Source organism: Xyrauchen texanus, chromosome 2, assembly GCF_025860055.1.
Source record: "Xyrauchen texanus isolate HMW12.3.18 chromosome 2, RBS_HiC_50CHRs, whole genome shotgun sequence".
Lineage (NCBI taxonomy): Eukaryota > Metazoa > Chordata > Actinopteri > Cypriniformes > Catostomidae > Xyrauchen > Xyrauchen texanus.
The window spans coordinates 43,357,094-43,478,989 of NC_068277.1; the positions used below are offsets into that span (position 1 = coordinate 43,357,094).

The 121,896-nt window shown below is 38.4% G+C and overlaps 2 protein-coding genes across 3 annotated transcripts in view; both read left to right on the forward strand.

Moving 5' to 3' along the window:
• cdh5 (cadherin 5) overlaps positions 1-12,543 on the forward strand; it is a 14,258-nt gene extending 1,715 nt beyond the window's left edge. Inside the window, exons 2-12 of the mRNA XM_052152131.1 lie at positions 3,320-3,544; positions 3,728-4,013; positions 5,369-5,482; positions 5,596-5,763; positions 5,888-6,060; positions 6,190-6,446; positions 6,558-6,694; positions 7,412-7,524; positions 7,651-7,753; positions 8,516-8,758; positions 9,418-12,543. Of these exons, the coding sequence (XP_052008091.1) occupies positions 3,320-3,544; positions 3,728-4,013; positions 5,369-5,482; positions 5,596-5,763; positions 5,888-6,060; positions 6,190-6,446; positions 6,558-6,694; positions 7,412-7,524; positions 7,651-7,753; positions 8,516-8,758; positions 9,418-9,908 (2,310 nt within the window). The 3' untranslated portion in view covers positions 9,909-12,543. The remainder of the gene's footprint in view (positions 1-3,319; positions 3,545-3,727; positions 4,014-5,368; positions 5,483-5,595; positions 5,764-5,887; positions 6,061-6,189; positions 6,447-6,557; positions 6,695-7,411; positions 7,525-7,650; positions 7,754-8,515; positions 8,759-9,417) is intronic.
• A 23,081-nt stretch (positions 12,544-35,624) lies between these two features.
• Positions 35,625-121,190, forward strand: bean1 (brain expressed, associated with NEDD4, 1). 2 transcript variants are annotated; one of them, XM_052092530.1, is made up of 6 exons: positions 35,625-35,935; positions 37,936-38,016; positions 39,956-40,084; positions 99,509-99,709; positions 101,936-102,074; positions 117,957-121,190. In XM_052092530.1, the coding sequence occupies exons 1-6, from the start codon at positions 35,908-35,910 to the stop codon at positions 118,324-118,326; spliced, it is 948 nt and encodes a 315-aa protein (XP_051948490.1). In that variant the 5' UTR covers positions 35,625-35,907; the 3' UTR covers positions 118,327-121,190. The 2 variants fall into 2 exon arrangements, with proteins under 2 accessions (XP_051948490.1, XP_051948499.1); XM_052092539.1 differs by lacking the exon at positions 39,956-40,084.
• The last annotated feature ends 706 nt before the right edge of the window (positions 121,191-121,896 follow it).

Genomic DNA, 121,896 nt, shown 5'->3' on the forward strand with positions numbered 1-121,896 from the left:
TATATATATATATATATATATATATATATATAATATAGTATAGTATATATAGTGCTCAAAGTGCAAGTATTCTCCTTGTTAGTATTAAACCTAATTTGTTTGGTAAATAAATAATACTCTGACAATGCTTTTGTTCACAACATATGTTTATTTAAAATTAAATAAATAAATTTGACAACACATTATACTATATGACAGGGCTCTTCATCTACTTTCTTGTAGCGATCAGATTATCCAAATGAATACTCAATGAAAACTCAATGTTGGTAAATATTTTCAGTATTTATCTTACCTAACACTTTCATTGTAACTAGCATATTAACATTAAAAACAAAGCACTGTTCATAATATATGTTTATCTACATTAAATAGTTAGGGGTATTAACAGTTTTATGGTCTGGCAATAATTTCATTCTTAAAATGTGGCTGAAGAACAAATATGACCTCACACCCTCAACTAACAATTAGGTTTTGATTAACTTTACGTATGGTATTTTATGTATGGTAATTGTTTATGAAAACATATGAAGAACACAGATTTGATAAAGTCTCAGTGGCAATCCAATGTAGAACTGTTTTTTTTCTTCCTTGTCCTGTTGTGAATTTGTGCAGGAACCAGATACTTGTGCAGCTAATCATTGTTAAACAGAGAACCCACCCACTTCAAGCACTATGTGTGTGTATGGCATAGTTCTAAAAGCAGATAAAGTATGATCAAGTGTTCGAATTCTATGAAGCCAGGACAAACAAGCAGAGTTATGTCCAGTGACGTTTCAGTGCTGTTATGCAAAATATCAGCACTCACATGTCCAATCAAATGAGTGAACTGGACTTACTGTTGTGTTGTATGTGGCATTAGAGTACTGATGATGTTATTTCTCATATGCATTATGTTAACATGTCTGCCCACTAATACAAGAGATGATCTGACATGGCCTAAAAGAGTATTTAAACATACCCTTCGAATCTACCATATTTAAAAATAAAAGAAGTAATAAATAACCTAATAAATACAAAATAACTTTTATTATTAGAATTATTCCAAAAAATATTGGATAATGAAAATCACAAAATGATCTGCCTAGCCCCTGAGACAAAAGATACGTATTGATGAAAACAATTTACAATAAAATTGTATTTGTTAACATTATTTAACTACAAAAGTTAACATGAACTAACAATGAACAATACTTTTCAGCACTTATGGAGTTTGGTTAATGTTAGTTTTAACATAGCCTACTGATAAATTTTTTTATTTAAAGGTTATACTATGTTAACATTAGGTAATGTATAATGAACTAACATGAACTTATAATTAACAATTATATCTTTATAAATTAATATTAACCAAGATTAGATAATGCTGTAAAAAAAATATTGTTCATTGTTTGTTATTTATACCTAATGAATTTACTAATGTTAACAAATAGAAGCTTATTAAGTGTTACTGTTATTTAGTTGGCCTTCACAAAAGAAATCCCACTTGTATAAATGGGAACATTTGAGTAGGAATGAACTCTTAGTATAATCAATTTCTTTCCAATGCAATGCCCATACAATTCTGAACTCATTGTGAGGCAAGGGCGATTTTATACCTTATGTGAAAGTAATCATTTTGAGTGGGAGTGAGAGGAGTTTATGGGGGCCTCAGGCAAAGATTTAGCAATTTGAGAACACTTAAGGAGCATAATCCACCTCATCTTAATATCATCCTCTAAATGAGTCTAACATAAGATTGGTCCATCAAGCTAAAGAGTGTTATCTGGGATGGGAATATATTCAGACATTCAGGCGCATAGTGAGCTAGAAAATGTTGTTGTAGGATTTAACAGTATCACACATTTAGTGTGTGCTATTTCCCATGATTCTGAAGCATACAATCAAAAGATTGTGTTATGGGAAGAACACTAATGAGATTTTAATGAAGGGATTTCATACTCATAGATAACTATGGATTGCTTTAATTATGTATTTTTTTCTGTCCCCTTTCTTTCTTTCTTTCATCAGGGTTTGTGAAGGTGTAAAAAATACCATTGAATAATGACATGAATTATTTATATATATATATATATATATATATATATATATATATATATATATATATATATATATATATATATATATGAATGACTTTGTAGAAAAACTGGCCTCACTATTTACTCCATAGCTCTTTCTCAACATCAGCTGAAATACAGAGCAGCACTTAATGCTGCACGTTCATTGTATTTCTCCTCTATTATCAGAATACAAGTTGTAGACCTAAAGCTGTTTCTCTTTTCTCCACTTCTTTCAAATAAAATGTATTTAATTTACCAATCATTTGCTCTGACCACTCCTGAAGATCCTCTTCACAGGTTTTTACCTGAACACCCTCTCCACCCTCTGTCCTACTTCACTCCCACAAGCCCATCTTCAGCCAGTGATTTAATTTTAGAATCTAACTTATCATCATGTTAGCTGGACCCTGCCCCAACCTTACTTCTTTAACACTGTGAGTCTGTCATTTCTGCACCTATTTCACGTCTGATAAACACATCACTTGCTTTTGCAATTGTTCCTATTGGTCATAAAACTGCTGCCGTTACACCAGTCCTTAAAAATCCCAATTTAGATCCATCTACCCTCCTCAACTATTATCCTATTTCCAATCTGTCTTGTACATCTAATCTCCTGGAAAAAGTTGTAGCTTCCCAGTTACAATCACATCTAGCAGAAAATAATATCTATTACCCTTTCAATCTGGATTTTGTCTATTCCACAGTACTGAAACTGCTCTCTTGAGGGTTGTTAATGAACTGCCTCTTCATAGGCCAACCCGCTAAAAACATTGCCCAATTACAATATATCAAAAACTCTGCAGCTAGAGGTCTGCACATACTACCCCTACCTTGTTTAGTCTTTACTGGTTTCCTGTCTCTTGCGGTATACAGTTAAAAAAACTTCACTTAACTTACAAAACTCTCGTTATTTATGTGATCTGCTGCATCCATACACACATTTGTTCTCTTTGTTCTTCTGATTCCAAACTGCTGTCTATCACCAGATTTCATCTGTCCACTTTTGGTGGGAGATCCTTCAGTGTAATTGTACCTCAACTATGGAAGTCACTGCCTCTGCAACATTTTTCTCATTTTCCATCCTCAAGTCTCAGTGTAAAACTCATCTTTTCTCAGAATACTTTCTATCCATTGCTGATTGCTAAAAAAATGTCCCCTAACTTTGATTGTAACTTCTGTTAAAATGTACAGTATCTTGATTATAAAGTGACATTGAGCAGTACTTTATATTGACTATGTTGTTCATTTAAAATGATCCACAGATGATGAAACAATCTTCCTGGAGGCCAATGACTGAGCCTGGCTTTTGGGCAGGTTTCTTGGTTATTTTATGTACACTCAGCACAGCAGTGGATGTCCACCAAGCTCTGAAACCAACATCCATGAACAGCAAAGTTATCCAAAGACACAAAAGAGAATGGAAATGGGATAAACTTTATTTGTATGAGGAAACGTTTCCAAAGACCCCACTTGAAAAAATTGGAAAGGTGAGAGGTCCTAGACATGTTCAATGGAATGATGAATATAGTGCTAGTGTGAATAATATACTAAATCTACTACTTAATACAAATGCTCTGTAGTAATGGGAGAGTCACATAAATAACAAATAAATAAATAAACAAATAAATAATGACTGTCTTTTTTCTTTACTTTTTTCTTTCCCTTTTTAGCTAGATAATACACTTTACAATGAGATGTCCACACGATATATCCTCTCAGGAGAAGGTGCTAATGACATTTTTACTGTAAATGACATGGGGGATATCTTTGTCAGTACAGCATTAGACCGGGAAGAGAAGAGCGTCTACAGACTCTCAGCCTCACTCATCAACATTCAAACCAGAATGCAGATTGACAAAGATGATCCTTTTGAAATAGTGCTCCTTGATATAAATGACAACAGACCTGTTTTTCCACCTGCCCTATCTGGATCCATCAGTGAATCCTCTAGAGAAGGTACTGTTTTTTATCATGATAATAACATTAATAACTCATATGTGCAATATATAAATTAATATTTATTTGTACTGTCAGTACTGAAATATACTTCTATGGACATACTCCCTTGTTTTATAATATACAGAGGGGTCCAAAAGTCAGAGACCAACAGTAAAACTGCTTCTATTTAGCATTATTTTCTAATTGAATACAAAGTTTCATTACAAAGCATATTATCAGCATTAAATCATTTGAGTGAAGCCTAACATGAATTTCACATAACATGACTTTTGGACACCACTGCATATGCTTTGTATTATTATATATTATACATTATTCTGTAAATATGGTATTCTTGTAATTAGTGGAGTCACTATAGACATACACTTTATTAGGAATGCTATGGTTCCCAACATGGTCTTCTGCTGTTGTAGCCCAATCTGAGATGTTATTCTGCTCACTACAATGATACAGAGTGGTTAACTGAGTTACTATAGCCTTTCGGTCAGCTCGAACCAGTCTGGCTATTCTCCGTTTACCTCTCTCATCAACAAGATATTTCCAGCCACAGAACTGCCGCTCACTGGATGTGTTTTGTTTGTGGCACCATTCTGAGTAAATTCTAGAGACTGTGAAAATCCCAGGAGATCAGCAGTAACATAAATACTCAAACCAGCCAATCTGGCACCAGCAATCATGCCATGGTTGAAATCACAGAGATCACATTTTTTTTCCCATTCTGATGGTTGATGTGAACATTAACTGAAGCTCCTGACCCATATCTGCATGATTTATGCATTGCACTGCTAACACACGATTGGCTGATTAGATAATCACATTAATAAATAGATGTGCAGGTGTTCCCAATAAAGTGCTCAGTGAGTGTACATGGGAATGTGAGTGTTATATGGGGTTTTTCTTGCAGTAATGTAACATACATGTATCTCCATAATGGAAGTATTAAGTTGAATATCCAGTAAACACTAAGAAAAAAGTACCAAAAAGAACATGGTACTACTAAGCTTGTTATGGTAATTTAATGTTTCTTTGGACAGTTGGGATTTTTAAAGACTGGTGTAACAGCAGTAGTTTTAAGATCAATAGGAACAATGGCAAACGCAAGTGATGTGTTTATCAGATGTTTCTTTGGTACCATGGTATTCTTTGAAGTACACTGGATTGCCATTTAATATCAGAACATGAATATGGTAATCATTCAGTATCATGTTATTATCATCTGACACAATCATAGTGCCATGGTACCATGACACTACTTTTTTGTTAGGATATCTACCATGGCTTGATTGAGTTCAAGATAGCGGTTACATTATTCTGTTGAATGTATTCTGAATAAAATGCATGTGTTTTAATAGGAACTACTGTAATGACAGTAGAAGCAACTGATGCTGATGATCCAACAACTAAAAATGGAATGATTGAGTACAAACTTTTAAATGGGACAGACCTCTTTCACATCAACAGTAAAGGTGAGTTGTTGTTAACTGACCTTTATAAAATGATAATATAATGATAACTGACTTTTGACATGTTCAATATGAGCCTGAAAAATCTGACTAGCCCTCACTTATTTCTTTTTAAGGTGTCATTAGCACAGTGAAAAGCACCCTGGACCGTGAGAAACAGAGTCAGCACCTGATTGCCATACAAGCCAAAGATTTGCCAGGATCAGATACTGGAAATATTGCTACAACCATAGTGACAATCAACATTACTGATATAAATGACAACATTGCCACCTTCAAGACAGGCAAGTGACTGTGATATTGTGACAAAGACTGTGACAAAACTGTGATATTGTAATATTTAGTAAAGCCACACTGCATACTAGACTGCATTTTAAGTAAACATCAGAACATCACTTTCTCCAACAGGGAAATATCGATTTAATGTGAAAGAAGACAGCAAACCAGGATCTGAAATTGGCACATTAACGGTGGAGGACAGAGACGAGATTCAAAACAAAGATCCAACATTTACTATTCATCATGACGGATTTGCCATTAAACTGAGTAATGTGAAAGATGGAATTCTTAGCCTTACAGTAGTAAGTATTTAAACCACACTTGCTATTAGAATTTTCATTAGAAAAATCAACCTTTTCAGCCGTTACCTGACTTATCAGGGAAATGTGTTTATTACAATTTTTCTTATTTTTCTTTGCAATCACTTGTAGCCTCTCGACTTCGAAACAGAGAAGACGTACAGTTTCAATGTAGATGTGGTCGAGCACACAGTGTCTAAATCCCCAGATAACCAAGGACCCCAGTTGCTGAAGAGAGCCGAAGTTTTCATCAATGTAATTGATGTTGACGAACCACCCGTTTTTAACCAAACTGAATACAAGTTCAGCGTTTATGAGGGCCCTTTCAAGAATCCAATTATTGGTGCTGTCTCAGCAAAGGATCCAGATATAAAGGGCTATAAAATACGGTATAAACTTAACTGTATTTTTCTACATTTATCAAAAAAGCACACAAGCCTTCTGTGTTCTGCTGTAATATAAAGTTGTAAACAGATACTAATGGCATTTGATCCCTCTAGGTACTCTATTGAAGACTCAAACTGTCCTGTAACTGTGGATTCTGTACTAGGGCATCTTTCCTTAAAAAGACAACTGGATAGAGAGCAAGAGTCCTCATACACATTTCAAGTTAAAGCACAGGAAGATACACCAAATGGTATGGTGTTAACAAGCTCTTAACTAACACACTTGTGTGTTTCTAAAGTAAAACACCATAGTGGGCTATTAGTCTCACTGAATCAGAGCTAACATAATTAGCTTCTAAATAAGGATCACCCATGATAGCACACTTACTGTACATCAGCCAGACTATGCACTATTTCATTGTCATGTTTACATATGTACATCTGCTCATCTGCAATATGTCTGCAAGACGTATCTCAATAAGTATGTATTGGATGTCAATAAGACATTGAGCAGATGTCTTTAAGATGTTTAGGATTTAGAATGTTTGTAAATCTGATCTTTTTTAAGATATTTAGCAGATTTTAATTAGATTGTGATGCTTTAAAGCTAAAAAGATTTAAAACAGACATCTCAGAGAAGTGCATGTGCTATCTAGGACATGCTTAAATCAAACAAATGCCATAAAGTGTGACTTTTGGAGCTGTTTTGTTCTGCTGTGCTAATTATTGTTTTTTAAAGAGTACTTTGTTTTAATTAAAAATGAACATAAAAGCAAACTTACACAGTAAATATAATCATCACTGTATATAAGAATTTCATTCCTATCTATCTTTAACCGTCTGATTGAGTTCATAGCCAAATCTTTTAAAATTATAATAGTGAGCCTGAGTATAAATAATAAGCATCATGATCATTATTATCATCATCACAAAAAATGTGTGAAACCTTCCTCTCTCTGAATCCTCAGGTCAAATATCCTATGCAATGGTTAATCTGAAGGTTATTGACATCAATGACAACGCACCAGAACTAACTAATGGGAGTTACGTGTATGTTTGTGAGAGTGATAAAAGTGGCACGGTAAGGAACTGGTCAAATACATTTAACCAACAGTCCATACTTATTTTTCTTCTTTTTTCCATATTTTGGTCTGTTTTTATAATCTATTTACCTACACCTTAATGTACGACCCTCTATATTTTGCAGGTAATTGGGATTATTGGTGCCCATGACAAGGATGAAAATCCAGGCAGATTTCGCTTCACTCTGGCAAAAAAGAGCTCAAACTTTTCCCTTCATGACAACCAAAGTGAGTAAATGAATGATGTACTGTATGGTACTCTAGTACACTATCTTGTAATAAACCTAAAATGACTATAAAGTAGAATTTAAAAGATATTACATCATGAAAGTGGGTGGGGGGGGGTTACAGTGCATATTGGCATTTGACATGAAATGCTGTTCTAGTAACATCACCGCACTTGTTTTGAAGTAGCACATTTGATATCGACAATCAGACGAATAAAAAGCTTGCGAGACAAATTAATCTATATGATGATCTTCAGTACTGCGGTATCCTGTAGCATTTCAGCAGAGTTTGAGGTTGAACAATAACTAAATTTGGACATGGGAAACGTCTTAGGCTTTTAAAAATATATTTTAGTTGTTGTAAATGATTCATATAGATTCATTAAATGTAATTCACTCATAAACATTAATTCTTTAAATGATATTTATACATAGTGTTGTTTTTCCAACTTCAACCTATTTCTCTTTCAAATGTGCTAGATGTACATTTCAATTCCAGTCACAAGAATGTCAAAGTGAGGATTTACTCTTCCTACAATTGTGCGAAATGTGATATTCTTAGCCCTGGCTAAATTGAATGATCACAAGGATCTCAGCAACATTTCCCAGCAAGCAAAAAAACTAAAGCAGACTCCAATGACAACAATGGCACTGCTAATGAAAATTGTTAGCCTTTACCAGTGTCAGACAATAGCAAGTAATTTTCCCTGACTAAGAGATCAATTAATGACTGCATTTCTTTGATTATTAATATGTGTTGTAGATAACACTGCAAACATTGTGCTGAAGCAGGAAGGTTTCAGTACAGAGCACTCAGTGGAGCATGTACTCGAAATCGAAATCTCTGATGGAGGTACACCAGAACAAAAGAGCATTAACCCCCTCCACATAAAAGTGTGCACATGCCAGTCGGATCGAAGGACAGATTACTGTATGGCATACGCCCAGACTGGAGTGAGTGTTAGTGTCATCTTAGCCATTCTTCTCTGCATAATCACAATCTTGGGTAAGACTATATGCTTCTCTTCTCTCACTCTCACTTGCCTTTCGAGAATTGTGTGTCTATAACGATATCTGTTCAAAGACAACTGAGACCAAGTGCAAAGCAGAGTTCTGAAGAATTCATGACATTACATGGGGATTCTTATATAAATGATACATGTGAACATTTTTAAACCTGTGTTTGAAGAATGGCTTTTGGAGACAGAAAGAAGGAGAGTTTGTATAATTCACTGTCTTTGGATCCATTAAGTTTTTAGATTGTATAAATAATCCAGGGAACAAACACTGTAAATAAAACCATGTAAGCTCCATATTATCTTTCATTGTCTCCAAGTCTGGTCCTCCTGCATGAAAGCTTTGTTAGTTAGTGTTTATGTGATGAGTTGTCAACTGAAGAAATATAAATGTACAATTCTGCAACACTGTAGTTTATGTGTGATACAAGCCAGATGTGAGAAACAAGACTGGAGTGATGACAGGTAAAAAAAATAACAATTCATTCAAAGTCACAACATCCAATAAATGAGCAGTGTTTTGAGATTCACATACTGTTTTACCAGGGTATCATAAGACGTGCTTTCAACACAAGCACTATTCTGAAATGAACTTTGTGAAGTTGAATGAGTCAGGTTGATAATGTCTCTATTTCTCTTGTCATAATAGTTATTGTCATCCTCATTGCGTTGCGGAGACGTTACCAGAAAGACACTTTTGTCACACTTGGCAAGTCATCTGGTGAGATCCATGAGCAGCTGGTGAGCTATGATGAGGAGGGTGGTGGAGAGATGGACACAAACGGCTATGATGTCTCCATCCTGACCTCCGCCTGTCATGACAGCAGCTTTCGGCCCAGCACAGGGCCTTCGCTTTATGCCATGGTGAAGAAACCCCCAGCCTGCAAGGGCGACATGGCCATGATGATCGAGGTGAAGAAAGATGAGGCAGATCACGACCGTGATGGAATTCCCTATGATACATTACACATCTATGGCTATGAGGGATCTGAATCCCTGGCTGGTTCCATCAGCTCCTTAGACTCATCCTCTAGTGGGTCCAATTTGGAATATGACTTCCTAAGTGATTGGGGACCACGTTTCAGGACCCTAGCGCAACTCTATGGAGTAGATGGCTCTGACACTGATAGCTCCTACTGATCCAAAGAAAGAAAAAACATATCTCAGCTGCCATCATCCTAGGAGATTATATCAAACTAAGGATCCATTAGATGCTAAAATGCAGTATGATGGAGGTTGCTGTAATCTCTTTATGGGACATTTTGTCAGGGTCTCTTTAAAAGAGTGATTAACAAGTGCCAATACTTGTTTCCTTCATGTATTGTTATAACATCATGATGAGCATGATAGTGTTTTTAATTTTGATGAAAAACATGCCTTGGTCTTTCAGACTAGTTTTGTAGAGGTAAATTTTGTACAAAACAGTATTGGACACTGGTTGGAACAGGCTAACTTTTGGCCATTTTATCCATATACTGCAAATTTGTATTGATGTTAACACAAAGTATCAGTGTGAGTGTTCTTCCTTAATTAGACCATTTTGTGATGGAAAATATTTTTCTTTCATGTTTATTATTATTCTTTTTTTTTTCTCCATCTTATACTATTCACAAAACCCTACGTTTTTTTCTGGACTTTATTTCTAAAGCCAGCATTGTTCAGCAGCTGACTCTTTAGGAAAACCACTGAATTGCCATGGGAGCAACAGAGGAAGCGGTGATAACTGTATATTGAAAGAATTAAAGGCTACTCCAAGTTTATTTGACAGGAATCATCAGCACATTGATTGTTAAGAGTAAAGCCCAAATCTCTAAGGTCGACCAATATAAGGCAATTGCAAACATCTCAGGAAACATGCAGTGACTTGTATACTGAAATGCGAGAAGTGGTCTGAACATCTGAATGACCATTTGAATCATATGTGTGGCTATATATTTAACAGGGTCTTATGAGAACAATGCACAAATGTACTTGCTAAAAAATGTTTAAAGGGATAGTTCATCCAAAAAAATTAAATCCTCTCATCATTTACTCACACTCATGCCATCCCAGATGTGTATGACTTTCTTTCTTCTGCTGAACACAAATTAAGGTTTTTAGAAGAATATTTCAGCTCTGTAGGTACATACAATGCAAGTGAATGTATACCAACATTTTGAAGATCCAAAAATCACATAAAGGCAGCATAAAAGTAATTAATTCGACTCAAGATCAATATTTAAATCCTTTTTTTTTTTTTACTATCAACCTCCACTTTCACTTTTACAATATTTGATTTGTATTTTTATTTTATTTTTTGCATTTGACAATTTGCATTCTTCATTCATATCGCCAGCTAATGGGCAGGGAGGAAAATGTATAGTAAGAAAGGACTTTTTTCTCAGCCACACCTATCATATTGCTTCTGAATATATGGATTTAAACACCGTAGTCTTATAGATTACTTTTTTGCTGCCTTTATGTGGTTTACCCATTCACTTGCATAGTAAGGACCTATAGGGCTGAAATATTCTTCTAAAAATCTTTGTTTGAAGAAAGAAAAGAAAGAAAGTCAGACACAACTGGGATGGCATGACGATGAGTAAATAATACTATTATTATTATTTTATTTAGATTTTTTTGGGGTGAACTATCCCTTTAAGGTTGTTAAACCTTAGTTTTACTCCAACATATGTAGCAGGCCAGCCTCTCTTGTCTCATGGTAGTATTGATTATCCACACACAATATTATTATATATTTAATATAATTGACAAGAGGATCTTCATTCATTGAAAAACCTATTTTGCTCTTTAAATATTTACCTCTGTGCACAAACTTTACCCCATGTCCCACATTAGCCATAGGCACAATATGTGGAAGCCACCATCTGCTTTTCCTGTAGGGAATTACATGCCAAGCACTCATCTCCCATCTCAGTCAAAATGACCAGCTTCGTCACTAAAATGTCAACTTCCTGTCTACGTGAGCACAAAGAAACTGACTTCCTGTTCCCTTATCTTTTAAGTGAACAGACACATTGGAACTGTTTTCCTGTTTTCTTGTCTTGGACGGATAAGGAAAGAAAACTTAGGAGAGCAGGAAAACGTTAAAGAACAATGTGAATCACGCTGTCTTGGTCGCAAAGGCATTGTCAATCCTTTAAGACAAAGGTGTGGATTTGGTTGGATTTCGCTAATTTAATTGATATATTTTAGGTCTGTTTTCCTTAAGTTATTTTTAAAGGAATATCTTCTTTATAGTTGTCTTTCTACTGTATATCCTTTTGGTTTTAGAATTAGTACAATCACTAAAGCACAGATATGTATTAATGCCAAGACTATTATCTTCCATGAACATCAGAAATACTGCACATAGTGTCATTGAATGATATATTTATATTTCTCATATATAAAAAATTAAGAACTGGAAACATAGCTAAAATTAGAGCCTTCCGTTCACAGTATACGTAATTGTTCCTTATTATGATCATATTCCCTGTAAGTATGCTTTTGAACCAGCTGTATGTGGCAATAATGAACTCATTTATAAGTGTAAAATGTAGTGTGTTGAATGAGCATTTTTTTTAATAAATTAAACAGGTGATGTGTCTGCGATTTCTTAGGCAGGTCCAGTAGATGTCAGTGTTGGACAGCCAGGTTAAACATTTCAGTTTGTGATTTTTGTGTTTGGTAGAAGGAAAACAATATGTGCCTTTTTTCTATTGTTTCTATTGTCTTTTTGTTTCTCTAAAACAGGCATTTTTGTATTTGAATAAACTTCACATTCCATAAAACTGGTTAACTGCCTTTAAATGTCCTTCCTTTAAAATACAATTTCATCAAAACAGTTATCTAAGAAAAAATGAGAACCAAACATTAAGGAAATAAAGTGGGATAGCCTGATGGCTCTTTTGCCTTTCGGAACAGGAGCTCCTCTCCATCACTAATGCAAGAGCTTGTGTCTCATTAAACCAATGTTGTCTGGGCAGCAGAAGTGAAGTTTTGAATGTCTGTTGCTTATAGTCCAGGAAAGACAAACAAGCACTTAAAAGATAACAGCACTTTAGCGGAAATTCCTCTATGATGTCACACCTAACACATCTATGAGACACCCAGCTGGGACTTCCTGAGGCATTAAACACCATTCATGGTTATACAGTATACAGAGAAAAGCTATTTCTAACATTGCAAATCAAACTCAATAAAAAAATACTCAGATATAAGAAAGTTTGATTAAATGAAGAGTCAAAAATCCACATGCCACTGAGCATACCACTTAAACAGGCTGACACTCTTACAGACAATGCTTCATCAATTCAACATTTATGACAGTTTCCTTGTATAATCATATGCCTTCATCCAAACAGCCAAACCCTTAATGCGTGTGCTTCAGTATAACAACCTAAATACATATCTATTGTAGGACAGTTGCCACAAACGGAATGACACAAAGGAATTCCCAATATCACACAGGCAAACATGTTGGAAAACAGTATTTTATTAATGTGTAAAATATTATTTCCCACCTTTCTGAACATGCAATCAGCTCTAAAAGACATTTGTGTGGTTAGTTTATGGCAGTTTGGAACCAGCAGGTCTTTTTTTTCCAGATTTAAACAGACAACAATAGAACAATAGATAGACATTCAGATTTACACAGATATTGTTCTGCAAGATCTGTCTTAGAAATGTTCTATTTTTCTATGAATAAAATCACCGGTTTTGAATTTAAAAAAATTTATGACCATGTAGAATTTTCTACAGATCAGTGTTAAATTGTTACACTGTTACCGAACCAACAAAGTTTCATTGGACAGGAGAGGTTCTGAATACAAATATATATATATACACACACACACACACATATTGTATAAATTATACATACTTCATTTCACATTTCTACAGGTTGTTGCCTTTAGTAAATCAGTAATGCATGTTAAGGTTTTCCTATTTTTATTTCAATAACCAAGGTTAGAATAAGAAAAATTTGTATAGCACATTTGAACTGTACAATAAACAATTACATATACATTAGTCTATGTTTTACAGTAAAAGGTGTATTAAATGTATATACAATAATGTAGTAAAGGAATATTCCAGCTTCAACACAAGTTGAGCTCAATCGACAGCATTTTGTGGCATAATATTGATTACAACAAAAATTAATTCTGACTTGTGCTTCCTTTTCTTTAAATAAACTGGAGCTCACAACAAAAGTGAATCGGGCCAACCTGTAAACGTCAAAATATTGACTGTTTAAAAAATATATGCACAAGACATAAATAATGTGTGTGTTAACACGATTTAAGTGTGATAAAATCACTTACTTTCCTTTTCTGTCTAAAGTTATAGCCAATTTTACCACTTTTTGCCATGTCAAAGTAACGTAAACAAACCATAAAACCTTAAAACGACTGCAAAAATTACAATTTAAACAACTTTAAAGCTCCTGTAATACACAAGTTTTAACAGAGGAAATTCATGTAAGTGATTTATAAAATTATAAGCTTCAAATGTATGCCTTTAACACCTCCAAATAATTGGTCCCATTAACTTCCATTGGAAGTGTCTCACTGTACCCTATTTTTTTGTATTATTTTTTTTTTATGAAAAGGATGGATGAGACCATTTTTTTATTATTATTATAATTATTATTGGTAATTAACATTATGCCACAAATGCTGTCGACTGAGCTTAACTTATATTTAAATTGTCCTTTAAAACTAAAACACAGAATATACCTCTGTGCTACAGTCTGCCTACTGAGAGCAGGGATGAATAGTTCAGGATAAAAGGACACGCAAATCACATCACTGTGATTACACATTAGATCGCAACAATAAATGTGAATTCAACTAGAGAGGTGTAGCTTGCCAAAATGAACACAAGGGGACAGCGCAAATCACTTCTACGAGGCGATGAGACTGTACAATGATTTTAGACACATTGAAAGCACAGGTAAACACTTTAATTTATGCAATAAACAACAAGCATAGAGTAGGGACATTTGGTTCCCACAACGTAGGAAATACCTGGATACACACACACACACACACACACACACGCAACACACGCAACACACACACATCCACACATACACTTAAACAGGTCACAGAGAGTTCAATCAGATGCCTTCCTTGGTGTAATGTGTGTTGTGTTCACTTTACACACATTCTTCTTTTCTCCCTCTCTGTCACACAAACACATCACAGCCATCAGGGACACCTGCATGTGTTACTTCCTGTCTCTTATGTGCATGTACAGTAGGTCATGGTCTTTGGTCTGAGCAGTGGTAGCAGCACTGGCAGTTTGAGGCAGAATTAGACACTTGTCAGCTGTGGACACTGAGAGCTCCTCTTGCCCTCTCCAAGCCCTCTGCATCATACAGAGTATTGTGGTGTAATCTGATTACATATTGTAAATTACTGTCATCTGATAACTTTTTGGTCAAAAGTAGTGTAACACATTACATTTCAAATGTTCACATTTACATTTAATGAGATTACAGTTACTGACTTTGAATTAAGTTAAAAACTTTGAAGTACATTATTTGGGTTACACATTTCTAAAATAGTGTTATGTTGAATTTAAAACATGAAGTATGTTAATATGTATGTCTCTTTGCATTGTTGTGACAGCTGAAGGGCGTACACCCCTAAATAAATAGAAGGCAGAAATGTGTGTGACAATGAACAAGGAGGAAACATTATTTACAAACATATATAAACATGTCTGTGAACAGTGTTGTATTATGGAGTGCTACGTTTAATTGTGTTTTTGTTCATGTTTTGATTCTTGTTCTTCATTTAATCATGTCTTTTATTTAAACATTTAGTTGTCATGCTTCCTGTTCCCGTTTCATGTCATGTGGTTTCCTTGTGATTTGATATCCTGTTTTCCTCCATATTCGTGTGTCTTGTTCTCATTAGTTTATTGTCTTGTTCACTCGTTATCAGTCTTGTCATGTCATTGGTTCATGTTTTAGTATCTTGTTATCATGTTCCTTAGTTTAGTCTCGTCATTGACTGTCTGCAGGGCCGGCCCAAGCCTTTATGGGGCCCTAAGCAGAATTTGATTTGGGGGCCCCTCTGTGCCGCCAATATGATTGAATATTGTCAATGTTTGATTATTCGCACACTTTAAATCTAACACACCCCTTATCAAGTTTATTAGTTGTAGCTGTGTTGCTTACAACATACCAATGTCTGCCTGGCATGATTTTACCCTTCTATGGTTTTAATTGTAACAGTAGCACACCTATATTCAACTCAGCTGGGTCAACTGGAGGAGCTGCTGAGCCATGGTGTAGGCTGGAAGTTGCTAAGGGGGTAGATGTGACATCGATCCCAATGACCAGAGAAGTAGAAGGACCTATAAGGAAATTACATTAGTAATTATAATTAGAAATATTAATCTCAGGATGTTCTACAGTAACTGAGCAAATACAAAGGCTGCTGTGCTATTAACTTGCCGCTGAGGTTGAAACAGACATGGAAGGAACAGTAGGATCAGTGGATGTACGTGCTGTGAAGTGCTCCTTGTCTGCAGAGGATGGACCTGATGAAAGATGAAATAATAATAATAAAAGCTAGCCATGTTAGATGTCATATTAGAAGATAATGCAACTGTCTGTTAAAAACAAAAAAAGGTCTCACAAAAGGCATATAAATATATTGATCTGGGATTGTTGAAAAATCATCATCAGCTGTAGCACTGGCACTTGGGGCAGGTGGCGTTGGTTGTGACCCACCTCCAAAATATTTCAACAGTGCCCCTAGGGAAGTTTCATAAGAGTACATATTTGACAGAACAGAATGTTATTTTCTCAACACAAATTATTATACACAGCAGCAAGCCATCTGTACTCCTAAAACAACAACTCTTAATCTAGAACTAGCTAACTAAGGCATAATGATATTGGAATATAATAGCAAAGACCCCAAAATAGTAGACTAATGTAAATAATGTAAAGTTGTTATCAGTACCAAGTTTATGGAACAGCAGCTTATTTTTATTACAAACAATATATACCCAGGAAAGTTATTTTTACACAGAAGACAAAAACCTTAATCTAAAACTAGCCAAGTAATATGTTGTACTATAATATATTAAGATGTCAAGGCAATTTAAGGATGTTTAATCAAACTTTCGTAAAAAAAATAAGATATGCTACATAGGCTATGTTAACTAACTAGCCAGCTAATGTTAGCTCATAACTTAGCCTAGCTACTTAACATACCTTTATCGTGCTGTTTTTTTCTCTTCCTCTGTTTTCTTCTTTTTCCTTTTCTCTGCACCAGAGGGATATGTCCTTTTTTGTGACATTGCTGTTTTGCTGTCTGAATGTGCTTGCATCCTGCAGCCCGTTAATTTAATATTGCGTTTTTACCAATATTACCATTGTCCATTGACGTAGTATATCATAAAAACAAAAAAACAAAATCAAGCTGTCATTTCATGTGCTCTTGGGGGCCCCCCATAAGCTTAGTTCGCTTATGCCTTGGGCCGGCTCTGGCTGTCTGTCATGTGGTTACCCATGTCCATGTATTTAAGCCCTCATGTTTACCATTGTTTCTGGTCGAGTAATGTTGTCAGGTCAGAATTAATGTTTGGATACAGCACTGTAAATAAAACTGCACTTGGATTCTCGCACATCTTCGCCTTGGCCTGTCCTGCCTGCTCTGTAATGTTATATGGCACCCCTTAGAAAACAGGGCAGTTTTTAGTTTAGTTTTTTTCCTGAAATAGATTTAAGTGCCCTTTCAACAAATTTACCATGGCATTAACCCAAATGTTGTTGTAGCACAGTTAAAGGATGGGCAAGGAGGAGGCGTGAACCGGCTTTTCAATATAAATAATAGTTTTAATGATAAACTCAAAAGACCACATAAAGACACACATGACGGACATGTCTGCTAACGATCTCTCTCTCCCGGACGATACTCTGCAGTCGGCCTTTAAACCTCAGAGGCTTGATTAGCCTAATACCGGACCGGGTGTGTATGATCACGATCTGGCCCCGCCCTCCGCCCTGCCACAGTTGTGTTCCAGTCATTTTGACCCAGACAACTTTATTTTCTTACAATGTTTTTTTTTTTTTTTTTCTTTAACTTAGTCCAATTGGAATAAAATTCCTTGACTTTGTTCACATTTGGTATTTGAAAACGCACCCAAATATTTTGTCCATTTTCTTTACTCTTGGGTTTATTGTACTTTGTTACACCTGTTGTGTCCCAATCAAATGACCGGCCATTGGAAATGAATGGATACATATACAGAACTATTAAGTGTTCAGAAGCATCCCAATCCTTTAGATGAGCACATATGTGGATGCGTATTTGCACACAATATCTTCGGACATGTGCATACATTCAAAACACACACAAAATTTGTATTGAGTGCCCTTTTGTGCATCGTCTTTCCATGTACACTCTTTGAGGAATATTTCAAGATCTACTTATCATATCATGTTGTGTTTGGGCTTGTTTGAATTGGGAGCGCTGTAAGTTACGATATGTCATTGTCTATGTTATATTTATGTTTCAAGAAGTAATAAGGGACAACATGACAAATACACTCCTGTTTGTTATATTTATGTGTTTCTGTGGGAATTGTATACACTAAAACCTATTGCAGTTTGGCTTTTGAGTAAAACAAATTTGCTCACTACATTTTACTAACTGAGACATTAGTAACACATGGCTATAACATCTTTTTTTATGGTTTTACCAACACTGAATATAATTATTGTGATAAATTTGCAAATTATGAGAACGAAACAGTTCTTATTTGTTAGCAAATTAAAAAGCTTTATTTAAGAATGGGTAGGATCAGTGATATACATTATTAAGTCTATAAAATAAGACCTATTTTTTTAAGATCAAGCAAGATGTAAATAATTTATAATGTAATTAACTAATTCTTGAGATAAGGGACAAAACCTTTAAAAAACAAATTGTTTACATTTTTATACTAAATTAATTTGAATAGAAATATCTGTGGACAAGGTCTCGGCTTACGAACCATGTAATGGAAAGGGTTTTTATAAGAACGCTTTTTTTTGCTTCCACCAAAACAAACATGGTTACCTGACTTTTCATAATTACTACAATATTACTTTTTGTATAAAACCATGGTTTCCGGCAAAAAAAAAAAGAAAAAAAGAAAAGGTAAGCCTAACATTCATGGTTACTATAATATTACTATATTAAAACCATGATTTCCACCAAAAACTTTGGTTACTACAGTCTACAATGTTGCTATAGTAAAAGTATTGTTAAACTATGGTATTTGGATAGTAAAACCATAATAAACACAAAATTAGAATTTGTATTACCAGAGTTTACAAGAGTAAAACCATGGTAAATTTATTGTGAGGGAAAGAAAAATATTAATTTGACTGAAATCTTAAAAAATTTATCTAAATACATTATAGCAAATTAGTAATTTTTAGTGGATTACTTTTTTGAGTAAGGTTTACAAACACTTCTGATGAATCTGTTAAAAAAAGATTCCTCCAATCATGTATAAGCATGTAATACACTTAAGCTGGAGTCTGGATCTATAAAAAGCTGGGAATAGTATATTTTTTAACAACTAACCTCAAACACCGGAGAAGTCATTGATAAAAGTTGGAAACAAGCTGTAGCAAAGTAAATGGAATGGAAAAAATACAGCACACTATTCTGGGTCGCAAAGAATGTCATCAAAATGTACTTAGCAACATTTAAGTCACTCGACCTTCATCAGGCATTTACAAATAGAGTGCAACCGCACTGAATTTAAAATATGTCATGACCAATCAACACATCTTATGACCATGACATCACAACCAATGACAATCAATAAAATAGAGACCACCTAGAAAAGACCTATAAATACAGAAAAAAGAAACACATCATATACAGCAGCCTAAATACATATAATGAATTACACCTGTAAGGTAACCAACAACATTACATATAGATTATTTCCTTTCATTTATATTCCATATACATACACTCACCTAAAGGATTATTAGGAACACCTGTTCAATTTCTCATTAATGCAATTATCTAATCAACCAATCACATGGCAGTTGCTTCAATGCATTTAGGGGTGTGGTCCTGGTCAAGACAATCTCCTGAACTCCAAACTGAATGTCAGAATGGGAAAGAAAGGTGATTTAAGCAATTTTGAGCGTGGCATGGTTGTTGGTGCCAGACGGGCCGGTCTGAGTATTTCACAATCTGCTCAGTTACTGGGATTTTCACGCACAACCATTTCTAGGGTTTACAAAGAATGGTGTGAAAAGGGAAAAACATCCAGTATGCGGCAGTCCTGTGGGTGAAAATGCCTGGTTGATGCTAGAGGTCAGAGGAGAATGGGCCAGCTGATTCAAGCTGATAGAAGAGCAACTTTGCCTGAAATAACCACTCGTTACATCCGAGGTATGCAGCAAAGCATTTGTGAAGCCACAACACGCACAACCTTGAGGCGGATGGGCTACAACAGCAGAAGACCCCACCGGGTACCACTCATCTCCACTACAAATAGGAAAAAGAGGCTACAATTTGCAAGAGCTCACCAAAATTGGACAGTTGAAGACTGGAAAAATGTTGCCTGGTCTGATGAATCTCGATTTCTGTTGAGACATTCAGATGGTAGAGTCAGAATTTGGCGTAAACAGAATGAGAACATGGATCCATCATGCCTTGTTACCACTGTGCAGGCTGGTGGTGGTGGTGTAATGGTGTGGGGGATGTTTTCTTGGCACACTTTAGGCCCCTTAGTGCCAATTGGGCATTGTTTAAATGCCACGGCCTACCCGAGCATTGTTTCTGACCATGTCCATCCCTTTATGGCCACCATGTACCCATCCTCTGATGGCTACTTCCAGCAGGATAATGCACCATGTCACAAAGCTCGAATCATTTCAAATTGGTTTCTTGAACATGACAGTGAGTTCACTGTACTAAAATGGCCCCCACAGTCACCAGATCTCAACCCAATAGAGCATCTTTGGGATGTGGTGGAACGGGAGCTTCGTGCCCTGGATGCACATCCCACAAATCTCCATCAACTGGAAGATGCTATCCTATCAAAATGGGCCAACATTTCTAAAGAATGCTTTCAGCACCTTGTTGAATCAATGCCACGTAGAATTAAGGCAGTTCTGAAGGCGAAAGGGGGTCAAACACAGTATTAGTATGGTCTTCCTAATAATCCTTTAGGTGAGTGTATACAGTATATAGATACACACAAATACACACACATACATATACATGGAAAAAACTGTATCTATACATACAGTATATCTACAGCATCACATTAAACAAGCCTTCATCTTTAAGTCCCTTCGGTGACAAGGTTTGAAGTGTGTAGATCCAATAAATCTCACGTATCTGTAAAATCAAATTCAGTAGCATCTTAGCACTCTCGATGCCACAGAAATGGAAAGAGGAGACATCGTGATTAAATTCAACAAAATGAGCTGTGACAGGATAATTTAGATCTTGTCTCCTGATCGAATGTTATGTTCTCTAATTCACTGTTTTACTGATGTGATGTTTTTCCCACGTATCCAAGACCACAAGGGCAACGGATCAAATACACAACATGGGTAGAGGAACAGGTGATAACAGAAGTTGTTGAATACCTTTTACCAAGGATGATTTAAAAGTATAATAGCACTGTGCACAATTACCAAATCGGCAGTTCCCATTTGGGATCAGACTAAACAGTCTCTTAGATGGTGCGGAAACATTACTGCGGAATTGGGCATGGCCTAATGACCTTTAAAATGTTTTGCCTGTTTAAACACGATAAGAGCCTGCTGGAATATAGCATTTGGCTCTGGGTCAGATGTTAGCAAATGCCAGTATTATATGATAAGAAGTAGGTGAATATGTCATAGAAAAAGGTAAGAACTGGTGAAAATTGGACGCAAACAAAATAGTATTTCAATCAGTGTCTTTTGTAATAAAGTAGTAATGAGATTCCCTTAATTTTTCTGAACCCATGTGTCAAGAAAATGGACATGTACTGAACTCACTTCCAAATAAACTCTAGACGGGTTGATAATTCTACCGACAGTGACTCTAGTGCTCCTATATCAAATTCTGGAGACGAACTCCACCAAAAAGACCCCAGAAAAAGTAATGTCGAAGAGGGTCTAGGGCATCAGAAAAAGCCAATAACGGCCGTGGAGCTTCTCAAGGAGATGGTAATCAGCATTTCGGCCAAATTCTGTCTGATGATCAAATCTGAGTTTTGTCAAAAGGATTATCATTTGATCCTCCAGATTGTCCAATTCTGGCTCAAACTAATGCTCTTCTATCTCACTTATCTCAATATGTAGATTTTTTTATGAAACCTTTCGTTCTTTCGTTACCAGCATATATTAAATATTAGTCGGATTGAATTAATAAAATATCAGATGTAGCACAGACTCAGAAGAACTGGGGTTTAGATCCATGTGCGGTTTATTAGAAAAGGTGCAAATCGTAAACAGATAGGCAGGGTAAATCTCCAGCAATAGAAAAGCATAGACAGATGAGAGATGTGGTCATAAACAGGCAAGGTTCAGGGCAGGCAGCAAACAATCAAAGTATAAATCCAGGCGAACAAAACGTAATAAAAAAGGCAGGCAGCAGAGAATCAAACGGTTGGTAAACAGGGAGAAGTCAAACACGGGCAGGCAATATCAACAGTATAAATGCTCAGATATGCTAGCAAAGCAAAACAAGACTTTGCATTGACTCTAGTTAGAGCAGCGCTTAAATAGTCCTTGAAATTGGGAACAGGTGTGAGTGTAATCAGTCCAGGTAGGGATGCTGGGAATTGTAGTTCACAAGCTCTTAGAATTCGGGGCAAGGAAGACCTCTGGTTTTGAGCAGATGATCAATAATCACTCTTGTAAGGTCACGTGTCATGAAGTTCAATGAATTCAGCATTTTTTGAAAACTGATCAGTTGGCAAAATGGAAGACGCCGGTTCCTCGGGTGCAGTGTGTGCACCCATTGCCATGCCTAAAACAAATCTTTAACGTTTTCAGAAAACTGGAGCATATTTTCTGTTTTAAATGTTTACATTGTTTGCCTAAAACGAACCATATCGCAGCCTTCAAAAACTCGCCGTCCAACCTGCAGAAGCATATTGAGGTATGTAAACTTTTAATTTCTTGTGAAAGCTTAAAATTATCTGTGCTTTAGAGCTCTATTTTATTAATTGTTATTGATTGTGATTTCATGGTCAGACATATTTTAAACTTGCACTCTGTTTGTAAATGCCTTATGAAGGTGGCGTGATTGAAATGTTGCTAAATAAGTTTTGATATTAGGATAGTGCGTGGGATTCTTTCCATTTCATTGACTTTAATAAAATGTTTTTAAAAGAAGCTTTTGGTATAGATGCTCACTCCATTGGAATTACATTATGACATATTCAATGACAATAGATGTGGGCTACTGTAAAAGCACCAAATGAAACCATGCCAGTGCTGCTAGTGTGTGCTTACACTTGTGACACATACAGCTCTGAAATATTAGAACACAAATATTCAAGATTTACTGTCATCCTTAAAATGTATGATAATTTTAGTATGACAATATTAATACATCTTTTTTTTCAGTCAATTATACAAAGCGAGTGATGCATGGTGCAACAGAGTTCATGCCAAGAGCGAAGGGCTGTTGATATTTGAATCAAACAATGGCAATTCATCTAATGGCTTATGCGCATTCTGTGACCATTTATATCTGCTGAGCTATTGCATTCTCAAATCCCAGTGGTGTGATCCTGTACTAGAGTGAGAAAGTGATTCACACTTGCACTTAGAAAGTGCTGACCTGGTATACTATACCTCCACTGAGATTTCACAGGTAAAACAAGTAAAGTGAAGACAAGAAAAGTGAAGGGGGCTTCGCTGAGTTTCACTGTAAACCATTGTAAAGTAATAAAAGACATCAACACCTTTACAGTCACAGTTGCGTCATACCACATTATCAGGGGCAGTTCTGGTGGGGGCAGTGCCCCTGTGTCAAAAGGTCTGCACCAACTGTGGCCCCTAAATTGGAGTGGTAGGATATTAAGAGTGGCATTCTCATTTTACATCCTACAGAGTGTTCAGTGACCCCACATCATAATACATAGACCAATCAAATGACTGACAATAATTTGGGAACAAATGGTTCCGGTCTCATTATCTTCGCCGCTCAATCACCGATTTATTTCTGAAAACTGCCAGATACTCATGACAATATAAGCTAAAAGCACATATGAGTGGTTAAGGGGTTACTGGGTATGAATAATAAATGTATCGTCATCCGTGTCATCCTCCATTTGCCTGAGCGGAGCCAGAGAGGATGCCCTGGGAGATTACCTCAAGTGTTGGACTTACCTCTTCAAATTGAAAACTGAGGCTATCTTTCGAGGTAAGACAAGTTATTTAACATCTGTTGTCAATATTGTCTATTGAAAGTAAAATCGTTTTTAATTACGAAACATTTATTTGTAGGAATAATGCTAGTTCCCTATCTGTCACTCACTTGACGTCCTGTAGATGAGATGACACTAGGGGTATTACTTGGGAGCCCAGACATCTCTGATCTTTAAGGCCAATGAGAATTGGTGTGTGGGATTTGCATGCCACTCCCCCAGACATACGGGTAGAAAACGAGTGTTGCTTGCAAGCACACAATCAGATTTCTTCTTCTTGCTCTCACTGCGAGGGCATGATTTTGGCAACGTTATGGTCACGGCTCCCCAACTCGGTCCTCCTACCCGTGGGTATTAGGCGGGGTCGGTTAGCACTGAGGGCGATTTGGGGACTTCAATGGGAGCTTCTCCGCCGGGAAATACCCCACGGACCTCCCATTTTCCAGCATGCTTGTTTGCCCCAGCGAGTTCCGCAATGTGACCGTCGGCTCTTCTAAGAGCGGTACTACTTGCCCCAAGGAGGCTATTGCTGTTGATCTGGGGCAAGCATGTGTTGTCCGTACGGATGTCACATCTCGCCTGTCGTCTCCTCCTCGCTGCGAGCCACTCACATCCCGGGCCACCTCAACAGCACAGCGGACGCACTGTTGCGGCAGGTCACGCTCAGGAGAGAGGGGAAACGCCACCCTCAGATGATCCAGCTGATCTGGAGTCGATTCGGCCAAACACAGGTAGACCATTTCACTTCCCCAGAATCCTCCCACTGCCCGCTCTGGTACTCTATGGCCGAAGCTCCCCTCGGCACAGATGCCCTGGCACACAGCTGGCCCCTGAGGCTACTTAAGAGTGCGTTTTCCCCCAGTGAGCCTACTTGCACAGACGTTGTGCAATGTCAGGGAGGACAAGGAGCAGATCCTTCTAGTGGCCCCTCAATGTCCCCCCCTGTCATGGTTCTCAGACCTCATGCTCCTCGCGAGGTGCCTGTTAACCTGAAGTGGCGTTGTTCGCTAAGTGGTGTTCTTCCCGATGCGAAGACCCCCAGAGTTGTGCAGTCGGATCAGTGCTTTCCTTTCTGCAGGAGAGGATGTAGGGACGGCTGTCCCCCTCCACCTTGATGTGTGTAGCCGCTACATCGGCACATCATGATGCAGTAGAAGGTAAGTATTTGGGGAAGCATGACTTGATCCTCGGGTTCCTGAGAGGAGCGAGGGGGTCAAACCTCCCCAGAGCTGAGCCAGTTTTGTCCTGTGTGTTATCAGGTGACACAAACAGGTAAGGTTTGGGTCAGCTGGCTGGGTTTATCACTTGCGCACAGTGCTTTTCCCCTCCCTTGAGGTGAAGACATGAGCTCTTTTCCAAGCTGCGTTCGCAAAAATGTGTGAACCCTGGACGTTCTTACTCCTTAGCCCAGCGGCCAACGAGTTTTCGGAGAGGCTGGTTGTCTCCTTTGGTAACCCTGAGAGATGTATATTCCACAAAATGGTTTCCCTCCTTATGTCATTGGGGAACCAAGTCACTTCAGGGGTCGTGGGTGAGGGGATTTATGTCATGTTGACCGCTGCAAGGCTCTTTTAGCAGCTCTACATGTTGTGGACCCTACCACAGAGGATAATCAGGATTGCCTTAGGAAATTGCGTTATCTTATGGACCACCTCAAACTAAAATGCAAGCAGCTCTTTCAGCCAAACCAAAATCCTGCAATAGATGAACGTATGTATGGTCAAGTCTAAAGCTCGGTCAGTATTTAAACTATATATGACGGACAAGCCTACTCAGTGGGGTTTTAAATTATGGGTAATTGCAACATCAGACTCTGAGTATGCTCTCGACTTTAATGTTTACACAGGTAGTCATGATGAACGTGTCACTGACTTGGCCACCAAAGTAGTTGAATCGTTACTGCAACCATTCAAAGACCAGGGACACAATGGTTGGTTTGACAACTTTTACACGTCCCCACCTCTTATGGTTTAGTTGTTAGAAATGGGAACTAATGCCTGTGCGACATGCAGGGTGAATTGTAAACTGTTTCCTGCAGATTATAAAGACATCAAAAGATGGGAACGCAAGACAGCTTGTGGGGATATGAGGTGGTGTAGGACTGAGGGGAATATACTTGTAATTCAGTGGAAGGAAAAGCGTGCAGTTACATGCCTCTCCAATTTCCACAATGCGAATGGCTCAACCGAAATGACTAGGTTTGTTAGAAATGATGGTGACTGGACAAAAGAAGTAGCCGTCAAGCCCACTGTCTCAATAGTTTCATATTGTTTAAGGAATGACAACACATTCATGCGGCACCAGGGGATGAGCATAGACTGGTGAACTTAACCCATATAGATTTCAGAGAAAATCTGGCTCGTCAGCTGGGAGGTAATGATATTTCCCTAAAGTTTCCCTAAATTTGAAGAGTCCTCTAAGAGATATTGGCTATGCTATCTGAAAAGTAGGACTGAAAATAAAACTAAAGTAGTTTGTTGTGTGCTGGATTGTAAGGGCAAAAGACTTTGCTTGGTTTGCGATAGGAACTGTTTTCAGTCTTGGCACTCAGCTGAGCTGAACAGTTTCATAAAGAGGCCTAGGTTGGGCTGTGTTTACTGGTGTTGTTGTTCTCTCCCTCCTCCCTTTTCTCCCTTTCTTCTCTCCACAGGTATTGCAGTTGTTGAGTATTTATGAATTTATATATATTCTGTTCCTGCACTCTTTATTAAAAATGTATTTACTGTAGATATTTCTAAAGTTTGATTTTGTATGTTTTGCTGTGTAATTCTAATGTTCAAATTAAATAAAGTGTGTGTTTTATTGAACACATAAAATGTATATTTCAGTGTGTGTGCCCTTCAATTTCAGATGCAATCTCAATGTATTATTGCAGGTGCTCAAAAGGAGTATTTGAGGAGTGGTCTTCTGAAATGACCTTAACATTCTACATTTTTGTTTTATTCAGTTTTCCCACTAATCACTAGAATGGCCATAACTTTAAAGAGTAGATTATATTTCTAATCTGTCTCCTATTCTATATTGCCCACAAAATTATGTATATTTCATACACTCTAAGTTTCTGGAGCTTGTAATTAAAATAGTTGAAAATGCAGTTGTCTGAAGAAGTATGGTGGCCGGAGAAGTGTGGAATGTGTGAAATCTTATTGATAAAAGATGATTAGCCTTAAATAATCGTACATATATGTATATCATTTGAAAGCCCTAGTTCTTCTCTTCAATATGCTATATACAGTTCAGGTCTGTGATGTTATATGAATATGAATGTAATATGAATATGAATATCATATTCTGGCACAGAATGGAATTTTCAGAATTTTGGGTTCAGGGCTTAAAAGGTTAAGTTCAATATTTATAAAATATTCGCTTATGGTTCATACGAGATCATCTAAAAGTCCACACGCTGTGCTAAATTGTCACTGGTGTCCAAGTGTTCAATGCAACTGCCTTGCATGTCCTGTCTTAAACACTTGTTAAAAAAAACACATTCTAAAGATTGTAAATTGTATGCATAATTTATACTTAAGTTGACTTAATGAATGAATGAATGATTAGACACCTCCGATGTTTTAGTGCTGTGACTGGAATTTGCAGATGGTCCCTTACAAGCACTGGTTAATGAAAGCCCATCAGAGTATTTTTAGGCATAATTCTCCATACAAGCATTGACTATTATGCCTGTTTGATATAGTCATATGTTCTTTAACATTATTATGCTAATTATATCTTTATAAAATTGTTGGCTCCAGAGAACGGGATGATATACAGGACTAGAGAGTGTGGCTAGGAGAAACAACTTCTGGGGATAAGGTAAAAGTTCAGTATTAGTTTCACATCTTTGGACCTGTCAGCTCCAGTTTCAGTTCTACTTAACGTGGATTATATGTGCTGGTGTAAATGTAAGTGAAAGTTAAGTTACTCTTATAGTGCAATTTCCCGACCGATCTGGGTCTGATTTTCTGCCTCATTGAATTCACCTGAACATGATCGCTCTGCTTAGGTAATTATTCATTATAATTTTTTTTTTCAGATTTCTATTTCAGGAACAACATACAGTACACACACTTATGTTATTTATCATTTTCCCACTGACTTTAATTTAATGTTTTGCACTGTACAATGCAGAAACATATGTTGTTCAACAAGTTTGGCAAAACAAACAATGAAACTGCAGATGTAAAGTAACAGATTTACCTTCGGCATATCGCGGCACCGTTTTGCAGCCCTTTCAGCCCCGTTTCGCTGCCAGCCCACCCAAAAAAGTCCCAGTTCTCCCTATGGCCATTGCATAAAGCCATCTTATTGGTCACTTATAATTACAATCATGCAAATTTTTTAACTCTTAGTAACTGATTTAAATGTTTACACTGGACCATTTAAAATTAACTAGTGAATTAAAAAATATGCATAGAAATTCTAAAAGGAAATTCAAAACCTGTACATGCAGATTATGGCCTACTGATTTAATCCTAATCTAAAATACTGATGTATTTCATCATTCATTTTACCCAAGAATGTTACTGCATTAGACATTCTAAAGAACAGCATGATAACAATTACAACATGGCTTAAAGTTTGTGAGTAAAACGAATCGGTTACCTTACGTAACCTCCGTTCTCTCTAGAAGAGGTTCTCTCGTATTGCGTAAGCTAGCTTACGCTACGGGAAAGATTCATCTTTTCTGAGATATTGAAGCCAAAAAATTATCCTTAATTTTGTATCCATTGTCAACGCAGTGCAGCAACTGCATACCTTGAGCGGGCTAGCTAGCGAGCTCATAGGTTGCTCTGTGGCAACTGCTGCAGCCTATAGACGAACTTGAGTGAACTTGCGTCCAATGACAGGCGCCCGCGCCGTCACTGTATCAAAGCTCGCCAAAATGGGCGTGGCTAGAGTGCATATAAGCGTAAGTTCTTAGGCTGGAACCCTGGTTTTCATTGAATGAAGCGAAAATCGCTCGTGGCGCGAGCACGGCCGGCTACGCAATACTCGTTCCCTCTTCTAGAGAGAACCGAGGTTACATAAGGTAACCGATTTGTTCTCTTACGAGAGGTTCTCTCGTATTGCGAAAGCTAGCTTACGCTACGGGAACCCATTGTCAACGCCGTGCGCGCCAAGCATCCACTGCATGAGCCCCGGGGTGGGGGGACCCGGGGGAGCCCTTGTGAGTGGGGAAATAATATTTGGCCGGCAAGAGTGCGGGCCAGTGTGTGTGTAATACATAAGCACATAGTGGGAAGGAAAAGACAGTGCGGCGGTGCCGGTCTGTGTGGAATGTGTCCCATCAGTGCAGTTCACCAGGGGAGCTGTAGCGTATTAAACTGCTAGTAGTTTTGCCTGCAGGGCGGGCACTTCCAGATTGTAAAATCTGACAACGGTGGAGGAGGAAGCCCAGCCCGCTGGACCATGCCCACGAGGAGGCCATGCCTCTAGTGGAGTGAGCCCTAATGCCTAACGGGCATGGTAGGTCTTTTGACGCGTACGCGGCAGCAATAGCGTCCACTATCCACCTAGACAGTGTCTGTTTCGAGGCGGCGAAACCCTTGGTGCGCCCTCCGAACGAAACGAAAAGCTGCTCAGAGCGTCTGAAAGAGGCGGAGCGCGCAGTATACAATCTCAGTGCTCTGACTGGGCAAAGGAGATTGGCGTCGCGTTCGCTATCGGATGCTGGCAGCGCCGATAGGGAAATGATTTGTGCTCTGAAAGGAGTACCGATCACCTTGGGGACATAGCCGTGTCTAGGCTTTAAAATGACCTTGGAGTCACTTGGTCCAAACTCAAGACACGCAGCGCTGACAGACAGCGCGTGAAGGTCTCCCACACGTTTAACTGATGACAGGGCAGTCAGAAAAACGGTTTTGAGTGAAAGGTATTTCAAATCCACGGATTGAAGCGGTTCGAAAGGGGGGGGGCTTTCATAGCTTCGAGAACTACGGAAAGATCCCAGATAGGAACCGATGGGGGCGCGGGGGGTTCTCATCCTTCTAGCTCCCCTGAGGAAGCGGATGACCAGCTCATTTTTTTTCCCAGTGACTGGCCGTGCAGGGGTTCAGCGAACGCCGCGACGGCCGCCACGTACACTTTGAGCGTGGATGGGGATCTGCCCTTATCCAGCAGCTCTTGTAAAAACACGAGCAGCGACGACACCCCACATGTCCGTGGGTCCAGGTCTCTGTCGGTGCACCATTTTGAAAACACAGACCATTTGGACGCATAGAGTCTTCTCGTGGAAGGGGCTCTAACGTGTATGGTAGTGTTTATTACTCCTTCTGGCAAAGCGACGGGTAGTCGTTGATCACCCACGCGTGCAGCGCCCAGCGCTCTGGGTGGGGATGTCAGATCGTGCCGCGAGCTTGAGAGAGGAGATCTGCTCTCACTGGAATGGGCCACGGGGCTGTCAGTGACAGCTGCGTAAGCTCCGGGAACCATGTCTGATTCTCCCAGCGTGGGGCTATGAGGAGCACCGAGTGACGCGTTTCCCTGATCCTCTGCATTACCTGTGGCAATAGAGAGACGGGAGGGAAGGCGTAAAGCGGGCGGTTGGGCCAGTCCTGGGCCAGCGCGTCCTCGCTTTGAGAAAAATACTGAGCAGTGAGTTCTCTTCTGACGCAAAGAGGTCTATCTCTGCTCTGCCGAATATGCTCCATAACTTCTGGACTGTTTGACCGTGCAGGGACCATTCCCCTGGGGGAATATTGTCTCTGGACAGTCTGTCTGGGCCGTCGTTCAGGTGGCCTGACACGTGCGTCGCCCTCAGCGAGCGCAGGCGGCACTGGGACCAACTCAGTATGCGTTTTGTCAGATGGAAGAGGTTCCTGGATCTGACACCGCCCTGACGGTTTAGATAGGATACCACTGATCTGCTGTCCGAACGGACCAGGACGTGGTGACCCTGAATGACCGGGAGGAAGCGCACGAGCACGTACTCGACCGCTATCATTTCCAGACAATTTATGTGAAGGAGCTTTTCCTGAACTGACCATAGGCCAAAAACCGGAGAGCCCTCGCAGACCGCACCCCAACCCGTGTTGGACGCGTCTGTCAAGATGACTTTTCGGCGAGATACAGCTCCCATCGTCACTCCCCGCTGATACCATTTGGCCACTGCCCAGGGCTGCAGAGCTGAGATACAGGTCTGAGTCACTCTGATCGGCTGGCGGCCCGTGGCCCAAACCCAGCGAGATGCGCGGGTGTTCAGCCAATGCTGAAGCGGGCGCATGCACAGTAAACCCAGCTGAAGTACTGCTGCGGCTGAGGCCATGTAACCTAGCATTCTCTGAAATTTTTTCAGAGGCGTGAGGCTGTTCATCTGAAAGGACACGGCTAGTCGCTGAACACGGCGCGCGCGCTGTGTAGATAAGCGAGCCGTCATCGCCATGGAGCCTAGTTCTATTCCAAGGAAGGAAATTGCCTGACTGGGCTGTAGTGAGCTCTTGGTCCAATTGACTGCAAGACCCAAACTGTTCAGATGACTGAGGAGAACTGTCCTGTGAGACAGAAGCTCCATATGTGACTGTGCCAAAATCAGCCAATCGTCCAAATAGTTCAGAATTCGCAAGCCCTGACTCCGCAGGGGTGCGAGCGCCGCATCCATGCACTTCGTGAAAGTACGGGGTGCTAAAGACAGGCCGAACGGAAGGACAGTGTATTGATAAACCTGGCCGTCGAAGGCGAATCTCAAGAATGGCCTGTGACAGGGATTTATCTGAATCTGAAAGTAGGCATCTTTCAGATCGAGAGAAATAAACCAGTCCCCCTGGCGCACATGCGCGAGGAGTTTCCTGATTGTAAGCATTTTGAACGGTCTTTTTGCGAGCACCTTGTTCAAAACCCTGAGATCTAATATTGGTCTGAGGCCACGTCTTTCTTGGGGACAAGAAAATAACGGCTGTAAAACCCCGACTCACTCAGAGAAGGTGGCACTCTCTCTATGGCCCTTTTGCACAGAAGGTTTGCTATTTCTGAACGAAGCATGCAGGCTGCTTCCGTGTTCACAGTAGTTTCGAGCCGCGCTCTGAAGCGGGGAGGGCGGCGATCGAACTGTAGCAAATAGCCCTGTTTTATTGTGCTTAACACCCATTTGGATATCCCTGGGATAGCTTTACACTTCAAAGCGTGGAACGCTAGAGGGTGAATGGCCAAGTCGCCCTGATTGCCGCACACAGCGAGCTGAACAGAATGTGTGAGCGCGCTTACTGTGCTTATGCATGACTGCTCGCAGACAGCAGGGACAGGCTGTTCTGTGAGTGACTTCCCGATTGAGGTGAATGGGGAAAGAGTCACATCTGTGAAGTGATGCGCGAGCATAGTCACGGGCATGGGACTTACATACAGAGAGGTGTTTGCTGGCCGTGTGACAGAGCGGGCAGAGAAGGGGCGCGCGCACGGATTCGTGGGCGCGTTTATTGACTCTAACACTCGAGCTGGCTGTGCCTGCTTTATGTGAGTGGGCTCTGATAGGGACACGGGAAGTGTAATGCTTGTGTGTAGGGGTGAACACTGGATTGTGGGCACATTTTCTACACATAAGGCATGTTTGCTTTTCACAAAATTTATTTTGTTCGCCGTGAAAACGGCATTTGAGTGCAGGCAAGCGGGCAGTATCACCGGCTTGTTGGCTGCTGAATCCACCACTGCAGTAGCCTGAGAGAAGGGGACTGACAGGGGGCGAGGCTTTGACGGTGGTCCGGCCGCGGCGGGACTGAGCCGTCGTTTCCTTAAAGCTAGGAGGACTTCGGTTGCTCAGGTTTCAGCGCAATATTAGGCCGAGGCCCGCGGGGGGTGCGGCGGTCTGCGGCGGCTGTCCGAGCGCGTTCTAGGGTGGCCGCCCTGTCGTCGCTGAGAAGTCTGGCTTGGCTGAGCTGGGCGCTGTGAAGAGGCTCGTGCAGGAGGTTGGTCACGTGGGCGGCCTGCAGAGGAGCTAGCGCGATGAGGCAGGAAGAGATTCATGGCTTGGGTGGCTTTCTGGACTTCCGAGAAACGGTCAACAATGCCACTCACCGCGGAACCGAAGAGACCGGACGGAGAGAGCGGCGCGTTGAGGAACGTGGAGTGCTCAGCTTCTCCCATATCGGCTAGCGTTAGCCATAGGTGTCTCTCGGTCACAGTCAGCGCGGCCATGCACTTCCCTAGGGCTTGGGCTGCAGCTTTGGTGGCGCGAAGGGCGAGATCCGTCGCGCTCCTTAGATCTGAAACAGCCTCTGGGTGCCTGCCTTTCTCATCCCATTCTCGGAGAAGGTCCACTTGGAGGATCTGTAAAACGGCCATGGAATGCAGAGCAGATGCGGCTTGGCCGGCGGCGGCATAGGCGCGGCCAACACAGGCGGAAGTAGTTCTGCAGGCCTTAGACGGGAGCACCGCGGAGGCGGGCAAAGGTGTGCTGCTACCGAATCCTTGACCGGGGGGGATGGAAGAGTAGCCCCTCTCGGTGGCGCCGTCCACCGAAGCAAGAGAGGTGGAGACATGGGATCGGTTCCTGGCCGAGAGAGGCGCGTTCCACGATTTAGAGAGCTCGGCGTGGAGTTCCGGCAGGAAGGGAGCGGCCCGGGCCGCGGGCGCCAAGCGGCGACGGCTCTGAAGAAAGCAGCCATCGAGTCTGTTGGGAGCCTGCTCAGAGGGCGGTGACCACTCGAGCCCGAGGCGGTCGACGGCCTGTGTGAGGAGGCGCGTTAGTTCTTCCTTGACTCTGGCGCGGGTCCTGCTGGATTCCTGGGCCGAGGAGGAGGCTTGGGAGCCTGACCGCTCCTCGCTGTCCGAAGCCATGATGGAACAGCAGCCCTTATCCTCCGCCTCATCATCCGAGATGGCAACAGTGCGGCCGCTCGGCGGCAACTGTGCGTCCCGGGGGGGCGGGGAGGGTGAAAGCGAGGCTCGAGGGAGAGGCTCCGGCGAGGTAGTCGCTTCTAACACCGGTTCCGGCAGCCTTTGGGAGCGGCGCTTCTTTCTGCGCGGCGAAACGAAAGGCGGCGCGGCGGCTTCGGTTTTGAGTGCTTCGAGTCGAGCCCGCAGGGTCGACATCGGAAGCTCCTCGCAGAGGTCGCATCCGCTGTCAGCGAGGGCGAGCTCTGCATGTTCCAGTCCCAGGCAGAGAGCGCATATGAGGTGGCGGTCTCCGGCGCTGAGAGGGGCGCGGCATGAGGCGCAGGTGGTGCGAGGCATCTTTAAAAAGACGCTCGTTGCTCTTTTTGTGAAGTTCGCTGAGGAACTAGCTTGCTCTAAAAAGGATACGTCACCGGATGGCGTAGCTCGCAGGACGGCTGAAGGTGGCGAAGACGGCCGGCTTCTTCGAGCGCTGTCCACGCTTGCTAGATGCCCCTCGAACGGCGACGCGGCTTCTGCAGTTCAGAGATGCGAAGAGCTTCGCTGAATAGATGAAAATCAGGGTTCCAGCCTACGAACTTACGCTTATATGCACTCTAGCCACGCCCATTTTGGCGGGCTTTGATACAGTGACGGCGCGGGCGCCTGTCATTGGACGCAAGTTCACTCAAGTTCGTCTATAGGCTGCAGCAGTTGCCGCAGAGCAACCTATGAGCTCGCTAGCTAGCCCGCTCAAGGTATGCAGTTGCTGCACTGCGTTGACAATGGATACAAAATTAAGGATAATTTTTTGGCTTCAATATCTCAGAAAAGATGAATCTTTCCCGTAGCGTAAGCTAGCTTACGCAATACGAGAGAACCTCTCGTAAGAGAACCAGAACGTTAGGGTGTACAGACTAATTGAAAAATATATCATGAGCCTGTTTGTTTATATATTTTATTATTAAAATATTTACTTAAATTTGGTGAATCTTTAGTTGTCTTAAAATTTGCATGTTCGCAAATATTTAAAGCAGCAAATTATGTTTCATATGTGTACAGGGGACATTTAAGGTATAATACAGCTGTAAAGTACCCAACACATTTAATATCTAAATCAAACATAAATGCTGTTTTTCAGGATGTTTATGTCATTTCTGATTTTAAGTGGTACATTTTTTAGTTGAATGCAGAAAGCTGATTTACTGTGGATTAGGTAGATTTTCTCAGATATCAGGTTAAAACAAGAAATAATGATTACATCTTTAAAGTACACAATATAAAGGATACATATAAAAATCGGTGTACTTTTCATCTATGAACAATATCTAACCACCGGGTATAATTTTCCTGTTTAACTTATTTGTGCCCTCATTGTCTAATTAAACACCACTGACTCAATGTTATTTTATCATTTACTGTGTCTGTTACACAGCGCGTGACAGTTTCTTCTCAATGCAACTTTCAAGGAGCTGAAACGGAAAAGCGGAGTAGAAAGGTGAGGAAAAACTACCACGGATTTGATTTATCTTTCTTCATATTTAACCTGAGTTGCATTACCGGCATAGCATTGTATGATATGAGTGCTGCGGTCGCTCTGTTATGTCACAGCATCACCTACCTTGCTTTCTAAACTGAACGTTATACAATGAAGGGAACAGATCGCGCGTGAGGTGGCGAGGATACAGATGCAACAGTATATCACACTCTTTAATTTAGCATCGTGATCAAGAAAGACATTTTGTATTCGCTAGTATAGCGGCGGTACGTACATGCTTTGGTTTAATCTGTGTGAAGCATTCATAGGCTGCGTACAGGTCTATCTGAAGATGTAAGGGATCTAAATTTGCGGCAATGAGGGAAAAGGACGCCTGCGGGAGGATAGCAAAGATAGTCGATCTGTGCGTTTTTAGAGCAATCTGAGAAACACTGACATTGAAGTCGCATGGGGCTATTTTGTTCTCTACGAGCGGGTAAGAAGGTTACCTGTTTGTTGTGGCCATGTCAATAGAGCTATAACTGATGATTCATCACTACTATCATTTTATCAATTCAAATATATGCTGGGCTAATTCGTGATAACATGTATGCGTGTTTTTAGAGTTTTAATGTTGTGAGAATAGGCTACATAAACCTATTTATAAACACCAATAATTTATAAACATAAACATTGGACTGTTTGTTTACTTGTTTAATATGTTGTTTGATTTTGTTTTGTTAATTTCTTACCTTTTACCAAAAAAATGTTTCCCCTATCCCTATATAACTAATATAGCCTAATAATGTAAGCTATTATATGACAACCATCTAAACTGAATCATTCCTTTACTTTCAGATAAAAAAAAAAAAAAAGTACTTAACTACCTTTTAAGGTAAAACGGGCATCTTGTTTGGGGTACGTATTTGTATGACTTTCTTCTGCCGATCAAAAATGAAGATTTTTAGACCAATATTTCAGCTTGGTAGGTCCTTACAATGCAAGTGAATGGGTACCAACATTTTGAAACTCCAAAAAGCACATGCAAGCAGCATAAAAGTAATCCATAAGACTCTAGTGGTTAAATTCATGTCTTCAGATGCGATTTGATAGTGCTTGTTCTTGGTTCACTCATGGATACGCTGTTGTCTGCGGTCTCAGAGCAGTTCATGGAGCCTGCAGGTTCGGGTCAGTAGGACTTTGGGTTCGGGTTTGTAATTTATGAAAAATATACAGGCTTATTTCGGCTATGTGCCTTCCCTCACACAGATACGCGCGAACGGATGAGTTAGGGGCCATTCACACCAAACATGTTTTTGCATGCATCTGCTCTGTTATTTCCATAATTTTCCTATGTAAACATGCTGGACGAACGTCCATACCTTCAGCACCACGTCCTGCTGTTTCTTCAGTGTCTCACTGGACTGTGTCCATTTTAAAAGAACTTCAGGTTTAAACACCACATGTCGATACACTTGCATTCTGTTTCATTCGTTGCACTGCGTCTAGATTGTTTTAGTGCAGGTGTCACAAATACAAGATCAGGTTGCAAAGAGGTGACTGTTACAATGTTTAACATTATTCCAGATTGTTCTGCACCAAGCAAAGTTTCAGCGCTTGATAAACGGCAATGTTGGCAGGTGCGAAGAGAACAACCCCGTGCAGCATGGGACTCAACTGGTGGTGGTGGGGTGGTGGAGGTTGCCGTTTTAGCACACTGAAACAGCAGTGATAGATTGTTAGCTGACTTATAAAGCAATGGCTTACATGTGATTGGCTAGGAATTACCCAGCTAATGGTGCGATGATGTACAGCTGCTTTCTTCCCACTAGAACTATGCTGCACTTACATCTCCAGGTGAAAGTAAAGTAAATAAGACAGAAATACTGTATATTTCAATTGTATACAACAATTCCTCAAAGTAATAATCATAATTCTGTATCATATTAAAATTACAAACTGGACAACAATAAATAATTGTTGGGTTATGATATTAATATATAACAACTGAATTCCAAAATGTTACAGTGTGAAGTAGTTTAGCACACAGTGTTCACAAAGAGAAAAAGAAAAAAAAAGTGTTTTGTGGAAATATATTTTGGTAAATATTGCTTTTTATATCAATGTATTGTCAAAAGAAACTGGAAAACATGTATTAAATATCTGTTTAAACATACATTTCATTAAACATTTTGAATGTACTTCGCTACAACTGCTGATAGGATGAATTTAACATTATGATTTAAAATAAATTTTTTAATCAATATTTGTTGAAATGGGGCCCCAGGTTGGTCGGTTGCTTGGAGCCTCAGAAATAGTAAACACGCCCCTGGTTGCCCTTAGTAAGTTGGTCTCTCTTGATTCTGAGTGATTGCACCTGTTCACACACCTGAGAGACCCTGATCCCATGAGATGTTACAACTTCGGCATTATACAAGCAGGGTAAAAAAAAAATCTTATGGTCAAATAACCAGCTTTCTTTCTCTTTCTTTCTAGTTCCAGTTCTCCTCCTGCACTGTCCTCTTGTTTTCACCACTTCAGATATAATCAAGACTTGCAAAAAGTACACCACTCTATGTGAGTACTTTGTTTGAGTTACATGTTATCTCAAAAGCATTTGTAAAATCCTGAATAATTAGGCATATAGTTGCTTTAGGTAGTTTAACATGTTTATGTAAGGCATTAGATTATAAGCTATTGTTCCACTTTGGTATATACAGTGGTGGCCAAAAGTTTAGAATTATGTACAGATTTTGCTCTTATGGGAATAAATTGGTACTTTTACTTACCAAAGTGGCATTCAACTGATCACAATATAGTCAGGACATTATCAACATGAAAAATTACTATTACAATTTGAAAACAATTACTTCAAATAGTTCTCATAAAAAAAAAATCTTCAAAGTGCAGCAATGGAAGCTTTGCAGATCTTTGGCATTCTAGCTTTCAATTTGTCTAGATACTCAGGTGACATTTCACCCCATGCTTCCTGTATCACTTGCCATAAATGTGTCTGTCTTGTCGGGCACTTCTCACTCACCTTACAGTCTAGCTGATCCCACAAAAGCTCAATGGGGTTAAGATCCAAAACACTCTTTTCCAGTTATCTGTTGTCCAATCTCTGTTTTTCTTTACCCACTGTACCCTTTTTTTGTTCTGTTTCAAAAGTGGCTTTTTCTTTGCAATTCTTCCCATAAGGCCTGCACCCCTGTGTCTACTCTTTACTGTAGTACATGAAACTGGTGTTGAACAGGCAGAATTCAATGAAGCTGTCAGCTGAGGACATGTGAGGCATCTATTTCTCAAACTAGAGACTCTGATGTACTTATCCTCTTGTTTAGTTGTACATCTGGGCTTCCACATCTCCTCTGTCCTTGTTAGAGCCTGTTCTCCTTTGTCTTTGAAGACTGTAGTTTACACCTTTGTATGAATCTTCAGTTTTTTGTCAATTTCAAGCATTGTATAGCCTTCATTCCTCAAACAATGATTGACTGACGAGTTTCTAGAGAAAGCAGTTTCTTTTTTGCCATTATTTACCTAATATTGACCTTAAGATATGCCAGCCTATTGCATACTGTGGCAACTCAAAAACAAAGACAATGTTAAGCTTCATTTAATGAACCAAATAGCGTTCAGCTGTGTTTGATATAATGGCAAGTGATTTTCTAGTACCAAATTTGCAATTTAGCATGATTACTCAATGACAAGGTGTTTGAGTGATGCTGCTGGAAATGGGGCCTGTCTAGATATGATCACAAATGACTTTTTATTTCAAATAGTGATGGTGCTGTTTTTATATCAGTAAGGTCCTGACTATACTTTGTGATCAGTTGAATGCCACTTTGGTGAATTAAAGCACAAATCTCCTTCCAAAACAACAAAATCTGTACATTATTCCAAATTTTTGGACACCAGTGTATGTTGTCTAAAATGTAGCTGCAGTTAAAGAAAAAACTGTGCTGGGGTTAACTGTTTGTTATAGCCCAGGGAACTTGCCAGAACAAGAAAGTTTTAATTGCACTTTCATATTTTCATAGTTATGACCACATGGTGTTCTGTAACATGTTGAGTATGGTCAAATTTGATAGCAAGAAGTTATTTAGTGAATGAATCATTAGTAGCCTGGCCATAAACTAAATAGCCTTGACTTTGATGTCATCAGTGCAAGGTGCAGACAATTGAGATTCTGTGCTTTCCACTTGAATTAACCATTTTAAAAGCAAGCAGCAGCCCTCTAACACTTTATAATTATTTAATTTCCTCAGTTTTTGTGAAGTACACACAGAATGAGAATATATCTGGAACTGTGCTTATGTACAGTAGTCAGACACAAGTTTATATGTTTTAAACATGCTAACTGTATCTGTGTGCATACATGCCTTCTGAACTGAGGTGACACGAATGAAGATGCCACTGTGATAATTGATAAGCAGCGCATGTGATCATATTTGTAGCCCTTTTGCACATCATGTTACTTCCTTTCTCTCACTTTGAAATCTCTTTCACAATCTTGCAGATGAGAAAATCACCCTTCTTTGCAAAAAAGAGAAGGTCAAACTTGAAAGCTGCTTAGTGAACCGTTTAAGATGTTACTATAGAAAGGACTGTGGCAGGGAGTACATGTTGATGAAACTGATTTGTTCAGGTAAGGGAATGGCCAGTCTTCATTTTACTATTTAAAATATATCCAAAGTGTTATCTGAAGCTTTATGAAATACCATCCTTCCAGTCTGTGATTTTTTTACTGGTTGTTCATACTTTTCAAACACATCTCTACAAGTAACACTATAGTCATATAAAAAGGTACACAATAGAGGCTTCACAGGCTTGTAATGTTGATGCCAGTTTTATCCTGAGGAATAAACAAACAAACTGAACGGCAGGCAGCTAGTTGGGGGTCGAGACAGAAACCATGGCAACATGCCTCCAAGTTGTGATTCAACTGGGCTATCTTGACACTGAGTTGATTAAGCTGTGTTGGTTTAAAGTGAGCATATTTTTCTTCTCACATTGTCTGTAAGGTTGAATCAGCCGAAAGTCACAGCACAAACACACAGTAAATTACCAGTCCGAGTGCCAGAGATCTCATTTAAGTAGGATTTCCACTCCAAGTGGCAGATATGTCATTTAAGTAGGATTTCAAATGTGTTTTCACACACATATTTGACTGAGAGCAATACCATTACTTGTTCCTGCTAGTTACATAAAGCCAGGTTGCCTGCCAACAAGGATTATTCTCTACGCAGACTAGAGCAAACAAATCCAATAAGAAATTAGTTTTTCTAGTCCATTCAATATAATAATCCTTTTTCCTGAATGTTAGTACATGCCCAAGGGGTCCAGACTGTTTGAAAAAGCCCTGCAGGTACTTCTATTCCTTGCCATTTTTTAATCAGAATCTCATCTTTTGTAATTGCTATAATTATTATATGAGACCACCATTGTGAAACCTAAGACTTTGTGTGTGATTGTTACCATTCTTTCACTAATATACAAGATTGCCCACTAGTTGGCTGCAGTTCGCATTTAAACATGTTTATAAAGTACAGCCAGTCCCTTCAGCCATGATACGTTTACACCATCTGCTAATTCGGCCTGGCCTTTCGGTAAACTTTTTGCTGACAGATACAATTTAATTCACAAAAGGACTTTAACATGTGATGAAGTAACATTGCAATTTGTTTAACCTCACCATTTATCATCATATCAGTGCACTGACTTTGGAAATTGCATTTCTTTATTATGGCTTGTTAGATTAGGGAATGATATATATATATATATATGCAGTATTGGTTGAAAATGGGTATTTTTATAGATAGGGACTGATGTTCTTTTAAGAGGATAGATAATCCAAAAATGTAATTCTGTTATCATTTACTTACCCTAATATAGTTTACAAGCCTGTGTGAATTTCTTGGATCTGAGGAACATAAAAGAAGATTTTTAGGCAGAATATACGTCTCGGTCAACATTCTTTTTCATTAAACAGAAAAATGCATTGAAGGTGAATTGTGACTGAGGCTTTCATTCTGCTTAACATGTCCTTTTGTGTTTCGCTGAAGAAAGAAATGCATATGGGGCTTGGAATAACATGAGAGCAGGTAAATAAAATATATATACATATTGCATAGATTTTGGGCAAACTATCTCTTTATCCGCACCGACTGAAGAGTACTGAAAAGAGATTGTGACAGAAGTTGTATTGAAATACTGTATAAGCCATTTGCATTGTAATGCCCAGAACCCCCTGCATGAATTAATTAACATAAGCATTTTTGTCATCAGCAGTAAAATAAATTACCATAAGGCAGCAGCAGCAGTGTGGTACAGATAATCACTTTCTTAAAATATTGAAATGTGCCCTGCTGCTTTCCCCAGATATTACTGTAAAATCTCATGTTTAATGCATTCAGAAGCCTGATGATTGCATGCTTGACTGCACATATTTGACTTGTGTTCATAGACCAGGTGAGGGATGCTTGGCCTGAAGCTTTCAAAATATGTACACACAAAGTCTCACTAGTCCACACCTCAATTCACCATGATACATGATACAGTATATTGCTCAAATGTCTAACACTTTAAATGTCATGGTAGCCCTGTGGTTCCTGCAGCCAGTTTTTTTCCAAGATCCTCTCCCAGCCTGCACAGCTGAGGAAAAGAGCAAGAAATAAATAATAAAGTAATACTGATAAAAGACTAGATTGTTTGGTGATCCTTTGATGGAAATGATGTCTGAGTGTATGAGGGCCCTGTATACTTGGGTGATGAAACACTGTTGTTCCTTTCATGACTTTTGTTGTTTAACATATATAATCACGGCTGATGTTGTGCATCAGGAAGCAGTCTGTTTGGATGTGAACTTACAAAATATTTGAACGCTTAACTCGCACTTAAAAATGAAAGAATGTCTTTGCATTATATACACTGGAAAAAGTGATAACCTGCAATTGTTACCTCATGGATCTATTTCTACTCTACCTAACCAATGAAAAATACTTTTGATGGTGTAACCTAATATGTCAGGCTGATTGAGTCATGCTAAATAACATTTTGGAACTGAATAAAACCAGTACATTTAGATGTTACCACATGAAGCACATTTTATGTTACATTACAAGCAAAAAATGTAAAAGAAGTGGCATTTATTTTAAATACATTTTCAAGCAATTTAAAAAGAAATCTAAGAAAAGCCAAGTTAATTATGAGAAAAGGTCTTTTGTTTCCAAATGCCAGATTTTAGAAAAGGAGAGTCAAGTCAGTTTTTGGAAATCGATATAATGCCACAAATGCTGTTGATTGAGCTTAACTTGTATTGAACTTTGAATTTTGTATCTAATGCAATCAGACATTTTTAAGAGAGAATTAAGTGTCCAAAAACATTTCTGGGGCCACTGTACATGTACAATATGTGTTACCCTGTCAATATTGCAGCTGTAATTTGACCAATTAAAAGATTAGTATTGATTAGCCAATGGCCTGCTGCTCTGCCATTTCCTTTCTTCCTGTTGTGACCTTCCATCAGGTGCTGTCACAGCCGGTTAGATTGTATTTAAGTCAGGTTTGTGACGGTGGCTTAAGCCCACTGGAGACACACCTGCTGTGCTTTTAGAAAAGCATGGCACATCATACCACATACTGCATCCTTGGCACAGACAACATCCACCATTTTTGCTAATACAGCCCACTCATAAACTCTCACCCTCCTACATTCATGCCTGAGGGAAGCTAAAATCTGCAGCAGAGAAGACAGTAAGAGAGAAAGATTCAAAGTGGTGGAAAATGTTGCCTTTGTTGTTACATCAGCCCTTTTGATTCATGTGTGGTTGCTTCCCTTCCTGTCAGATGGGTCTGCATGGTGCCATTTGCTGGCTAAATGCTCTGTCTTCAAACTTGGTGCCCTCTAGTATTAACTTTCATGGCTGCTTTCAAGTTCATGCAAATCCCAGATGTAGAGAGGCTTTGTTTTGTTTGTTTTGAGCGCATTAGCATTTTAATTCCAGAGTGAGAACGGAGGCCTCTCCCGCTGCTGCTCTCATAAATGCTTTCAATTAGATGAGCAATGGGCAGTTCTGGGTTTTGGGTTATCAGATTGTGCATTATTACAGCCCTCCCTGAGGAGGTGCACAGACGATGGCATACATCCTTTAGTTGGTTGTGCCTTTTCACAGATGTCTTTGTCATTTGTTTGCCTTATAAAAGTAGTATTCCTCCACAGCACTCCCCTCAACTGATTATAAGGTGCAGTCTATTAAGATAGTTTAAGATAAATTCAAGATACTGATCAATGAGACATCTAAAGAGATACAGAGTTTCACAGGGTCCCTACGGTCATGGAAACCCCGGAAATATCAATGGAGTTTGAAAATTGTGATTTCCAGGGCTGGTAAGGTTATGATCACTGATTTAAAACCTCAAGGAAAAGTCACAGAAATGTATACACACTGTATATATATATACATATTATATATTTTTAATAATCTATATCCAAATGACTGGAAAGTTCATGAAAAAGGTAATGATCAAAAAGGGTGGGAATCTTGGTTTCATATCACCACGATAATATTTCTATTCCTAGCAATCACAAATTTTGTAATAATGAAATGATGAAGCTCTTTATTTTTTTTCAGTCTGAGATATAATCCAAATAAACTTTTCCACCATGGAGATTGTTCTCCCATTAAATTGAATCTAGGCAAAACACTTGGCTTGTAGAAAATCAGATTGACACTATTCTAAATGCACATATGATCTCACAATATACTACATTTTCTGCCATCAAGAAAAAGAGGCAATTTTCTGCATGAATTTTGAAAAATTGATTTCAAGATTGCACCCTATGCAAGCATGACTAACAGTTTCACTCTTCAAAAGAAGCAACCATGCATGAGTTATGAATCCATATACATGAGATATTGAGGTGAGAGAAGTGGGACTTAGCATAATGGAAATGCTTATGAGGTTTTTGCTATTGCTGCTAAATTGTTAGATTGTTATTGCTTTTAGAATCCCTCTACTGCTTCGGGACTAAATCTATTCTTATTTTATAGATCTGTTCACAAAGTTGACACAGAACTTTAAAATTTGGGATGTACCAATGTAAGACATTCCAGATACCGATGGCTAATGTTATTTTTATGTGATGGCGAACATCTGAAATCATGGTCAATAGTGTAAGATTATACTATAAACTAGGGTCAAAAGTACTGGTACTTCGGTACAAAGTCGATACTTAAAAAAGATGTCACAATACCAGTGTTTATGCAGTACCAATACCACGCACTGTCTGAGTGACACAAGACTGCTTTCAACAGCTCTCACACAAATTTGACATATTTAGGAAAAACTGAATGCACAATTAATCTAATCACAATCGTGATAGCTCTTAGTATGACTATTAATCCACAAAAGGATGCAATTTAATGAAATAAGGCATGTGCTGCATGCTTTACAGTGAATGTGTGAAGCCGCTCGTATGCTAAAATCACTGCATTAAGAGCATCACCTGCAAAAAATTGACAGAGCAAAGCGCTTATTCGCTGTGACACGTGTAGTGCCTACAGAATATGTTTAATATAATTCAATTGCAGCATTAAAACAACTGCTAATCTGGAGGTGTGAAGCTACTGTCAAAAACACACAGAAACTGAAAAGTCTACATGTCAAAATAAAAGCTGGATTCAACTTGCGACAGAAATATCTTAGTCCTCTATAGTAAAATGTAATTTTCACAATAATTATGGTTATAATAATTCTGTTTAAGCAATATCTCACCAGCAGGTGTGCTGTTGTGATGTTTTAATTTATACTGTGATACTCTGTTGTGCAGCAAATTATTATTATTGTTTTTGTTGAATTAAACTGCAAAACATGGAATTCTGAAAAAAATACAAATGAAATACACACAATTTGGGGGGGAAAAATTAGAACATTTCTTAGAGCCCAACTTTAAAAAAAATGTAAGAAAAATTTACCTAATTGAAAAACACATGAAGGAAACTAAATTCATTATTTACCCAGATATTATAATTTTTAAAGGGGTAATGACATGAGGAATCAAATTGTTCTTGATCTTTTGACATATAAGAGGTCATTGTACTATTAAACATACTGCAAGTTGTTTAATAGTACAGTACAGAAATAGTAATAGTACAGAACTGAAAACTTCCTCCATAATAGAAAAAGAATGACATCACAAGAACCAAATACATCTGCATATGCAATGACTATTTTTCCATCATTGGCCCCTCCCACACATTCTAAGTTAGTCACACGGATGAAGAGAAGAGAGATGGGCCTGTAATGGGAGATTAATTAAAAGTAGTCTTATACAGGACTGGATTTAAATGTTTTTCTACATAAACATGCACAGACTGACATCTTTGACTGCTTGATAAATATATCGTGCTGCTTTTAAAAGACGTGGTGTCATGTTACATCTCTGAAGAGGAGAAGCTCTGCTGCCCTGCTGTTTTGAGCACAAACGCGTCATGGACGCTTTCTTTCACCCATCTGTGCTATTTTTGATGTTGGTGTATGAAAACATGATGGAATGATAATGGAAACTGGATGTGGATGTATCTTCAGCGTATTCTAGAGTGGATTGTATGTTTGACTAATATGGTACCAGTCATAATACGATTCATGCTTTGCAAAGTAACTGTTATTGAAGGATGGGGCAGTTAAAAACACTTGGGTGGAAGAGTCCTCTCATACTCCAGTAGAAGTATTGTTACTTCCTAAAAAATGTAGTGTGATTAGAGTAAAAGTAGCTGTCCTAAAAACTACTCAAGGAAGAGTAAAAGAGTAGCTCATTTACACGTACTCATGAGTAATTAGTATTGAGTACTGAGTTGTAAAACCTCTTCCCCATTATAATGAACACTGTATGCCAACTTTTAAAATACATCATTTATCTATGATAAACACTACATGAATCTGATTCCAAAAAATAACAGGGTGACTTTATAACAGAAATGAAAAGATTAAAAAGTTATTTTCAATACACCGATCACCATTTTTTTAAATCGTAAAGTATGAAATAATTACATTAAAATCAGTTTATGTGTAGGGTCTAAATTTCCCTTAATACCGATAGAGCATTATTGTTGTGCACAAAACACATTCAAACAATGCAAGGAATGCAAAAAGTGCAAAATAATCAGGATCACTTGGCACATCATATCCTGCACAATAGAGGAGGTAGAGCAGGTATGGGAAATGTTGTTTGGTACAGGGGCTACATCACGCTTAAAAAGGAATAATTCACCCAAAAATTACAAATTACATAATTTACTCACCCTCATGCCATCCTGGATGTGTATTACTTTCATTCTTCTGCAGAACACAAATTAAGATTTTTTAGAAGTATATCTCAGCTCTTTTGGTCCATACAATGAAAGTGAATCATTGCTAAAATATTGAAGCTCCACAAATCAGCATAAAAGTAGTCTAATCCATGTGTCTCCAGTGTTTTAATTCATGTCTTCAGAAGCAATATGATAGATGGTGAGAAACAGATCAATATTGAATTCCTTTTTTACTAATTCTCCTCCCTGCAATCTCAATCTCCACTTTAACTTTCACTTTCTTCTTGTGTTTTTGGTGATTCACTTTCTTCATGCATATCACCACCTGCTGGGCAGAGAGCAGAATTTCTAGCAAAAATTTACTTAAATATTGATGTGTTTCTCACCCACACCTGTCATATAAATTCTGAAGTCATGGAATAAACCACTGGAGTTGTATGTATTAACCCTCTGGTGTCGACGGATGCACAGGCGCGTCCTGCTGGATTTTTTCGTCATTACAACGGAAACAACATAAAATACTCTGTCATTTCGGGGCGTACTGATAAGTGTAAGACATCATTAGAGACTATAAAGGGTCTACTTTTATTTGTGTGTTAAAACAAATATTCTCCTGCAATGTAATCTGTATGAAACAAAGTGATGTACAGTTTCTCCTGGCATAGCTAATTATCTCTAATGTGATCACACCCACCAGCAGAGCGTGCTATTCATATGCTAATGTTCTGAGACGATCAAATGGTAAACGCCCCCGACTGTGCCTTAAAAAAGGTAATTCACTTTTCTGCGTGTTTGGAAGATCACACGATACACAAGTGAGAAAACTCCTGGATAGTGACTAAGAGTTAAAATTTTCCTCAGAAGAAGAGCAAACTACAAATGTTCCGATGAACATTTGTATTTTGAAGAGAGACTTGATGCAGCCGAGGATACAATTAAGTCATTTAGTTTTCATTAGCTGACATGCTATTTTATATAAACATGTACATATTTTACTAGTGGGACTGTTTCCAGATTTGACAGCCAGGATTCAGAGTATTTAAATTTGAAATATGTCCTAATAAGTAAGTTTTAGTTACATTTAAATGCTGTTTCGGCTAAAGCAGGTATTTAGAGTGTATGCTGTATGATATGAATATGATATGTAATATGATATAAAAATAATATGTTTAGATTATATTTTATCTAGTGTTTATGCTGCCTCATTATCATCAAAAAAGCTTGTGTTTACAAATATGTGCTCAGGATAAATTAGTAAAATGCACTTTAAATATGCCCATATTAGAAAATCAGCATATTATAATGATTTCTGAAGGATCATGTGACACTGATGACTGCAGAAATGATGCTGAAAATTCAGCTTTGATCACAAATTGCATTTTACAATATATTCAAATAGAAAACTGTTCTTTTAAATTGTAAAAAGAGTTCACAATATCACTGTTTTATTGTATTTTGGATCAAATAAATGCAGTCTTGTGAGCAGAAGAGACTTCTTTTAAAGTAAAGTCTTTATGTAAAGAAAATGTATAGTCAGATTACCCCTTTAAACTTAAAACTTGATTTTGATCATTAAGTCTTTCTGTCACATTCCTCAGTGATGGGCCCAGGGGAGGGGTCTATGTCTTTGGTCCTGTTGTTTTGTACGAATGAGTGATCAGGATGGTTTTCACATCATTTTGTTGCAAAAACTCTAGGCTACAAGATCCAGTTCTCAAAAGTCTTGTGGACAAATGTTGAGTATGTGTTATATGACCTTATTTCAATTATTTAAAATGTTTGTTTTTTCAAAAACCACGCATAAACGTTATTTTCTCAAAAATACAAACATGTACACACATGTTGCTCACATGTTATTGTAGCCCAGTTTGTGCTGAATACAGTGTTATCAGACTTTAGCCATTAATGTGTTTTTAAGCAACTGAAAAAAGCACAAATATCAAGGCATGTCAACTTCTCCAGGTCCCAAAACACCCTCAGACCCCAGAGGGTTAAGGTTATTCTGCTTTTATGTGCTTTTTGGAGCATTAACATTTTGACACCCCTTCACTTACATTGAATGGACCTACAAAGCATAAATATTCTTCTAAAAACCTTAATTTGTGTTCTTCTGAAGAAAGAAAGTCATAGACAGATGGCATGATGGTGAGTAAATGATAAGAGAATTTGCTTTTTTTTGTGAAATATTTCTTTATTGGGGGGGCCGCATTGTCCTCCTTTTGAGATACAATGTTCAACATTGATTTAGTTCTTGTATCTTTTAAGCCAAGAAATAGTTGTGTTCTCATTCTAATGCATGATGCACAATTTTCTGAAGTTGTGCCTTTATATGACATAGCCTACTAGACTAGCCTGCTCAATTGGGTTACATGTTTACTTCAAGTCCAGCATATTGATGCAAATATGCTTTTTGTCCAACTTCTTAAGGTCACTTTAGACATAAATGACTGTGTTTACATTAAATCCTTATCAAGATGGGCATTGGCGGAATTATAAAGTGTATTTGATGATTTACATGTGAATTCGCATTATCTCTCAAACATTAGCCGTCTGTCAATCAGCGTCCAGCTATAAACGTCAGGAAATAAAAAGTCAATCTTTTAAATTTCATCTAGATCAACCAACCAGTGGTGCTCTTGCTATCGCGATTGATGTAATGAACACCCCCGTTCTAGATGTAGAACATAGGCTAAATATAGAAATCTACTCAAAATTTGATCGATGACATCTATCTTTTTTCAGATAAAAATCAAGATTGTTCTATTGCACAGCCCTATTGACAACATTGCATTAATCTCTCACAGCAGCTCAATAATCTCAGTGATAGTTAAATTACAGGCTACGTTATAGACACACAGAATCTAGTAAGCAGAAATAAGAAATATGTTTTTTTCAAATTAGAGGCAGGATTAATTGCTGATATATGGCTTGAGCAAGTTAAACTTACATGACACAATCAAGCAATTGGCATTTTTCACTGCGAAAAGCCCTTCCAGGTGAGGCCAAGATGTTTAGCTTTAAACTGTGCTTGAGGCATCCTCAAGATCTGCAGCTGTTCATTGTGATTTGATTTGAAGGGAGTCACGAGACTCTCCCTAGCCAATCATGTTAATAGATACAAATAAAATCAGGACAGGGAAGCATTGAACACAGACGGTGGGAAAATAGCGCAGTAAAAGTACAGTTACAGCAGTTAAAATGTACAAGTAATAGTGAAAGTATAACATTTTTAAACTACTTAAAAAAATGCAATTCTTGTAAAAAACTGGTTAATTACAGTAACGGGAATATTTGTAATTCATTACTTTACACCACTGTTCGTGAATATTTCATGGTGCTTACACCGTTTTCATCAGGCACGTCAGTTGATGTGACAGCATGCAATGGCTTGAGGCTGTCTACACCAGGCGTGTCGACACAAATTTCTAAACCGTTAATTTGTGTTGTTAGTTGTAGTAGTGCCACCGTGTGCAGTGCAAAATTAAACAGGACATCTGTTTACTGTCAATGCAACACGTTGCGCCGCAACGGATGTTTCTATGGTAGACAACATAATTGAATATAATGGGATCTATTGCTTTGATGCGACTCTCGCGTCTGATGTTTAAAGGCTGTGAGTGTTAACAGTTATGCTTGAGATGAAGAGTTAAATATATTCAGATGCAATATGTTAGATGTGCATTATGTGTAAACCCTGACATTTAGCTTTAGACTGGGTGCAAAATGATAATTTACTGTATTAATAAATTATGACTGTTTTAATGCAAAAAAACCCTTTACTAGCATTATTAGTATACATAATTATCAAGATAATAAATTATAAAAAAGTGTATTTCATGACCCCTTTAAATAAGCCAAGAATCACATCATCCATTGTTGCTGTGGTATCTAGAAACATGAACTTTTACTGGTATTTGTATCGATTACTGAAATTTTGGTATCATGACAATTACGCAGAGTGCCACTATCGTCTGATGGGGGATTGTCCTGGGGTATGAGGCGATTGTTTGACTGGGACAGTGTCCCGTGACTGCTATCGTCATTGAATAATGTATTATGTGTGAGAAAGGGCAGCTGGTGGACTTTTTGGTGCCCTCCTAGGTCAAGATGATGCCACCTTAGGGGGTTTGTGCCCTACGTAATCTGCATATAGGGAGGGTCACCGTGATTTTGCCAAGATGTGTTCCTTGATCAGTCGTGTCAGCCCTACTATAAAATTTTACATTGTTTTTTTTTTTTTTTAGTTTAGTCATTTTGAAACCTGATGTATTAAAGGAGTCCAGATATTTTGTTTGTAAAACAAAACAAAAATTAGCCCTGGGTTATTATATACTTCCAATATTGACCTAACCAGAGCAATACCGATTAAGTAAAAACCTACTAATATTTTTTAATACAATATCATCAATTAATTTACATTAAATGTAATGTCCCCAATTTTTTGCTCTATGAATATATAATGTGCTTACAGAATTTCTTTAACAGCTGCAGTTCCAGTATTCAGCATTACTCAACAGCAGCACAATGAAGCCAGCCTGCAGTGATTTCCATCTGTGCCTAGCAGTCCATATTATCCCATATCTTTGTCCCTGCTTTTTAGGTGATCTTTATTTGGGTTAAAAAAGGGAGATGGGTGTATTCTTGTTGATTGACTCAGGCAAACAGAAGTTGTTCATGAGTGCCATTTCAACTAGATTAAGCCACTGGGCCAATGTCTCATCCCATGGGCTCAGTCTACCAACCATGACAGTGAAAGTGGGATCAAAGCAGCCAAATCCTGTGGAAATGGGTCCCGCTATTGCATCCCCTGACCCACTAAAACCCTTGAAGTCTAGATAATATGGATCTCTGGCATTAATCCCTCCTTAGTATAACTTGCTTGGGATATATGTTATCCAAAGCTCCAAGGTTTATGACCTCTGTGCCTTCAAATCTGGGTTAAATGACATAGGAATTGTGCCTTTATATGCCTGCCCTTCCACAGCATGAAACTGTCTTAGAGAAGAGAATTCAGGGAAGCACTGTCATTTCATTTTGAAATTCAATCCCTGTTAAATTCACCTATGTTTGAAATAAGAAGTCTCAGTTTGAGTTGAGTTGCACTGGATATTTACATGCATAAATATCTTACTGGAAGAGCCACTAAAGGGGGTCGCACACCAGATGCGTCTGGCGGATGACGCGGCTCGCTCTAAAATTTGAAATAATTGTTTCCTATAAATATACGCACACACAGCATTCCAGCTCCTTTTATACCCGTATGTCCGGGAGAGTGGCATGCGAATTCCACTCGCCAATTCTCATTGGCCCTTTTTTTGTCACAGACCTTGGAAATCTGTCTGTGAACTAAAAATCCAACCAAAAATCATGTAGTGAGATTGCAGCTTAACCTGCAAACTCATCAACATCACTTTGTTCATTCTTGAAGAAGTGCAAAGTCCTGTGTGCAGCGTGGCGCTTCTTGTCTGATGTGTGACTGGCTTAACGCATTTTCAATATGCTCTACAACCTACAAAGATAGGTTAGAATATGGAACATATAGGAGAGACTGGGGCTATATCCACACAAATCTGTGTGTATTTTTAGTTTCCTAACGTCATTGTTTTCTATAGTGTGATGAGGAGGGTGGGGCCAGGTCGTGAGGACACACGGTCAGCCCTGAATCAGGCTAATCAGCCAGAGGGGGATAAAGATGAACTGGAGGCGCCAGTTCGAGAGAGAGAGATGCACTCGGCCGCATTGTATTTGTGTCTTTGTTTATGTTTGTTTTAAGTTAAGATTATCATTAAACCTTTATGTTGACTGTTCAGCCAGTTACTGCCTCCTTTGCCCATCCATTTACTGTAACACAAAGTAAGCAGTATTGGAGAGCGTTTTCAAAACACTCATATTTTGGTGGAGGAAAATGCCATTCTAGTGTGGATGAGCGTTGAAAATGTAGTGAAATCAATGCGTCTTCAAATGGAAATGTGGACGTGGTGTTATTACCAAAGAACACATATTGACCTTTTGTGAATATTGGGGTCTTTGTTACTATATATATGGAATGAGTTTTCACAATAGAAACTTGCCATTACTGAGTTAATGAAGGCATGATGTGGAAATGCTTAAAAGTGGGTGAATTTTTATTTATTTCAGGAGAGGTAGACATGAGAGTGGATAGTTGAACTCATGAAAATCAAAGTCTTTTTGGATTAGACAGTTGAGCGGGTAGGTTTTGACAGTGACTTGCTGCACTCTCTCTCTCTATTTACCAAATCTGTCTGACAGTTCCCATGACAGCCCGGCAGACTGAGGCTGCTGTCTTTACCTCAGACACACAGCCTAAGCAAAAATAAAATTAAAATAATATACTGGTTCTGTTGTGCAATAGTCAGAGCAAAACAGCTGAAGGAAACTACATCAATCCTGTGTAGGTAATGAGCTTCTCTGAGTGCCAGATGTTTCAAATGGTTTCTAATGTTTGTTTGTTTGTTGTTGTTGTTTTTTATATTTTTTCATCTGTAAATGTACTGTATATACAATTGTTTATACTACTATTGATGACACATTTTTCAATGTTAAATTGCTTTTACTTATCCTATCTTAAAATGCAGAGGTTGATTCTGTGGTGAAAACATTGCTCTGTTTTTGGTCATTCAGACCAACCCAACATAACAACATTGGCTCAACCAATGGTGTGAGTGCAGGGTGGGACCATCTGTTGAGTGTTAGGCAAACATATTTTAAAACTGGAATAATCTGTGATTTATTGAACTTTGACAATTAAAATTAATTTCTTATGTGAACCATTCTAAAGTCAGCAGATGGGGTGCTTTTTATGGCAGGACTGGGTTCTTTATGATTTTACCTCTGATGTCTTCCTGAGAAAGGTTACACACTTTATACCATGGTCTATTCGAATGCTTGATTCTGATTGGCTGGAATGTGTGCGTTAAAACCGTTTAATGTACAGGTAGTTCCAGTCAGTTTAAAAACATCCTATATAAATGCGTCTACTCTGCTGTTCTCCTTAATGAGACATTGCGAGAGATTTAAAAGTAACAGTCAGTATCTGGTGTGGCCACCAGGTGCATTAAATACTGCAGTGCATCTCCTCCTTCAGGATTGCACCAGATTTTCCAGTTCTTGCTGTGAGATGTTACCCCACTCTTCCACCAAGGCAAGTTCACAGACATTTTATGGGGGGAATGGCCCTAGCCTTCAACCTCCGATCAAACAGGTCCCATACATGCTCAATTGGATTGAGATCTGGGCTCTTCGCTGGCCATGGCAGAACACTGACATTCCTGTCTTGCAGGAAATTACGCACCGAATGAGCAGTATGGCTGGTGCCATTGTCATGCTGGAGGGTAATTTCAGGATGAGCCTGCAGGAAGAGTACCACATGAGGGAGGAGGATGTCTTCCCTGTAATGCACAGCGTTGAAATTGCCTGCAATGACAACAAGATCAGTCCGATGAAGCTGTGACACACGTCCCAGACCATGACGGACCCTCCTCCTCCAAATCGATCATGCTCCAGAGTACAGGCCTCGTTGTAATGCTCATTACTTCGACGAAGTCCAACCAGACAAAACCGTGACTCGTCAGTGAAGAGCATTTTTTGCCAGTCCTGTCTGGTCCAGTGAAGGTGGGTTTGTGCCCATAGGTGATGTTGTTGCCAGTAATGTCTGGTAAGGACCTGCCTTACAACAGGCCTACAAGCCCTCAGTCCAGCCTCTCTCAGCCTATTGCGGACATTCTGAGCGCTGATGGAGGGATTGTGCATTCCTGGTGTAACTCGGGCAGTTGTTGTTGCCATCCTGTGCCTGTCCCGTAGGTGTGATATTTGGATGTGCCGATAATGTGCAGGTGTTGTTACATGTGGTCTGCCACTGCAAGGATGGTCAGCTGTCCTTCCTTTTAGTGCTGCCTGAGGTGTCTCGCAGTACAGACATTGCAATTTATTGCCCTGACATCTGCAGTCCTCATGCATCCATGCAGCATGCCCAAGGAACGTTCACACAGATGAGCATAGACCCTGGATATCTTTCTTTTGGTGTTTTTCAGAGTCAGTAGAAAGGTCTCTTTAGTGTCTTAAGTTTTTATAACTGTGACCTTAATTGTCTACTGTCTGTAAGCTATTAGTGTCTTAAAGGGGTCATGACATGAGAAACCAAATTTGCCTTGATCTTTTGGTATATAAGAGGTCTTTGTATCATTAAAACGTCCTGCAAGTTTAATATTTTAAGACGTCCTCCCCATTCTAAAGGAATCATTTATTTAATCAAGCTCAAAATACAGCTCGTTCTGGATTCATGGTTAGAAGTGACGTGTCGGTTAGAAGTGACGTAACAGCGTTTGCATATGACCGCCTCCAGCACAACATAACTACGCTATAAGCGCAAGACAACTACGCTCATTTCAGTATCGCCGTGCGCCTCACAAGTGTTCAGTCGATGGACAGCGAGCTCTGACAGAGACTACTTGTGCACAGGAAAATTACGATGCCACACAGATGTGCTGTTCCTGGCTGTGGTCAAACAAAACCTCTGAATAAGCTGCCGAAAGATCCAGACGTCAGGGAAAAATGGATGCAGTTTATTTTTTGCGGACGACCCAGTCACGGCAGTGTTAACTTAAGCGTTTGTTCTGTACATTTTAAGGATGACTGTTTTGAGAACAAATCTCAATATGATGCTGGCTTTGCCAGAAAACTGTTGCTCAAAGATAAGTCCGTGCCGACTATTCTGGGAACAACGACGACGCAAACTGTAAGTAATCTATTTTAAACTTTAAACTACTTTTTAAAGCGCAATTTCATTCATTATGAATAATCACAGTGTTTTTACTTAGTTTACTTGCATATTGTTCTGGCTGGGGGCGTCAATATTTGATACATAGGCACTGACGTTAGCCAATCATAACAGTGGGCGTTAACACTGAAGTCTTAAATGGAAAACGCCCCCAAAACAGACTGTTTGAATCAGAGGATGAGAAACAGGGTGGGAAAAGGTCATAAATCACTAGATTTTAAAAGTTTTTCTTAAAAAAAAATATATTAATACTATAATTGCACCTAAGGGAACATAATAATACAATAAAAAAAACCATGTCATGACCCCTTTAAAGACTTTTCCACAGGTGCATGTTCATAAATTGTTTATGGTTCTGTAAGCCCGTTTATCGGTCCAATGGCGGTCTCCAATAATACGGGTGAAGGTCTCTGCACTTTACTGTCTTTCCTTGTACGCAACACAACAAGATTAAATGAAATACATTTTCTCTTATGTATTACCTCGTTATTTCATCTGACTCCATAAATGAAAAAGGTTTTTAATGATATCTGAGCGTCATTAAAAGTGAGCGAATGTTTGATTATTCTTTTAACTCCTTTAATTATATTTTACACATTTAGATTAAGAAACTATGTCGCTTTGAGGTCGCGTGTTTTTCTCTACACCGCGGGTCTCACCATCACAAGCGGTCAGTATTGGATCATCAAACAGAGATAATTTCTATATACCTGAGATCGGTCACATTCACGCTCACACAATCAAAGATACTTCAGTATAGCCCCATGGAATTGCATACACTTGAATTTAACTTAACGTTTTCTTCAGTAGAGGTCATGGCCACTATTACAGATGTAAGTTGACCAACATAAATTCTCTTGTAATAGCTTTGGATTGGCCATGCGTGGTTTCCCACATACACTTATCTGAAGAAACATCAAATCAAAACAGAGGTAAGACACACCCGAATTTAGATTGGTCAAGCAGCATTTGCTGTTCTAAACGGAAATTCCCCTTTTGTCTTTGCAAACCAAGTACACTTGAATCGATGCCAAATATTAGTTGTCACTAATCTGACGCAGACTTGCGGTAACATACGAATCGTTTAATCTGTTTGGGAAACACAATGTCAGAGTCAGTCAGAATAAAATCAAATGTTGACAATTTATTGACCAGGTAACATAATCAATTCATCAATTCCAATTAGACAGTAATAAGTCAAAGTTAGACATTTTATCAAAACATAAGAAATTCGAATTGCAATCACCTGATATAAATTACACACAGTAAACTGTTTGGATCGTCTGACTACAGAGAACCATGAACAATGTGTCACATCTCCTTAAATACCCAAACCATGAACAAAATGAATTTGGGGCGTGGTTAGGTTTGGAAGTCCTGGGGACATTATTCATTAACATACAAGCAGGGATGGGGACAGACCTCCAGAATTATAAAGCATTTGGCAAAGACCTTATAACTTTGTTGTCATTAAGTTTTACAAACCTGGGAATAAGAGCACTATACCAGACGCACTGAGACATTTTAAATGATTCCAAACATGTTACACTAGTTACATTATTTGTATACATCAGATATAGACTTTTGTGAATGGTCACGTGACGTGCTCATGAACCCTGTCGTACTTGAGTAGAGCTCCGTACATTTGGTCCTTTTTTGCCGATTTTTTGTTTTATTTTAAGTTTAATCAATAATTGTAGTTTGCCAGATGTCACACAATCGAAAACAGCAAGATTTCTCGCCGTCATCTTCTCCGATTAAGAAGAGATCCAAGGCATCGACAGAGACGACCACAAGTGATACGGTTGACAAAATGGGAGTTTTGACGGCGATGCGGAGTGAATTAGGTTCTCACATGTCAGTTGTCCAGTCACTATGCTCTAAACTCGATGTTATCACAGGTGAGATGCGTGAACAAAAGAAAGTAGTCGCGGATCACGATGTGCGATTAGCCGCGCTTGAACAACAGGTGGTAGATTTACAAGACCGCAACAGACGCAGCAATTTGCGTCTGGTTGGATTGCCTGAAGGATCCGAAAAAGACGATCCCATGGGCTTTTTGAAAAGATCGCTGTCGACGTGGCTCCCTTCTCTGGCGGGAAGAGAGATTGAAGTGGAATGAGCACATCGCGTGTATACAAAGGCTACCTCAGATCGCGCTAAACCACGGGTCTTTCTTTTTAAACTTCTGCGATACACGGACAGGGAGCTCATTCTGCGGGCGGCTAGACTGCATGCCCCGGTGAAAACAAGCGATGGAGCAGCGCTGTCCTTCTTTCCAGACTTTTCTCCTATCACTGCAAAAAGAAGAAGTGGGTGATTCTATAATTTAGGGTTCACTGCATGTCCACTGATGTTAAATATATTTATACAATCAAATTTCTTCAAACAAATTGCATTTTATGTGTAAACTTGCTTAATGAAATAACATCACACAGACAATATGTGCAATATATTCTTCATTTTGCTTAAAATGTGCCATTATGGCCCTAAATGTACTGTTTTGTCCATGTCCGATTTCAATGTGAGAAAGTTGAGGGTCCAAAAACATCGATTAAAATCATTAAAATAAATCAATTATTTTTGCAATCGTTTACAAATGTCTTAATATTAAAGGAAAATAATAGTTTCAAATATAAATTATTTATGTAAATACTTAAAATATATTAATTTATTCGTGTCCACAAAATGTTGGTCAACTATGTTACAAACAAAACCTCCCCCAGCAACTCAAAAATGGTTTGTCCCAAGACCATGTGACCAGCACCATGTGATCCCATTTTCCTCTGTGGAGGCCATTTCAAACACACCATGGTGAGTCTCCTCTCAGTTTTTTCAATATTTGATGTAGAAAAGCATATTGTCAATGGCCGTATTATTAACCATCAACTATGTTTTGTACATTGTCATGACTAAAAAGTTTTATTTATTATAATGAAATTTTGTGTTGAATTCTTACATTAACCTGCTCAAAAAAATGCTATGTGGTTAGCTAGGCTAGGTCCACCATTTCTGTTATGGGGAAGAAATATGGAAATTGTCAACTAAGTTATGGTCAACTAAATTACGGTCAACTATCTTTCAACTAAGTTACATCAGTGCTCTATGGCATATCATGATCATTAATTGTTTCTATGTTATTTATATGGACTGAACATGTGTATATATATTATGTATGTAGATATATTATTTTACTTTTAAAAATGATACATTTAAAAAGGTCTCCGCAGCTGAGAGACAGCGGAGATACAGGGCTCGCCGTGATGCAGATCCTGAAAGAACGGCAGTATGTTTGGAGAAGCAGAGAGAGGCATGGCACAGGCTCCGGTCACAAGGAAAGGTTAAGACAGTGGCAGATATGAGTGAGAGAGAGAAAAGAAGAACAATGATGGTGTCAAAGAAATGGTCCCTATGAGAATAACAGCGAAGAAGAAAAAGGAAATAGAGTTAGGAGACATGCTGGAGATGTTTCAAGATCAATTGACCCATTTGAAACCGCACGTATTTAACATCAAAAGTCAATTTTCACATTACCGTGAATTGAGGCTAAATATGTCCAACAACGAATGTTTAATTCACGTTGATTTTTCTGAAAACTATTCATGTAAGCTTTCATCTGAAATACAAGCAATGCACTTCAACCAGAAACAAGCTTCCCTCCACACAGGAGTTCTTTATGTTGGGGGGACAGCAGAGCACATGTGCTTTGGTACAATTTCTTCATCAAAAGAGAAGGGCCCTCCTGCCATATGGGCACATCTGTCCCCCATTCTCGATGAAGTCAAGGCCTCACATCCTTCTATTGAGGTGGTGCATTTCTTTAGTGATGGCCCTACAACACAATATAGGCAGAAGGGAAATTTCTACCTCTTGACCACAGAGCTGGTGAACCGTGGCTTCAAAAGGGGAACATGGAATTTTTTTGAAGCGAGCCATGGGAAAGGTGCTCCCGATGGAGTGGGAGGCCTCCTGAAATGGACGGCTGACAGGCTTGTAAGCCAGGGGCATGATATCGGCTCAGCAGAGGACTTATACAGTGCTTTGGTTGATAGTGGTACTGTACGAGTGTTCTACATCTCTCAAAATCTTGTGAATGAATTCCTCAAGAAGATGCCAAGTTCTCTGCCAGCAGTGCCTTCAACCATGAGAATACATCAGGTGGTCACAGGGTCCTTGGGAAAGCTTCTCTATCAAGATGTAAGTTGCCCTTGTACCACCAGGCAAATGTTTGAGTGCCAGTGTGAAGACACACATGCCTTCAGCTTTGAGGTTCAGCCATCAACCCCTGCACTGCCTCTAGTACACTCAAACAAGGACAATGAAATTCTGTGGAGTCCTCAGATGATTGGACAGTGGTGTGTTGTGACCTATGAGGAGACAATTTACCCTGGCACCATTCAGGAAATCACAGAGACTCATGTGCAGGTGAAGTGCATGAGTAAAGTTGGACGTGCAGTGAACCGCTTTTTCTGCCCCCTGAGAGATGATGTGCTCTGGTACTTGTTTGAAGAGGTTTTCACCAAAAGCAACTTTGCTAATTCAGTTCTTTCTCATGAATAAAATGTTGTCCATGGTTAACAATATGTCCAGTCAACTAGGTTACTTGTGTCAACCGTGTGATTTTCATTGTCACCTAGGTTACACTTAGATTTTTAAAGTTAAAATGGCCAATATTGATGTTTCTGACATTAAGCATTCTACTTATTTGCATAGGTTGGAGTTTACTATAACATCTTTTTTAATTATCAAAAATAACTTTAATGGAGATTTATGATGAAAAACATCCTTGTCCATAAGGACAGTTATAAATGCATTGCATGTTCATCTTTAAAAAAAGGTTAATTATGAAAATCATTTTAAATAACAAATGTATGTGTGGCAGAAATAGACTCAAGAGCCTTCTAAAATGCATTTAATTTCAAGTGCAAGACTGAATTGAATGGTTTGTATAACACCCTGTTTGTCCGTAACATAGTTGACAAACTCCGAAGTAAAAACATGTTTTTAATTAAAAAAATTTTAAAAACAGTTAATATTTAAGCTCTGCAGATAACAGATATGTAACACTGAATTAATATACTATTTTGAGACACTTAATGTTCCACTGAGAAAGGACAGTGCTCTTGTGCTTTTTTGCTGACATGAAATGTACCCTAAATTAGAGAATGACCCAAGTGCGTTTGCACCAATTCGGAGGGAAATGCGGGAAGCTGGCATCCAGAATTTCCTCCTTTATCCTGCAACGCTGAAGGTCATTCTCAATCAAGGCGAACCTAAAATGCTGTACTCCCCAGAAGAAGCCAGACACTTTCTCGGTTGCCGGTTAGCCACTAACCCCCACTGAACTTCGGCTGGTAATTTGCTGAGACGTTCTAAGTTCGAACTCGTTAGGTGACTGTTATTTCATAGAGTTCGCCTCACTTTATTTTGGACATCATAATTATTGAAAGGCTGAGCTCTCACTACATTGTATTTTTTATCGGGTTGTGTGACGTGGGATTTTTATTTATTTTTATTTTTTATTTACGTGTATCTAAATGTCTATATATTATTATTTTATATATATTTTTTAGACTTTTTATTTATTTTTATTTTAATGTATTTTTTCTTTTGATGTACTTACTAGCCATTATGTTAGTACTGGGCCAATGTTGGTGCTTCAGTAAAGTGCAGGTTTCTGTTGGCGCCACAGATCGAATTAAGGGGGGTTGGCGGATCAAGATTTGTTCTTGGTTTGATCCGCCATAGTTTATGGGGATATGGTTATGTTTCTCCAAATGGTGATGGGAAGGGTGGGGGGTGGTTTGATGGTAGACTCAAATGGTTTCATTTTCTAAGTTGTACTTTGTTTTATCAAGCAGCATTTCAGTTGGATACTTATGACTGAGCTTAATATTCTAAGTTGCAATATAAACGGCCTAAATGGCCCTCACAAGCGCACAAGTTTTTTGGATTTTTTACGAAGAAGAAAGATTGATATAGCGTTAGTGCAGGAATCCCATTTGAAAGAGGAGGATGTACGCAGGTGCAATAATAAGTTTTATGAAGTGATATCTCATTCATCTGCTGATAATAAAACTAAAGGTGTTCTAATTTTGGTGCGGAGGACTTTAAACATCACTATTCTGGATAAAGGCTGTGACTTGGATGGTAGAGTAACGCACATAAAAACAGTTGTGGAGAATAGGAATATTGTATTTCTTTCAGTCTACGCTCCATGTACTCCTGACCCTGCTTTCTTCTCTTTACTTTCAGTTTATCTCTTGAAATTCTCCGACTTTGAAATTGTAATGGGTGCAGATATGAATTCTGTAATGTCCCATACTTTAGATAGATCTGGGCCAAAGGAATCACACTCTCAAGCTCTTTGTTCTGATAAATTACGACAATGTGCAACTTCATCCTCACTGGTGGATCTTTGGCGATTACTAAACCCTTCTGCTAGGTCATTCACTTTCTTCTCATAAAACCTATTCACGGATCGACTATATTTTTATTTCTTCTTCTTTATCTTCAGCTGCTCAAGATGCAGATATTTTCTCCCTATCTCTGTCTGATCATGATGGTAATTTGTGCAGGTTATCTTTGGTCCCTCGGCCATCTCGGGTCCCTAGATGGCGATTCAACCCTAAGCTGCTACAGGATGGAAACTTTTGCAGTCAGTTCAGAAAAAGGTTTGCTGAGTTTATTGAAATGAACCTAGGCTCGGTGGATGATCCACGAACACTTTGGAATGCGGTTAAAGGCTTTATAAGGAATAACTCAATTTCATGTGCATCTTTCCTCCAGAAAAACCGACACAAAAAGATAGTTGAGCTGGAATTGCAGCTTCAGAACTTGACAAGAGATAATCAACGATTTTTTTCGGACAATACACTCAGCAAAATCATGGCGGTTAGGATTGAACTCAACTCATTACTGAGATCCAGGGCAGAATTTTTGATTCAAAGATCCAGGCAGAATTACTATTTTCAGGGGAGTAGACCAAGTCACCTTTTAGCGCTGAGATTACGTAATAGTGAAAAGTTTGCTAACATTCCTGCAGTGAAATCCCGATCTGGGGACATTATGACAGCTCCTAAAGATATTAATACCACTTTTCGAACTTTTTATTCTAACCTTTATACTTCTTCTAGTGGGGACCCTGACTCTTCTTCATCCTTTCTATCCAATCTTGATTTACCTCGGCTGTCAGACTCAGACTCTGAATATCTGGCTGAACCGATTACTCTCCAGGAGCTGGAGTTAGCAGCTAAATCTATGAACAAGGGGAAATCTCCTGGCACAGATGGTATTCCAATCGAATTTTATACAACTTTTTGGTCTGACTTAGGTCCTCTAATGTTGGATATGATAAATTTCTCAGTTTCGCAAGGTTCATTTCACTCATCAATTAATATAGCTATTATTTCTCTCCTTTTAAAAAAAGACAAAGATCCGACTTCCTGTTCTAGCTATCGACCACTTTCTTTGATAGGGACGGATGTTAAATTGTACGCTAAAGTGATGGCCCGACGTTTAAAGAGATTTATGAATAGATTAGTTCATTACGATCAGACAGGGTTCATTAAATCTCGTTCTGCTTCAGATAACTTGCGCAGGCTATGTCATATCGTTAATTCAGCGAGTATGTTGACTTCCCCTTGCGCAGTATTGTCTCTGGATGCGATGAAAGCTTTCGACCAGCTAGAATGGAACTATTTGTGGTTGGTTCTACAACATCTGGGTTTAGGGTCAAGTTTTATAAACATGATTAAAATTCTGTATACCAACCCAGCAGCTGCTGTTCTTACAGGTTCAGTTTGTTCACATCCATTCTTTATACAGCGAGGTACTCGTCAGGGTTGCCCGCTTTCTCATTTGTTGTTTGCTTTATCCTTGGAACCCTTGGCTCAAGCGGTCCGACAATCTGAAATTATCTCCCCAATAATTATAAGGAACACACACCATCATATTTCATTGTTTGCTGATGACATCTTATTGTTCTTGGAGAAACCGTCACATTCTATCCCTCAGGTGTTGAATTTATTTGACCATTTTGGATCCCTCTCTGGGTTTAAAATTAATTGGAGTAAGTCATGTCTTCTTCCCCTCAATTCTAAAATTGACCTTACACCCCTATCCATATCTATTCCGGTGGTTCAATCTTTTAAGTACCTGGGTATAGATATCTTTCCATCCCTTCAGGAAATTATCTCGAAAAACCTGAATAGTATTTTAGCAAAAATATCCTCAGACTTGGAAAATTGGTCTCGTCTTCCTACTTCTTTTCATGCCCGTATATCTGTAATTAAAATGAATGTTCTTGCACGTATTAATTTATTTTCATCTATGATTCCCCTTTCTCCACCTGCTGGCTTCTGGAATAAACTCGATGCATGCGTTTCTCGTTACATATGGGATGGGAAACGTCCTCGAATCAAGCTGACTACCTTACAGCGTGGCAGATTACATGGAGGTCTGTCTTTCCCTAATTTTAGACTTTATGCTCAAGCTTTTACCCTCCACCCTTTATCAGTCTGGTTTGATCCTAATGCTTCTGTGTCATGGAGAGCAATTGAGGAATCTATGGTTTATCCCTATGAACTGAAGCATCTTGTTTTTTCCGGGGTTCCACTGAGGCAGTGTAAATCTCAGTTTGGTCCTATTGTAACTCATCTTCTCTCTACTTGGAGGGAAGTCGAAAAGCAAACACACCAAGTTACAATCTGGCATAGGCATTCGCCTATTTTTAATAATAATAATCTCTTGTCTGACAAGGCCCCTTTTCAATGTCTGCAATGGGAAAAAAAAGTAAACACTTTGGGAGAGATTTATGATGATATGGGTCTAAAATCATTTCAGAACATTAAAGCTCAATATAATTTACAAGGTACATCTTTTTATATGTATTTGCGAATAAGATCGGCCCTTCGGGCATATGGGGTGCCTTGGGACTCCCATTTACCTATTCACCCACTGCACAAATTAATCCTTCCTCCTGAGAGATCTCCCTCTTCTGTGTCAGTTATTTATCGGTATCTTCTTGAGCATTCATACAAACCCTTATCTATTACAACTGTTTGGGCAAAGGATCTTAATGAAGATGTGCATGTCTTATTTTCGGATCAGATATGGAGGATGTTTAAGCTGTCTTCAAAGAACCCCAATCATCAAATGATATACTGGAAATTACTACATAGGGTTTACTTGACTCCTATGAAACGTTTCTATATGAATCTATCCTCGTCTCCCAAGTGTAATCTTTGTTCTCAAGGATCTCTAGGTACGTACTTGCACTTCTTTTGGGACTGTCCCTCTCTTTCATCTTTTTGGACCCAGCTCTCTCAGGACTTATCTTATCTGTTGGACTCTGATATTTGTTTGACCCCACACCATTTTTTTTTTTAATGACTTAAGGGACCTAACCTTATCCATTCAACAAAGACATTTACTGTTAGCCGCTCTCACAGCAGCAAAAAAAATGTTAGTTAACCGTTGGAATCCCCTCACACAATGGACAGACGAACATGGACAGTGTCTTTGCTGGATATTATATCGATGGAACTCTCAACTTCTCGTATGCATGGATCCAATGTTAAGACTGTGAATTTATGGCATGCTGCTTTTGATAGTGTATCAACCTTTTTAACATCCATGTAATTTATTTATTTTCTTATTTATTTTCTTAATATTATTATTTATTTATTATTTTTTATTTTTATGGAGTCTACATTCTATGTTTGGATTTTATTGTTATTTTCTTGAAGTCTACCAGGGGTGGGGTGGGGTGGGTTCTAGATTTGTATAGTTGCTTTTTGCTTTGTATTTTCTTGATTTTAAAAAAGAAAAACTCAATAAACAGTTGTTAAAAAAAAGATATAGACTTTTGTTACATACAGATCTTAGGTGATTCTGAGCTGAAGGGGAATGGGTGAGGGGGAGAGAGGAGAGAATGGGACAGATGTGGAAGGGCAACAATGAGGTGTGAATTTGCAGTCTTCGCTCAGCGGGGTGTGGTGCCTCAGGAAGAGTTGCTAATTGCGAGAAAGTTAATTTGTTGATTTTCTCAAAGATCATACATTTGCCCTTTGCCTTTGAATGCAAACACATTGGCACCCTGCCTTACAGTTCATTGAACGAGCATGGAAAACATTGTTTAAACCCTTTACAATAAAGATCTGTAAAGTTTTTTGGATTTTTACAAAATTATCTTTAAAATACAGTGTCCTGAAAAAGAGAGTTTGTCATCACAAAATCAGACACGCACTCCACAAAATTCCAACACCGCAACAAAAGAATGAATGGACGTACACCGCAACAACAGCTGTGTTTACTTAACAACAGAAGTTGTTATTTCTCGCTAAGCATCATGGGACGTAGGAAAAAGATGGATAGACAACATCACAAAAACAACATCAAGTCATGCAATGTCTTCTTTAAATCAACTTTAAAGCTCTGCAGGGAAAAAAGTGAAGTCTACACTTCTCCTATAATTTAAATTGTTTTAACACTTATTTGAATCACTTATCCAGCAAGATGTTCTTTTTTTATTCATAAAATAAGAATCACTGAAAAACACATAGTTGTCAACCACAAATATGAATATTGCAGGAATGCATCCCAATCAAGTTCTACAATGGTTACAGCCCTGGTGTATTCTGTATGTGTTGTGTCTGCATAGATTTAGATCCAGAAAGGCATACTGTGGTCTGTTAATGCTACTAAGGCACAGATCGGGCTTGATCAATCCGGGCTAGGTCATCTGCTGAGGGTATCTAATGTTAAAATGACCGAAAACACCCTATAACCACTGTTGATATGTCCAGTGTGGACCAAATGTCCCCATAATGATTATCAAACCTTAAATATGCTACATTGTGGGACCAGTCAACAGTCCCATGGGGGAAATTCCTAAATAAACATACTAAACAATGTTTTAATTAATTTCTAAAATTGAAAAAAAGATTCTGTGAGGATTAGGTTTAGGGGTAGGGTTAGGGTACAAATACAAACTTTGCTGCTGTGTAGAATACACATAAACCCTTTCTTGAATATATTTGTTATTTATTACGTAATTGTTATTAAAATGTAAACAGTTTTAGCTCTTTTGACTATTGTTGTTGTTTTGTTGTAGCTTGATGTTGTTGTTTTGAAGTCACCATTAGGGTGATTAGGGTTGCCTCTAGTGAACTTGGAGCCTGTTAAACTCAAACCATTTTTCTCCACTCAAATGTAAGTACTTTACAAAAGTACAGATGTATGTGCACCAAGAAGTACTGCCAAGAATCCAATGTGCTCTATGACACACCTAGAGTCTAATCATAATTTATTTTATGTTGTATGACACATTCAATAATTCAGTTCAAATTAAAACTAGATTAAAACAATGATGATGATAATGACCAATTACAATTTCCATTTACAATCACAGATACGTAGTCTACTTGTAACTAGTTAATTGTACATAGATATTTAACTTCACTTTACCTGAGCCAAATAAGTACATTTACTTAGATTGTTTGAGACAATCGATTTGCATGTTTTCTCTATGTAAGGTTAACTAACTAAATGTTATAGTGTAACTGGGTAATTAACCCTGTGCTGGCCAACCCCAGTCTTCCCATAGATTACACACACACACACACACACACACATGTTGGTCTACCTATCATTATGAGGACTTTCCATAGACATAATGACTTTTATACTGTACAAACTATAGATTCTATCCTCTAAACCGAACACAACCCCTAAACCTAACCCTCACAGAAAACCTTCTGCATTTTTACTTTTTCGATAAAACATTGTTTAGTATGATTTTTAAGCGATTTGAATTATGGGGACACTAGAAATGTCCTCATAAATCACATTTATAGCATAATACCCTTGTAATTACCAGTTTGTAACTTACAAAATTGTCCTCGTAAATCACAAAAACACGCACACACACACACACACACACACAGCAACACAGGCAGTCTCCCCTATGGGCTTTATTAATAGGTGAGCCAGAATGAGAGAAGGCTTAAGCCTCTGTACGATTCAGAATGACCTAGATATGCTGCATTTCTCTGACCCACATCCAATTCACTACAGGCTCCACTCATGTACAGCAGGCTTTTTTGCCTCCATTATAGTAGAAATTAATGGTTCTTATTCTTTATTAGAAAAATTAATTGTGACAAGTTTTATTCTCCCACTTTGGATGAGAAGTGAAAACCAAAACAATGCATTAGACCAGAATTCTTCTTCTTTTGCAGGTGCATAGAGAGACTGAGCGGGGATCCCCTGTTTACAAATTATTCAAAATGAGTGTTGCATTTTTAAGCCTGGCATTTAAAATCTGTGTGTATTAACATATTAATGTATTGACATGCTTTGTTATGATGTTTACATTGCAAATCCATTTAAATAATCGTTATTGATGTGGGGGTAAAGACAATGAAAAATATATCTCCAAGTAGCAATTATGGGGCCAAGCCCACCAACGTATGGCATGTATGGACGTGTCGCTGGACAACACTGAATATGACTTTAAGAAAAGTAGCATGAAAACACAGGTAGAATTGCTAAAATTAAAATACAATGAATTATAAAATCTTGACCAATAAGTGGCGCAGTTACCAAATTTACATAACGAGGTCAAGGTTTGGTCATTATGACACACACAGAGTTTCATGAAAATTTGGCAAAGTGTTGCAAATATACATCCTCAGATGTTTTTTGGCAACTGGCCATCAAATTCTTTGGTCCGTTTTTCTAGAACCATTATGTCTGAGGGAATATAATTAATACAACTTACAACTTAAGAATGCGTAAATCCCAAAAATAGGCTAGAATATGTTTTTGGAGTGTAAGAAAATGTAACTGATTTACTTTGTATAGATGCTATAGATAACCTTACTGTTGTTGATATGAGTAAATTTACTTCTGCATCCAACTCAAAATCAGTGCTGTAATGTTGAATGAACATTTCAGTGGGACAAAATATACAATATTATTTGTCTTTTCACTTATTTTTTAAATATATTAACAATACAATTTTGATTATTTGTTTGTTTTTGTATTTTCATTCCAACAATGTTCCCCACCATCTTCTTGAATTCAAGAAATGCAATGTTTGGTCTCCCCTCATTGGAACGTAAGCCTGCTGAATTTATTAAGAAAACCTGAAAATTATGCAAGGCGTTCGTCAAAAAAAAATTGAGAACCACTGCCCTAGATGATACACGACAAATTTGGTGCAAATCGGACTTATGGTGTAGGAAAAAGTAAGTTTTCAATTAAATTCAAAATCGCGGACAGGAAGTATGGCTGGCACATTTGCCATCACCATACTCTGTATAACCCACAGAATCTATAGAGAGCAGTCAGAGAATGATAGGTTTAATTTATCAAACGTTATAAGCATTTTTAAACATTTAGTAATAATTTTTTTACAACATGGTGGTGCTGGTCCCAAACTTTATAGGTATCCTCAGGGCACAGTGCTGATGATACATACCAAGTTTCGTAACCGTAAGCAAATACGTTTGTAAAAAAAAAATCTAAATGCCCTAAGGCATAACAAATCTAAAGAGTCCAGCCTCATGATTCTAGGCTAAACTATTCATATTTCCTGACCACTAGCTGGTGCTGTCCCGAAACTGCAGGGACCCTCAAGTCGTTATGGCAATGACAAATACTAAGTTTGGTGTCAATACGCCTAAGCATGGCAAAGATACAGCCTCACATCCATTTTGGTGTGCTTGCTGTGAAATTCATTGTAGCATTATTTGAGAACGGTTTAGAATATCAATAATTGGATAATTCAAAATGTCGGAAAATCTAGTCAGATGGAAATTGAAACCATGGCATTCATTTGTCTCAGCATGAGCCATGGAATCAGTTGAAAAATAATTTTGAACCATGAAAATGTATTTCATTTTGGTTCGCTTTGAGGAAAAAGTATTTACCGTTACAGCCCAGAAGTTCCGCAGCATCCTTTATAAAAGGTTACCAGTTAGAAAAAATATAAAAGAATGGTTAATAATGTATTTTTAAAAATGAAGGTACTCTGCACAAAGGGGTGGGTGAAATACCGATTGCAGTGTTGCCAGATCTTACAAGAGAAACCAGCAACATTGTCTGGAAAACCAATCCCAAAATAAATCACTTACCTTACCAAAATAAGCGAAAATAAGCAATAAACCTTTTTCCAGTGCAGTGTGGTGTGGTTTCCTTCAGGATCAAAGCACATGTTTAATTTTTTCGGGCAACATAAAGTGGTGTAAGTCTAAAAAAATACTGTAAAATACTAGTTTCATTCGGAACAATATTAACTGATTTTATTTTGTGTGTATACTGTGCACATGCCAATACACCACAAATGATTCAGTTACTAAAAGCAATTTTATTTGGTATGCACATTCTGATTACACTGATGCATAAATATGCACATTACATAGCGCTCAATTTTATTATGCTTCCGTTGATGGAGTTCAAAGGACATTCTAAAACATTTAACTTGGCTTTATTACTACTCAAAACAATGACCAGGAAGAAAAAAAATATATCACACTTTCCTTTTGTCTTAATCACTACTTAAAAACGTCAAGAGTGCATAATCTAAATACAAAGCGCATAGTATTGCATCAAGAGTTTTCCATAGAAAAGCTTGGCCTTGGTTGAAATAAGAAAACTGACTACAAATGAATGAATGACCCAATTAAATGCAAATTGTGGAGTTTCTGTGATTTTATTTTTTCTCCGAAGAGAAACTAAACCAAGTGTTTTCCTTGTGCACTTTTAGGAATGGTTTGCTTAACGTAAAAACTGTATTTCTTACCATGTCATTTTTAGCAGTAGATTGTATTTGTGAGAGAAATTTGTTTCTAGTTGTGTGTTTTGTTTTAGTCATTACACAAAGGCCTATATCAAAATATCAAATATTTTTCAGGTATTTCCCATTAGGTGCCACTTGAAAAAATGCAGAAAAACATTTTATGCCATTTTGTACAAAATAAAAAGTATAATAATAGAAATCTTACCTCATTATTCCATTATTCCAAGTCCATTTTGGTGTGTTCGCAGTCAGATTCGTTAAAGCGTTATTCGAGAACGGTTTGGTCTATCAAAAAGCTTTAAATATATTTTTGTCCCCAGTCTCCCGAGATGATATGTACGAAATTTCGTGCAAACTGGACATCCGGTCTAGTAGGAGTTTGAAAAAGTATTTATTTTGGAAAATTCGAAATGCCGGAAAATCTAGTCAGACGGAAAATGAAACCATAGTATGCGTTCAAATTTTGATTCTAGGCATTACAGTTCAAAAGTTATGAACATAAACATAAGTGCAACTTTGAATAGTTGGTGGCGCTAGTGCATTGACATAAGAGACCCCAAATTGTACTCCATTAGTGGCCAAATTTCATAACTTTCTTATGTACAGTTCTATGGGCTGCCATAGACTTCAATGGCAGAAGAACAATATGAAAACTAATAAAACCAATAGGTGCCTATGCACTTTTAGTTTCTTGGCCCCTATATATAGCTGAACTTGAGCTTCTTTATTTTAAAGGGATAGAAAGTGTTGCTCCACAATGAGACAAAAAGTTGATAACATTTTATCTGCAATGCAATTTGCGGTCACCGGCACGGTCACAATTACGTTCGCACTGCGAAATTCCGCAGGCGATATACAGCCTTTTCAGTGGGAATCTACGCGATTGTGATGGACTTGCCATTAGTCGCAAAGAATGTTCCCTCATGGATTTTGCATGGAGTTCAGGTTTGTAGAATCTTGACAGGCAAATTCGCCACGTTGACCAATATGAATTTGCTTGGTTTGGCAGTGACCTCTGTTTGGGTGGTGTTTTGTACAAAGCTACACTGAATATTCACTAGGATCATATATTTTATCACCAAGTTTCATTTTAACATCACTCTCACAGAGTATAAATTGCAGCATTAAATAGAAGCTGCTTGGCAATTCGTATTTTGCTGGTTACACACACGCTCAACATCTACCCATACCTACTTCGCCCGCAGAATTTCACTGTGCAAATGTGACCATGCCTTTACAATACTTGGTCTTCTATTATTATTTTACCCTGATGTGCATGTATTTGTGTAAGTGTGATTCATCTGTCTTTTGCATCTTTGTTTGCTGCCCTACTACTTCATAGCTTTTTTTCTCTCCGGTCAGCAGCTGTTGTCCAGTTAAAATCAGATGGCGCTGGGTACAGACTGACCTTGAGCTTCTGAAGCCCCCAGTTCTGTTCTCTTGAATTGGGCTGGTTAGATTGAGCCCAGTGTGCTGACTGACAGACTACCCAGTAAAAAACCTCATCAAAGAGGGCCAGACAGTTACATTGTGTCCCCAGTGAGCACCTACAGCACAGGCTGCGGATGGGGTCCAACATCACTGCCACAATCAGATCCATTATTCCCCATCCATCACAGAGCAAACAGCCTGCATCCGTTACAGGCCCGCAGGATATCCGCTGACTGTTCTGCTTAGATGCACACACGTACACACATTAAAAGCCCTGCAGGATACATTTTATGAATGCATTACCTCAGCTGTGCTAGAACAGCTCATCTAAACTGTTGTGGGTGTGTATCTGTGTGGGTGTGTTTTATAGGCAATACAGCAGTGTTATGAACATAGATCATAAGATTATGAAATTTTAATTCGGTATAGGAGGCTTTGGCAGGTGGTGTTGTGATGAATATGGGGTTTGAATAATATGCATTTTAAGATGCTAATATAATGTACGTGTTTAGCATAATATGATTTAGGACCTGTTCTTGGAACAAAATTATTAACTAGTCATTGCCTGCTGATTATGATTGGTTGATAGAAATGTTCTAGGATCAACAAAGTATGTTGATCCAGGAACACTTTTTGCTTTTGTACATCACGATGTGCATATTATTTAGTTGTGTTCAGAAAGACAATATGGCTAAATGAAATAGTGTCAGCCTTTTGACAATATTTTATTTAAATCTAAATTTGTACTGTATGTATTTGCTCTGGAATGGCTTAAAAGGGAATATATATCTTTTTTTTTTCATTCAGAGAAACATAGTAGCCATTGTAGCTGTCATTGTAGCCATTGTAGATTCAAAGTGCTTAATGTAAGAACAAAAACAAAAACAAATCAGGAAGAATAATATTTCTTAATTGTCATTTATATGGACCAGTATAACAATACATACTGTAGTAATGCACAACAATATTTACCTATGTCTATTTTACTAAGTAAATAAATATTACATGGAAAATGCTTGTGGAGACTTCTATTTTTGAGTTATGAAACAAATTGTGATTAATCAGTATTTTTAATCGATTACTTGAAATAGACAGTTAAACTGCACATGACTGAACAGAACGTACCATCTGTAACACTGTCCTTATTATGGAAGTTTAAATCAGAGAAACAGATGCTATTAAAACAACTCTTAACACCTTAACGCTATAATACTCACCAGTGGAGAGACAAGAAAGTCATGAAACTAGTCTAATGACTCTTTTGGAAACTTCCGGACCAAGTAAAGTACAAATAAAATTGCAACAGTCACAATGTTTATTTATTCATTTATTTTTCAGAATGTTGGCAACCTTTAGTATTGTTCATAAGCCTCCACTCTTGGAAGGAGTGCTGCCCAGACCTGCCCTTGGCATGAGGGAACAGGGGACATTTTTTGTGTTGATAAACTATCCTCTATGCCTCCCCTCAGTGGCTTATTTGACATGACTGCCTAAAGCTTTCCACAGTGCTGATCTTGGATCAGAGCTGATGTTTGCTTAATACTCTAGGAAGCAACACTGCAACTAAATGAACACACTTGCATCCTAGAGCAGGCTACTCAACTTTCGAAAGCTCAGGAGCCACAAAGCTGGATCCGTATAGCGTCGAGGACCACATTCTTAATTTGTTATGGGAATTATTAAAGAGAATATGTTATATATATTTGTATAGTAAGAATTACACATTTTATTAAAGAATATAATATTATATCATACAAGCCTATATAAAAGCCTATAAATTAGGGGTGTAACAGTTCAATATTCTCATGGTTTGGTTTAAATATTTTTAAAAACATAGCGTACTGTTGGAGCTTTGCTCTCGTGAAACATCAGCTATACTTGATTTTCTTGTTCATTTAATTAATTACGTTATGTTTTAATTACATATGTTTCAAAGCCTCGAAGTCTACTCTTGATTTAAAAGAAAACAAAACAACATGCCAGAGCCTGTTGAAGGCTGGATCAATAGCTATTCATTGAAGCAGTCCTCCAACAGATTTAAAAGAATGGATTGTGTGTTCCTCGCAACCTTGTCTGTCCACCCTGTGCCCTTGTAGCTTTGTATCTTATCTCATCAGGCCTTTGCCAGCTGCACATCACAGATTTGAAAACACACAGTAAGAAATTTTTGCACCATTATAATGTACTTTCTCTGCTTAAAATAGATGTCTGCACGGACCTTAAAATGAAACCCGACCCTTACCCGAGACCATGTGGCCCGACCCTAATCGGCCTGAACAATACCATCAGATTATAAGCCTGATCCCGATCCAAACCCGACAATGCTCACTATATCATTTCTTCAAGCATGTACTGTTGCAATAGGCTGTATTTTATAGTAACAGTATTGAAACAGTAAACATATACAGTTTTAACTAGGCATGACAGCCCCTCAGTACAGTAGAGCAGAAGTGAAAAAAGCATTGCCTAACCGTTTATGCACTGAACCTTTGCTTGGTGCAGAACAATCTGGAATAATATGAAACAATGCAACAGCCCCCTCTATGTAGTCTGAACTTGTTCAGAACGTTGCATCTTTTGACACCTGTGCTAAAATCAGTCTAGAAGCAGCACAAATAATGAAGCTAAGGACAGGTGACTTGACATGTGTTTTCGAAAATGTTCTTTTTAACTTGACACAGTGTTTAAAAGGTGCCGGTCCTGCGTGAGATGCTGAAGAAACAGCGAGACCTGGTGCAACAGTCAAAGACCTTTGTCCAGAAAGTGTTTACATAGGAATACATGGGAAAACAGAACAGGTGTGCATAAAAACACTTTCGGTATGAACGGCCCCAAACTTATCCAGTCGCCTGCGTCTGTGACAGAGAGCGCGTGCGCAAATCAAGTTTGGTAGGCCTGTTTATTTTTTCATTAATTACAAATCCGAACCTGTCCCAAACCCCAAGTCCTACTTGAAAAACTGACCCGAACCTGGCCTGAAACCCGTCGGGTTCTCGTGTCCCGTCGGGCACAGGTCAGGTTGCAGACCCCTACCTTAAAAGATCTGTTATCCTAAACATTAATTAATTTTAAATTTCTTATAAACATGCAAACAAAAAGCATTACTGGAATTTATTTTTTGTGGATTTAAATGTCCACTAAAAAGTGGAGTCTTTTCCAATCAGAGGATCTCATGTTTTATTTGGGTCAGTTGGAGAACTGAAGGATGTGTTAGTGCTTGCACTATCTGTCACGTCCTTCCGAGCTGGATTTCCTCTGAGACAGAAGTGGAAATAAATAGAAGGTAATTTCAACTTTTAACAATGCTGAAAGATGGCATCTCTCTTGAGGGTTATGAGAAGGTTGCATGAGGCAAGTTTACCTTTTAGGTGTGAGACACATTTGCAAGTGTACTTGCAAGGTACTCATCCTTTATAATATGATAAAATAATAATATGATTAATTTATATAAGCGCCTTTCCAGAGCTCAAGGAAGCTTTACAATAGTAACATAATAATACATAAACAATGAACAGTCACAAAAACACAGTTCAGATAGTACAGTCATTGAGATTGAATACATAACACATTAAGATAAATAGTGAGATCTATGGATAGAAAGGAGTCTGGATGCAGAAGACCTGAGCGAGCAGATCGGGTTTTAGGGGAGAAACAATTCACTAAGATAGTGAGATGTCAGACAATGAAGTGATTTAAATGTAAGCAGGATTATTTTATATTTGATGCAAAACAAAACTGGTAACCAGTGAATTTCAAACAGGAATGGTGTAATATGAGGTGAGTGCTTTGTATGTGTAAGAGTTCTAGCAGCATAATTTTGAATATATTGCAACCTAGCAATAGAGTTAGTAGGTAAATCAATAAAATGGGCATTGCAATGGTCAAGACGTGAGGATATAAATGCATGAACCAGTGTTTCGGCATCTTTGAGACTGATAAAGGGATGAAGGCGAGCAATGCGGCGAAGGTGAAAGAAGACAATTTTAGAGTGAGTTAATATGAGCTTAAAAAGTAATGGAGGGATCAAAGATGATACCGACATTTTTGCAGTACTGGATGATTTAATGAAAGTGCCATCAATAACACCTTTAGTCATAAATAATTGTTTTTATTGTTCCAATAATAATTGGAATGAAGGTATGAAGGTATGAAGTGAGGTATAAAGAAAGCCAGGAGAGAGCAGCACCAGTGACGCCAGTAATTTTTGAGAATTAAATCATGGCAGACAGTATCAAAAGCAGAACTAAGATCAAGTAATAGACAAATGGAGAGAGAACCAGAGTCACCAGTGAGTAGTATTAATTGACAACCCTTACGAGGGTGGTTTCAGTGCTGTGAAGTGGGGGTAGCCAGATTGAAAGGGGTCAAAAAGATTATTTTGAACAAGGAAAGATTGTAACTGGGAGGCAACAACACTTTCCAGTATTTTGGAAATGAATGGTAAGTCAGAGATAGGGTGAAAATTAGAAAGAACAGTAGGGTCCATGATAGGTGTCACTGCTGCAGTTTTATGTGATAAAGGGAGAGAAGAAGAAGCTAGAGAGCTGTTTATGAAATGTGAGATAGGTGCAGAGATGACAGAATGACAGAGTTTAAGGAGAGATGTGGGAGCAGGATCAAGTCGGCAAGTTGAAGAATTGGATTTCAGTATTAAGTCACTGATAGAGGAGAGGTTTGTAGGAGTAAAACTAGACAAATATTGACAAGAGTGGACTGGCAAAAAAAAATTAATCTGAAGCATCATCTATAAAGCACAGACAGCATTCAACTTTTCCTGGAAATAATTCAGGTAAGAACAACAGAGCTCATCAGATGCATGGACATCATAAGCTGGAAGTTGTGTGAACCTATTTATCGTGTCAAACAAAACCTTGAGCCTATTGCTTGCTTTATTGATAATTGTAGAGACATAGTTAGTCTGTGCAGAGTTCATATCAATTGTGAATGAGAGCTAGATATGTGCCATTTCCAAGTGATTGTTTTTTGTTATGGTCTCACAAAGTTTTGCTTAAGTTGCAAAACCAAAAGCATCACAGAATATTACATGTGGTGGGAAAAGACAAAAAATTGAGAAACGCTAAAAGTATATTGGTGCATATTACATGGTTTCACTGGAGCCATGAATGTCTATTATGGCATCACAAAAGACTTAAATCAAATTCCATTAACTCTGTTTTTAATCCATGAGATTTCTGCATTATATACTTGCTGCATCTAAGATGATGTTTACATCAAAATTTAACAAAAATTCTGACCTTCCTGCCAATAAACTCCAGCTTAAAACAGCCTAAGATGGTCTGCTGGTCTTAGCTGGTTTAAACCATTTAGCTGGTCTCCTAGCCTGGCATAGCTGATGCTCGCTATTGTAGCTGGTCAACCAGCTAGTATCCCAGCCTGACCAGGTGAAAAATGCCAAAAACCCCACAAAAATCAAAACCAACAAAAAGCTAATAAAGACCAGCTAAAACTACCACACCATCTTAGACTGGTTTCAGATGTTTTTCAGCCAGGCTTAAGGCTGATTTATGCTTCTGTATTGAACCTATGGCGTAGGCTCCACATAGTGGCCAATGCGTTGGTTGGCATTTATAGTTCTACGCTGGTGTTAGCGACTTTACACCTTCAAAATGCTATTTATAAATTCATAAATAAACTAAATCGTGGATTCAAAAGTACTATTTATGTAATACTATACATATAATTACTGAAGCATTAAGAATGAGGATGTGAATATGCTGAAATGTACCTTATATTATTTATTATATATGTTGCCTGCATTGCAGGGAGCAAATACATGAGAAAAATACTGTATGCTTGCTCTTGAGTCACTTAAATAATAATAAATAAAAATGTTGGCATACTTTTGGCATTCCTTGCAAAAAAAAAAAAAATCTAATTAATTAATAACTATACCTCGCTTGGAGAACACTAAATGGGTGTCTTTTTTAAAGACTTTACAATGCATATAGGCAATATAACCAACTCTTATCAGTGCTTATTAATTTGATGATAAATTGTTCCATTTCCATAACTTATGAAATATGATTATATGACCATACTGTCAAACATACAGTCAAATCAGAATACAACACACATTATTTCATGCACATGTAAAATTAATATCAAGTAAAAGTCCTGAGAAAAAAAGCTTTTAGAGTTTATAAGCTGTAAACAGATATTTTTTGTTGCATTATGCTTCATGAAACACAAACAGAACATAAAAACAGCAGATGCTCTAGATTGAGATAATTGTTATAATGGTCCCGAGTACAAATACAATGTGATATGATGCATATGTGGTATATTAAAATAATCATGGCAAAATGCGATGCTACCACAGATATCGTTGTTATTATTCTGGAGGGTGGTCTCTGGTTACAAAGTGCACAATTCACAGCTGTTGTGGTCTGCATCAACGCAACATGCAGTTACATTTTTGAAGAGGCTATGTCCAGTGACTCTTTAGCAGAGGCTCTAGCACCCATGGTCAACAGATGTAGAAAGGAAGTCCCGCCTTACAGATAAAAGAGCCATTCACCTTTTAGATACAGACATCATCTGTTAATAATCTCGAGAACATGCATGTGCATTAGCTATAAAAGCCGGGAAAATTGCGTCTTTTAGCGTAACCTGAGGTAGTGTTGTCACGGTACCAACATTTCAGTAGTCGGTACTGATACCAGTGAAATTTCACGGTTCTCGATACCAATTTCAGTACCAAAGAATTTTTTTTTTACTATTATAATGTGCTATTGAACACACTCCTTTAGCCTATTTAAAGTTACATTTCAATGTAAATAATACATTAAAAGATATGCATGTTTCCTTCAAGTGTTTCTAACACTTTTGGTTTTTAAGCAGGGCCCTAATGAAATCTGGGTTTTTTTCCCCAAAACTTTTTCAAGTTTTATTTCATTTCATAATGAAAAAGGTGTCTCGTCAAAAATTGTTCCTTAAACTTTTAACAAGTAAAAAATAGAACGATTACTTACATACCACTGTTTCACAGTTTTATTCAGTACAAAAGCACCGTTGCTTGTGATATATTGCTTATTTTTTATCATTATTACAATTATTATTCATTAATAGATATTTATTATTATTATTATCATTATTATTATTATTTCTACAGTGAGGATTACATTTTACTATACCGTTATTATAACATATTTCTGTTGCAATTGCAGCCATTTAGCTTTTATTATGTATCATGCTTTTATTTAGATGTGTATTTTTGACAGAAATGTAACTTCTCCAGATAAACAGTTCGCATCCTGGCCCATTGTGATCGTCAAACCGCAAATGCTGTGATTTAATAAAATAAATAATATAAAAATAATGCTTCAGAATGGATTAGTGCACTGCTCCGTTATCTCTCATACAACACGAATGACTCTCATACTCTCATTTTCCGGTGTATGAGCAGTCTGCTACACACATTCATTTAAAGCTCATGCAACTCATACAGACTAAGATTGCAGGTTTATAAATCACACTAGGACATATCACGATTTTAATTTGATTAGTTGTGTATTTCAGTGTAAAAGGAGTAACCTAGCACATGCTCAAAAAAGCGTCTGAGCATTTGAAAGCAGTCGTGTGTCAGTAAGACAGTGTGCAGGTACCAAATTTATTCAGTGCTCGGTACTATCGGTACTGTAGAATTGCTGGTATCGTTACATATTTTTTATTTTATTACGGAGCAAAGAGGACACTGACAGCACACCAACAGACAAGACAGAGCAGCCTGCAAGATGCTACGAGTTATTCAGACCAATAGGGGGAAAGCAGCAGCACAGCATCTCTCCCTTTCTTCTCTTTCATAATTTAATCTGTTAACATTTTCAATACATCTTATCAACTTTAAACTGACATTTTTAAGGTAACGGATGAGTTTTTATTTGAGATATTTCACTCAAATATTTTAATTGTCATCACTTCTTACCTTCATGCTGTTGCAAACCTGTATAACTTTCTTATTTCAGAGGATATTAAAAGGAGATATTAGGGAGTTTCAGTCATCATTCACTTACATTGAATGAAAAACAAGTTGCAGTGACAGTGAATTGAGACTGAGACTAAACTTTTTGCTTAACATCGCCTTTTTTGTTCCATGGCAGAGAAAAACTCATTCAGACTTAAGGGTGAGAAGTGATGACAGAAATTAAATTTTTAAATGAACTGCCCTTTAACTACCTGTTAAAGTATCTGCCAAGAAAACAAATATATATGTTATTCAGCACATGCTAGACCTTATTCACAGCAGCGGTATCTTATTATTTTTAATATCTATATTATTTTTAATGACAATGACAACAAGGCTGTGCGGGATAGACGTACAGTTTTTTCAATGGGCTGTGATCGTTCTGTGTTCAAAACATTGAAAAAATATCTTTTCAAGGACACTCAGTAGACAAAAAAATCTTGAGTTGTGGAAAATCAGATGGGATATTTCAGCTTTTTACAGATTTACACCATGCATCCCATTGAAGAAATGTAAAATGTTAGTCTATTCCTCACAGCCTCGTTTCATTCCCATTAAAAATCAAAAATGGCACTACTGTGAATAAGGTCTATAGACCAATCCTCTTATTTACAAAAATGTCAGCGCATGTGCAGGGTGGTGTCAGAAAGCCCACTGGCTGTTGTGTTATATTTGAAAGATTAGAGGATTAAACGAAAATGTATTACACAAAACCATCATAAATACAAACATATTCTTAGCAATACAATTACATTAATGTAATCATGTTCGCTATAAATGTATGCTGCAAAGTTGTGACTTGAAATGATCTCCTCAGTCCAGTCAACTCTCGATTTTTTACGTATGTTTTTGCCACCACTTCAGTGTTTGATAGAAGCATTGATTGCGCTGGTCTTGCTAGAAAGCAAGTGACTAAAGAGAAGGGTCTAAGGGTCTCAATATAAGCTACATACTTTAGGCTATATGCATTCATAATAAATTAATTTAGAGTTTTAATATTGTATTAACTTATTAACACATAAATGCACAGTAAAATAAAATTTAAAAAAACATATCCAGAGACATTCAAGTAGCCTCAGTGGTTTTGTATTTACCAGCTAATGAATTCATTAGTTTTTAATTGCAAAATTGTTTTTATATTTTATTTGGCCTTAAAAAGTCTTAAAAAGTCTTACATTTCATTCCTTCGAACCTGCAGATACCCTGTGATTTGAAATGTTCTTTGATCATAATCTTGACCAACCATTTTTGAGATTTCAGTGTTCTCCCATTCAAGTAGATTGGAGCTTCGCTGGCATGACTGAAAATAGTCTCCCAGAAGCGTTCCAAAGATGGTCGCCAGTGGACTGACTTGATAGAAAGATTTTGCATATGGCATAGGCTAGACAAAGAAGTATACATCGGCCTTTACCTCAATTCAATGCACTATACCTTGTTTATTCTTGTTACGATTGACTATCACAATCAACCTGGGCACTTTTTTTACATAACAGTAGATTCAGTATGTCCTTCTGCTAAAAAATGCACTACTCTCCATTTTTCCCTCAGTTTGCGAACTTGACATCTCAGTTCTTGTTCTTTCAATGTTTAGTGTCTAAATCCCCTGTCACCTCACATTGAGCACAGAATGGTAAAGCAGTAAGCTGTATTTTGACAGTAACATGCACTCTTAGGAGTGTCCGTCCATGAAATAAACAAAGTCATATGTGTTTGGAATGACATGAGGGTGAGTGAATGTAAATATATATATATATATATAATCTTTTGAGGGGGGCTATCCATTTAAACTCTAAGCTTTGCACTCAAATCTGTGAAGTAGTGTTTAGGTTTAGGGTCGATGCCTTTTTCACTCATCGATAATCAGAAGATTTTCCCAATGATTATATATATAAATCGAGATTTTTTTATTTTCTTTTCAAATATAATAGGGCTTCTCATTTACAATAGTCTTTGTCAAATCACAACTTTGGTAAAGTGTGAGTGCCAGGGTCGATTAAAGGGGGTCACACAAAAGCTCATCGTCAGTTCCATTAAATTCAACCCAAATCATTATCAAAGGACAAAATTGTTTACACTTGTATAGCTGGATTATATATTGTGTATATGTATCTTTCATAGTGCCTACACAATTTATTTTCAGTAACAAGTATGTATTTTTGTGGTTTGACAGCTTGAATGAAAGATCTATTCACTGCTACATAGAGAGAAATTGCATAATAAACTAACATGCAAACTGCCATAAGCACCACTTCAGCTTGTCCAGTGTGTGTGTGTGTGTGTGTGTGTGTGTGTGTGTGTGTGTGTGTGTGTGTGTGTGTGTGTGTGTGTCATGGAGCAATAAAATACCTGGAGAGAGGAATCCGTTAGCGTCCCCATTCATCTCTATGGCAGCATTCCAATTAAATTTTGTATCCCCTTCCCTCACAAACTTCACTCTGTCTCATGGACTCGGATGTACGCTCACTGCTTACGTTGCGTGAGTGTCCAATACTGGTGGAAGATGTGCAATATGTTTAACTGGAACACGCTTGATCACTTGGATCATGTTGAAGGCGGATGTCAATTTGTGAAATTATTTAGCGATTTTTGCACCTGAGAAAACAGTGTTTTCGGAGAATGATTTCAGAGACTTATGTATAAATCTCATATTTTTATTTAATTTTTTCATTAGAATGAATTGTTAGAAAGGATAAATCAAGATTCACACGAATGAAAATGTTAACATAACTATGAACACGTAGACTATAACTGTGTGATAAACAGTTTAAGGTAGCTACAAGTATTATTCTGTTAAATCTCAGTATACATTTTCTAAACTGCTTAATTGACCTAACTTGACTTCCATCATACATTAGAGTTGTGTGGGGGTGGGGTTTATGAAGTGCAATATGCTGTCAGGTCACAATCGCATTGCATTGTGGGATATGGAACTGCCTGAAGCATACATCAGAGTAGACTCGCTTCCTCTGTCAAGGGGTTGAGGGTCAACAGAAACTTCCCTCGCTCACTGAACGAAGTTGAATGGACTTCCAAAATGGTGGGTATTCCCCCTAGGGGAACTGCTTAAGGGAGTTAGCGAGTGGATGTTAAAAGTGAAGTGGAACAGAGAGCTATGATTGCTCTCAGCTAGCGCAGGGTTCCCAGAAAGCTATCGAAATGTTGGCTGCCATCTTCGGAATCGGGTGTCACGTGACTGATCACTCATCAATGGGAATAGATAGGGAAAAATAAATAAATGTCATGCTTTTAAGAGCCCTTTTAAGAACGCTTTTAACAAAATCCATCACCAGATGACGATGTGATATAATGTAATGAAATAATTTTAATTTAAATGGTTCTTGGAAAAAAAATGTTTTGTCATAAAACACACTACTTTTGAATGACTGTCTATGGAGAAACATGCTTTTTGACATCTAAGTGGTATATTTCATCTACCAGCAGGTGCTAACAGGGACTGTTCCAATTCCTGACCCCCTGGTGTGTGTGTGTGTGTGTGTGTGTGTGTGTGTGTGTGTGTGTGTGTGTGTGTGTGTGTGTGTGTGTGTGTGTGTGTGTGTGTGTGTGTGTGTGCGTGTGTGTGCGTGATCATGACCGCAACTGGTAAATGGTATATCACCCTCTTGTGGTCTTCCAACACTATTACTCTAGACTGTTAAACAGAGGCCAGTTGAGTGAATTGGAAAGCATGCCAAATGGGCTTTTAATTTTAAATATAAGCAAATTTTTTATATATTGATAAATTAAAGTGACAATCAATAATCAATATTTTATGACATCCCAATTTAAAAGTGTATTTAATCCAGATGCAACTAGTGCACAATGGTTTATTTAGGTGTATGTGTGTATTTGGTTTCATGGTAGGGGAATAGAATACCCAACAGTTGCTCAGATGTGTTGATTTGCATTTGTGGTATTAACTAATTTTTTTCTAGCTCTTACCTTGAGCCATGGTTGGAGAAATCACATTTGTAGAACTGATCCATAGTACTGTGAATCAAAAATACTGTATGCTCTTGAAACTAGTTCTCTGCGGTCTCTCATTCTTGTTATTTGTGTATTTGTGAATGTGTGTGTAGGAGTGACCTTGTCTTCACACAGTTTCATCCTTGTTGCTGAAAGATCTAAATCGAGTTCTCAAATTTCTCTAAATATTGCTGCATTCTGTCCATAATAACACAGTGAAATAGCAGGCTGAGAAAATGTGGTAAAGCTGTGATGTATGATTTAAAGTGCTTATATAAATCTTACTTGCGTTACAATGTCTCACTACATGGTTTTAACTGCCACGTTCAATAAAAAAAAAATGCTCTTTGGGTGAACTTGATTCTATCATGGACAATAGTTCCATTTGTTTTGTAATGAGATTTGTTAACTTGAAATTGCTATGTTCTCTCAACACAAACACTTTGTGTAGAAATAACCTAGTTGAAATGGGTAAACCCAACAAAATTAGATGTGTCAATGTAACTCAAATCTCTTTTATTTATGTAACGGCTTGCATGAGATGAGAGGGGAGACGCAGGATCTAAATGCAGGCTTTTAATAAAGATGATAATAGTGAAACAAACAGTCAGACATGAACTCATAAAAGTAACAAACAAGAACTGAAAAATAAATGCAAAACTAGAGGATATATATATATATATATATATATATATATATATATATATATATATATATACAGTATCTCACTAAAGTGAGTACACCCCTCACATTTTTGTAAATATTTGATTATATCGTTTCATGTGACAACACTGAAGAAATGACACTTTTCTACAATGTAAAGTAGTGAGTGTACAGCTTGTATAACAGTGTAAATTTGCTGTCCCCTCAAAATAAATCAACACACAGCCATTAATGTCTAAACCGCTGGCAACAAAAGTGAGTACACCCCTAGGTGAAAATGTTCAAATTGGGCCCAATTAGACATTTTCCCTCCCCGGTGTCATGTGGTTCGTTAGTGTTACAAGGTCTCAGGTGTGAATGGGGAGCAGGTGTGTTAAATTTGGTGTCATCGCTCTCACACTCCCTCAAACTGGTCACTGGAAGTTCAACATGGCACCTCATGGCAAATAACTCTCTGAGGATCTGAAAAAAAGAATTGTTGCTTTATATAAAGCACAGAATGGTAAAGCAGTAAGCTGTATTTTGACAGTGAATGTGGCTTGTCAAAAAAAATATGGCCTAGGCTATAAGAAGATTGCCAAGACACAGACACTGAGCTGCAGCACGGTGGCCAAGACCATACAGTGGTTTAACAGGACAGGTTCCACTCAGAACAGGCCTCGCCATGGTCGACCAAAGAAGTTGAGGGCACGTGTTGTCTTTGGGAAATAGACGTATGAGTGCTGCCAGCATTGCTGCAGAGGTTGAAGGGGTAGGGGGTCAGCCTGTCAGTGCTCAGACCATACGCTTCTTCTAAAGATGATGCACAAGAAAGCTTGCAAACAGTTTGCTGAAGACAAACAGACTAAGGACATGGATTATTGGAACCAGATGAGGAGTACAAAGACAAGTGTGTCTTGCCTACAGTCAAGCATGGTGGTGGGAGTGTCATGGTCTGGAGCTGCATGAGTGCTGCCAGCACTGGGGAGCTACAGTTCATTGAGGGAACCATGAATGCCAACATGTACTGTGACATACTGAAGCAGAGCATGATCCCCTCCCTTCAGAGACTGGGTATTCCAGCATAATAACAACCCCAAACACACCTCCAAGAAGACCACTGCCTTGATAAAGAAGCTGAGGGTGAAGGTGATGGACTGGCCAAGCATGTCTCCAGACCTAAACCCTATTGAGCATCTGTGGGGCATCCTCAAACTGAAGGTGGAAGAGCACAAGGTCTCTATCATCCACCAGCTCTGTGATGTCATCATGGAGGAGTGGAAGAGGACTGTGGTGGCAACCTGTGAAGCTCTGGTGAACTCCATGCCCAAGAGGGTTAAAGCAGTGCTAGAAAATAATGGTGGCCTCGCAAAATATTGACACTTTGGGCCCAATTTGGACATTTTCACTTAGGGGTGTACTCACTTTTGTTGCCAGAGGTTTAGACATTAATGTCTGTGTGTTGAGTTATTTTGAGGGGACAGCAAATTTACACTGTTATACAAGCTGTACACGCACTACTTTACATTGTAGCAAAATGTCATTTCTTCAGTGTTGTCACATGAAAAGATATAATCAAATATTTACAAAAATGTGAGGGGTGTACTCACTTTAGTGAGATACTGTATATGTATATATATAATATATACAATGGGGAACAGATGGCAGTGACGAGGGCAGTGCATGATGGGAAACACTTCAAAATAAGTGTCCTAGGAAACACGAGGGAGACAGACTGTCACCCCCCCCCCCCCAAGGGGTGACTCCTGGCACCCCAAATATGGCTGAGGAGGGCAGGAAGATACATGTGAGGAAGGGAGCCCAGATGATGACCAGGGTGAAGACCCCAGGGTAAGGATTGGGTTTGGAGATCTGCAGGGGACGCCTCAGGGCTGGGACTGAGTCGGGAGGTCCGTGAGGTGGCCTCAGGGCTGGGATGGAGTCAGGAGGCCTAGGAGGCCGCCACAGGGCTGGGTCAGGAGGCCTGGGAAGTGGCCACAGAGCGGGGACAAGGTCAGGAGGTGGAGCCGCTGGAGGAGGGGCTGGCAGAGCTGCTATAAGAGGAGTCTCTGGGGGAGCAGGCGGAGCCGTGGAAGACTCTGAGTGCAGAGCCAGGTGAGGCTTAATGAAGGCAGGCAGAGCCAGGAGAGGCTCAAGGGGCGGAGCCGTGGAAGGCAGAGCCGTGGGAGGCTCAACGAGAGCTGGCAGTGACTGGGGAATGACCTCCGTGGTCGTGAGCACTGGCAGCGACTGAGGAGCGACCTTCGTGGTCATGAGCACTGGCAGCGACTGGGGAACGAGAAGGTGTCCTTTTCCTTCTCCTTTTCTGGACAGCTGGGAGCATAGGCATGGGAGTGGGTGAGGCCACAGTCATTGGCTCTGGGATGGTTGAAGCTACAGGCATGGGCGCTGGCTCGTCGGCCATGCCGGCCGTGGAGCAAGGAGCCGTGGAGGGCTTGGAACAAGGAGCCAGAAATGCAGGTTTTGGCCCGGGGTTTTCGCTGTAATCCACAGTGTAATGCGAACTGCAAAGTTCCAGAGCCTCCTCCACATATTCACAGAGTGTCCAGTGAGGATCAGCCGGAGGCATCAGTTCCTTCAGTGCACTATTCAGACCGGTCCGGAAAAAAACACCAGAGAGCGGTCTGGATAGTGCACTAAATTAGCTAGTTCCAAAAACTCATGGACATGAGCCTCAACTGGATGGTCCCCTTGCTTAAGAAGCAGAATTCTGACAGCCGCTAGATCCATGTGGGTCAATTCTTCTGTAACAGTTGGTTTCTGAGATGAGAGACTCAGGATCTAAATGCAGGCTTTTAATGAAGTTGATATAAGTGAAACAGACAGACATTAACTAATAAAGCAACAAACAAGAAATGATAAAGGAATGCAAAACTAGAGGGTATACACACATACAAGGGCTAATGAGGGACTGTAAAACAGGTGAGAACAATGGGGAACAGATGGCAGTTATGAAGGCAGTGGATGATGGGAAACGTAGTCTGGGGGAAACACTTATAAATAAGAGTCCCATTAAACATGAAGGAGACAGACTGTGACAATTTCATTATGTGCTAACTAGTCAAAGTGAATGTTAGCATGCTAAATACATGCTGGTTGGAAGCACTACAGAGTGTAGTTTAGTAACTTTGTAATGGTTAGCACACCATTTGCTCAATGAAGTGAACAATTAATTTCATGTGTGACATCTACAGTGCCTGTCCTCATCGTTAGCACAAGCTCCAATCTTTACCATAATTGTAACCTCCAAAACTCCAAAATAATGAAAACCCTAAATCTCAAAAGAACAAAACATTAAACACTATCAGTTATCCCCTATTGTATTCGCATTGCACAAAAACACAGTATGCAGTGTTATGAGTATGTGTTTTAGCAATAACAGTTACACAAGTTTGTGATTTTTGATTACATTTCGATAACTAATAATGTACAAAGGAGCAAGAACTGTTAAACTGTCAAGCTGTGGCCCAGAGTGATGTTATACATACATATTTTGGTGTGTAAGTCCAAGCACAGCATTACGCTGTCATTGAGTGGTGCATTCAAGCCCTGATGGCATGTGAAAGGGCCTTAACACTAAAATCTGAGGGTGTTTTTAAAGAGTTCCTGTCTTAGTGGCATACTCAAAATTAAAGGCTTATGCCTCGACAAAAAAAAAACAACAACCACAAAAAAATAAGGAGGGTGAAGTGTATGGTATAATTGTAAAGACAACATTTACATTTTTAAATATATAGATTATGGTAAATTATAAGAAACTACTAAATCTTATTTGACATTATAAATCTCAGGGTGTAAATAAGGTAGCTCCGAATTTGTTTTTGATGTGACAAAACAGTGGTGGTGTAGTGGGCTAAAGCACTAAACTGTTAAGCAGAAGGTTGTTGGTTAGATCCCCACAGCCACCACCATTGTGTCCTTGATCAAGGCACTTAACTCCTGGTTGCTACGGGGGGATTGTCCCTGTAATAAGGGCTCTGTAAGTCGCTTTGGATAATAGCATCTGCCAAATGCATAAATGTAAATTAAAGTGTCCCAAAGTCTCTCCAAAAAAATAAAACACAATGCAAACTCAAATAAGACTAAAGGTTTGCGTAGCATGCAAACAAGACTTTACTAATTAGATTTCACAGTTTCATTCTGTGCCATTTGAGTCATCATTGAGTCTGTGTCATGTACTTGGCGCCATGTCCTGATGGCCATATGTAAAAGTCACCAATCACATGTATCTCTGCCAGATATAGATTACTTTATGCCCAATCCAATTAGTTAAGCGTTCCATGATGCTACATAATTTCCGATGACATCATCTGATTCAGGAACTCAAATGTGTTTTCAGCCAGGTTGCAAGATGCCAGATAGTCAGATGCTGTGTGAACTGTGCACATTGTGCTTCATGTCAATTATCTACTGATGTCAGTCGATAACATTTTTTAATTGCAATTAATCAGAGATTTTGAAAATGCTGAAATGTGATATTATATTTACTTATTTTCTTGTCAAAATGCATTTATTTCCATCTTAGGAAAGAAAACAGAACAATACATTTTACCAACAAAGCCTTCCATAAGAAATGCACTAAAATAGCACCAATTCAAGTAACATTGAACATTTCCCAAAGTATAAGTGGGAGGTTGACTAATTGTATAGTTTTTGTATGTATTGTATAGTTTCCCCATAGGTTGTATATTCATTGCAATGTGCATTAAATCTCTTAAACTCATCCTCCGCAATATTAATCTGCCAGTAGTCTGACTATCTGCTTTGTTATAGCAATCGCGAAGCTGCACTCATGATGCATTTTGGTGATAGTTAAGAATTGACTTGCTTCTGGGGTAATTAGAATGCACCTTACAAGTCCCATCTGGGCTTGTTTTGTACATCATACAGTGCTAAGATACTCCTTTCTCCATAATTTTATCACTGAAAGGGAAGCGCTGTCAGATATTATTTTATTTACTGAGATAACCTCCACCGCTCTATCATAGGAGAGTAGTATGACAGTACTGCCAATCGAATGTTTATGGGACCGCCGTGTTAATCTATTTACGTTAAGATTGTAGGCTCATCTCGGTAAAAGCCTTTGTTTGTGAAGAGTTCTTGATTTAATTAATTTCACGTGTTAACGCGTTAATTCTGACAGCTCTACAGTTATCAAATGATCTAGGCACCCGATAACCTTGTGTGTGTGGGCCTGTTTAAAAGATAATTGCTTTCAAGAAATAGAATGTGATTTTTTATATAGAGCGTGACAGTGCCCACCCACTTATTTTTAGCCATCTTGGTTCCAGATGTTAGGGACTAAAGCCACACAAGTTGTAATTTGTTGAAACCTGGTGCAAGAGCATTTAATGACATACACATGATTTACAGAAGATGCACGAGTTATGAGTTGGTGCAGGTAAGTAAACAGGTAAGTTGATATCACAGGATGAGGAAGGAACCGCAAGCTGAACTTCCATGTAAAACGTCCACAGAACTGAAGAGGAAAGATCAGGATTTACAATAAAAACAATGAGGACAATCTCCAGGTTTAGCACAATACTAGGTAAGTACGTAAACCCTGCATGAGAGCAGCATGGTCAAACTAGAGTCCTTAGTGAGACTTGACGGTGAACTGGCATAAAAGTTATCTATTTAAGCAGTACATAATGAATGAGCTGATTGTGTGCAGGTGTGGCGAATTAGAAGTTGGAGCGGAACACCGAGGGAGGTGGAGAGCCAGAGGGAGGCGTGACACCAGAAGTATTTTTCCCTTTCATTTTCTTTTTTCATAGTGAATTAATAAAGTTCTTCTTAAAATAGTTCTGCACCAAACCAACTCACTCCAAAGTGAATCACAACATTACAAACTTTCATTTAAAAATAGTACATAAAGACATCTTTTTTGTGCTGGATCGTGGATAGTGTAATACTTCACCAGGAATTCCGCTATTAAACACAATTTGTTTTTCAAATTAAGTTAAAATAATGTGGACTGATAGTTTGAACAGAAGCATGATTAACAACCTTGGCAATCATGGTAGTCCTGTCTCGAGGTTTATAAGTAATTGTTAAAAATAACCAGTAAAAGAACCAGATTGTTGCACATTTTGCTGCATGAGAAGGTATTGTGGTTCTAAATCAACTGAAAATATTGAATTGAGGTAATATATTTAATAACTGATCTCCAGTCATTGTAGCCCACTCCTGAAACATAAGCAGAATAAAAACAAAGAAATAAGAGGCATACATTGCATAAAAAAATTATTCTTAACTAGAACCAAACATCCCTAAAACAAGAAGTTATCTGAGAAGTAAAACTGCATATGATATGAAGACTTGTTTTCAGAGTGTATCATGAATATATGTAAGTGTACACTATTTTGTCTCATTCCATTGGCAGATTTGATTTTGATTTACTTGTTTGAACTATACAAATCACAACATTATCTTAATTTAAGGTGTCATGATAGTTTTACAGAGAAAAATACAGATACTGATTAAAATACACCAATCAGCCACAACATTAAAACCACCTGCCTAATATTGTGTAGGTCCCCCTCATGCCACCAAAACAGCACCAACTCACATCTCAGAATAGCATTCTGAGATGATTTTCTTCTCACCACAATTGTACAGAGCGGTTATCAGAGTTACTGTAGACTTTATCAGTTCGAACCAGTCTGGCCATTCTCTGTTGACCTCTCTCATCAACAAGGCGTTTCCATCTGCAGAACTGCTGCTCACTGGATGTTTTTTTTTTGTTTGTTTTTGGCACCATTCTGAGTAAATTCTAGAGAGTGTTGTGCGTGAAAATCCCAGGAGATCAGCAGTTACATAAAATACTCAAACCAGCCCATCTGGCACCAACAATCATGCCACAGTCCATATCACTGAGATTAAAATTTTTCCCCCATTCTGATGGTTGATGTGAACATTAGCTGAAGCTTCTGACACATATCTGCATGATTTTATACACTGCACTGCTGCCACACGATTGGCTGATTGCATGAATATGTAGAAGTACAGTTGTACCTAATAAAGTGGCCGGTGAGTGTGTATGTATGTATGTGTGTGTATATATATATATATATATATATATATATATATATATATATATATATATATATATATATATAAACTCAGCAAAAAAATAAACTGCTTTTATTTTCAGCTAACTTAAAGGGAATAATGTGTCCCTGAACAAAGGGGGGTCAAAATCAAAAGTAACAGTCAGTATCTGGTGTGGCCACCAGCTGCGGTAAGTACTGCAGGTCATCTCCTCCTCATGGACAGATTTGCCAATTCTTGCTGTGAGATGTTACCGCACTCTTCCACCAAGGCACGTGCAAGTTCCCAAACATTTTATGGGGGGAATGGCCCTAGCCTTCACCCTCCTATCCAACAGATCCCAGACGTGCTCAATGGGATTGAGATCTGGGCTCTTCGCTGGCCATGGCAGAACACAGACATTCCTGTCTTGCAGGAAATCACGTACAGAACGAGCAGTATGGCTGGTGCCATTGTCATGCTGGAGGGTCATGTCAGGATGAGCCTGCAGGAAGGGTACCACATGAGGGAGGAGGATGTCTGTTTGCCTGCATTGACCACAAGCTCAGTCCGATGATGCTGACACACATCCCAGACTATGACGGACCCTCCACCTCTAAATCGATCCCACTCTAGAGTACAGGCCTCAGTGTCCGACCATCACCCCTGGTGAGACAAAATCGTGAAGAGCACTTTGGTCCAGCGAAGGTGGGTTTGTGGCCATAGGCGACAAGTTGTTGCCAGTGATATCTGGTAAGGACATGCCTTATAACAGGCCTACAAGCCCTCAGTGCAGACTCTCTCAGCCTATTGCGGACAGTCTGAACACTAATGGTGGGATTGTGTGTTGCTGGTGTAACTATGTTGTTTCCATCCTGTACCTGTCCCGCAGGTTTGATATTCAGATGTACCGATTCTATGCAGGTGTTTTTACACATGGTCTACCACTGAGAGAATGATCAGCTGTTCTTCCTGTCTCCCTGTAGCGCTGTCTTAGGCATCTCACAGTACAGACATTGCAATTTATTGCCCTGGCCACATCTGCAGTCCTCAAGCCTCCATGCAGCATGTCTAAGGAACGTTCACACAGATGAGCAGGGACCCTGGGCATCTTTCTTTTGGTGTTTTTCAAAGTCAGTAGAAAGGTCTCTTTAGTGTCTTCAGTTTTTATAACTGTGACCTTAATTGGCTACCGTCTAGTGTCTTAATGACTTTTCCACAGGTGCATGTTCATTAATTGTTTATGGTTCATTGAACAAGCATGGAAAACTGTTTAAACCCTTTACAATAAAGATCTGTAAAGTTATTTGGATTTTTACAAAAATGATCTTTAAAATACAGTGTCTTGAAAAAGGCACTGTATTTTAAAGATCATTTAGTAAAAATCCAAATCACTCTCACACACATTTTCTACACAAAAAGAAAATGTGTGTGAGAAAGTGGCTGATGTTGAAGCTAAATGTGGGCTGAAGTCATAGAAATCTGTGGCACAGATATGGATTGTTCCCTGTGGGAAGGATGAAAAGAGAAGAGAGATGAGCAAAAAAGTAAAAATTGTGAATATGGAAGTATTTATGAGAGGAAGAGATGTTGCAGGGCAGAAGGAGCATAAGTTGTTGTGATTATGCAATAGGGTTGCATGTTGTTTTTCCACAATCTTCATTGCACAGTCATGTGTTTTTTCCTTAGACAGGACAAGGATGCAAGGTCCAGGGGGAAGGACAGCAGAAGGACAAGCCAACTTACATAAGCTGCACACATACACAGAATCCAATCTGACATCATTGAACAGTGCCACTCCATCTCCCAAATGCAATCTCAGTCAGCGTCAGCTCATAAAGCCACACATCTTACAGTTGAGTGAGAGGACGTGTGTCCTTATGTTAGCATAGACCAGCTGGATGCCTCGAGATTGCCATGCTGCAGTAGCCCTGGAGACACAACCATGTGGTGTCTTTGGAGACCTCAGTGTCACTCCCAGCACTGACCACCCACATATTAACACACTCGGCACTTCAATTAAATCAGAGCTGAACGCACAGATGATCAATCAGTGTAACTATACAAAGTTTTAGCCAACTACACCTTTACATCACTAATCACCCTGCACTTGTTTATTGACTTGAGGTGTTTCTTGGCTACACTTTTGGACACATTCTCAAAAGTAAAAATTGTAAAACACTGAAAGTAGCTTTAAATGTATTCACTACTAAAAACAAAAAGTGGTATGTTTATGTTAGGGATAGTCTTTAATTATACATTTGTGAACATGTATTATAATTTGAACAATGCCGTAGATGTCTGTTGTGCATGTAGGGTTGCACAGTATACTGATACTAACGAAATATTGCAATACCAAAACATTTTACATGGTACAATATCATCTTGTTGCTAATTTCGGTACCATACTACAGTGTGGTTATTAGCAACATTTTACATGATGTGACATTTTTTAGATGAAATCAAAGACAATTTGACAATTCATTAAATTAAAATCTTGATATGGCCAAGTGTAATGTAATATGCAGTCTACACCTGCTGCACGTTTCAAAATAAACGAGAGGTGCCACTGCTTTCTACCATACTTCACACTCACATACACAAACAGATCATACGTGATGCACATAATGCGGTTTGTTTAGTGTATGATCGGCTGGAAACACTCACACAAACTCCTCTGTTGCTGCTCTGAGTGTTTCAGCATTTCATTTAGAATGTGGACCTTATTAGAGTGAACACCAGTCTATCTCTTTATTTATGGCTTAAGTGAAGAGATTGATTCTTCAGATGCAGGGCCGTAACCACAATATACAGTGGGTACGGAAAGTATTCAGACCCCTTTAAATTTTTCACTCTTTGTTATATTGCAGCCATTTGCTAAAATCATTTAAGTTCATTTTTTTTCCTCATTATTGTACACACAGCACCCCATATTGACAGAAAAACACAGAATTGTTGACATTTTTGCACATTTATTAAAAAGAAAAACTGAAATATCACATGGTCCTAAGTATTCAGACCCTTTGCTGTGACACTCATATATTTAACTCAGGTGCTGTCCATTTCTTCTGATCATCCTTGAGATGGTTCTACACCTTCACTTGAGTCCAGCTGTGTTTGATTACACTGATTGGACTTGATTAGGAAAGCCACACACCTGTCTATATAAGACCTTACAGCTCACAGTGCATGTCAGAGCAAATGAGAATCATGAGGTCAAAGGAACTGCCTGAAGAGCTCAGAGACAGAATTGTGGCAAGGCACAGATCTGGCCAAGGTAACAAAAACATTTCTGCTGCCCTTAAGGTTCATAAGAGCATAGTGGCCTCCATAATCGTTAAATGGAAGACGTTTGGGACGACCAGAACCCTTCCTAGAGCTGGCCGTCCGGCCAAACTGAGCTATCGGGGAGAAGAGCCTTGGTGAGAGAGGTAAAGAAGAACCCAAAGATCACTGTGGCTGAGCTCCAGAGATGCAGTCGGGAGATGGGAGAAAGTTGTAGTAAGTCAACCATCACTGCAGCCATCCACCAGTCGGGGCTTTATGGCAGAGTGGCCCGACGGAAGCCTCTCCTCAGTGCAAGACACATGAAAGCCTGCATGGAGTTTGCTAAAAAACACCTGAAGGACTCCAAGATGGTGATAAATAAGATTCTCTGGTCTGATGAGACCAAGATAGAACTTTTGGCCTTAATTCTAAGCGGTATGTGTGGAGAAAACCAGGCACTGCTCATCACCTGTCAATACAGTCTCAACAGTGAAGCATGGTGGTGGCAGCATCATGCTGTGGGGGTGTTTTTCAGCTGCAGGGACAGGGCGACTGGTTGCAATCGAGGGAAAGATGAATCGTGACCAAGTACAGGGATATCCTGGACGAAAACCTTCTCCAGAGTGCTCTGGACCTCAGACTGGGCCGAAGGTTCACCTTCCAACAAGACAATGACCCTAAGCACACCGCTAAAATAACGAAGGAGTGGCTTCACAACAACTCCGTGACTGTTCTTGAATGGCCCAGCCAGAGCCCTGACTTAAACCCAATTGAGCATCTCTGGAGAGACCTGAAAATGGCTGTCCACCAACATTTACCATCCAACCTGACAGAACTGGAGAGGATCTGCAAGGAGGAATGGCAGAGGATACCCAAATCCAGATGTGAAAAACTTGTTGCATCTTTCCCAAAAAGACTCATGGCTGTATTAGATCAAAAGGGTGCTTCTACTAAATACTGAACAAAGGGTCTGAATACTTAGGACCATGTGATATTTCAGTTTTTCTTTTTTAATAAATGTGCAAAAATGTCAACAATTCTGTGTTTTTCTGTCAATATGGGGTGCTGTGTGTACAATAATGAGGAAAAAAATGAACTTAAATGATTTTAGCAAATGGCTGCAATATAACAAAGAGTGAAAAATGTAAGGGGGTCTGAATACTTTCCGTACCCACTGTACATTGAGGGGGACAAGTCCCCTCCAATAATCAGATATGGCCAGATTGTCGCCCTTGTTGCTGTTCTGCTGCAGCCCATTATGCACCACTGTCTAATTGTCATTAAGTTGTTGCAGGAATAATATAATGGTTTAAAAAAAGTTTTTTTTTGCGTGCACTGTAGTCTAATTTGAAATAGCCAATCAAATATATGAAGGCGGGACTGAAGTTTAAGAAGCTAAATGGATTATTTATATTCCAGTGCCACACATCAGCAAGCAGTTTAGGCTAAGTGTGTTAGTGTCATGTAAGATGTAAGTGTCTACTTAAACATGCAATATTTGACCACTGTTTTATGATTGAAATGTTGTAACAACCGACAATCCTTTTTGAATTGAAAATATGTCATTACACTACGTAATTTGTATGTCATTCATTAATGCGATTGTGAAAACATTAACAGAGTAGTTTGCAGTGCATCAGGCTGAAGACAAAGAGTGAATGTATGTATATTGTAAATGAATTGAATGAATGTGGTAATCTGGCAGGCATTGAAGTAGCTTTTATTAAACACAAACTAGAGCATTATCACCCACAGATTAGAACTAGAACATGGTAAGACCTGACTTGTGACTTCTATTGTGCTTTTAGGTTTTGGCAAGGACAGTGTCATAATTGTTTATGCAAATTTCATTAGGTAATAATTTACAATCAATTAAACATTTTCTAAATAATTTATTTATGTCTTTAATGAATTAAAACATGTTTACATCACCTCCTAAGAGTCTTCTTTTAAAAGATACTGTATTTTGAGTATGTCCTTGTCAGGCCTGTGCTCACAAAATGAGCCACCATTTAAAGTAGTTCACCTAAAAATGGAAAATGTACTTTTACTTACTCATTTACTAACCCTTGTTGTTCATAACCATATGCTGTTACTTTTTCAGTACATCCACACAGTCATGTCATTTTACAGACACAGAACATCAGTGATGAAAAGAAATGAAAATGATATTCATATTTTTCTTTGAGACAGCATTAAAATAAAGGAAAGATCACTGAAACAAGTGTTTGCCTTGTACAGAGAACTTAAAAATAAAAAATAATAAAAAATTATAATAATTTAAAACCAAAAATTATCAAATTTTGGGCCTAACTTTTTAGTTAGTTCTTTTTATCAAATTCTTTCCTGTTATTTCATCAGTAATGTGAGCCTATTTATTTGTTACTAAATTATCAATTTAGTATCGATACTGAGGTACCAGGGCTGGTAACATAACAAAGCCAAAATTGTGGTATTGGAGCAACACTATGTGCATGTGTGTTTATGACTGACAGTACTGCTTAATAATTCTGTAGCTGATGGTGGAAAACATTTGTGAGTTTTGTGAACTGGTAACAATTATCAGAGTCTGGTGTACACAAACTCCTTCCTCACTGCACATTTCTAAAGAGTCACAATGTCATTAAGCCATTTCAAGGGCTGCATATTGCTGTCGTGCACATTCTTGCTAACAACAGACTAACAGTGTACAATTAGCACCCCTGTTTCTCTGACAAATGTTTGAAAAATCTTAACAGAAAAGCTAATATTCTCTGAATATTAACCAAAATGTTTTTGTATTCTGGAGGATACAAACATTTGACAGGCCAGGGAGAGGACCAATGAGCGTATCGGTCACATTTTTGTGAAAAATACTGAAAAGGGGGTCCCTGCAAATACTGAGGTCATGTGAACTTGTATAAAAGCTCTGGCATCAACTCTCAGTCTTCAAAGAAACATGGCAGTATTTTTGAGACGGCAGCTGAAATCGAGGCAAATGTTCCTATCTTTTCTATGTTATTTGTATGATTTCAACACGCTGTAAAATTAGAAATAAAAGCAACATTTAGAAGAAAACATGGAAATATATTATGTGTGCCCTAATGTGTTTCTGTCTTTATGCGCTTACTCTTTTTAGGGTTAATCTGCAGAGGAACCAAAAGGTTGTTTCATTTGATTTTGTGCTCAAAAACGGCAAACAGTCAAGAGACTTCCCTTGTTTAGTCTGCTTAATTGAGAAAGCACATGTGTTCAATGTGATGTTAAAAGTGTGAAATGTTTGATGTCAAGGAAGTCTTGTGCTTGACTATGGATATTTGGTGCTCTTCATTCAAAAATAATTAGATTAGATCTAGTCATTATTTTGAAATCTGTAGCACATTGCCTATGGCATAGTTTGGCATCATTAAGGAGTATTTATGTGTAGTCAATTCATTGAGATAATGCCCAGCGATTAAAGGCATTATTCACCCAAATATGAAAATTCTATCATCATGTGCTCACCCTCAAACACCGAACCCCTATGACTTTATTTTGTGGAACACAAAAGGAAATATAAGCAGAATGTTAGACTCAGTCGCCAATCATTTTCATTGTTTGGAAAAAAAGATGCATTGAACGTGAATATTGACTGAGGCTATCATTATGCCTAACATCTTCTTTTGTGCTCCACAGAAGAAAGTCATACTGGTTTGAAATGATGATATCATTTTCATTTTTGGGTGACCTATTCCTTTAATTATACACATGTTACATGTGAACAAGAATATGATTTGAAATATCGTATGCTTTGACATACGCTACAAACTACATTTGGCATGTTCTCTCTGCATATTTACCTTGAACTGAAAGATCACCATTAATCATTAGAGATGCTCTGTGCGGGCTTACATCAAAACTGAACATTCGCTCATGACAGTGTTATTTCCTTTGCCAACAGAATTTATATGGTAAGCATTCACACACTGCTCTGCCTAGATAAATTGATTTGATTTCTGTCTTGTTTATCTCCAGAAAGGGCTGGAGGCATCAAACCCACAGAGTGTTAATGTCATCCCGCTTGGTAAAGAGGCTTTATTGAATCTGTCTGTATCTTTGTAGACTGTGTGTGTGAGAGAGTGTGTGTGGCTTATTTTGGTTTATCTCTGGTCCTCATGGAAAGGGTGGAGGAAGTCAGCGAGGAGCTAATGGCTGGAGTTGGGCTTCTCCCGAGCATTTTTAAAAATTCATAAGGGTCAGGATTAAAAATTAAACACTGCAGACTTGAGAATCAAATCCGTTGAGGGATGAAAGTCTGGGGAGCGTTACTGATCTGCGGCCCACCGAGAGGTAGGTGTGTGAGTGTGTAAAGTATGTGTGTATTTGTGCTCTGTGTAGGGTTAATAAACAGTAACAGTGTGATCTCACTATCCATCTGCGTGGGGCGGAAGAAAATATGTCTCCCTGCTGAAAACATAGCTAAAACCAGCTTAAGTTGGTTAGCTGGTCTTAATTTGGTCTCCCAGACTAGTCTGTTGCCTGATATTAGAGGGTTTAGGCTGGTCAGCCCGAAGAGTACCGTAGTTTAAACCATCTATAACCAAATAAGGCTGTTTCAACCTCAGGGGTATTCTTCAGCAAGACTGTGTTAATTTATGATTTAGCATTTAAATAATTGAAACTGCTTAAAAAACTGTGACTGACCATACTGTCCCATCTCTCTCCCTCTCACACTTCCCTCCTTCCCTTCTCTGTCCATGGCAACTCCCTTCTCATGCCTGTTTTCCCACCTTTCTCACCCTCTCTAAACTCCTCACATCTCACCACTGGTCTCCTCCCTGCCATGACTTTTCATACAGTGAGCTCAAACCAGAGCAGTCATGCTCATGAGTACCCAGACTGCCAAGAAGGGGGCAATGAAGCCAGCCTGCTGGTGTCCCCTCTGGTGGTGGCCGGCATCGTCATCGGCCTGGTGCTCTTCCTTTCCTGCGTCACCATCATTGTGGGCAGTTTGCGCAAAGACAGCCGAATGCGCAACCCCCACCTGCGAGCCAGCTACGGTCAGTAGCCGAACTACATGGGTCCATAACATATCAAATTCACTTAATGTCATCATAATGTTGAAGAAGGGTCTTTAATGCTTAGTATGTCCTGTGACATATTTGTGTTATTCTGGGCCCCTAGGAGCCCATCGAATATTGTGGCAGGAAGCCAGTCCTTGTAAAGCACAATAGTGGTTTTGCTGATAATATAGAATGTAAAAAAAAAATGTAAAAAAAATGATTAGTCTTTCATTACTATGACAGGCACAGAGACACAGGATAAAGCAGCATGTGGGCAGAGCATTTTTTTTCCGGCACTGATGTTAACAGGTTAGAGCATTCATGTCGGAAGTGTCAGCAGCGCGTCAGAACGTCTCATGAGCGTCGCGTGAACTTCGGTAGTTTCGGCTTTGAGTCTATTTTTGCAGTGCTGCTCAAACACAGTTAAAGTGACAGCACGCTGTTGAAGGAAACATGAATGTAATTTGACACAAAAAAGTACAAATTGCACTGAATAATCATATGTTTGTTGTCAAGTGTGTGTTTTATATGAATTAAATTACATTACAAAAAAGAGAAACACTTGTTATATGTAAAATTACAGTTGTAGCTTCAGCTGTTGATGGTGAGTTCACATTTTGTCATTGGAAGTGCATACTTATTCTTATTCAGAACGTATTCAACAATTTTTGTGCAAAGATATATCGCTATTTAATGGCTGTAGCGAGTGATTGATCCAAACCGAGTGATCACGTCCTGTGTTGTACAAACATTCAAAGGCTGATCGCCCACCCACTAGTTTCTCCACTGAATTATGACATGAAATACATCTTCAGGACTTTGTTAGGTTACATTAGCATTATGAAAATATGATTTCAAGTTTGTAATTCTTATCCATCTCCCAATTAAATTTTTTTTTAAGAAATTATGATAACAAATAAAATAATAATGGAAAATACTCAAGGTAGTAACATATAAATTACTTTATTTTTCTGTGACGCTGTAAAAATGCTACCAGTGTGAAAGCCCTCGGGAGCCTGCAGCTATAGTTACGATTTAGTTGTTATGATGCTCTGCTCATGTCTAGCTCAAGCTATCAATGTGAAATGGGTGTAACTTTTAAATGAAGCCTGAGGCACACCAAGGACTCTTATTTTGAAATCACGGAGACCTGGCTTCCTTACATTGCTCTATATTTAAATATTTACCAAATGTATAGCCTATATATTTTTATAGCCTATATATTCACAAGATGAAGAGTTGTGTGTGTGTATATATATATATATATATATATATATATATATATATATATATATATATATATATATATATATATATATATATACTAGATATGTTTAATAAGGAATAATATTTATTATTAAACAAAAGATATGAAGCTGGAGACACGATGTACTGTATGAGCTGTGGGAGCATGATAGTAAAAAATCTGTTAAATAGGCTGGCCATAGAAATTTATAAATTCTTTGACTACAAACTCTTCAGACATGTTTATAAAAATATTTCTCTGGTTTTTGGTGCAGCTGTGTTGTGTTATTTTGTCACTATCGCTGTGGAGGATAAACAAAATATGTTTTCACTTGAACTGTTGATCATGAATGCTCACAGGAGATCAATACATTAGATTTCGGTTTGTTTCTCACCAAACCTTATAGTATGCTTTCTTTCCAAGTAATTTAAGTAGACAAAAAACTTCAGAAAACATGGGTTGTAGAAAATTGGAGGTGGTCTAGATGGTTTATACAGTGCATGCAATTAAAGAGATAAATCTATCCCTCATAGCCTTGGTTTCATTCACATCAAACATGGTGCTACTTTGAATAAGGTCTCAAGAGCTATAATTGATAGAAACTGACTTTATGTTTCATGCATAGGTGTAAAAGGTCACAAGATTTGGGTAAAATATTGGGGAGAAACCCAACTGCAACATCTAATTGTCTCCATGTCAATGACCGTCTTATTTCAAATATACCAAAGACTAGGAAAAAGTATATTACACATAAAGCATATTATAGTGTGGTCATAATCACAAAATAGCTTGTTATTTATAATTGCACACAATGTATTGCCAATGGAAACACAATGCTTCAAAGGACATCATATAGTTATTGTGGAAATAAAAAAGATGTCTGAATGTCTCCAAGTAACATACACAATCTATAGTACAAGAAGCACATTTTAGTATATTTTAAAATGTTTTTGTTGCTGTTGTTGTTGTTTCTACAGCTCCAGATGGCCTCTCATATGGTGGCTCCATTGGAGAGCTGAGGTCTACTTGCATTGAGGACTTTCCCCCGGCATTCGACTTTGACTCCTACATGGAAACGCTGTCTCAAGTCAACGTGTACTCAGACTCCCCACCTCAGTGAGTCACATTTCACCCCTAGATTGAGTCTGTGTGTGAATATATTATATGTACAGAGGAGGGTAAAGGAGGGAGCGTGTAATCGGTAATGAGATCACTTGATCGGCTGTGACAGCAAAGGCACTCTGCCTCCTTAATGGATTCCATTCAGCAGTCCTTTTCATGGTCTTTAAAGGCCCCAGCGTAGCATCAGCTGATAACCAAACTTAAAATGCTATGCCATATTTCAACAGTATTTCACTCAATCTCTCTTAATAACTTGACTTGATGTGTAACTTGTACTCATTGCGAAACCTGGTCTAGTTAGATACTACCTGGGGAAAAAGACTCAAACCCTCCATTTTGGACGTTTACCTGCTGAAACTATTTTTAAACACTCCAAACTGTGACATTGAATGAATTTCTTTAGTATTGCGTAATTAAATAGGAATAAGAAAAAGAGTCCCAAACAGAGAGTTTATAGTTGTCAGAGAAAAGAATCACCAGTTGTACCTAAAACTCTTTGACTCGATATACTGTTAGGAAGGTTGGACACCTTACACTTTCCACATTCAGCCTGTTCTCCTAACAAGCAGGAATTGCTGATAAATGCCATGACTTTGCCCTGAAAAAGGGCTGGTTTGTTTGATCTAAAAGGCAGCTTGTCTAATTGGCATCTTCAAAGAATCAGGCAGGTCCCTTCAATGCTATTTAACCTGCCTGCCTTCACACAGCAACCTGTAAAATGCTTCTCAGGTTGGTTGGCGCTTCACAGTGGGATGTCTCGAAGTGGAAAAGGTTTTATTGTTTATCAAACCTCGTTTATTTAAATAACGACACACAATAAAATCGAATTGGCATTAGTCTGAAGAACAATTACCTAAATTTTGAGAGCAATAGCATTACTGTTTTTAGCATTTATTACTTGTTCGATCCAAAAGACCAATTTGATGACATCAGAAGGAGGAAAACATGGACGAACAGAACCTCATCAGAGACAATACATTCCAAAAACCATTATGGCCTTGTGACATCATGAGGGGACTATACATTTAATTTCATCATGGAAATCATCATGCCAATTTTATCGATAATCATTATTATAGGTCATGACCACATTGAAGGCTAATATGGCTTACATTAAAAAATCATAATGACTTCACTTTGGGGGGCTGTACACTCTATCATTATTACTTAATTGAATGCTATATATTGTAATATTATTCTTATGTAATGCGGTGACTAAACATTCAATTATCAATATGCCTTGGTCGGTTCGAGAGCTATGTATTCTAAAATCATCAAGTGCTAGCTATTCCAATATTATTATGAATGCATAGCCTTTGATGATGTCATAATGATCTCTGAGTGTATAATCCCTTCATGAAGTAAAAATTATAATAGATATATATTCTGAAATCGTACTGACTTCATGAGGGAGATACTGTATATACCTATAGAAAAAAGATACATTTGCTGGCACACTGCTAACGTTCAAGTTTAATGATAATGTTTCAACCCACAATGGGTCTTCTTCAGGCCAACAAAGCTTCAGATTCCATCTTAAATAGATGTGCTTTTTATTAGGTGAAGTGGTTGCAGTATAACCACAATGGATGTTGAAATCCACTTACAAAGCAACAAGCAAAAATATATACATCATACTGTAATATATATATATATATATATATATATATATATATATATATATATATATATATATATATATATATATATATATATGTGTGTGTGTGTGTGTGTGTGTGTATATATATATATATATTGCAAATATGTTGCAGTACATCACTATACAAGTAAACAGATTAAAATATATGCATTTAGGTCTAGATCTTGGAGATATACCTAATGATGTCATTGTGATTTCAGAATGTATATCCCTGGATATTTTGAACCTTATTAAATACTAAGTGTCTAAATGGGATAGATCCCTGCTTTTCAATAAAAAAATAAAAATTTGCTGCTGCTCACAATAAGACTGACTCAAAATTGAACCAAAGTTTTTCCAAGGTGACTTGCAAAACAATCACTTGGACCTATGGCTGTTATGTCTCTTTAATTTCCTCTTAAAGTTGTCTTTCTCAGTAGTGGAGTACTTTCTAAGTTACATAACAGATGCCTAGTTTGGTAAGTGTGTGGGTGTTTTTTTTTTCCATGTGTGTGTGTTTGTATGATAAATAGCAGAGAGGAAAAGTTTAGTTAGGGTCGTGGCTGTGCTCAACTTGCCTGTCCTTCATGGCTTGTTTCACAGAGTGCCAATGTTATTTACATCTCTATGACAGATCCATTAGGCTGGCAAAACCCTCTGGTGCAGCTCTGTGAAGGGGCTTTTGAACAGGGTAAAACTACCTCTTCCTGGTAGCAAGAGCTACCTGAAAGAGCAGGGCCTCCTCCTATTAAAAAGTAAATTATGATGGATATAGGATATTAGTATTGCCTCCAAAGCCTATTCAAAATTACTGAATGGTGTGTAATTCTGTTTAGGAGAGATATCCGGCCCTCAGTCCAGATCCTCAATTTAATTAGAGACACCCACATACCTCAATGAGAGGAAGATCATCCGGTAAGATGATGGAAGATTAACACGCTCTATTGCATTTGCTCTACAGTGGAAAGTTTATATCCGATGCAGCAGTTTTTATACACATTTGAAACAGGGATACCAGGGCTAGTTGTCACACTTTTTAGTCCAGTGAGTATCTCTCAGGGTAGGTTTTTTTTTTCGCAGTTGACACAATGGAAACTGCCATTAAACAACAAAATTTTCATCTAAATTAAACAGTAAATCATTATGAAACAGAAGCAATTCATCAAACAGCAAAATTTTAAAGTTAACTTATAAAATGAAAACTAATCCCTGATCTGACTTCCATAAAATAAAAATTAAGTAATACCAAGTACCAGTGGGGGGCCATGTATTACAAATCTAGGCCTTCAGTGTGATTCATGCCATTAAGAAAACACAGTTTGACAATGAATAAGACGCCATATGCCTTTGACAATTATGTCGCAGCTAACTAATAATACCAATTGACATTTTAAAAACCCGTCCACGCACGAAAGCCAGAACTTGAAAAGACACTTCATGCTCAAACAAGCCTGATTTGAACTCCAGCATGATTGTTTTGTGAAATGAACATCTCTCGAACAGACATTCAAAAATCGTAATTTTTCATCTGAATCTACCAATAACACCTGAAAAAATCTTATCTAATAATATTTGCGATTTAAATGTTGCTTGCAATAAATTTTGTTTCGTCAGGGTACACTGTTAGGCTGCATTCCATTCAAGCTGGATGTGAAATATTCCTACTTTATATCTCCGACCATAAATGTATTCCATTCCCCAATATTCGATACTGCAACGCTCCCGTTAGCTTAGCAGGGGTTTGACTCTCATTAGTGATGTCTCCTAGCAACCCAACTGATAAACAATGCTGCAGCACTAGCATTTGTGCTTCAGGTGTATGATTATCAAAAGAGATTATAATGTTTTATACACCTGTTTCTGCAAGCGTTTCTTAAACAAGCTTTAATATAATTTGTATCGAATTTAATTAATAAAGTGAATGTTTATCAATACTTTGTATATCTCCCTGAGTGTTGACATGTTTGTGTGACATCATGCCCCTGTATCTCGGCGAATTCAGATTTGAGAATTTCTGCACGAGCCTACAAGTTGTAATTCTGACTTCAAGATGCATTCCATTGCACTTTTCCTAGTAGAAAGATGTAAAATCCGACTTTCCGAGTTGAATGGAACGCAGCACTACTTTTCAAAACTTGATCCGATACTGAATTCTCCAGCAGCCTAATTTACACTTAGAAAACTCCTGATGTTGCTAAAAGCTCTTACCAATTTACTTGAAGTGAGAATCAGTCCTTCTTTCATGATTAATAAATTAAGCAATCCCACAGTCATGCAGAACATCTCAGGTTTGTAAATCCATAAGGATATCTTTCTCAATGGTTATGTGGCAGTAACAGCCTACTCGTTAACAAGATCTCGCGCTCTTCGCTTTCGAATTACGTGCATCACTTATAGCGTGATTGTGTCACTCAAGGCCAGCTAGAAGGCCTCGACTGGGACATATCCTAAACACCACACCCACCAAGAACAAATAAATCAATCTGATTGGCTGATGATTCTGACAATCTGACTTTAGTTGATGGATGTGGACTAATGTTGAGGGATCCTGAAGAAATTCTGAAGGCCTGAGTGGGTCGAGCTCAAACTCATGCGATGCTTCGGCTTTTGGCTTCGGGCTTGCAATTTGTGAAACAATTGTCACACTTTGCTTGTAAGCATCAAAGACTAAATTCTGACTGGATAAACTTTTTGTTATTCCCTATTTGTTTGTAGATTAATTAAGAGAGGAAAGTGGTTAAAAATATATTGGCAAAAAGGTGATGAGAATGAAAGGATGAAAAAAATGTATTTATTTGGTATGTTAGGTGTTGAGAAATCGCTACTGCCAACTACACAGTTCACAGTTCACAGTTCACAGCTCTGAGACTGCAAGTCCTATTTTCTGTGTGTACGTTTTACTGCTACAGGACTCTAGTGTTCTGAAATGTGTCTGTGAATTTAAAGTGTTTTTAGAGAACTAGAGGTCCTACAGATGCTAAGGTAGTGAAGCTGAACGGAGCCCTCCATAACTGCTTGCCTCCATGCTGGCCTTCATTCATCTGTGCCAAAAACGAGCGAGAGTAAAATCACTCTTCAGATCAGAGAAGACCAGCCTCCAGTCATATTATATTGTGCATTTATCACTACTGGCATATTACAGCCCGCCCTATCAGCCACCATTATAAAGCTCTCTGTCCATGGAGTTAAAGGGATAGTTCACCCAATAGTGTCATCATTTCCTCACCCTCAGGTTCCATGAGTTTCTTCTGTGAAACACACAAGGAGATATTAGGCAGAATGTCAGCCTCAGTCACCCTTCTCTTTCAGTGTATTTTGTCCTGTTCACACCAAACCCATTTTTTTCAGTGCGAGAGTTGGTTCTAAACAAGCTTTTGCATGGTAACAATGGATTTCGATGCCACTTTTTATACAGAGTCTGACAAATCACCCTCCAGAAATCCAAAGGTTATTTTTTTTTTTGGAGATAGAAAAATTCTAGATTTTTGTCAGTCGCTGCAGCTGCTCAATCCAGCATGTTGGTGGCGCTAATCAACTGGCAAATACCTACATTGGACATACAGCTCATATACACCGAGAAAATTATATACTTAAAAATATATAGTTGCAGATCATGAACCCTTTGTACTGCAAACTTAAAGCCATTCTGTTTTTGAAAGTCTGGTTATGGAGTTTTGTCTTAACGTGCATTATTTAATATGTATATCACTGTGCCTGTTTTATTCTCATGGCATTAAAAATAGCAGTGAGTGTCGGCAACTCATTTGCACTAAGCTCGTAGTAAAATATCCCATAAAAAGATATGTTACATTCAAGGATTTAGACAAACAAATTACAGAACCACAATGCTATTTGTATTGCAAGAACAATAAAGTATTACAATAATATAAATGAAGAAAAGGCAGTGAGCAGTATTTAATATTATTTTTTATATTTTATACTAAACTGTCATTCGTTGCTGTCTACCACCCCTGGAGTCACAAGTTCGTATCCAAGGTGTGCTGAGTGACTTGAGTCTCCTAAACAACCAAACTGGCCCGGTGGCTAGGGAGGGTACAGTCACATGGGGTAACCTCCTAGTGGTCGCTATAACCTATGGTTCTCCCTCTCGGTGGGGTGCGTTGTGAGTTGTGCATGGATGCCACGAAGAATAGCATGGGCCTCCACACATGCTACATCTCTGCGGTAATGCGCTCAACAAGCCACATGATGCACGGAAGGATGTCTCAGATGTGGAGGCAACTGAGATTCGTCCTCTGCCTTCAAGATTGAGGCAAGTCACTACGCCACCACGAGGACTTAGAGCAAATTGGAAATTGGGCATTCCAAATTGGGGAGCAAATGTTTTTTATTCTTAAAGTGCATTACTCTACGTTTATTTATATCACTGTAACTTGTGTTATATTATCCAGGCTTTATAAACAGAGAGTCTGTCTGGAAGATACATGTGCAAATATAAATAGGAAATATATATTTATGCAACAGCGCTCTTTACTCATCTCACTTGCATAAAAACACAGATTATATACTCCTCAAAATGCATCAACACCACTGTAAGAACACAATGAAACAGTTATGCTGAATAAGGTAAATAAATGTTTTAACAGCATTCATTATATCAGTATTTCCCAACCTTTTTTCTGCCACGGTACACTTTTTACAACTAAAGAATCTATGGCACACCACTATCCCAAATAGGCTAACCATCGTCAATATTTTTCCTTTTCAAGAACTGTCTTTGTAGCGTGTTTACTTGAAATACGGCTATGCAAAAATGGTTTCATAGGTTGGTAATTCACATAGGTAGGCTATGCTGTGTGAGGTCACAGGTGGCAAGAATGGGTAATGAAAATACATCAAATGTGCTTCTTTTCTAATTTGTTGATTTGTTCAATCACTGGTCCATGAAAATCTTTCTGGGGATATATATATATTTTTTTTTAAGAATTAGCTAAAAGCACCAATTCCATTGATTTTAGGGATTCAAATATAACTAATTAACTGCACATTTGTACAGAATTAGCTGCAAAAAAGAAACCCCTTCTGGAAATGTCACTAGGTGGCGACAAATGAGCGTCTTATGTGCTATGAGGGAGTTAGTGAATCATTTTGAGTCGTTCATGACCGAAATCTACCAAGAGACTTTATAGTGTTTAAGCATTAAAAGAACAAAGCAGAGCTATAGTCTTCCTTCAGTCAAAGCATTATTTTTCATCCAAAAAGACAACAATAATAGTCTAATAATAGTGAGTTTCAATAACGTCCTTACCTTCTCCTTTATTAAAACTTGCATGAATCTACTGACTTCAGTATAATAATTATGAACACAAAGCAGATCTGCAGTATCATTTTCCTACAGTAGCATATTTAAACTGCTGAACATGGCTTTTATCAGAACAGACCACAATAATAGACAAATAAAAATCATTTTGAGTTTCAATAATGTTCTTTCGTCATTGTAAATCACATTTCAGGCATCAACGCTCCGTTCAACACCAGCATCAAGTGCCGCATCACCCTCCACGTGACAAGAGTTGCAGAAAGCGTCACAGAGGGCCAATTTTACAAGTTTGCCACATAAAAAAGCGGGAGGTGTGCATAATAAACATTGAAAACGTATTTGGAAGAGAGAAAAAAGCTTGCTGTTGCTTTGATAGCAGAAAGTAATAAAAGGACTCGTTTATGTCTAATCGTTTTCTTGGTGAACTTAAATTAGTTCAATAACTGGGATCTCTGATATTCGTAAACAATAAGTTAATATTTAATTAAAAGAAATGATGAGACATTCAATGTCTCTTCACAAATTTGGAAAGTTGTTTAATATTTCTTGTTGCTTAGTACTCTCAAAGACATTATTGGTGAAGCAAAAACGTGTGTGAAAAACACTCTGGTGTGACGTCACTTCATAGACTTCAATGTATTCTTCAGCGCGGACGCGAGTCATGTGAAAGACCCTTAACATGTATAAATTGTCACTTTTGCACATTAATTATTGCTCTTCACAATCAAAAAAGTGACCGATTATGGTTTCAAAATGGCGAATTTCACAGATTTTTAATTTTTTTTCATGCATTTAATTGTTTTGTGGAATTTTATCATTTTCCACGGCACACCTGACAATCTTTCACAGAACAGTGGTCTGGATGCGGCGTAGTTTTATTCATATTAGCCGAGCAGTCAGATTTTGTGTCATCTTGAAAGGCGGAGCCCTAATTTTACTCTGTACACCGGCAGCGATTTTACAGAGAAAAAAGCTTGCATGAACTAGATCATCTTCAAATTTGAATCGTAACTTCTTTAGACTTGTGGCTTTGAGAACATTGTATTTCTGGGTTGTCTTGGCACTTTTATTATTGTTTTTTTAGATTATAAAAACATGTTCAGCACAATATATTTCCATTACTTCAAACTTCAGCTTCTCAACTGTGTCCATACTCCAAAGGGTCCAGTAAATACAACCATTTAAGTTCAGGTATGTCATTTTCATGGTTTGTGCTCAAAAATGGGGTGCGTATCAACAGTTTAACAGACCTTCGTCAGAGGTTTGTCTTGCTGAATCGTCACAGATTTGGTGTGAACAGGCCTTAATATCTCATTTTGTGTTCCACAGAAGAAAGTAAGTAATATGATTTTGGAACAACATGAGGGAGGAGTAAATGATGACAGAGCATGGCTATAAACATAAAGACAGTGCACAGAGTGTGTGAATGGCGCATTGGCATAGGACCATTATGTTGTTGAGGTACTGGGCTACCCAGGCATTTCCGCATGCCTCGTTTGGGAACATGCCAGTTCATCCTACACATGCACATATGTGGACTCGAACATGGACTATTCACAGCTATGCAGTTCTTTGATGTCTTCAGGACTTTGAAATGAGGAGCCATTAGCACAGTAGATGTTAGGTACATCCCCATTTTGCGCGTGAGTGTGTGTGTGTGTGAGTGAGTGTGAGTGGGGGGGGGGGCTGTTTTTGTGTCTCTGTGGTGCTGGGAAGGAGGAACTATGGCATGTGACTCACACCAGGACTGCCATGGCCACAGATGGCACCTGGGAACTCACTGCTCAGGGCATGTATATGAGCTATTCACTTGTGGAGACAATAAAGGGTTCTAAGCCAAAAATCAAACATATTAGCTCCAACATTGGTCACAACATTATTAGCTTTAATTTAAATCAACAAAGTAAATGAAAATAAAAATACAATTAAATAGACATACAGGACTGTGGACTTAATGTATTTTATGAGGTAATGCATTACAATCCCATGAAGCATTGTGAATGACAGTAATGGGTTTTTAGGGTTTTGTGTGCATGTGTCTTGTACCAAAATAATTGCACACCTCCTCTCAATTGAATATTTAAGTCTAATACTGTAAATTGGCAAGCAGATTTCCTTGAATCCCATCAAACATACAAAAATCCCTGCAGTTTGTGAACACACAATTGCTGCATTAAAACTTATAAACGCGCATGATTGTGCAAACCATTATGTCCTAATCTGCACGTGCAGCATTTTGCTGTCATTTTCAGCAACAGATCATGTGAGAAAAAACGTATTTACATGGTTTTAGTAGCATTTAAACATGATTTAATATATTTAAAAAATGTGTAATTATGATACATCTCCACTTTATTGTTACGATCCCGTGTTGTCTGCCTAGTGTTTTCTGTTTCACATATCACTGATCATGTTCCATGTCACGTTTTCCTTGTTGTCCGCCCCGTGTTTCACTGTCCTTGTAAGAAACTACATTTCCCATGTTTCCCGGCCCTCATCACTGCCTGCACTGTGTTATTGTCCGCACCTGTTCGTGCCTCCATGGACTGCCTAATTGCCCCTTGTGCCTCCTTGGTCTGTCTCTGTGCCCCTTGTGCCTCCTTGGTCTGTCTCTATGCCCCTTGTGCCTCCTTGGTCTGTCTCTGTGTCCCTTGTGCCCCCTTTGGTCTGTCTGTTCTCCCCCTCTTCTAGCCCCCCTCTCCTGGAACATTTTGTGTTTGTTGTTTTTGTGTTTCTTCAGACCATCTGGAATCCGGTCCTTTTGAGGGGGTCTATGTTACGATCCTGTGTTGTCTGCCCCGTGTTTTCTGTTTCACATATCACTTATCCTGTTCCATGTCACGTTTTCCTTGTTGTCCGCCCCGTGTTTCACTGTCCGTGTAAGAAACTACATTTCCAATGTTTCCTGGCCCACATCACTGCCTGCACTGTGTTATTGTCCGCACCTGTTCGTGATTTTGTTATTACCGTGTCTGTCTACTTAAACCCTGTTGTTTTCCCTTTCCTTTGTGGTTCGTTATCGTTGCACGTTTACGTTTCATGTTCATGCCAATGCTCTCTCTCTGTCCCCCTTGTTCGTTCGAGGTTTACCCTACCCTTCGTGGATGTTTCGCTGTCTGTTCTACCCGCTGTGTGTTCATAGTGAACAGAAAACCCGGGGCAGACAACACAGGATCGTAACATTTATACAGTGCACCCCCACTATTTTCAGAAGCACCCTCAGTGATTTTGAGCTGGAACCTGTCCTGAGTTTGAGACACATTCCATTCGAAACTCTGTCAAGTGTAAATGCATCCGGCTGTTCAAGCCACATTTTGTAACTTTTCTCCGCCCAAACCGCGCTACATCAGCATAGTGAAAATGGACAATATAACAGCTGTTACCGAGTATTTGCATAGGGCTCGCGTTGTGCTATAAATAATACCACATGAAGAAAAGGATGTACGTTGTAGGGAAGACTTCCTTCATTTATTTGATGCAGTTAAATATAATGTGCTTATTCAATTGGATAGCAATCAAAGCAGTAAAAACACATGAAGTGACCAGGTCTAAATACCTAAATAAGTTATTTACAAAAACAAATCTCTATGGAGAAATTAAATGTGAATTTACTTCTGGAACCTAACTGCTGCACTTTTAATTAAACGCTGCAAATTAAGTTGTTTAAAAGTGCTGTGTGAAATGACAGAGATTTTATACTATATTGTATTGCTCTACAGGTGTTTTGTGGTATTCTCTGGGGAAATGGGAACCGTCTGCATTTGCAGAAGGTGGCAAAACAACTGATGTTCAGAATTGTTCCTGAGATGAACAATAGTGTGCTTAAAAAGTGTAAAACCAAATACAGGCTATTTATTCATTAAGAATGTGGATAGATGAGATGAGAGACCCAGTCTCAGCTGGGCTGTTATTTGCTGGTTAATGAATTGTTGTCAGTTGAGGCAGCACCTGTGTGTGTTTGTAGCTGAAGGGCTCCCCTGGGAGCAAGGCTCCTTACCCCATGGAAGCAGGGTGGTGCAAAACAGTTCTCACCCAGCTCTGAAAGAAAGCAAACAGCTTTACATAACACTCACATGGTGGCATATAGATAGCCTTGAGATACGTCTCTGTTAGAACTTCCTATCATTTAGAAAAAGCTCAATTATTTTTCATACAATTTGCTGTGATTCTTTTGCAGTGAAACATCACTATTTTAAATGTATTTTTATCTTGATAGCTCCTCTCACAAATGCACACACCTGCACATGGAGGTCTTGTTCAGAGTCATTATTTATGTATGAGGCACAGGGAACAAACTTAGGGTAACAACAGATGTCTTCTTATTCATATTGATTACAGATGACACAGCAGGTGTTGCAAACTTTTAAATGAGCAGAAGTGTATCAGTCTGCTGAGCAGAGTTCTGCTCAAGATTTAAGCTGAAGCTAGAACTCGACCTGTGACCCGACCTGACTTGAACTGACCAAAAATGTCAAACCGTAAGATCTCAAACTCTCTCTCTGTCTTTTTATTTCCTTTCCGAGCAAGCTGACACAGATTCTAACAGGCGTGGTATTCTAGTACAGTGTGTTGCTCTGGGTTAAAGTTCAGGTAACAGACCTCTGCTGCAAAGTACTTACTAAGGAATAGTTCACCTAAAAATTTTATTCTACCCTCGTCATTTTCAGGCTCAATCACTATTCACTTCCTTTGTAAAAGATGCAATGAAAGTGAATGGCGAATGAGACACTTACATCTTATGTCTTACATCTCATTTTGTGTTCCACCAATGAAAGTCATTTTTGGGTGAACTATCCCTTTAAGTTTGTGTTGAAGAGTGGGACAAAGTGCATGAACCAGTCCACAGTAAGTCCATTGAAAGACTTTATCAGTATGACATAATCAGCATGCTGAATTTATGTTTTGTTTAAATAGTGTTGTAAAGTTGGGGATTTATGATAGGACTTATGACATCAACAAGACTATACAAATGGCATTATATAAGCAAACAGATAAGAGAACACAAAATTAAATAGTGTGCAACGTTCCAATCATAAGAGGAAAAAATAAAGAATGACAAACTAACATGAAACAAAATAAACAGAACTGAAAACTGAATAACAGAATATCCATGTGCTATTACAACTAATGAGAACTTACCCATTCCCAGGAGCTGTGTGACACATTCCTGTAGCATATGCTGTTGTGCTTTTATCATTGGCTATTATATAATTGTCTTAGTGATGAGACTGGTTGTGCTTCAACAATTACCTACAATTATCAAGTGGCAGTCTAAGAATTGATGAATTTATGAATGGGCTATTCATATAACAGACTATATTACATTACAATTTATTTTTGATCCATTGCTTTTATTGTAACAAAGTGAATTTGCACAACATCTAATCACAACAGATAATACAGCAAGTACAATACAAGAAAGTGAATCAAAATAAAACACAGAATCAAGAGTCCTCAGATAATTTGAGTGAATGATGAATGGTAATGTGCCCTGACTACTCTTAGCTTAGATTGCTCTTAGAAATTATTGGTAGTTGCTGTTTGGCTTCTGTATAGGTAAGTAAATCAATCACATAATAAAAAGCAATAGAAAGATACTAATGAAAAGACTGCAAAATAAATTTGGCCATCAGAGGAGCAATGTCTGCATAATTGTGTATGAATTCTTAGAGAGACACTGTGGTGCCCATTTCTGAGTGGAGTATTCTCAGAGAAGTGTGCCACAGCATTGTGGGGTTATGAGCATTGAGCTAAGCTATCAATTAATGGTTGACCTGCTTATGGTGGTAATGCGAAGTGACCAGACATGGTGTCCTGCCTGCTGTCTTTCTCTGGTCTCCACCTGTGGCAAAATGTTCTTATATACTGGCTTGGGAAGCTAAGTTGATGTGTGTTCATTGTGTGTGTTATTTTGCACAGGGTGTTCAAGGTTATGGGGGAAAATATTATGTGAACAAAATGTAAATCCTTAAAACCCCTTTAACTGTTAATTTAGTTCAACCTAAAATTCAGACTGATGACACTGGGAATTCGTCAACAGTAGATCGAATTTTGCTGCTGAAATTGGTCTGTGTTGACCAAAATACGAACCACTGCCCCAGTGGCCAAAGCTGGAAGTGTTGTTGAATGTACCTACACTTGTAAGCTTGTTTCCCAAGAAGGTATTGCTGCAGCCCGGTGATCTCCAAATGGAATATGTGGGTGGCCCAACAAGAATGTACTGTATATTTTATTAACAATATATCTTAAACCTAATTGTCAATCAAGTTCAAATGTAATTTTAGTGTAAAATAAAATGCAACCTCCGCCCTGTCACAGTTATTTAGAGTTTTAAAAGAAAGAGGCTGATGTTATTACAGAAGAGCCTAAATGAACTCTACCATGATGTGGTATGATTACTATCATAATATGGAGAAACAAAATGCCTGTTTTAGTCTGAAACACTGTCTTAGAAGCATGATTATATAGGAAGTCACAATGTTGTGTCCGAAAACAACTCACTTTACAACTCGCTTTTAGTGCTCCTCCGTGGACATTTTACCCAGAAATAAGAGCTCTCGCATGCCTACACGACCAACGACAATTACGGCTTTGGCCACTGTGGGCAGTGTTTCGAATTTCGGTAAGCACAGACCATTTTAGATCAACTTACTGCTTCAGATTTTACTGTGAGATCAGTCTGGCCTGAACAAACATTTTTGGTGTTTTACTTTGGTTTTTACTTTTTTGGTGTTGAAATGGGTCCAAGCCATGCCTATCCATTTTCCCTGATATCATCACCTCTACTAGTTGAGCAGGTGGTGTTTTTATTAGCACTCATCACCTCACTGAAGCCTTACAAAGAGGGAGAGGGAGTGGACCTCTGCCTAAGTCTATGGAGACTCCTCAATAGAGCTGCTGCTGCTGCTGCTGCTGTTGCTGCTTATAGACTTGACTCAGTTTATAATACAATGAATGATAATTATAGTAATAGCATTATATTAAGTGTACTGTATTAAGTGACCCTTAGTCATTTTTCTGTTTGTAGGCTATTGCATATTGTAGGCATTTTTTCACTACTGAGTAATAACTTGATTAAGGCTAAATTTGCAACCCTCACTCATTCTGGCATTTAAAAAAAAATAATTTATTAACTTATCAAATTTGATATATATAAAACTTGTTTTTACTTTGTTTATATATATATAGGGCTGTTAATCAGAAGGTCGTTGGTTCGAACCCCATGGCCACCACCATTGTGTCCTTGAGAAAAGCACTTAACTCCAGGTTGTTCTGGGGGGATTGTCCCGGTAATAATTGCACTGTAAGTCGCTTTGGATAAAAGCGTCTGCCAAATGCATAAATGTAAATGTATTTAGACATGATCCAAATTTGAGAGTTGCAAAATTTTCAAGCCTCAAAGAGAAAATAAAATGGCTCGTAGTTTGACCATCTCAGATTGACGTTTTCTGCAGGTTAAGCACCTCCTTTCACTAACATTCAGCATGATCACACTAAATTCATCTACAGACAGGCAACAGTTAAGTTGCAGAAATTGGTAGTTATTTACCAAAATTGGAGCCCCTGTCCACAGTGTCTAAATATGGAAGGGCTATTGACCATTCTTAGGGTGAAAGGTTCACAGAGTGGCACCAGAAGCAAGTTGTGTTTTTAGTTTAAATGATGAAAAACAGTAGACAGGAATACATATTTTTAACCATAACCCAACCCCCTGCCCTAAACCTAACATGTGAATGAGATTACTACTTTGTTTCCATGGGACTAAAACAAATGTCTCAGAGATTGCTTTAGCAACACACTATCAGTAGCATCACAGGGAAAGTTGAACTCATTTGAATTGATGCTGAAATGTCTGATGGGGCATGTTTCTTGTCAGTAATTCAGCTGAATGGGGTCGATTTCAGGGTACATAAACATTTGAATGCAAAATGACATTTTTTAAGAGCTTCAGGGCCATTTTTTGTACTCTTTTTGTAGAATGCTACCATTATGTCTTCAGGACTCATTCCAGCTTCCACACGGAGCATGATAAGGGCTTTTGTAGACACAAGATATGTCCATGACAGAGATCTCTGTGCCCACCACAAAGCCCTCTTCTCTTTCAATCCCTCACATGTAACCCTGGGGTAATGGGCTAAACCAATTCTAGCTTCCCACTTCCGCTCTTACTGACAGTCTGATATGGTTATACCATACCCCAGATCCAATTACCCTGCCGTTATTCTCTGTTACTCTTTTTAACACTCTATCATATGCCTGCATAGAGGTCAGCTAGGCAGATGGCTACGTTCCTTCTAAGTGCCCCTGACCATGGTTAATGTAGCTCACCACGTACACACACACACACACACAAACACAGGCAGACAAGTAGGCTGTTATCCCTCTCTGCCTCTCTCTTTTGTGTCTGCTTTTCTTTTGGATGGACACATCAGACTTGGAATCTGATGTGCTTTACTTGAGCTTTGTTTGCTATGTAGGCTACTCTAGCAGGGTATTGCACAGAGAAAGTGAAATTGTGGCAATTTGGTGAGGTGGGAATGCAACAAAAAGAGAATTGAATGTCAGTAATACTTGGCATGAGGATCTTGCATTCAGCCTTTATAAAAGTATGAGTCAAATATATAAGATCAAGTAAATACATTTTTCAGAAATTGTCAGACATAAGTCAGACACTTCTGATATAATGTTGCTGAAAAGTGGTAAAGTGTTTCTAATCTTGCTTTAACTTTTTTCTGTATTATAATTTATTCTTACTGCAGATATACTTGTTTGCAATTTATTTTCTCATAATGGGCTCTTCAGTACCTCAACTTTAAAAGGAGCTGTAGCCTTTCATATTTTCTGCCCTCTAGTGGCTATAGGAAGTTGCAGTCAACGTACACCATGTACACTGGATGGCTTGTATATGCTTATTGTCATATTGCTCATTATATTAATACTTGGTATTTTCTTTTAGTTATGAAGAATGTGTGGGACCAGAGACACATTTATATGTTCCTATGGATGATCCGCCCGCTTACTCCCTCACAGACCCATGCCGGGAGCAGCCGGCTCCAAACAACTACAGAGAGATGGAGGATCTGCCTTCTGGTGCTTCCTGGGTGTCAGCAAGTTGCTCTTCCCGATACTCAACCAGACTGCAGGACTTGAGGCACCAGCCAATCGCTTCAATCTCTTTGTTAGCCTTACCTTTAGAAGAGGCCCCCCCATACGAGGCAGTAGTGTGTGAGCAAAACCAGGCCCTTCCTCTGATGCCCCTGGATCTCCTCAAACACACTGCAGAGGACAGCAGTCCCCAGGACACTGTTACCCACAGGATCTTTTAATCCCTGCCTCCCCAGCACAAACATGCATCATGTGCTTAACCAGCTTTGAGAGGGACAACTTTGTTTGGCTAGGGTCTCCCAGGTAAATGTAGACTCTATTGAAAAGTCTAAGAGCCCAGAGCTGAGACCGACACCTGCAGAACCCCACAATTACCTCTGATATTAGTCAACATCAGACACTGTAGTTCCTGTTTTATCTAACCGCCATGAGAGCACACCGCTGTGGGCCACTATGTTTAGAGATTTTTTGTGGGTCTACACTTCACTTTGTCTTTTGCTTATGGTGTGATTAGATGTCGATGTCTTGATTCTTCTCTTACAGATAGACTTATAGATGATTTCACAGTTTCTGTTGCACCAGAGCTAATTTCAACAATTAAAATTTTGCAGAGCAAGCCATCTGACTGAGACTTAATCAATTAAATTCAAATCAGTTCATAATAGTGAATTTTACATTAATAAAATTTTATTCATTTACAGTTTAGGTGTACAATTATACCGTTCTCTTCTTTTTGATGAGAAAGAGTGTGCATGTACATAGGCGTATGTTCATGTGTGTTTCTACGTGGTTTTTGATTTACTGCAAACCATTTAATTGTAATATTTAAACTTTTTTTATTAGGGTTTATTTTAACTATTAACTTTTTTTAAATCAGAAAACTTTTTTAAGATAATATTTTGTAAAATTCATAGATTACCTTGCAAAGAAGAGAAATTTGAATGTCCTCAGAAGATCAGAATGCTTTTAATCCATCCTTTTAGTAAACATAATTTCATTTCTTTACAACTTAACATTTAGAGCACTGTGATTTCTTGGTAACACTTCAATATCATTAGTTCCCTTTCAAATTGGTCACTTCGAAGCTGCATCAGTGCCTGACACTGTGGGAGCTCCTCTCAGGAGTACTGATCTCTGAAAACCTATTCAATCATGTCAATTACATATTGGCAGATGGCTCTTGTTATTCAATTGTCATACACACGTATTGCACACAGCTACTGACAGAGCATCGATGCGACCGACTTGAAAGGGAAAGTCTCGGTTACTGATGTAACCTTGGTTCTCTGAAAGGAGGGAACTTTGCTGGAACAATGGAGGGAACAAAGCTCGCAGCTTTGCCTCACTACTGATTCCTCAGTGTTAAGGGATGCTCTCGCATCCCTTTCCTCTCTCTTCAGTTGAAATATTCTGAGGATGTGGATGTGGATGTTATATACAGGCAATACATGCGCATAAACACGGAGTAACAAGGGCCACCTTCCAATATTCAATTGGAGTGACTGAATAGGGTTTCAGTGATTGGTACTTCTGAGCAGTGCTCCCACAGCATTAGCGACTGACTCAGCATCTCATTCCCTCCTTTCAGGGAACCAAGATGTTAACTACATCAGTTAACATGAACTTTTACAGCATTTATTAATCGTAGTTAATGTTAATTACAACTAATACATTTTTAAAATAATAAAAGATGTATATGTTATTTAATGCATAATTTTAATTTCATTAATTAACAATAACCAATAAGAATAAATACTGTAAAAGAATATTGTTAGTTCATGATACCAAATGCATTTACTAATGTTAACATATAGAACGTTTTTGCAAAGTGTTACCGATTTCTTAACATTTTCTTCTATTGCAGAGACTGTTTTCGGAAAGTCTTCTGGCATTGCATATTGTTTAATACGTTTTAACATCCTAAACAGCAGATATGAGTGTTAAGAGTGAAATCCATGCATACAAAATGCTGAAATAGTTAGAAAAGGCTTTAGCAGACACTTTGCCAAAGGGTGTAAAACAATTTAACATTATTCTCCTAAACCAATGCTGTGTTCATTATAATATAAGAGCTAAGACTGGTTACTAAATATCCTAATTGCAAAGTTGTTGTAGCAGTGATGTCAATATAAAATGAAACATAAGATAGTTCTTGTTGGATGTGCTCTGTGCTTCCAAAATATTTATGTATCAGATTTGTTTCTAAAATATGTGCTTGTTTTTATTTTTTTTTAAATTCATTCATTGTAGCACATTGACTTCCATACACATGTATGTTTCTGAGAGATACAATGTGCCTATTAATCACCATGACTGTTAGATTACATAACACTATAGAAATCCTTGAAGAAAGTTTCTCTCTGCTTTTTCCAGTTAACCTGACATATAGGTCCTTATAGGACTGTCATCAGATTTGTAGGTCTTATTCTTGTAACATTACTAATAACACAGACATATGGTATAAAAAGAAACATACATTATTAAAGATTATATAAATTAAAATTTTGCCCTAAAATGACAAAGCATGACACACTTAAACTTTTTCAACAATTTCCCACCACTGCACGAAGAATATACATGGGTCTGAAGGGATTATTAAATTGAATTTGATGCATGAATGCATTTCTTGTGTTTTGAAAAGCAGCTCAAAACAGAAATTAATATTATATGGTTCATTATTATTTATTTAGAGTAGTCTGAATGGATGTCAGCCTTGGACACTTTTAGAAATATTACGTTTGTACTCATCACCAATGAAGAGAGGCAAATTAATTATATAAAGGTACCTCTCCTTTTTGTAGATGTCTAGCCTCACCATGTGTGTATATGACTCTTTAAAGGTAGGAGCTGTATTGGTCAACACTATAGATGAAGAATTGGTCCAGATTCTGTCCTGTAACTGGTGTTTTAGATATTGCCACTAAACTGTAAGTGTTTGTATGTGTTTGTAAACCCTAAAGTTTGAATTGGTAAGTCACTTTTTGCACAACACTTTAGAAATTCTGTTTGCATAATGAGGAAATTAAAATATACAAGTCAGATTTTAAAAAATATTGCTAAATTATAAATGATCTACTGTACTTTCCACTGGTTTCAAAGTATTTATTTTCTGTCAAATTTAAGGATTTCTGTATTTAAACTTCTTTTAGGTATCTGATGTTCCATAAAATCATTTAAAATTGGATTGCAATTGTGTATTACAGACCATATTATGCAGACTTTTAGTTCTTCTGGATATATGGATATTGTTTATACCCCGGAATAGCACCTTTATATTAAATCTTTTGTAATTGTTGACATACATGTAATGAAATTACATCTCAAATCATCAGTGTTATTTTGAGATGTCATGTTGTGTGTATTAGATCAAAATCCCACCAAAAGTATTCCGGTCACAGATCCAAAAATAATAATCGTGAATCAAAATAATAAGCACAGATTAAAAAAACAAGCATGAATCCAAAATATATAAACACATTTAAAATATGCTGCAAAAAAAACAACTACAGAAAAATTTAATCAAAGTAATCAGAATTACAAACAAAATCATGTTTTCCATGGTTATATTACTGTTTATTGTGCTGTCTGAAAATGTTGCTCATAATATAATTTTTTTTTTGTACGCTTACACGTGGGTCAAGCCCCGAAAGGGCGAAGATACCTATTGTTTTCGTTAGTTTTCTTCTTATTATTATTATTCCGCTTCTTCCACTCTTGAGTCTATGGCAGCCCATAGAACCACATGCAAAGTTATGAAATTTGGCACACAGATAGAGAACATACTTATATGT

Excerpts from the sequence above, each read along its gene's own strand:
- bean1 (XM_052092530.1), top strand. The coding sequence starts at position 35,908 with ATGGGGCTATTTTGTTCTCTACGAGCGG. Across the intron at positions 35,936-37,935 it reads ATTTTGTTCTCTACGAGCGG|TTCCAGTTCTCCTCCTGCAC; the intron begins GTAAGAAGGTTA and ends CTTTCTTTCTAG. Across the intron at positions 38,017-39,955 it reads CAAAAAGTACACCACTCTAT|ATGAGAAAATCACCCTTCTT; the intron begins GTGAGTACTTTG and ends ACAATCTTGCAG.